The sequence below is a fragment of the Culex quinquefasciatus genome, chromosome 2, assembly GCF_015732765.1.
Source record: "Culex quinquefasciatus strain JHB chromosome 2, VPISU_Cqui_1.0_pri_paternal, whole genome shotgun sequence".
Lineage (NCBI taxonomy): Eukaryota > Metazoa > Arthropoda > Insecta > Diptera > Culicidae > Culex > Culex quinquefasciatus.
The window spans coordinates 17,750,657-17,890,464 of NC_051862.1; the positions used below are offsets into that span (position 1 = coordinate 17,750,657).

Sequence of the window (139,808 nt, forward strand, 5' to 3'; positions counted from 1 at the left end):
AACCCAAAATCCATAACCATGTTGCAATCATTCTCACATTTGCTCAGGAATGCTTCTTGCGGAAAGGTAAATGGCACAATGTTGGTCTCACGTCAGATTGGTTAAATTGCACTTGCACCGAATGAAATTACGAGGATACACCTAAGAAATTTGTAGCAATCAAAACCTAACCTAACCCATTCTTACTTGAATTCCCCCAAACCCTCCACAATCAACAGGTACAAATGGCTCGATAAGACTTTTCCCGGTACTGCCAAACGAATCGTGCTTCGGAAGCTGCTGCTGGACCAGTTCATCCTGACGCCACCGCTGCTGGTGATCTTCTTCACTGGTGAGTTTTTTTAAAGAAATAAGTTAATAAACTAAAAACTAAAAACTAAAAACTAAAACTAAAAACTAAAAACTAAAAACTAAAAACTAAAAACTAAAACTAAAAACTAAAAACTAAAAACTAAAAACTAAAAACTAAAAACTAAAAACTAAAAACTAAAAACTAAAAACTAAAAACTAAAAACTAAAAACTAAAAACTAAAAACTAAAAACTAAAAACTAAAAACTAAAAACTAAAAACTAAAAACTAAAAACTAAAAACTAAAAACTAAAAACTAAAAACTAAAAACTAAAAACTAAAAACTAAAAACTAAAAACTAAAAACTAAAAACTAAAAACTAAAAACTAAAAACTAAAAACTAAAACTAAAAACTAAAAACTAAAAACTAAAAACTAAAAACTAAAAACTAAAAACTAAAAACTAAAAACTAAAAACTAAAAACTAAAAACTAAAAACTAAAAACTAAAAACTAAAAACTAAAAACTAAAAACTAAAAACTAAAAACTAAAAACTAAAAACTAAAAACTAAAAACTAAAAACTAAAAACTAAAAACTAAAAACTAAAAACTAAAAACTAAAAACTAAAAACTAAAACTAAAAACTAAAAACTAAAAACTAAAAACTAAAAACTAAAAACTAAAAACTAAAAACTAAAAACTAAAAACTAAAACTAAAAACTAAAAACTAAAAACTAAAAACTAAAACTAAAAACTAAAAACTAAAAACTAAAAACTAAAAACTAAAACTAAAAACTAAAAACTAAAAACTAAAACTAAAAACTAAAAACTAAAAACTAAAAACTAAAAACTAAAAACTAAAACTAAAAACTAAAAACTAAAAACTAAAAACTAAAAACTAAAAACTAAAAACTAAAAACTAAAAACTAAAAACTAAAAACTAAAAACTAAAAACTAAAAACTAAAACTAAAAACTAAAAACTAAAAACTAAAAACTAAAAACTAAAAACTAAAAACTAAAAACTAAAAACTAAAAACTAAAAACTAAAAACTAAAAACTAAAAACTAAAAACTAAAAACTAAAAACTAAAAACTAAAAACTAAAAACTAAAAACTAAAAACTAAAAACTAAAAACTAAAAACTAAAAACTAAAAACTAAAAAAATGTTAAAATGTTAAAATGTTAAAATGTTAAAACGTTAAAATTTTAAAATGTTAAAATGTTAAAATGTTAAAATGTTAAAATGTTAAAATGTTAAAATGTTAAAATGTTAAAATGTTAAAATGTTAAAATGTTAAAATGTTAAAATGTTAAAATGTTAAAATGTTAAAATGTTAAAATGTTAAAATGTTAAAATGTTAAAATGTTAAAATGTTAAAATGTTAAAATGTTAAAATGTTAAAATGTTAAAATGTTAAAATGTTAAAATGTTACAATGTTACAATGTTAAAATGTTAAAATGTTAAAATGTTAAAATGTTAAAATGTTAAAATGTTAAAATGTAAAAATGTAAAAATGTTAAAATGTTAAAATGTTAAAATGTTAAAATGTTAAAATGTTAAAATGTTAAAATGTTACAATGTTAAAATGTTAAAATGTTAAAATGTTAAAATGTTAAAATGTTAAAATGTTAAAATGTTAAAATGTTAAAATGTTAAAATGTTAAAATGTTAAAATGTTAAAATGTTAAACAAAATTTGGAGTGAAAACTGTCAAGAAGTCGGATTATGAAAGATTTATTGAAAAGCAAAAACAAATGCTTTTATTATTAGAATGATAGCAAAATGTTTTCTAGGTTTTTTATTGTTTTTTTTTTAAATATAACCCAATATAGAGAAAAATCTTGTTTTAAATCCAAGATAATGATGCTATAGATTTATAGCACTTTCAGGAAAAATCATCTCTCACATCTACATTGTTTGACCTTTGAACAGGCACCATAATATTTAATATTAACATCCTCCCTCTCTTCCCAGGAATGGCCATGATGGAGCGCCAGCCCAGCATCGTCGAGGAGTGCAAGCAAAAATTCGTGCCTACCTTCGCCCGGTCCTGTCTGTTCTGGCTGCCGGCGCAGACCGTCAACTTCCTGCTGGTGCCTCCCAAGTTCCGCGTCGTGTACGTCGGCTCGTGTGCCTTCGCCTGGGTCAACATCCTGTGCTGGGTCAAGCGGCAGAAGCTCACCGGAAAGACCTCCTCCTCCCCTGTATCCTCCAGTGGCAGTGGTGGCAGTACTTCTGCCATCGCCGTGTCCAAGTCCGCCGGAACTCCGTAATCCACGCGGTTTTTTTTTCGAAGCGTATTGTGTACATCTTTAGATAGGTCGTTTTTTAACTAAGCTGTAGCTAAAACAAGAGAATTAAATGCGTTTTCACATATTTCGCCTCCGATTGAAATGTTACCGTCATTTATTATAGCTGTTCGCAGAAAAACAAGAGAGAATAATAAAAAAGCTGCATATTTTTCTTCCCGAATAAAAAATGAATCTCTATAAAATCAACACAACTTCCTCTCTCCGTCTTCGAAATCCCACCCCATCGTCGAAAGGGGGGTTTAGTATATCAGCTAGCAAATTGTAAATAGTAATTATTTCAGTCTACCATCCACGAAAAGCAACAACAACAACGCCAACAAAATCCCCCCTCGGAACACCACGGCGATCTCAAAATAACCTCCTCCAAACCGTAACGCATTTTCCGTACCCAAATGAATGCGGGAAAAAATCTTCACACCTTGCCATATGTTACACCGAGCGGTGAAACCTTAATACCCGGACTTGGGTGGACCCCTCGATTGTATACAAAATAAAAATTGATTGTAAACAAATCACTTCCAGCCAGCACCACGTTCCGGCCCGGCCCGGCCCGGCTTCGAAATCCGAAACTGTTGTATATAATAAAATTAATACAAAAATAAAAACAATGAGCCAAGAGGAAATGAAGAAATTTATACGGCCACCAGACAAATCAACTCCTCCCGGGACGGGCCCTGTGGCCCCAGAGGGGAAGTCCAAGATTATGAATTCCGCACGAGGATGATTTGGAGGGGAAGGGACCGGAGGTTTGAGGGGAACTCACACGCATAAATCGTCACTGGCCAGCGCGCCACTCGGCCACGGCCTGGCCACCCCCACTGCTACTGGTGTTACTGCAGGCAACCTTGTACTATGGGTCAGTAATTTAAAAAATTACTAGTGATAACCAAACATCTAATAGGTTTAAAGTTGAAAATTACGTAATGAAGAAGCATTCAAGAAATCATCTATAGGGACATTTTAATATATTAAATTCATTTTTAAAGCTAAATCTTTAAATTTACATAATTCATAATTTCATCCATTTAGCCAAATTTTGTAATAAACAAAATTCTTGACAATATTTTAATAAGAAACTCGCCTGCTATCCCCTTCTCAGGCTATTTTTACACGGAGAAAATTACCGATAATCAAAAAAACGCAGATGTCATGATGTTTTCCTCACTGATTTTTTCTAACTGTGAACTTTGATCATAAATTACATTAGAGGAATTTTTTAAATTATCACAAATTTCCCAAAATACCTTGGATTGACTTATTTCACCAATTCAAATTCAATACAACAATTTCATAGCAGAGCAAATCTCTACGAAATCGGTATTTTTTCTTTAATTTTAATTTTTGTATTTTTTAATCCGGTTTATTTTTTTTTTTTTAGTCTTCGGTATGCCCAAAGAAGCCATTTTGCATCATTAGTTTGTCCATATAATTTTCCATACAAGTTTGACAGCTGTCCATACAAAAATGATGTATTAAAATCCAAAAATCTGTATCTATTGAAGGATTTTTTTGATCGATTTGGTGTCTTCGGCAAAGTTGTAGGTATGGATAAGGACTACATATATTTTTACAAAATTGGGTAAAAATATGCACTAATTTCGAAAAATAAAAAACTGCGACAAATTTCAAAAAAGTTACCTAAAAGTAGCTTTAACTTGAAAACGGAACACTTTATCAAAATTTCACTAAAAAACTTTTTGATTGCAAATTTGATTTTAAATCGAAAAATGAAGTTGAAAATTTTTTGCGAGGAATATTTCGCTTTTTTGAAAAAAAATCAGTATTGATTAAAAAAATCATAACACGTTCAAAGATTTTTTGCACAACCTGGAAATTTCTGAGAAGTTGGCATTTGATGTCACCTTAACTATATCAAAAAAATAAAAAAAGTGTTTTTTTGCAAATCAAGTGACAAAAAGTTAAATAAAAAATCACCAAAAAAAATTCCGTGTATTATTTTTTTATATACCTGTATCATTTGAAGGAATTTTTGATCGATTTGGTGTCTTCGGCAAAGTTGTAAGTATGGATAAGGACTACCCAACCCATACTTACAACTTTGCCGAAGATACCAAAACGATTAAAAAATTTCTTCAAAAGATACATATTTTTTAATTTTCATACATCATTTTTGTATGGACAGCTGCCAAATTTGTATGGAAAATTATATAGACAAGCTAATGACGCAAAATGGCTTCTTTTGGCATACCGAAGGCACCAAAAAAGTTTCAGTCGGATTAAAAAATACAGAAAAAAAACGAAAGACCGAAATCTGAGAGAATTGCTCAAATTCTAGACAACTTTTTTCTTCGTGTACATTCGAAAACATCTTTTTAATGAACATATTTTTTCTTACTTGACATCAAATTCGAGTTCTGCGACCCCATTTTAGTGAACTTTAAAAGGATAATTAAATTATCAAATGCATTTTTTCAATATTTCATCACCGCCATTTTGGTTGCCATATTGAATCTGAAAATTACAAATCTAGTTAAGCTCGACAAAGAAAAAAACTCGTGATTTGATTATCCGAAGTGAAATTTTTACAAGGCCTTCAGATAATCTAGTCCGGACTGTACAATAAAATTCAAAAGCTTAGGAAATTCCAGGTTTTCAAAATTTAAAATCATATTTTCGTTATATTTAAGCTACATTACAAAACAATTTGAAAAAGACTGAAAATTAATCAAAAACTAAAAAAACAGTCCAATAAATTTTCACGCAACGCATTAGACGATATGAGTTTTCAATTTGAGCTAAATACAACAAAAATGAAATTTCATTATTAAATCGTAATTTTCAAAAATATGGTAAAAGGTTCCCCTCAATTCTTTAGAAATAATTACAGTTATACGAACGCAAAAAATTTCTAAAAGTATCTAATGCTGATGCGAATATTTTTAAAAAGTTTACGTCGTCACTCCACCCTTCAGAAGCGACCCGCAAAATCAAGGGGCAAAAAATATTGCTTCAAAAAACTTCTAAATTTTTATGAAATAAAAATTTTAATCACTGAAAACAATTTTAAATGCATTTTCGTGCACTGAAAATCATATTTCGTATTTTTAGGGCGGTTAAAAATATATTAATTTTTTGTTAAATTCAGATGTACAGTAACGTAAGAAAAAAAAATTGTCAAAGCTTTGATATTTTGAAAACAAATGATTGCAAAACAACTGGGCTTGTTAAAAATGCACTTTTTTCATTTAAATGTTTTTCACTTTTTTCATTTAAATGTTACTAGCATAATCTGTAATTCCTTTTTTTTATTTTTCCCTCCCCCTTTCGACTTTGGTCAAAGTCGAGTGACATAAAATTTAAAGAATAGAGCTTTTTTTCTTAATAATAATAACTAAAATGTTGAAGTGAATCGCCTAAATCACAATTCCTCGAAAATTTAAAATGAGTCACTTTAAACATTTGGCTAACATTTGGGATGAACTTGTTTTACTCTGTTAGCAACACATGTCCAAATGGACACTTGAGCATAGTTACTTGTTTCATAATTTAATACTTCACCGTTTACAAGAAAGTTTTTTTTATTTAAATGGAATGATAAATTGAAAAGTGTCACAAATTTGCCCCCCAACTGTACATTCTAATTGTGAAGATGGACATAAATCCAGCCCCACGTCGAGAACGAAGCGAAAAAAAAAACCTTTCTCACACAACATAAACATTATGGTATTTCACCAACCACCTCCCTTCCTCCCTCCCTGCCCATTGTGGGTGGCAGCACCTCAACCCGGTTGTGGTCAATTTCCATATGCGCCCCACACACAACAACAGCACGTGTTTCTTATTACAACGCCTCGCTCTTTACTCTTTACTCCCCCTGTCTTGATTCTGCAACAACCGGTAAACGCATCGCATTTTAATATACTACTCAAGTAGGGTAGTGTGACAATTGTTGGACTTGACGAAAATTTGGTAAATTTGTAATTTTTTGCGATTTCTTAAAAGCATTAAAACGAATCGACTTTAAAAAATTTAACAAGTCAACAACAACTTCCTTAACCCTTCCGTCATTCCAGCAAGACGTACAAACGGACATACATTTTCCGAGCACAAATCGATGGGCTGGTGAAAGAGCAACGCGGCTGGAAATGAACCAAATGTCCCAGTCCCCGAGTCCGGCCGCGCGCGTTAATGGCCCAAACAGCCAACAATGTGCGGGAAATAAATTCACTTCGTAAACGGTTCTTCCTGCGTGCAAGTTATTGTTATTAGGATGTTGTGCGTAGGAGAGACACCTGAAAATTGGCGTTTTTGCACAGTCGAAGAAGTCAGGTGTTGACGAATGATGGAAGACGGACAGCACACGATATCCAGGTTATGGAAACGCAATCTAAAAATATTTGTTACAGAATGGACATTGATTTTCCAAGAGGTGAGAATTGACGCAATAGCTGACCTGCGTAACGTTCGAGAAAGACTGTATCATAACATGGCAATCCTATTAGATCATATTTGTATCGTTGATTTGTATGAAAAATGTGACAAAAACGCTATTAAAACTATTTTATTAAAATGTATCTTTACATTATTCCCAATAAATCATTTTTGCAGAATGCCAATTTTTAAATTCAAGGACTTAAATTCGATAAAGAAACATAGTAAAAAATTGCATCAGTTAAAATTCAAAGCCTTCAGTAGCTTTTTGCATATTTTTGCGATAAGTATTCTAAGTCAACGACCTACTAATTAACGCACGACACAAAATGCTAACTTGTCTACAAATGGTAGGATTTCCTCTTTCAAGGTACCAATACCATCTTCTGCAGCCAACTCAGCGGAAGCACTTTGATGCAACCGAAGTTTACCTCCCTCAAATTATAATGCAGCAGAGGCTTATTCCATGCCAACATCAAAATTTTTAAATCTGTTTTTAGAAAATGTTAAGCTTTGTGCAACTTTTAAAAACATCAAATATTTTCTAAATCAATATGTACTTAGATGTATTCATCCAACGAGGAAATGAATTTTGACAAAAATAATATAAAATAAGAAATATTGAATAACAAGCCACAGTTTCAACATTTGAATGAAAAAAAAAAGTTTTAAAATTGCATCTTAAACTAATTCAGTTTTTTTTTTGCAATCATTAGTTTTCAAAAAAAATAAGATTTTACGAAACAAAATTTTTAGCGAAAAAAATGTTTTTTACGGAACTATACATCGAAAATTTTCAAAAATTGAAAAGATTTTTTAGTATCACCAAACATGCCCAAAATTATTCTAAACGCAGGGGAATGCATTTTAAATTGATTATTTAAAACAGGCCTGCCCAACGTCCGGCCCGCGGGCCGGATCCGGCCCGCGAATAATGGTGCACAACAACGCAAAAAATGTTTTTTCGTAGAGAAGATTTGAATCCAAATTTCGTTTAAATAAATTTTATCTTGTCTCGTTGATTTTTCAAACTTGATAAAAAACTTGCAACGACGAAATTTTGATATTTTTTTAAAAAAATGATGTCAGGGAATTCAATTTCAATCGACAAAAACAATTATAATACAATTTTGTCCAAAACAAAATAAAAGTAAATCAAATAAACACATCTTTGAAAGTAATCTTTGTATTTCTTCCTTTAAATCAAGTTATTTGAATCTTATTTGCAAAACTTGTTTTTTTTTCCTTGAATTAACCTATTAAAATAAATTTTATGAAAAAAAATGTTTACTGTTTTTTACTTTCACCAACATTAGTTTCGGCCCGCCTCTGCTTTAGAAAAATCAGATCTGGCCCGCAGGGCCAAAAGGTTGGGCACCCCTGATTTAAAACATGATTTTTTTTTCAAGCATTTAAGATTTCAGCATTTTTCAAGCCATTGTCTTTCATATGTGGGTAATTCTCTACCAACTCACACGAAATCGGGAAAAGTTGCCCCGACCCCTCTTCGATTTGCGTGAAACTTTGTCCTAAGGGGTAACTTTTGTCCCTGATCACGAATCCGAGGTCCGTTTTTTGATATCTCGTGACGGAGGGGCGGTACGACCCCTTCCATTTTTGAACATGCGAAAAAGAGGTGTTTTTCAATAATTTGCAGCCTGAAACGGTGATTAGATAGAAATTTGGTGTCAAAAGAACTTCTATGTAAAATTAGACGCCCGATTTGATGGCGTACTCAGAATTCCGAAAAAACGTATTTTTCATCGAAAAAAACACTAAAAAAGTTTTAAAATTTCCATTTTCCGTTCGAATGTAAAATTTGAACATGTGATTTTATGAAATTTAATACTTTTCGAAGGGTCATTTTTCATTCAGAACAAAGTTTCATTTTATTTCGTGTTTTTCTAACTTTAGTTTTTAGAGTGTAACAATTGTTGTAGAGCAGACAATTACAAAAATTTTGATATAAAGACATAAGGGGTTTGCTTATAAACATCACGAGTAATCGCGATTTTACGAAAAAATGTTTTGAAAAAGTAACTTTTTGCGTTTCTCTTTGTTTCGTCGTCCGTGTCTGTCGCGGGTGACCATGAACGGCCTTGATCAACGACGACCAACTTTTTCAAAACTTTTTGTCGTGAAATCGCAATAACTCGTGATGTTTATTTGCAAACCCCTTATGTCTATATATTAAAATTTTTGTAATTGTCTGCTCTACAACTTTGTAGAACATTGTTACACTCTAAAAAATAAACCTGCAAAGTTAGAAAAAACACGAAATTTTAAAATGAAAAACTTTGTTCTAAATGAAAAAATTACCCTTCTGGGTCAATGTAGATTCGAAAAATACATTAAATTTCCCATAAAATCACATGTTCCAAAAATTTTTACATTCGAGTAACGGAAAATGGGAGGATTTTTAAAAGGAAGGGGTCGTACCGCCCCTCCGTCACGAGATATCAAAAAACGGACCTCGGATTCGTGATCAGGGACAAATGTTACCCCTTAGGTCAAAGTTTCACGCAAATTGAAGAGGGGTCGGGGCAACTGCTGTGTGAGTTGGCGGAGAATTACCCATGTTTAATGACCTATTAAAAATACTCTAGATATTAAAAATAAGAATTTACAAGCGTTTTTGGGTTGTTTCTAACATAAGCTGTTTTCAATTTTGTTTTGTCATTTTTTATTTAGTTTTTTGTTGGTTTAGTTATTACCAATTGTTTTAAAATTAAATCTTATATGAATTGTTTAAACAAAATATATTTACATTTGCATTCGTTTTTATGAGAGAAAAAAATCTACACAAATTTTTAAGAGTTTTTGCATGATTTTATGCATTGATTGAACTTTAAAAAATAATAGAGTTTTCGAATAATTTTGTTTTGTTTTTTTTTTTTCTCTGTTATTAAACCAGAAAAAATACCTTCTCTAATTCATTTTTAAATTGATATTCACACCTTGATCAAATTTTATACATGCAGAAATAGTTTGAAAAGATTATTGAACAAAACTTTGAAAAATTATAAAAACTATAAAAAATGCGTTTTTTAAATTAAAAAAAACATATAGAAAAATTACAAAAAAAAGAGAAAAAAAAATCCTTTTTTTGTTTTATTTCTGCCTGATGCCATAATATCCAGGTTTTTAAGCGAAGATGGCGTTCGAATGTTGAACGTCCGATATGTCAAAATCGCGCAGTAGCACCAACATTAGACAAAAAATGTGGCTGTCATGCACACTTTTTTCGCAATGTTGGTACCACTGCGCGATTTTGACATTTCGGGCGTGCACCATTCGAACGCCATTTTAGCTTAAAAAGCTGGATAATCTTGACATATTATTTCATATTTTTTGTACCTCACCTCCAATTGAGCAAAAAAAATGAAATTCAATTTAAAAGCATAACTTTCAATTAGTTCGACAAATTTATTCTAAATATAATGGTTATCCATCATATAAATGAGTTTCAAGTGAGATAAGAGACATTTTTGAATCAAATTTCACGGCTACTGTTGGAAAATTCAATAATTTCATAAGAGTTTTTTCGTTTTTATGTCCCAATAAATGCTTTACACATTTTTGAATAAATTGCACTGTTTAGGCATTTTAAGGTGGAATTTTTCGAAAAAAAATCAGTATTTGCAGTATTAAAAAGTCATGAAAGAAAGCCACAAAGACTTTTTTTTTTGAAATGCTGTCTAAACTAAGTGTTTTTAGCACTTTCAAAAAATTACTCTTGATTCTAGCATTTCGAAATATTTTTTAAAGAAAATGAATTTTGGCAGAGATTTTATCAAACTGTAATTAGATTAAGAGGTTTTTAAACATTTGAGAACAAATCATAGATATCAATAAAATATGTAAAACAAAATCATCATATTATGGCATGGAATCGCCTGCCGCCAGACAACACACGCACTGATAAGGCTTCCAGAGGTACGTTTTCGTCTGGACCATCAGAAACGAAAATATGAATTATAAGTAGCCAATACAACAAAAGAAGGTTTGGCGGCACCTACTCCTGCAAATACAAAAGTAAGCAAAACACACAAGGAATGTCCACTTGTAGATATAGCAATAGACTCGGATAATAACTTGGTTCGATTAGAGGTGGTCAAATTTCCTTCTTTTTCAAGAATGTTTTTTTCTAGAAATTTATGTGAAAAGCTCCTGAAATTGTTACGATTTGATTTAACAAAAAAATAAAAATTTGTGACACCCCTACCAAACCTTAAGACCAAAACTGCTACATATGATGTTCATTTCTTGTGACTATAAAAGCCATTTCCCTACCTTGCCACGGTTCATTCTATTAGAGACAGTACCTTCAATAGTTCAAAAGTTCTCCAACATCTCGCAACCTAAAGTAAAACCCCCACCCCGCAATACGTTACCATGATATCCACGAACGACTCAGCACCCACCTGGTTCCAGTGGGCCTCGGATCAGCGCTCCCTTTGGGAAGTGATATCTCGCAGTAATTGCAGCCACGTGGGGCCCACAATCGGCCCGCTGGTGACCCTGAAGGATCGTCCTGGTGGCGCTGTCGCAGGAAGTGAATTAGTGTAATATTTTGGTGGTTTTTGATGATGTGGATTGTTTTGAGTGATGAGTTTTATTATTTTTTGGGGGGTTGCAGATCTGTTGGAACGATGCTTTCTTCGGCCCAGCTGGGACTGCTGACGGGAGTGCTGATGATTCTGTTTATACGCCACAAATTGACCCGATTGCGAGAGGAATCTGCCGAATCCAAGGCGTACAAATTCTTGAAGCAGCTCAACATGGCAGAAGTCCGACGATTCCTGTTCGTTTTGGTGACTTTTTTGCAGTTTGTCATTTTATCTCCGATTTTGCTGTTGGTTTTCTTTGCCTTCTGGTTATACCGAGGGGTGGTAGGGATCATCCTTAGCTGGCGTCATGGAGCGCACTTTATGGGTCTCCTCGACGGAGCGGACGTCGTGTGGGCCATCGAGCGGGATAACTCACGTGGTATGATCAACATTATGGCTTATATTGAAGAGGCTGCTGATGGTCAGGACAGCTCGACCAGTGCTGAAATGCTGCTGGTTCTGAGGAAGCGGATTTCCTCGAGGTTGATGGGAGCCATACGATCTCATCCGAAAATGTTTTGGCTTCGCAAGCTGGAGCTCGGGTACTACTACTGGAGCGACCTGTCTGACCTGACAATTGAGGATTACATTCGCTACCTGGAGTACATTCCACTCGAGTCGGACGAACGCTACATCGACGAGCGGAAACTGCGCAGTCTAATGAGTGAAATCAATAATCGATATTTGTTGCGAAGCCATACCGCTTCCTGGGAGATTCTGGTTGGCCGACAACCACTGCTGGACGAGAAACGCAACGTGTTACGTTTCCCCGTCATATTCCGTGTGCACCACTCTCTTGGAGATGGCGTTGCACTGCTCCGTCTACTGCTGGAGAGCATCGTCGACAAGGAGGTACCATCCCGTTGGAAGCGACTTTCCAACTTTAAGGCGATGAACCTCGAGTACCGAATCCAGCAGAACGCCAATCGCTTCCTCCAGCAGCGCAGTCTGATCGAGAAGCTCTACCAGCGGATCCCAACCGCTCGACAGATCTACACCTGGAAGCGACACCAGCTTCAGCTACTTTGGACCATCTTCACCGCTCCGGCCTTCTTCCACGACGTGTCCGCCCGTGCCGTCGACCACAACTGCATCCATGCCAGCGAGCTCTCAAACCAGAAGGTCGTCAGCTGGATCCACGAGGAAGAACACAGCGATACCCACTGGGTTGAAGTCATCAAGCGAACCAAACAGCAACTCCCCGGTGCACGATTCTCCGACGCATTCCTCACGGCCCTTTCAAGCAGTCTGCAGAAATACCTCAGCCGGAAGACGGATCAAGTTCCCGAAGACATCACCGTCGTCCTCCCAACCAGAGTCGAGCGGGAATGTACGATCGCTAATGTCAGGTATCAATCGCCAACTAACCCCACGAATCTTCCTTACAGCTCCCCAACTGAAACTCCACAACAAATTCTCGGTTGCACTCCAAACATTACCGATCACTTCCGGCATCGACCTCAGCGATCCAAACCGCATGCAGACCCTAATGGCCCGCCTGAACGACGTCAAGCGGCACTCGGATGCGCTGCGATCGTCCCCGGACTACATGGTACGTAACTCAACCCCCCCACCCAACCACCAAACTACAACAAATCCCCGCACAGATCAACTACTGGATCATGAACACGGTGGCGTGCCTCTTCCCGGACAACCTGCTGCGGAAGATCCTCAACAGTGCCCACAGCACGATGGCCATCTCGAACCTGCCCGGGCCCCAGCAGAAGCCCCAGATCAACGGACGCGAGCTGAAGAACCTGAGCTTCTGGATCCCGAACATTGGCCAGACGGCGGTCGGGCTGACGCTGCTCACGTACGGCGGAAGGCTGCAGCTGGGCATCCTGGCGGATCGGGCGGTCATCGCGACCGAGGACGACGCGCACTCGATTCTGGCGGAAACTATTGCTGAGATTGAGCGCATGGACGTGGTGCTGAAGGGGGAGTAGAGAAGGGGGTAGAGGGTAGAGGGAGCATGCAAGACTGAGAGGAGTGAGGTGCGATTTTTTTGAATTTGTTTGTCTTGTTTACAATTCATGTTTAGTGATTTTGTCGGAATCGCGGATTTACGGTTAAAAAGTGATGTCTATTTGTTAATTTGTCTATTTTGTTAAATATTTATTGTTTTTCTTTGGTAGATTGATTCAGGACATTGTTCTTGTTCATTGTTTGTGATTTGCATAAGTGCTGTGGTTTCAATAAATAAAGTTTATTGTAAAAAAAACTGTAACTTTTTTTACAGTCAAACAAATCATTTTGTTAGCTACTATCAGCTCTCTCATGTACGAATTCAAAATTTCAATCGCTGCAGCAGCTGCTTGCATCAGCGTCAGTCGTGTTTGCACTTCCGACCAGTACAAACCGTGCCAATATCGGTCCAACAAACCCTGTGTTATCACATAATCCTTCGCAAAAAACCCTCGAAAATGATTCGATTTCTGGCGTTCGTCGCTGCACTTCCACTAGTGCCAGTGATTAGCTTAGTCGTGGTAGGTTTAAGTCTGTACCGGGCGCTAGTTGCATGGATCATCGGGCACAAGTTCAAAGGACGATACTCCGGCATGCTCGCCGGATCGGACGTAATCTGGGGCCTGGACGAGGATCGAAACAGTGGCGTGGTCAATGTGCTGGGATTTGTCGAAGGCTCGTTATCTGAACAAGCGGGCAGGACGCCACAACAGATTGTGACGTTCCTAACAGAACGTTTCCAGGGGATGCTACAAAATCGTAGTAAAGAAGCTTTCAGGAAGCTGTTTCTTCAGCGTAATCGCTCGCTTGGGTTCTTCTTCTGGACTCGGGCTAAGGAAGTTAAACTAAGTGACTATATACGACTTGTGAGTATCAACGAGAATGCAACGGTGACTGAAAAGGAGATTTGTGATTATGTTACGAAAATCTGTAACAGAAAGTTATTTCGGACTAACAATAATGCATGGGAACTACTGGTTGGAACGCAATATATTGAAGATTCACAAACGAACGTGGCTAAGTATCCAGTAAGTTGAAACAGTAACCACTAAATAAGTGATATTAATTAGTACATTCTCACCAGATACTTTTTCGATTTCATCACTCACTTGGAGATGGTATATCGATCATGCGATTAATATTGGATGAAGTGGTTGATCAGAGACATGATTCCATTGAACTGACTAAAACATTATCAACAGTTGGAAAGCGACACAACACGTCATTCTGGAGTTACTTGAAAGCATGTTACAATGCTCCTTTATTTGTGCTTGGTGTTCTATTTTCGTCTGAAAACCCGAATAGTCTTCAGCTTATGGTTCCAACTCCCGAGAAGGTTATCTGCTGGCAAAACGAAAAATCAACCTTGACTGGAAATTGCTGGAACCATGTTTTAGAAAATGTAGGTCTAATTTCATCAAAACCTTCCTACTCTAACACCCTGCTAGCAGTACTATCTGGAACATTTTTTGGACACTTTGCATCCAAAGAGCATTATCCGAATTCTTTGACAATTGCTATGCCAACTAGAGTTCAACGGGAAGGTAGGTTAACTAAAATTAATTCAAACTTGTTTTTCTCATCAACTTGTTCTCCTCAGCTCATCAAGTCAATCTCAAAAATACCTTCGCAACGCCTATGCAACAGCTCAAAATCTCACCCCAAATCGACCTGGAAGACCCCAACCGCCTACAGAACCTACTAAAAAAACTCTCTCATCTACAACAAACCACAAACCGCCTCCGCTCCTCATCAGACACCATGCTAACCCACCAGATGATGTCCACCCTGCCCTCAATCTGCCCGCTGCCAATCCTACGACTCCTTTCGAACCTGTTCCGCATCACGGCATCGGTTTCGATCATGCCACCGCTGAAGCATCGCCTCCGCCTGGGCCCGTACGAACTCAGCGATGTGTACTTTTGGCCACCGGCCTTCGGAAGCGTGGGAGTTAACCTGACGGCGTTTTCCTACGGTGGACAGTTACGGCTGACGCTGCTAGCGGATCGTACCCTTTTCCGCACCTGTGGGGAGGGGCAAGCATTGTTGAATGAGTTTTTCAGCGAGATGGAACGAATGGAGCGAGTGTTGAGTGAATGTTAATTAATTTTACGATAAGTTAGGTTAAAAAACGGATCAAACAGATCAATAAATAAAAATATTTCAAAAACAAGCGGAAACGTTTTAAACCTTCGAACATTCAAACATATGGCAGTGACCCCATGCGGCGAGTAGTCACACTACACCGAGTGAAGCTTGAAACATTTCGCGGCAAAAGCAATCAACGTCGTTTTCTTTTCTTCAATGGTTGATGAATGATGGTTGAAATGTTTCAACAGCTAGCTTTGGTAGCAAAAATTGACCTAAGGTAAAGTGTGAACAATCAGTATATCCTGCTCATTCCCAATGTAAACATGAACTTCAGTGAGCAGGATAGACTGCTTGTTTACATATCGTCTTCAGCTCATTTACCGAGTTGTGCTTGGAATCATATCGGGTAGCATAAAAAAAAATATGGTAGAGATGGTAGAGATTTGAACAAATCGTTTTTCTCAACGTTCAATGTTTTTAATTAGGCTGGTTCAAATATTTTTAAAAGTTTTTGACAAGTTTTTGAACTAGTGAAAAATGCATTTTAAAACACTTTTTTCATTCAAATATTTGTTATTTCATTTTTTTTCCTCTCGACCCTGACCAGAGGGACATAAACTTTGACAAAATATTTGCAACGGCCTAAGCCCCTTTCAAAAATGGTCCGAAAAATCAAGGGGCAAAAAATATTTTTTCAAAAAAATATCAAAATTTTAATGGAAACTGAAGTCTAATTAACTGAGAACAATCTAAAATGCATTTTTCTGAAAAAAAAACTATTGAAACAACCTTAATGCAAAAAAAAAATAATCAAACTTTTGTGATTTTTTATGGTTTTTATTTTTTTTATTTTGAGAGGTGTTAAAAGATATTTTCAGCGATATCGAAAGAATATGTTTTTACTTAAAAAAAACAACGCTGTTTTTAAAGATTTTAACACTGTGCAAATGATGACATTTTGTATCATCCAAAAGATATAACCACAAACTGATTTTTGTTTTATTATAAATGGATTTAGAATGGAGTAATGATTTTTAAGGCTCATTAATTTCCAATTTTCACGGGGACTATTATTTTAACCCTTAACAACTCAACCCTGCCTCAAGACGGACTTCGATCTAAAAAATCGCCAAAAAATAATATTTAATCGATTTTTGATCTTTAAAAAGCATTGGAAAGAAGAACTTCAAAAATTTAAGAAAAATTAGGGTTGAAAGTGTGACTTGTTTTATGTAACTTTGTCAATGTTTAAAAAAAAAAATTTTTCTTGGGTCATCTTTGACTGTATTTTTACTACAATTTTTTTAAGTTATTTGTAAAAATAAGTATGCAGTAATTTTTGTATTGTTCCAGACTACGCCTCTAAGCATTTTTAAACAATTTAAATAATAGAGTAAAAAAAATTAAAACAAACAAAAAAGATTTAAAAGTTACTGTAAAACATGTAAAAACTAAATAGACAATAGACAAAAGAGGTGGTTGTATTTTCCACGTGCTATCAGAAATTTCGCTGTTGACATGTAAACTAAACAAGAAAAATGAAAATTGAAATACTAAAAATAAAACAAGAAAAACATTAAACAAGAGATATGAAGGGAAAAATAAAAATTTTCAAAAAAATAGGCAGTAGAGGGTCAAAACAAAAAAAAATCACGAAATATGAAAACTCATAGAATAACCTTAAAAATCAATTGTTAAAATTTAAGAAAAAACTTTATTTTATATTTATTTTTAAATTAACTTGGAATTTTGTTCACCAATTTTCAAAGTACCTAATACTAATAGAAAATCATTTTTAAATTTCTTTGTTTTTAAGCTTAACTAAAAAGGCATTAAAAGTTTTCAACCCCGCCTAGACTCGATTATCCGAAGGCCTAGGAAAAACTTCACTTCAGATAATCGAAACTTCGGATAATCTAATCACGAAAACAATTTTTTTTTATGTCTAATTTTTGTTTGTCGAGCTTAGGTATGACCCCTAAATTACGCTAAAATGATTTAGAATTTTTAAATCCAAGATGGCGGCCAAAATGGCAGTGATGCAATATTGAAAAAAATGCATTTTATTGTTTGATAGGCTACTTAAATTTGACTTAAATGGGGTCGTAGAACTCAAATTTTGTGTTAAAAACAAGAAAATAAAAAAAAATCGAAAAAAAAGATTTTGTTCGTGATTTGATTATCCGATGTCCCATCGAACTTCGGATAAACGAAACTTTGGATACACAGCAAAAAATCCGATGGTAAAATCGCATGCAAAAGCATGCACATCACCATCGTCAAAAAATACACTTAATATTACATACTGCTTGTACAAAAAAATAAACACAAAAAAAGTTGCAACCGACGGGATTCAAACCCAGCACCAACAATAAGGACTGGCGCCTTAGCCCACTCGGCCATCAGATCGATGAAGAATGTAAAGAATAAACGCATATAAGAGCTTGACATTTCGGTAAAGTAGGTTTCCCATACTGATGGGCTACATATTTCAGGGTGTAATATTATATAAAATTTCATAAAATAATGCAAAGTTTATTTTACACCCAGGCCTTTTACACGCAGCTCTGGATTACTACTTTATTTGCTGTGTAGTCAAGGCTTCGGATAATCGAGTCTGAACTGTAATCATAAATATTTTGCTAACGTTAGAGAAATACATACCAGAAATTATAAGATTTATTAAGATCCATGTGGCGGTGTGTGGCCGAATGGTTACGCTGTCCGCTTTGTAAGCGGATGATTCTGGGTTCGATTCCCATCTGCTGCAACCTTCCATCGGATGAGGAAGTAAAATGTCGGTCCCGGCCTTTGTTGTTAGGCCGTTAAGTCATTCCAGGTGTAGGAGTCGTCTCCATGCCATATTCCGGTGGAATCGCTGGCGGTGGTTGGACTCGCAATCCAAAGGTCGTCAGTTCAAACACTGGGGTAGAAGGTTCCTTGGAGTAGAAAGAGGTTTGGGTGCTCTCCCCATTCAAGCCTTTGGACTCCTAGGTTCGAGCAGAAACTTAAAATAGAGACCACAAAAGACCAGGGGGTGGATGGTTTGATTTTTTAAGATCCATTAAACCAAATCATCTAATTTTGGGAAACTTGAAAATATAGGTGAGACTTTTTAGATCAATGAATCTTTTAGTTTTTTTAGAACTGTACCACCAAAACTAAATCAAAGCATGGAATTCTAATATAATTTAATTTAGTAAGTCGATTTTTGATAACTTATTGATTCTTTTTTTTTATTTGAATGAATTTTTAACTTTTTTTTAGTATTTATAACATTTATTTAATAGTAAATAATGTCATAAGTTTATTTTATTTATTTCTTTCCTTTCAATTCTTCTTATGAATACTTCAAGTATTCAATTAGTTTATTATTCGCTTTTAAATTGAAACTAATTTAATTTACATGGATGGATGGACGAATTGATTGTTGAATCTATTTTTAACTAAGCATTGATTTTAGTGATAACCTTGACCTTTTCAGTGATAAAACGAAACCATTCCTGCATTAAATCTTATGCAACCTACCGACCTGCCCAAATTTCGCCGTTGACACAAGCAATTGCGATGCTCAAAAGTTCAAACATATTTGCACGATGCTGTACGCGTTGTTACATGTTACCATATCTTCAATGGACCACACCCGAATGAGCGCGCGCGTGTTTATGTGACATTTTTTCAGACGGTTAATGGTCAAACAAAATTATTTGCCCGGCGCGCAAGGCCTAAAATTACTGGCACGGTTCTCACCTCACCAGCCAAAAGTGTAAATTAGTTGGGTCAATCGACATCAAATGCATCCGTGACTCTGCACGACTGATTCAATTGACGAGCAATGTGATACTTTGCTGTACTAATTTAGCAAAACGTCCATCCTCTGAATTTCTTGAAATAGATCATTTAAAAGATTCTGTCCTTCCTCAGCACAACCAATAACACTTCGATCAGCTAGCAGTGCCAACCGTAACTCTCCATCGTAGCAAAGGGCTGAGATGTTAACGCTAGTGTTGCCAAACAGTGGTGACCAAAAGTACAGCTCCCCAAACTCGTGACGTCCAATCCGGAATCGGTAATTAAGCTCTGGCATTATCGAAACGTCCGCGGTAATCCGGAATTGCTCCGAAAGGATTCGTAGAATTGGAATTGGACAAAATGTTGGTAAAATAGTAAGGGCCCAATAGTTGATCTGAAATTTGAGATTAGAATGATAACTGGCTCGTTATTTTAAATTGTAACTCACAAGAAGATCCGATGAAGATCTGATAACTTTTGAAGCATGATTTAAAGTGCTGAGCTTTTCTAAAATTTGATCCACCTTTTTAGTATCATTTATGTAAGTTATCGGAAGCTTTTGAACGTGAGCCGTGTACTTATTTGCTAGCTTTGCTGTGCTTCCTGAAATTAAAAAATCTCGTAGCAACTTTCTACTAGAACTTACGAGAAACTCGCCTACCTTCACGTTTAATTCGAGTTGGCATTGAAATCGTTACCGACGTGGGACGCTCTCCTTTAGCTTTGAAGTACCGACCGAGAGTTCCGGACAGTGCTGCCAGCAGGACTGTTGAATACTGCATTTTGGGGCAGTTATCTTTTGCTTTTTTCACAAGTTGAGTCCAACAATTTTCTGACAGAACGTTTTTCTCGTTCTGCCAACAAATAACCTTTTCAGACCTTTCAAAACTGCTTTGAAGACAATTTGATTCCTCTCTTGAGAAAAAATCTTGAAATATGAAATAAGGTACACTGTAAATTGCTTTCAGAATTGCAACAAAACTTGATTTTTTGAGAGCTGCTGCTTTAGTTGCTACGTTTTTTACTATTTCCGGTTCCAGTTTTGAATCCTCGATCTCCTCCAAGAAAAATCTTAGTAATGAGATGCCATCTCCAATTGAATGATGAAACCTGAATATAATCTAAAATTATTAACCATAATTATTTCACTCATTTTTAAACTCATAACAGTAATCTACCGGATATCTTGCCACATTATTTCCAATACTGGTTACAGACTGCATTCCAACGAGTAATTCCCACGTCATATCATTAGATAGTTTGTTATTACATATTTCTGAAAACAAGTTGTGAAACTCCTTATCACTGATATTTCCAACATATTCAAAATTCAAAGCTTGAATAAACGATTCCAAATCAATTTCCTTCTCCATAGTCCAGCAGAAGTATCCCAACATTTGTTTTCTTTTGAAAAACACTTTCCGAATCTGATGTCGTTTCATCGCATACACTTTCTTTAATCGTTGCCTAAATATCTCAATGACATCCTCTGGACTTGACCCAGCATGATCCAGTTTAACTTCATGAACGAACGCCAGTACGTTGACCACTCCACTGCACCGTCCTTCTCCATCCAAACCCCACATAGCATCAGTACCGGTTACCATTCCGGCGAACCGGCTTCCAAATCGGTACTTTAATATGAACAAAACCACCGATCGATAAAGTCCCAAACTGGCCACAATCAGGAACAGAACCGGGGTCAACGGTATTGTGGCGATAAAGGTTAAAAAGCGGACTAGTTTGTCGGAAAACTTTGAACTTTTTGAAGACATCGTGATCAATTAAACGATGCTAACTTCAAGAACTGCAAACTAACAATGAACTTATGCTAGAGTTTACCGTTTACGGCAGGTTGGATGCGATCGTGTGAATTCATCTCATAACCTCACTTATTTTAACGTGTGTTGCGTTTATGATCATTAGTACTGGTAAACTGAGGTTGGGCACAACGTTAATTTGATGTTTTCATAAGCAGTGACCTATGTTGTTAACATACACGAGCGATGATTTAGCCTACATCTGCCAGCTCTGAACTGCTCATTATGTGTACTAAATGTTTGTTCAAAATTTATACATAATTATGGCAATTACTGCACTTGAATAAAAGTTTAAAAATTCTGATAAAATGACCAGATATAACCGCAATAATCTAGAATCAATTATATATGACTCAAAAAACTGACATTCAAAAACAACTTTTTATGTTCCGGGTCTCATTGAATGCACCCAAACCGGCTTTTCGTTATGGGACTCGAACTGCACCAGTCAATCATCTCGGTAATACAAGAACAGGAACTGCAAAAGCTGAAGAACCTTTCTCTTGATCTTGACCATGATGTAAGCCATGAAAGTCATTCGTACTTGAAATTGAAGTTGACCGTGTGATTTTCTCGGTCAAAAAGGCTTTTTAGCATGTTCGTAACAAGAACTATTTTAGGAAGTATACATGAAATACGTCACGTTCAAGAGAGGAAGAGAGTTTTTGTACAATCGGTAACAGATTTAAAGGTTTTTCTCAAAGGTATGGCGTTGTTGAAAATGCAGTTGCCAGTGATTTCCGCACTTGAGCGCAGTACATTTTTTTTTTCGTTTTTTCGTTATTTAAGGTCGTTACAAATATTTTCAACTCTATACCGCTCCCCCTAAAACACGATTTTGAAAATCAAAAGAGGGGAAAATGTTTTCAAAAAATCTCAAAACTTGCATGGAAATATGTTTAATTTCTGCGTTGATAAAGATTTTGAATCTTTGTAATAATCCTACGTACACCGCAAACAATATTTTTTTTAATATTTGAAATTCAGAAACTAATGATTGTTGAATAATTAAACTGGAATGTGATGCATTTTAATTATTATTTTTTAATCAGACAATTAAACCATGACTTTTTAGTTCAATTAAATACTTTTTTTAACGTTTCAAATTGAGACACAAAATTTAATATAAAAAATTGCAAACGACCTATTATATTTTTGAGATTAACTGTTTAGTTTACAAACAATTTTAAATGCAAGATTCTTGATAAAATTCTAACCAAAAGAAATATAAAATAATTTCATATATTTTTTATTATTTCGTGTTCTGGTTAAACATTTAGTGTTATGCAGTTTTTTGTCTCATACCTCAACCCCCCGTTTTTTGGATCTGAAATCAAAAGACTTTTTTTCAAATTTCAAGCAATTAAATATCAGGTAAAAAAACTCGTTAAATCGGTTATACTCACGAGTTATTGCGATTTCCATGAAAAAAAAGTTTTGAAAAAGCTACTTTATTTGTTTCTCTTTGTTTCGTCGTTCGTGTCTGTCGCGGGTTAGCTTGAACGGCCATGTTCAACGACGACCAACTCTTAAAAAAAATCATAAGATCTCGATAACTCGTGATGGTTACCTTACGTGATGCTTATGTTTATAAATCTTTTTTTTTTTGTTACTGTCTGCTCTACAGCTTTGTAAAACATTGTTACACTCTAAAAAAATAGCAAAGTTAGAAAAACACGATATCATAAAATGATATTTTTTTTCTGTATGTAAAAATTATCAATCTGAGAAATTTTAGATTCAAAAAGTACATAAAATGAAAATGTCCCAAAACTTTTTAAAGTTGAGTAACGAAAGGGCTGAAATTATTTTTGTAATTTTTTCTTTGATTATAATTACGTTTTTCTAAATTCTGAGTACGCCATCAAATCGGGCACCCATTTTTACATAAAAGTATCTTTGACACCAAATTTTCAAACCATCACTATTTCAGGCTGCAAATTATTGAAGAATTGCAGCTTTTTTCGAATGTTTAAAAATTAAGAGCGAGTCCACGAACAGGGCATACCCCTTTGTATGGGACGTCGTTCTAGGTCAACGGGAAGTGGGGCAAATCGGGACACAAAGTTTGAAGGTTCAAAAACGTCAAAAATCTTAAAAAGGCTATAACTTAGGCAAAATTCAATTTAATTTCAAAATTCAAAATGCATCTGAAAGGGCTTGAAAAATGCAACAAAATGCAGGGTAGAGCATCCCAATTGATTAGGGAGTTATTGGCATTTTAGTGAAAAAATAGCATAATTTTCAAACTCAAATAAAAAAGTGTTCCATCCAGATATCAACTCGGTTCGACCTGCAGCTTGTAGGGGACATCTGGGACTACTATCTGAGACTGAGAACGCTTTGGGTAAGGCAGTTTAACATATTAAATATACACTTTTACTTTCTGTGAATTTTTTGGTTGTACATTTTTGCTCGGGGGACCCCTTAAAACCCATTTTCTAGTGATAATTTTATCATATTCGTGTTTCTGAGACAATTTCACAATAGAAACATGTATAAAAATGTTTATTTTCATCCATTTTAACCCTTTAAAAAATAAAAGTTAAAAAAAATCTTCGATTCACATTTATTGAAAATCAAGTTCGTTTCCAAGGATACTAGATGACACCAGAAAAAAGCAGCTTCTCAATTTTTTTTAACTTTCATTTTTTAAAGGGTTAAAATGGTTGAAAATAAACATTTTTATACATGTTTCTGTTGTGAAATTCTCTCAGAAACACGAATATGATAAAATTATCACCAAGAAATAAGGGGTCCCCCGAGCAAAAATTTACAACCAAAAAATTCACAAAAAGTAAAAGTGTATATTTAATATGTTAAACTGCCTTACCCAAAGCGTTCTCAGTCTCAGATGGTAGTCCCAGATGTCCCCTACAAGCTGCAGGTCGAACCGAGTTGATATCTGGATGGAACACTTTTTTATTTGAGTTTGAAAATTATGCTATTTTTTCACTAAAATGCCAATAACTCCCTTTAGAAATAATCAATTGGGATGCTCTACCCTGCATTTTGTTGCATTTTTCAAGCCCTTTCAGAAGTATTTTGAATTTTGAAATTAAATTGAATTTTGCCAAAGTTATAGCCTTTTTAAGATTTTTGACGTTTTTGAACCTTCAAACTTTGTGTCCCGATTTGCCCCACTTCCCGTTGACCTAGAGTGCTTATATTTTGGCCAGATGCTAGTTATACATGTACAAACAACCCCTGAAAATTTCAGGCAGATTGGTGAGGTCGATGCGAGATGGGTATGCTTTGCTCGTGGACTCGCTCTTAAAGCGGTCGTACCATCCCTCCGTCACGAAATATCGAAAATGGAGCTGCTGTGTAAAAGTTCCGGTCTTAAATAAAAAATTAATCTACTTAAATTTTGGAAAATGAGCTAATTTTTTTTCCTGGCAGTGCATTCCCTATGGGTAATTCTCCGCCAACTCACACAGCAGTTGCCCCGACCCCTCTTCGATTTGCGTGAAACTTTGTCCTAAGGGGTAACTTTTGTCCCTGATCACGAATCCGAGGTCCATTTTTTGATATCTCGTGACGGAGGGGCGGTACGACCCCTTCAATTTTTGAACATGCTAAAAAAGAGGTGTTTTTCAATAATTTGCAACCTGAAACGGTGATGAGATAGAAATTTGGTGTCAAAGGGACTTTTATGTAAAATTAGACGCCCGATTTGATGGCGTACTCAGAATTCCGAAAAAACGTATTTTTCATCGGAAAAAACACTAAAAAAGTTTTAAAAATTCTCCCATTTTCCGTTACTCGACTGTAAAAAATTTTGGAACATGTCATTTTTTGGGAAATTTAATGCACTTTTCGAATCTACATAGACCCAAAAGGGTCATTTTTTCATTTAGAACAAAAAAATTCATTTTAAAATTTCGTGTTTTTTCTAACTCTGCAGGGTTATTTTTTAGAGTGTAACAATGTTCTACAAAGTTGTAGAGCAGACAATTACAAAAATTTTAATATATAGACATAAGTGGTTTGCTTATAAACATCACGAGTTATCGCGATTTTACGAAAAAAAAGTTTTGAAAATGTTGGTCGTCGTTGATCCTGGCCGTTCATCATCACCCGCGACAGACACGGACGACGAAACAAAGAGAAACGCAAAAAGTAACTTTTTCAAAACTTTTTTTCGTAAATTCGCGATAACTCGTGATGTTTATAAGCAAACCCCTTATGTCTACATATCAAAATTTTTGTAATTGTCTGCTATACAACTTTGTAGAACATTGTTACACTCTAAAAAATAACCCTGCAAAGTTAGAAAAAGCACGAAATTTTAAAATGAAAAATTTTGTTCTAAATGAAAAAATGACCCTTCTGGGACAATGTAGATTCGAAAAGTACATTAAATTTCCCATAAAATGACATGTTCCAAAATTTTTTACAGTCGAGTAACGGAAAATGGGAGAATTTTTAAAACTTTTTTAGTGTTTTTTTCGATGAAAAATACGATTTTTTGGAATTCTGAGTACGCCATCAAACCGGGCGTCTAATTTTACATAAAAGTCCCTTTGACACCAAATTTCTATCTCTTCACCGTTTCAGGCTGCAAATTATTGAAAAACACCTCTTTTTTCGCATGTTCAAAAATGGAAGGGGTCGTACCGCCCCTCCGTCACGAGATATCAAAAAACGAACCTCGGATTCGTGATCAGGGGCAAAAGTTACCCCTTAGGACAAAGTTTCACGCAAATCGAAGAGGGGTCGGGGCAACTTTTCCCGATTTCGTGTGAGTTGGTAGAGAATTACCCCTATAAAAATGCTGGAACAAATTGTATTTTAAGTTTTTGTTCCTCGGCTCTGGGCAGAAGAGGAAGGGGGTGTAGGGCAAAAAAACTTAATTCGAATTTTATACCTGGTTTTCGAAATTTAAAAAAACTCATCTAAAAAAAATCTCATAACAGATATGCTCCTATTTAATAAAATCAGAAATCAAAAAAATGGTTTTCGAAATTTAAAAAAAAAATCATCTGAAAAAATCTCATAACAGGTATGCTCCTATTTAGATAAATGAAAATAGTTTTTCCTGAGCTTTTACTTCTTTTAACGATCTATAGACTCAAAATTGAAAATTTGTTGAATATTTAAAAATCTATAATATTAGTCCAAAGTGTAATTTTGTCCAGTAATGTTTTGGGTAAACTTTAAAGGGAAGGCAAATACTTGATAAACAAAAAAATGCAAAGGCCAATAAAATAAAAACAGTGATGACAGTAATTTTTTTTATGTTTCTTTCGGCAAAAAAAAGATCATGGTTTTAAATTTGGATAAAAACAGTGTTTTAAAATTTATTTTACTTCAGTCCCGTTCTTTTTCGATCATTAGTTTCCAAGTTTCCAATATTTTAATTTCGACGAATGTTTTTCTTATTAATGACTGCCTTTTTGCAGCACGTACGTCAAAACTACTCAAAAAATCTTAATATTTGTAAACGATTCAAAACATTTTAAATATAATGATGATCAATGCATTTTAAATTGTTTTCTGTTGATAAATGTTCTATTTCCATTATAAAAATGAATAATTTCGATTTTTTTATGTGTTTTCGGATGATTTTTTACGAACTATAAAAAATATAATCAAATTTCAAAATATCAAAACACACAAATAACGAATATTTTTCGCTCCAAAAACTGCTTTGTCATCCGCAAAATACGAGATCATCCCACCTGTTGATTGTGAAAACAGACCCAGCACGCTGGCAGGGGCGCTATCACCTCAATTTCCATTGTAAACAACCAAAAAAACAATCCGGTACGTGTGAAAAATGGCAAACCGCATTGAACTTGTATTCACCCCAGACGGCACCACCTCGCACTGGGTGGTGGTGGTGGTGGATGCACCCATCACTTACCACCCCTTAGTTGCGGCGATATCATGCACCCCTCAAGAGAACTTTGAATATTTTTCCGCGCCAGTCAGTGTCGAACCATCGCGCGGATAAGATTGACTGGGCTTTGTTGTGTGAACTTTGTGAAATGTGGATTTAAAGAAATATCTTTAATCAAAAATCATAAAAAAGTGATTGCTAAATTTCAAAAATGCTGCTAAAATTGTTTAACATATGTGCCTTTATACTGTTGATCCCAATCTACCCCTTTGTGGGGCTGTTCTTCCTGACCCTGCTAAGTTACGGCGCCCTCGCGAAACGCCTCATCCGGCTGTACTATGGCGCGACCTTTAAAGGATTCCTCGAAGGACTGGACGCCATCTGGAACGTTGAGACGGGAAGCTCGCGTTCGATGCTGAACCTGCTATTCTTCGTCGAGTCCCCCCTCGAAGGTCACTCCGACATCCCGGAGCGGTTCCTCCGGGACATCCGGAAAACGATCCTCGAAAAGCTCAAAGACACCCCCCGCCAGCCATACCCACGAATCTTTTGGACCCGGAGGCAACGCTTCGGCTATTGCTTCTGGACGGACGACTCCAAGCTGACCATCGAGGACTACGTGAGGTTCATGGAACCCATCGGAAAGGACAGTAGTGGAGGCAGCTCGGAGCGAAAGTTCCTCGACGAGGCCCAGCTGCACGAGTTCGCTGGCAAGGTCAGCAATCGGCACCTTCCCAACGGTCATGCGGCGTGCTGGGAGTTGCTGATCGGTACCGAGCCGGTTCGGCAGGGAAAATCAGACACGGCTGCGACCGTCAAGTACCCGGTGAGTTCGAGGGGGGATGTTGAAATGTTGCGGTTCTTTGAGCATGGAGTTCAACACGCGTGTGGTTTTGTTCTGATTGATTTTTGCGGTGAGGAATGCAATGTTGCAACATTCTTTGTTCAACCGTTGATATGAGTGAAAATCTAGTTCAATTAGGCGAATGCCAGTTGTGTGAATTTAAATTCCAATCAATGAAAATAAATTCAAATCGAAGCAAAAGTCGGTTTAAATTGAACTTTCAAGATACACTTTTTTATTCTTTAATGAACAATCTTCTTTGATATCTGGGCAAAAAAAAACTGTGCCAACTGTTAATTTTGCTAAAATGTTGATTTACAATTAGGACTTTATGGGAACTAATGGATATAACCTTTAGGTAAATCAGCTTGCATAAAGATTTTTAACTTTTAATACGTAAACAATATCTACTGAGTTAAATATTTGATAATCCTATTAAATTATAAACTAACGATTAATCGATAAGAAGCAAGTTAAGGCCGTTGCAAATATTTTTGAAGTTTATGTCCCTCGACTCTGACCAAAGTCGGGGGCAAAAAATAAAAATAAAAATTGAATTTACGAGCCACGGTTTTAACATTTGAATGAAAAAGGTGTTTAAAAATGCATAATACACCTGTCCAGTTGTTTTGCAATCATTAGTTTCCAAAATACCTAAGTTTTGACGAAAATTTATTTTTTTGCCAAGAATAAAGTCTTGCGGTGCTGTGCATTGGAATTTTATAAAAATTCAAAATATTTTAAATCAATCCCAAACATGCTAAATATGATAATCAATGCAGAAAAATGCGTTTTAGATTGTTTTCAGTTGATTTGACTTTTATTTTCATTAAAATTTTGAAAAAAAAAGTTTTTGCCCCCTGATTTTTGGACCAATTATTAAGGGGGCGACATAAACTTTGAAAAATATTTGCAACGGCCTTATGTCTACTTCCTATGACTATAAACAAAAAACAAAAAAACAAATTATAAACTGATTTAAAACATTGTTTTCCTTCAATTGACCTACAAAAAATTACAAAAATGACTGCACAGGCTCAACTCGAGGGGAAGCATAAAGTTTGGGGTCCCCAGAATCACGTGCATTTTGATTTTTTCAAAAATAGTTTGTCTGGACCAAATGGTTTTTCTCCAAAGTTTTGTGCCATCTTTGTTTATGTAAAGCTGAATTTTGACGAAAACAATTTTTTTCGCAAAAAAAAACGAAACATTGAACATTAACATTTTACAAAACAAAACTGGTTCAAACATGCTAAAATATCTAAATTTCAGGGTAAGAAAATGAATTTGATTTTTTTCAGTAAATTGCAAGTTTATTTCCAACAAATTTCCCCCTGATTTTCAAGGCAATATATAAGGAGGGGGTGACAACAACTTTTAAAAATATATGCAACGACATTTTATGTAAACAATTAAAAATGATGATTTAATAACATTTATTTATTAATAAATTATTCTTAGCTAATAAAAGCTTGATGTTTTTTTTATTTCTAATATAAGGTAAGATTTTTGAAAATTCGAAACTAAAAGAATCCCAATACGTTTTTCACATCATTACAGTTATGCTACTAGATAAAAATATCAATTAATCTATGAAAATATTTGTTTTATTCAACTATTAAATGTTTGTTCCAGATTAGATTTTTTTTATTTGATAATGATAAAGTGTATGAATAAACGCTATACATATACTCTGAATAGTTCACAATCTGCTTAAAGTTTAAAGTTTAAAGATAATTTTGAAATTAAATTTGCAACGGCTTTACCCAATTTCTTTTAGCAAAAAAACAACATTGGTCAAACAGAGTTCAAGAAACTCATTTTTGAAATGGTTCAAAGGATCATTTTATACGACCATTTACAAATCAAAAACAGTTTTTAAAAGTGTTCTACCGTTAGCCTTAGATCTACGATCATCAATAATAACAAATTCGTTTGATTTTTATTTAAAACAAAATCTATGCTGTTTTTTCACATGGACATTATTTTATTTTTAGATAAAATAACCCTTTGAGCAATTCTCTACCAAAACCGGAAATGGATTTTATTTGTATTTTTTGATTTGGCTCAATTTTCGTGTTTCTTATTCTTAAAGCGGTTCTATCTCAGCAACCCGAGGTCCAATCTTCAATGTCTCTTATACAATTTTATAGCAAATTTTCTGAACTTTTCAAAAAAAATATTTTTAGAAATGGTCACTCATGGTCACTATTTTTAAAAATCGAAAAACTGCAAATATTTCGCTGAAATCAAACTTTTGGTGGCTATATCTTGAAAACGGAGCCCTTTATCAAAAAATCTGTAGAGTGGTTTTCGATTGCAAATTCAATTTTGCATAAAAAAAAAGTCAAATTTGTTTTTGCATAAAATTTTGATTTTGTTCCAAAAATCACATTTTTCAAAAATTTATAACTTGGCGGCAGATTTTTGACCATGTTTCTCTATGGCTCAAAGTTGCGGATTTTTGTCCTCCTAAAACATATCAAAAATCTCGAAAATAAAAAATACGTATTTTGGGAAATTGAGTTTCAGTGAAAAAAATTCATTAAAAAATCTGCAATTTTTTTTCCCGTGTTTCTATTTTTTCTCAATAGTCCTCAACAATACCTCAAAAGTTACAGCTATTTGAGTATTTACATACCATTTTTATATGGACAGCAGCCAAAATTGTATGGAGACTTGTATGGGTGAACCAATGACGCAAAATAGCTTATTTGGTCATAGGGAAGGCCCCCACAAAGTTTGAGCCAAATAAAAAAATACAAAAAATAAAAATGGTCGAAATCGGCCGATTTCGTAGAGAATTGCAGTCTGCCCCTGATCGCATAAATGTCCCATATGCATTTTCATCGATTTCGAGTTATTGATGCAGTTTGGTTCAAAATTGTGTGCTCTTTCAAAAGAGCCTATAACATCCAGTATTTTGTCCTAGAAATCAGGAGGAAATCCAGTTTTTCGCTAAAACTTAACACGTAGCCTTATGTATGGGACAAACTTCAAATGCGTTTTTCTCAGCTTGCTGTTTTTGCATATGGGACATTCATGCGAATATGGGCAGTGCTCCTTTTTCAAATTTTAGTCGTGATTTTTGTTCAAGAATGGTGGTTATACATGGTAGAATGAGACTTTTGCAATTTTTGTATCATTTATTATAAGTTGTATAAAACAAAATCTAAAAAAATATTTACACACTTCAATCCTGTTTGGAAAGAAAATGTAATTTTTACAACATTTAAAATGTTTTAATACAAATTTCAAACAAATAAAAAAAATCAAAGTAGTTTATCTGCTTGTTGCGCTAATCTATTTTTTTGTTACGCGATGGCATTAACGTCCTCCTAAATTTCACTCGAGCAGTACACTTGCACAAATGGCACAAGTTTAGATGGCACGTGTTTCTACAATAACCCGATGATTACCTAAAAATGCGATGTGGCGCGTAGAGCTTTATTTAACACCTAAATTTATCGACAGAGGAATCCCCGATGACATGGCTATGAGGCCAGGGCTGAGCTGTACGATTTTGAACTAGTTAGTCGCTGTTGGCGGGTTTAGGGCGCCAATGTTCCTGTCGAGGGCGCTTCTCCTCGTAGGGCGCCTATATTTGTATACTAGGGGCGCCAAGTGCTGAGCGGGGGGGGGGTTGAATATGTTATTCGTCTTTTGGCTAACTCCGTTGGGTAATTCCTGCCTTATTCAGCTTCCTGAAGCAAACTTTTGATTTGCAACATTCCATTTTGCTGCACCTCTATTTTCTTAAAATTACCTACACCCAAACGAAAAATATATCTCAAAATCTGCAACAGTGAATTTGCTGCAGAAAATGTTATATTTTATTACATTTTTTTGCAGCAAGCCCATAGATCATTTTTGCCCGCGTGTAAACACGTCAGCGATCTGCATTTCTCACCAACACATAGAATGCTGGCGCGTCCCCGAGCAACAATCTAGAGAGAACATTATGTTCGCGCTCTGTCCCTCACCATTCATCAAGCGTCCATGGCGCGGTGGTAGCGTGTCGGATCAGCAACCTAGAAGTTGATGGTTCAATCCTCGTTCTGTTAAGGTTTTTTTTCTGCAATACAATCAATCTGCCGTCGGTAATGTCGATAATTGTCGGTAACGGGCAAAAATGTCATACCCCTATATATCGCAAAAAATGCATGAGGACAGTTTTCATGCAGATTCTGATATACTTTAATGCTGCCATGCATCAAAATCATGCGACCGCCGGTTGGGTGTACAAAACACTACAGCTAACTTTTCTTAAACCACACGTCAACAATGAGAAACTGAACAAATCCAAATAACTGGATATTTTCTCAGCTTTCAAAAAGACAGAAATGTTTTATCCGTCTTGTCCTTAATCCTTTAACAACCCTCCGCGAAAGCCGACTACGTTCTAACCAGGTCCGTGCACTTATCATACAATGTGGTTTGATTATAGGCAAACTGCAACAGTTATACAGTACCAGTACAAGTATGAATCCCCTATTCGGAAAGATAATTAATTTTAATACAACAATATTTCCTTTAAAATGAACATTATTGTACCTGAAAAGAAAACGTAGCGTGACGGGACATCACTGGAAAATACTCGCTCAAATTAAGCAGTTTTCTCAAGTATTTTTTTGAAATTATTAAAAAAAAATGTGTGTGATAGCCAAAAAAATTAACGAAGGATTGTTCTCAGATAGTTTACCAACATTTTCCAAAAATATGCTAGAATTTGATTTATCGTTTGAAATTTGGAACTAAAATAATGCTCAAATACAAAGAAATGATCAAAACAAGTCACTCAGCAGTGTTACTTTTTCAAAGGAATCGTTTTGACATGCTATAATATTGGAAGCGGATATTTTTAAACTTAGAGGTACTTTTCGACCCATTTAAAAAGTATATTAAAAGGTTGAGTTTTTGAAAGATCATTTTTGGTGAAAATCGTACCCCAAATATATATAGCTGCCAAAACACAGGTTTTGTTCTAGGAATGTTACATTTTCAGCAAACGTTTTTTAAGATGTCTCCTTCACAACCCTTTAACAGAATTAAGTTTCATTGAAAAGACTGAGGAATTGCAAATTCCATAAAAAAATCATTTTGACCCATTTTCATCCCTAATTTTTTAAAGTTTTGGCAATAAATAGCCACTTCAGCCGCAATAAATGGAATCATCACAGCGAAAAAAATGTTTATTACAAAAACAGACCAGTCTCTGATATACCATAACACCGGTCATTGTATGCTAGCGATGCATAAAACCCAGCAACGTAGCAGCATCTACGAACCATCAAAACGGAGCACGTTGAAGAGCACTGCTAGTTTATTCAAACAAACGCGGCAGCGTTTCGCGGCGCAACTTGGCAACTTAGCAAATTTGCAAAATGCAAAGTTTCTCTTGGGCCCTGCTGAGGGCGCCAAATGGTTTAAGGAGGGCGACATTTTTGTTAAAGAACTTGTTAGTCGACGACTAACCTCGACTAACCTACAGCTCAGCCCTGATCTCCCTTAGGCTCTTTTTTTTTTAATTTGCAAAAATGGCATTTTGGGCGCCCTGGGGCTTCCTGAGGGGGCGCTTTATCTTTTTCAAGAAGGCGCAGCACAAATAGGCAACTTGGCAAATTTGCAAAATGCAAAGTTTCTCTTGGGCCCTGCTGAGGGCGCCAAATGGTTTAAGGAGGGCGACATTTTTGTTAAAGAACTTGTTAGTCGACGACTAACCTCGACTAACCTACAGCTCAGCCCTGTATGAGGCAATGTGCCAAACAATAGATTAAAATTGAATGATAAATTCTATAATGAGTAGTTCAAACAGGAGTATCAATCAAGATAATAAACTTTAATCAATTTTAATACAATATTCCATTTGAAGAAAACTGTTAATTTATATAACTCACTATGCTCGGTTTGATCATAGATTTTATTTGGTTACTGCAAAAAAATCATCTTTTTACAAGTTTCATCCTCAACAAAGCTACTCCAAGAATCTTTACCCAAGTCAAGATTTGAATAACATCTGGAAAAATAAGCTCCACAACTAATGGCTTCAATTTCTAAACGCCCAGCGTAAGACTGCATTTAATTACTTGCCCAGACAACCTTGAAAACCACTTGAACTACAATAGGTACTAAATACCCAGCCAAATTTTGCACTCTGCCAACTTTTCTCACTCGTGCTAATTTTTCAATTCAGCCACATTTAAAACGCTATCTATTTTTTTTTCTTTTCCCGCAGATGATGCTCCGCTTGCACCACACCGCCGGCGACGGAATGGCCATCGTAAAGTTGATTTTGGACACCATCACCGGTAACCACGCTGCGTTGGCCGCTCGTATATGCACCCCAGCGAAACCAGCAGAGGGCCTAAAAATGTGGCGGTCTTAAGCTAACCCAACTGCTTAAGTTGGGCCTCAACAGGCCAGCTATTGTTCTGCGGATGATCTTCCGAAAAACGGAAAAGAGTTACCTAAGTACGACCAAGGTCACCAACTACAAGGTTGCCAACTGGCACCATGAACCCCGGTGGATGTTCCGGAACAGGCCGTGATTTCGATCGTGAAACGCACCAAGCAGTTGGTCGAGGAGGTCGCTTTTCCGACGTGTTTCTGCTGGCGTTGGCCAGTAGCTTCCAGAAGTTCTTCGATGCGAAGGGGGAACCGGCGCCGGAGCAGGGTATCTCCGTTATCGTCCCGGGACGCGCAGGAAGTGAAGGTGAGTCGGGGGTAGATGGAATTCTTCAAAAGGAATTTGAACTTATCGATTCGTTTCAGCAAAATCCCTGAAAATCAAGAATCGCTTCACGACTCGCCATCAGCAACTGAAAATTGGCAGAGGAGTTCAGCTAGACAACCCGGATAAGCTGTCGAAGCTCCGTCAGCAGCTATCGATCATTGCGCAAGGTTCAACCTGCACCAGGTCGAACGCATCACACACTGTGAGTAACATTCAATATCTCAAAAAAAATCTCAAACCAAGCTTCCCTCCCTCTCTAGGTCACATCCTGGTTCATCTCAACCCTGACCGGAATGCTTCCGGTGCCCATGCTTCGACTAGTCGTGCACAGCTTCCGGGTGAACGTCGTCTTCTCCATCCTGCCGGAGATCGAGCAAGTCTCCTTCCAGGGTCTCCGGATGGTCGATCCAGTTCTTCTACTCCCCAACACCGGAAACATTTCGGTCTGCCTCGCGGTGTTAACGTTCGGCAACAAGGTGCACGTGGGAATCCTCGCCGACCGGACGATCGTTTCGTCCGAGGAGGAAGCTCACCTGATCGTCGAGGAAGTGGTGGCCGAAATTCAGCGCATGGGAAAGGTGCTGGACGAAGAGCAGAAGATGACCTCGATATCGTTCGAGAACGAGTAGGACTGGAGCTGTGAACCTGATTAGATTTCTAAGTAGGATAAGATATTGGTTTTGTTTTAATTTTACAATGTTGTTTTAATAAAATGTATAAATTCAAATGTTTTTATTTAACTACAAAAAGTATGTTTATTTCTGATTACTGTCCGATCTCGAGTATCCGAAAGCCTAAAAAAAATCCCTTGGGATAATCCAACTTTTTCTTCTTTGCATTATTTTTGGTTATAGAGCCCAACACTATTTAAAAGCGATTTAGAAATTTTAAAACCAAGATGGCGACCAAAGAAGCGGTGTTAAAAAAAATAGAAAATGCATTTGGTATTCTAACATGCAAATAATTACTCAAAATTGACAAAAATGGGGACGCAGAACTCGAACTATATGTTAATAATAATGAAATACAAAACTTGAAAAAAAAAAATCACGATTCGAATATTCGACATCTCATACAATCCTTCGGATAATGGAATTTGCGAAATCGAAACTTCGGATAATCGAGGCTTCGGATAATTGAATCTGGACTGAACAAAACTGAATAAAAAAAATATTTTGAGCTTTTGAAATTTAGGTACCTACAGATTTGATCGCAGTTTATATGAAAATGTTAATGTAGGATGCAAGTCATCAGCGATCTTATATATATAAGTGATTTTTTATAAACTTTAAATACCTCTCAGTTTAATATTTTAAACCAAATTCCAGTATTCAACTAAATAATTCAACAATAACAGACTTCGGCTATAGAGTGAAATTATTAAAATTGGATTATACATATATGTAGATTTGTGTTCAAGAGAATTTTGCAAAGTTCTTTGTCATATTGGTCATGTGTGACATAACCAGCTTCGATTACATTCGGAAAAAAATAGATTTTGACCCTCGAACAACTTTAAGGCTCTGAAAGGTATTATTCCCAGCCGGCCATTTGGCGGCCATGTTTGTTTTAGAAAATATTCAAATCTGGATTTTTGTTTAAAAGGTCAATAAACCAAATTTCCAGTTTTTGTTTTTGGGTGTTTTGAAACCGCCTTGAGTCAGGGGTATTAAAAAACACCCAAAAAGCAAAAACTGAAAATTTGTTTATTGAAAATTTTCAAAAAATAAAACTTTAAAAATCATTATTCAGAATGTTCCAATCAAAAAATGTATTTCTTTGTGTTGTTTGGAGAACCATTTTACATACCTATCGTGATTATTTTTTCGTTTTAATTTAATATTTCTGGACCCTGAATTCAGAACCATCATTGACAGTCATTGCTCCAAAAGTGAATGACACCATCTGCGACCTTCGAGTTCAGTTATCCTAAATTATTTAAAATTATGTGGTTTGTTGAGTTACGGTGTGTTTCGTTTAACAAAAACGTGTGAAATAAGAGCTTTTTCGATTTTATGGAAAAAATCAGAAAAATAGCTAAAAATTATCGATGGATCATTTACATATTCTTCAAATTTCAAATTACTTATGAAGGTTTAAACAATTTTAAGTTATATTTTCGAAAAATGTTTTATATTACATTTTAAAAATATTTGCAAAGGAAAAGCAAAAAAAAATCTCGAAGCATTGAAATTATGAGTTTATTGTAGGTAGAATAAACATAACAGATTTGAGGAAACTTTGAAACTCGAATTTTATCAACATTTACCATAAAATGATGGTGAAAACCCTTTAATGATTTTTTGAATGATTCGAATAAAATAATTCTCATAAATGTTTCCAAATTATATATAAGTTTCGTGTTTCAACAAACTATTATCATCGTAACAGTTGTCTGAGTAGGCGGTATTCATCATGTGAAAGCAATTTAAAACCAGAAATTTTAGAGAAAGTCACGTTTTATTTATTTTACACCCTGCTTATATTGAATCAAAACTGATACTTTCAAGGAAACTTTTTCTGTAAACTCCAAATCTGATTGCTTTGATTTTTTTTGCAAATAAAATGGTGAAATAAGACAAAGGATCAGCGATGGGAGAATCATCATCAAAAGAAAATTATTTGACGCTCATCAAGAGAAAAATCGAAAGGCTCTCCTCTCTCGTGCACGAAAGATCGATAAAAGGAATCTCAAAAAGTCATCATCTTGAGTATTCGTAAAAAATCTCATGAACATGAACATGATTCCATCGATTTGTTGTTCCAAGATTTGAACATTTGCTTTTTAAAGCTTATAGCTATAAACGTGAGATGATTCAAATATTTTGGTTCCCAATTTCACAAACGTTAAAGGTCATTGGTTACGTAGATTTATTCTCCTCAGTTTTGAGTCTTAAACATGTTTTGAGTTCATGGTGATTTCAGAGTCTCCAGAGTGTTCAAGTGCCAATGCTCATCCTTTTTTATCAAATTGCTATAAATCATAAGGAACATTAATTTCAATATGGGTAAAGGGCATTTCTTTCATTCAAGGAAATCGTGAAAAACAATTTTGTATGATTTTTCTCACTAGCATTTTTTAATGTTAGTTTGCTTATCTCAGTTCCATAACATATCTAATTGGTAAAACTATCTCAGTAATATTACGTTCGCACACAATCAGCTCTGACTCATCTCAATACGCACACGTACATACCTTGCACTCACGCGCACACAGTTAGAACGAGCTCATGTCTTTCAACTTCTCCGGCAAATCCTTAGCTTAGCAAAATCATCCCCGCGGAAGCAGCCTTCCTTAAAACACCGAGTTCGCACAGTCTAGGATTCATTCTCCGCATCAATTTAAGAAACAGTTGACGTTATCACAGGAAAAATGAATTTCGTGTTTTTGTGGGCACTACTGAAAACAAGGATAAACTGATAATATTCCCTTATTTTTCTTCTAGTTACATATGACCTTTCTGAACCGCGTACAATCCACATAAGTGCACAATTTGGATCAATGCTACGTGTTCAACACAGTTTTCAGTGGCAAGAACCGTCTGTCTTCATTTTAGGAACAAAACTTACTAGTATAACAAAAATGATAAATCCTAAGTCATCTACTACACAAGCTAACAAACAAAAATGATTCCTGCATTTTTCCCTCGAGCCAATCATTCCTAAATGCTCTAAATCGCATCACAGAACCTCAAACATCCTCGTTTGCGCGCCCTGGCCATACTGATATCGAACTGTGTGTGAGTGTGTGTGTGATAATTGCATATTTGTCGTTCCAACCAAACTTTCGAAATAGGTACTACTACTTTTTACAATTTTGCGCTTCGTCTTCGAATATTTCACAGATTTTTTGTTTGTTTGTTTTATTCGTCCTAGCTGCCCTAAGCCTGCACTGGGTAAGTATTTGCAGTTGTGTCTTGTGTTTTCTGTGTTTTTTTTTTGTGTGATTTGTTTGTTTTTTTTTACTCAGTTGATATTCTCAGACTTTCACAGGTTTTTGGTAATATTGTTGAATATTCTCCTCCCCCACCAGGACTCCAGGTCGAACGGCTTAAAGTCCACCAGCACCGGGCTGGGCGGGTCGTTGTAGTACAGCGTGCCGGTACTACTGTTGGAGCAGGTGGAGGACATCGAGCTGGTGCTGCAGGACGACGAGAGGGAGACGTCGTAACCTGGAAGAAATCGATGAAAATTACAGATTTTTAAAATCTCGAAATGATTCACAATGATTCAGATAAAACATTTGATTTAATAAAAGTACAAATGAGTTTTGAACGGATCTATAGAAAATGGTTAACTAATTTTATAAGATGAAACAGAACAAAAAGAAATCATTAAAAAAATATTCAAGAGAGGGGTCAGAAACAATTTTATTCAAAAAACATCAAAATTTTAATGACAAAAGAAGTCTAATTAAAAATGAATTTGAAATGCATTTTCCTGTGTTTAAAATCATATTCAGCGAGTTTGAAACCGATTTAAAGATATTTAGATTTTTTGTGAAATGTACACTGTACCGATGTACAGTAATGCAAAAAAAAATCTTGCGAAAAACATTTTTTCTTCGAAACTTTGATATTTTGAAAACTAATGTTTGCAAAACATTTGGTCAAGTGTAAAATGCATGTTGAAACAGTTATTTATTGAATAGTTTTCGCATTATTTTTAACAGAACCAGTTATTTGAAAATGAGTTTGAAAAATTTAAAAATGGTTTACAAACAAAAAAAATCCGTAATTTTTCAATTCTTTCAAACATTGCCATTTTTTGAGTAGTTTTGTTGCTTGTTGATGATTTTGTTGCTTTGAATATAAATTGGTTTTACAAAACTAATTTCTGTAATTTTTGCATTCTTTCAAACATAAAAACTTCTTTGGACTTTTTAAAAGTCGATTTTATTACTTTCTGCGAGTTCTTGATTTTTTTTCAACATGACCAGTTCTATGAAAATGAAAATGTCTGTGGTTTTTGCAATTATTAAAACATGATCAGTTCTTTGGACAATTTTAAAGATGTTTTTTTCTTTGAAAATAAGTCTTATTAATGAGTTCATTAAACATATATTGGCTTTGAAAAAAATACTTCTATAAGTTTTATACTTTTTCATACAAGTGCCAGGTTTTTTTATTACCAATTTTTGAAATAAGAAATCTATGTTTTCACATTGTTTTTAACGTGGCCAGTTTTTTGAAATAAATTTGTTTTTCAAAACGTATTTCTGTCGAATCGAGGTGCAGTTCAAAAATCACAAGATTTTGATGTTATACAAGCATTTCCCATGATTTTTTAGCAAAAAAAACTTTCTGCGATACGTCCATCGGTAAAATGTCCCATTCGGTGAAATATGTCCGAAAATATGTGATTTTTTGTGAATTTTCGATATAGGGTCATAAATAAACCAAGTGTACATGTCAGATATAGGGGAGGGGAAAAAAAATATCAATATTATTATATTAACAAACAGCAAAAAAAACATAAACTTTCATGACTTTTAAAATAGGCTAACAGGCTGTTCTTAAAGAAGAAAAAACTATTTCCATATTTAATATAACAGCACAATAAATATAAAAAAATTCAAATTATTTAAAAAAATAAAAAGTACTAGGTTTATTGTATTTCAAAAATAGCTGTAGAAAGTTGTAAGAAAGGTTGATCTATTTCAAAGATTACATTACGACAGCACTTTTTTTTAAAAATGAAATAAAAATTGAAAGTCCGTTTGTTTTTGGTAGTGTAATGGTAATGTGTTTTTATCATATTTTTTGAATTTTTAAGGTTAAATACACATTTTTTTCCTTTTTTCGTGTTTTGACTTCAATTTTAAAATCACTCAACAAGAAAAAAATAGCTAGACTTTAACCAATTTGCTTAAAGTTTTTGTCTCTCAGGTTTGGTCCATTAAATTTGTACTTAAGTTTTATGTATTTTTCCGATCCGTGATTCCAGAATTCAAATTTTGAAAGAAAAAAAATGGTCTTAAAGTGCCCTATTTTATATCAAATAAGGAAATAAACGTTATACAATGACATTTTAAATCTTTTACAATGACTTGTACAAGTTTTTCATGAAAACTTCAATTTTCAACAATAATTTTTATTTTTACCCGATGAATTTTAGGGAAAGTTTCAAAGGAAAAGTTGAAATAAAATGTCATAAAAAAAAGATCCGCCATTAAAAAAAAAGAACGCACCATTTTTCAAGGATTTGATTTGAATTTCATTTAAAAAGTTTCGGCGTTAATAAAAACTATAGAAATTAATAGTTCGAAAAAAATCTTAGATGTATAAATCTTGTATTTTTAATATTGATTTGATTGGACGCAATCCAGAAAGAAAGATTTTTTTTTCAAGGATTTGATTTGAGCTTGAAAACTTATTTTATTTATATTTACAACCCTTCAGCCATTTACATATTCGCAATTAAAAATGTAATCAAGTATAACATAAAAGCATAGACCTATACTAAAATTAATAATAAAATAATGAAGTTTTTTCCCAATGACTTGATCAAAAAATTTTAAATTTTATCAATTTTCCATATTTTTTTTAATAAATTAATATTAATTTTATCCTAATAAATCATAATGATGTTAATGAAATCATTTCCCGCAAATTTCCAAAACAAAATAAAAATCATTGTAATACATTGACTAGAAAAAAAATATCATAAGGAGAATGGGCGAATTTGGTCCAAGGATGTACACGAACGGGACCAACTTTTTTCGAAAGATCTCGCCGAGACATGAAAAAAAGTCTTCTGGACCAACTCTCTAAACCCCGGGGTTCAAAAGATACATTCTGTTGAAGTTTGAGCATTTTGGGTAAAAATGTACAAAAAATCGTATTTTTACTATTTCTTAAATCATTTATAAAATCTCCATTTTATTATGGATTTAGCTCATCTTGACTTCATTCGACGCGTATCAGCAAAAACTATGAGTTCTAATATGTCTTAGCATGATTAAAACATGATTTCTCTTGTTTTATCCGTTTGAACCGTTTGTGCAAGAGGCATCCCATATAAACAAGTCGAAACTTCAAGGTTTTGAAACCGGATCCGACCCAGACTGCTTCAGTGAGTATGGAAGGCTTCAGTGCAATGTTGTAACAACTTATTGGGATGGTCTGAGTCATCCGAGAACTCCTTGGAGTTAAGACCGGTGAGTCTACCGCCGTAACAAGCAAGATGTCGGCGGTTTTTTGACCACGGATCATACCCGCATGGCTTCAGTGAGTATGGTAGACTACTATGCTGATGTGTTGGAGTGTCCTGGGTTCCCCCTAGGACTCTCTGGAGTTAAGATCTGTGGGTCTACTACCTTAACAATCAAAATGTCGACCGGTTTTGACAACGGAACATACCCGCATAGCTTCAGTGAGTGTGGCTAATGTGTAAGGATGTCCTGGGTCATCCAAGGACTCCCTGGAGTTTTGATCTGTAGAGCTACAGTCGTAACAAGCAAGAGGTCGACGGTTTTTGACCCCGGAACATACCCGCATAGCTTCAGTCAGTATGGTAGACTGCTTTGTTAATGTGTTGGGATGTCTTTGGTCATCCTAGGACTCCCTGAAGTTAAGATATTTGGGTCACTGTAACAAGAAAAAGGTCGACGATTTTTAACCGCGCATCATAACCGCAAAGATTCAGTGAGTATGGCAGACTGTATTGCTGTTATGTTGGTATGTTCTGGACCATTCCTGGGAGTCCTTGTAACAGCCGTAGACCTACAGATCATAACTCCAGGGAGTCCTAGGATGACCAAAGACATCCCAACACATTAACAAAGCAGTCTACCATACTGACTGAAGCTATGCGGGTATGTTCCGGGGTCAAAAACCGTCGACCTCTTGCTTGTTACGGCTGTAGCTCCACAGAACATAACTCCAGGGAGTCCTTGGATGACCCAGGACATCCTAACACATTAGCAAAGTAGACTACCACACTAACTGAAGCTATGCGGGTATGTTCCTGGTCTGGTCGACATTTTGCTTGTTACGGTAGTAGACCCACAGATCTTAACTCCTGAGAGTCCTAGGGAAACCCAGGACACTCCAACACATCAGCATAGTAGTCTACCATACTCACTGAAGCCATGCGGGTATGATCAGTGGTCAAAAACCGCCGACATCTTGCTTGTTACGGCGGTAGACTCACCGGTCTTAACTCCAAGGAGTTCTCGGATGACTCAGACCATCCCAATAAGTTGTTACAACATTGCACTGAAGCCTTCCATACTCACTGAAGCAGTCTGGGTCGGATCCGGTTTCAAAACCTTGAAGTTTCGACTTGTTTATATGGGATGCCTCTTGCACAAACGGTTCAAACGGATAAAAACAAGAGAAATCATGTTTTAATCATGCTAAGACATATTAGAACTCATAGTTTTTGCTGATACGCGTCGAATGAAGTCAAGATGAGCAAAATCCATAATAAAATGGAGATTTTAAAAATGATTTTAGAAATAGCAAAAATACGATTTTTTGTACATTTTTACCCAAAATGCTCAAACTTCAACAGAATGTAACTTTTGAACCCCGGGGTTTAGAGAGTTGGTCCAGAAGACTTTTTTTCATGTCTCGGCGAGATCTTTCGAAAAAAGTTGGTCCCGTTCGTGTACATCCTTGGACCAGCTCCCATACAAATTTGCCCATTCTCCTTTAATAACTTTCACTTACTTGCACTACTATCCGGCGAGCCGGGTACGTCGTAGGGGTTTGACGCGACAACCATGTTCCACGCTGAAAAACAGAAACAAGAAGAATAGTAAATAAAAAATTGTCACCAAACAAACCATTTCACAACTCAACGCACTAGCTTGAGAATGAACACCATCGAGTGGAGAGCATAACAGTGAGCGAGAGAGAGTGGGCACGAGTGAATTTCGTGACGCACGCAAAGCGACGATCATTTTCACGTGATGGTACCAAGAAGAAGATCATTTGGCGTGCAATTGCGTCACGAATAAAATTGAAACTTGAATTTGTTTGTTTTGATATAGCGACGAAAGACAAAATGAGGTGTCACAACAGTTAAATGGAAATAAAAAGCGACGAAGGCTGCAGTTTTGATATGAGTTCTGAAAAAAATAAATGTTTCAATTTTGTACGACGCAAAAGAAGCAAAACAGAACCTCAGACATTCAATCAGAAGCAATAAACGTTGGTTGAGCGAAGATGAAATGGGGATATTTAGCAATTATTAACAGATTTTTTTTTATTTTTCAATACTATGGCGAATAATTAAGTGAAAATAACATTTTTCTTACAGAAATTTATAAAAATGATAAATTTAACCAATAATTGGAAAATGTCTCTTCTTCTTGTTTCAAATGACACAAGACTGCAAGTCCAAAGATAGCAACAAACTAACCGGCAAATAAAAATAATCACAAAAGAAAAAAGAGATCAACGCATCCATTACATGCAGCTAGCAGGGTATGTATTAGAGTGTAACAAAAATGACTTTTTGGCGGGCATTCAGGGGTTTGTTCCGGTGGGCATATTGAGCCCAAATCCCAAATATGAGCTCGATTGGACGTAACAGGAGCTGGCGCTCCGCCTTTCAATTTTAAATGGAATTTAACCCGTAAAAAAAGATTTTTTCAAAAATGTTAATTTTTGAGGCATTTTGGCCACTGAAGCGTTTACCAAAAACATCACTGGCGTGTAGGCCATTTGATTTTGCTGGGACCGAGTTTTCGAAAAAATGCCAAACTTTGAAGGTCTGTACCGAGCTCCAGGGTGCTCCAAACTTCAATGTTATATATATCAAAAGATGCGCAAGGATCTGGCCTACACGCCAGTGATGTTTTTGGTAAACGCTTCAGTGGCCAAAATGCCTCAAAAATTAACATTTTTGAAAAAATCTTTTTTTACGGGTTAAATCCCATTTAAAATTGAAGGGCGGAGCGCCAGCTCCTTTTACGTCCAATCGAGCTCATATTTGGGATTTGGGCTCAGTATGCCCACCGGAACAAACCCCTGAATGCCCGCTAAAAAGTCATTTTTGTTACATCCTAGTATGTATAGTACATCTGAAGGTGAAACACTTACAGTCGTTGATGTACTTTATCAGCTCCTCATGCTGGGGACTCAGATGTTCTGACTCCGATTGCTGTTGCTGTGCCCGCAGGTGATGTGATGCCGATTTCTTTGCTGTCTGAAACACCGGCCGGGGTACGCTGCAACAAAAAAGTTACACTCTGTTACTCGTAAAATTACAACCGGGTAAAACATTTTATTGATTTTAGCTAAAACAACATTAAACTCCCTTCAAACCGTGGTCTTTCTCCAAATTAATAAGTAAGTACTTTCTATGAATATGTAAAAAATGACTATTTTTTCCGTAACTGAGTGTAGTCTCAGTAAATCTCATCTCGTAATCAGTACTTGTAACAACTCAAAACAACGGTAGCTTGTTCTAAAATAAACCCATCAATCAAAATCTTCAGCTTCGCTGACCAACGCGAAGCAGTGTCAAGTTCGACAGGTCCCGCTCTCTCCCGAGGTGCGGCGTTTTGGCCTGGTAACCCACGGTCAAGCCTTTGCCACAACATGACAAACAAAAAGGAAAAAAATACCTACTTAAAAAAAAGGTCTAGATTATCTCTTATCTCATACTAACTTACAAACACAAACACTCACGATTAGACAAACCTCTCTGGTTTACACGTGATTGAAGGCAGCGTGTTTCGAGAGAGGGAAAAACAACACACATAATTTCCTGTTTGACAGAGCGAAACAGTCAAACAATTCTCAGCGCGGAAATGGAAGAAGCGATCAAAATAAAACAGCGAACAGCTAGTAACACGTGTTTGGATGAGTCCATGGAGAAATTATCTGGAAAAAGTGAGCTCAAGTTACCAAATAGTCCGTGGGACCTCTTGCAAAGAGAGACAGGTCAAAAAGAAGAAAAATCTTGAAGGACAAACATTAACTTTTTTGTTATCTTATCGCACATGTGATGAACCCTAAATTTGGAGAAATTTTGAGAAGGGATAATTAAATCTGGACAGTATGTAAATGTAATCCAGAGTTTTATTTGAAAAGGTCTCATAAACATAGGAAATCCTATAGCTTAGAGGACCTTTTAATAACAATTCTAGAAATGAAGCATTGCTTTCAATTAGAAACTCAATTATGATTTTTGACTAAAATTTCTACAGTAGATATATCAAAACATTGTCCGTACAGCCTTGTCCGATAATTTTTGTAACTTGTGAAAGTACCTGAAATCTTGGTGATGTTCCTAGTTTTATCAATCGACGCGGGAGACCTTCTTTAAAGTCCCGACATTGATTGGACCAAATGTTGAACTAAAAAATACTAAATTATTCTACAAAAAAAAGAGATAAATTTAGGCCCAAAAACTGTCTGTACACCTCAACTATCTTCATAACTATAAATATATATTTGATAAAATTTCCATATCATTTATGTTAGATGGTCAAATATAAGTTTTTTACTTATTTTATATGAAAAAATAGTAAAGTTTTACTTATTCATGTTACATTTTCTAAAACTTTCGTATTAAAAAATTATTTTCAAAACTTGTTATTTTTGGTCAAACAGCCCAATTTAGACACAATAGTTTTAAATGTTTGCATTTTGGCCTCATTTCATCATACGGAATTGTATCGATTTCATGGCAAAGTTATCGATAAATTGAGAGTTGATGATCAAAACTAAATAACTGACTCAAAAATTTCACAGCATCATTTGAAAAGAGCAATAATATTTTAATAGCTGGAACTTTACAGGCATTAAGTAACTATTTTTTAAAACACTTATTCGGACTTTATGAAAAGTAAGTTGATTCACAACGGGTTTGCCAAAAATTTATTTCATTAAAAATACGAGGACAAAAGTATTGAAAATATGTTTAAACTTTTTTTTATTTATTTAAATGCTTTAAAGCTGGTACAAAAAAATAGTTTTTGTCACATCCAAAAATTACTGCATACTTATTTTCACATAATATAGAGGAAATGTTAGTAAGAATCACAGCCAAAGTTGGCTCCAGAAAAAAATGTTTTTTTTAAGATTGGCAAAGTCACATAAAACAAGTTACACTTCCAACCTAACATTTTTTAAATTTTAGGAGTTCTTCTTTCCAATGCTTTTTATAGATCAAAAATTGGTTGAAAAATGGATTTTTGGCGAATTTTTAGATCGATGCCCGCCTAGAGACAGGGTTGGTTTGTAGAGGGTTAATAGATTTAGGTCACACAGAACAAAAGCTAGTTCATATTTACATGTCAACCTTGAGGATAATTTGGAATAATTTGGAATAATTTGAAAATATAAAGGAGAGACAAATTAACACTTATTCATACAAATTTTGCATGCAAGTTTTAATCATCAGGAAATCGAATAATTGTTTCTGATATTTTCGTCAAATCATCTTAAAAAAATGCATTTTTTAGAAATAAAAATTGAAAGTTTCTTTGAAATTGCATTCAAACATTTTTTGTAAAGTGATTTTTGCCAACTCTTCTTGAAAAAAATTGCATTTTTGGAAAAATGAAAAAAAAACATTTCCTTAAAGATTATAAAATTTGTGCTAATATTTAAACATTTACTAAATTACTTTCGCAGGCATCAAAATATTAAATCGTCGTTGCCTAAATTGTGTGCTAATATTTTGCAAAGTTTACGTCGCATCCTCCCCTTTTTTCATTAAACTTCCAAATTTTGATGGGAATAGAAGTCAATGAAAACAGAATGAAAACAATCTGAAATGCATGTTTCTGCGTTGATAATAATACTTAGCATATTAGGAAACTTTTAAAAATATTGGGGACTTTTATGAAATTTCAATGTACATCACTGTAAAAAGTATTTTATTTAAGCAAAACATTTTTTTTTTTCGTCAATGTTTAGATATTTAGAAACTCTCGATTCCAAATATACTGTTATATAATGCATTAAAAAAAACTTTTTTCATTCAAATGTAGTTTCAAATGCTTGTAGCTTCAATTTTAATACTTTTTAATATTTCTGGCATCCCCCCTCCCCTTCCCTCCCACCACCACATTTTCAGTCAGAGTCGAGGGACATAAACTTTAAAAAATATTTTCATGGCAATGAAAAAACAAACAAAAAAAAATTTAAAGCATCGCCAATAAAGAAAAAATATTATCTGGAATTTTCTAATGTTGATACATTTTTTTAAAATGTAACAGAAATTTCATTTTTTTTGTAAAAATATTGAAATTACCTTTTCTTCTATTGACTAATTTTATTTAAAAAAATTTAGTTAAAAATATGATCGTCTCAACTATTTTTTGAAGTTTATGTCCCTCGACTCTGACCAAAGTCAAGAGGGGGAGGGCAAAAAAACAAAATTCAAAGCCATAATTTCACCATTTAAATGAAAAGGTGTGTTAAAATACAGTTTACAGCAGTCCACCTGTTTTGCAAATATTTGTTTTCAAAATATCTAAGTATCGACGAAGAAAAAAATGTTTTGCGCGAAAATAAAACTGTATCGGTATTGTACATCACAACAACTCAAAACACAAACTATGAAAAATATTTGCAACGTTTTAGGACCGTTGTAAGTTATATTTCTAGTGAAATTATCAAACACCTTACAAAATCACCCAACGAATTTTAAAAATCTATAGTGTACCGAATTTTGTTACAACATTATGATACCAAATAATTAATTAAATTAAATTTAAATCCAAAAAAAATCTAATTAAAATAATGTAACATCTATATTAAATTTATATTAGGCCGATGCTAATATTTTTCAAAGTTGTTGTCCCTCAGCTCTGGCTGGGGTCGTGGGAGGGGGGGGTGGGGGGCAAAAAATAAATAAATATAAATATTGAAATAACAAGCCATAGTTTCAACATTTGCATGGACAAAGTGTTTCAAAATGTATTTCACACTAGTTCAGTTGTTTTGCAATCATTAGTTTTCAAAAAATGTAAAATGTGACGAAAACAAAAATAATAGCGAAAAAACTTTTGCGATAATAAACATCGAAAATTTTCAAAAATTTAAACGATTTTTAAACCAACCCAAACATGCTAAAAATGATTCTAAACGCAGAGGAATGCACTTCAAATTGATTTCAACTGATTGTACTTAAATTTTCATTGAGATATTTAAGTTTTTTTGAAAAATATGTTTTTGCCCTCCTGATTTTTCAGGCCAACTTTGAAGGGGGAGAGACAAAAACTTTAAATAAAATTTGTACAAGCCTTATTATTTCTTAACAAAATTTTATCTTCTCACATTATTTGGACCAGTAAGGTAGCTTTCTAAGCAAACATCCAAAGATGTAAAATCAAACACAGGAGCCAATCCCTTCCCGAGTCCAGAAAAGTAACCTGCATCCGTTAATTAAGTTAGCACCTTAACGTTAAAACCCATCCATCTGTTGAAGCTGATGTATGTTCTATTTCTTACACCAATTCCACTTCCCTCGCTTTCCTCCCAGTTTGTCAGTTCAATGTCGCCGACCGAGGAACCGGGAAGCATGCTCGAATGAACACCTTCTTCTCCTCCGCGCGCCGATTACGAAACATACCGGCGACTGTCAGACTGTTGAACCCAGCCGCGCCAGAACGAGTCTCGATTGGCAGCGGTTCATCTCCGACTCGTTCTCCCCTCAGACCAAAGCAAGTCATGTTACATAACACTAACACAAGCCGAACCCCAAACAAAGTGTCACCGCCTACTGGTTAGTGCGTATCTGACGGACAGGACCTTTGCCATTCAACCCCGTCACACACGAGACTCGACTTCCTTGGGAAATCCTTTAGAGTGCACTGAGTTTGACCTGCATTCCACCCCACTTGTCTCCCCCCGTTCCACCCTAAACACTGCACGTGTTGAGGTTAGGTTCACTTATGTTATGTAAACTGCTCTACCGCTACGCAGCTAGTACTACTCACCTAAACTCATTGCTAATATCACAGTCACCGCCACCGTTCTTCTTGCCCAAGTCCCGCATCAGTTCAAACTTTTCATAGTTTTGCGGAATACCTAAGGGACGAAACACAAAGTTCGAAGAATCAATCACTGAGTTGCCAAAAAGCAGCAGCAGCAGCAGCTTCACAATCAGGACCAAAAATCATCCAAAATAAAAATCGATTGCACAACATTTGGCCCGTGCTCGTCATATGATTTGACCGTAGAGCAATGAAGTTCAGTACAGTCCCTGGACGTACCTCTCCTTGTTTTCGCAACCAGCTTGCTGGGACCTTTCGATACGGTGTACATTGTGTCCCCGACGACACTCCAGAACCGGCCACCACAATCACTAACGCCGTCTGAGTAACCTTTGTGAATCTCAGTAGGCACTATCACTGAACTCAACCGAAAGGGACTGCGAGGAGGAGGAGCACCAACTTGCACCACCACAATCGCTGCTTAAACGCGACTGACTGGCCCGCAGAACGGTGCGAGGTTGGGTCGCGACGTTCAGAACGACTCGTGAGTGGAGTGGATGAACCTTCGGGGAGAAAGAGATACGCGATGTAGGGACACAATGTTTGGAATGGTTTTTTGAGGATGATAGTGTTTTTCGATTTATTGTTTAATTTGGTGTTAAGTTGGCTAAAATAATTAATTTTAAAAATACCAAACGTTTCCAAAACACAACATTCAAGAAATCGTTGCCGGTGTGCTCTTTTGTACTAAACTTGCTGAAATTCCTATCATAGATAGAACAAGGGAGCACACGGGCATCGAAATGTTGGTCTTTTAAACACAATAAGAAGTAACTTACCCAAAGAACATGAGAAAAACTGTGACTAATATAAATTTGGCATCGTTGAACTCACAACACTAAAATAACCACACGTCTCCATCAAAACTAAATTTCAACTTACTTTTTTGGTGGAGACGCATTGGTCATTTACTTAGTTTTGTTCGGTGGCAACTTGTTGCGTTTCATGTGAAAACAATTAACATTCCTGTTCACTTGTTTGTAGTCAGGGTGACCACTCAAGTCCCATTTTTGAATTCTCCACTTTTTCTCGACTTGTCTAGAACCTCTTACCCAAAGAATAATTCCAAATCAAAATTGTCATCAAACAAAACTTCTAAATAAATTTGAGAAAAGTAACTATTGACAACTACAGTAAAAATATAAATTCAACAGCAAAAAACAAGCTTCAAAAGGAAATCATTCATAATTATGATTCAGAGAGAAAACAGCAACAATCAGTCTTTAAAAAATATAAAAGCTTTACAATACATACAATTTCGAGGATCTATTAGAAATTTCCATAAACATCCATTTCCATCTAACCAGCGATGGAATAATCATCATCAAAAGAAAATCATTGGACGTTCATCAAGAGAAAAAATCCGAATGGAGCATGGCTCTCCTCTCTCGCGCACGAAAGATCGGTAAAATGAATCTACAAAACTCATCATCTAGATTATTCGGCGGAACATCTTTTCACTACTACACTTGCAAGTGTAACGTCACACGTCGAAAAATGACCTGTCACATTTTGTAGATGGGCAATGTGTGTAAACAAAGTGAAATTTTTTTTAAGTGGTGCTGACAAGGAAATTCACAAAAAATCATCCGCAGATTGATTTTCTTGGAGAACTTCGGGAGCGATTTTCTTTTGCGTGTTTTGCCTCCTCTCTCTTTCGCGGGTGAAGATAGTTCGCAAGCGAAATTGATTTTTTTGCGATTATTCCATCCCTGCATCTAACATAAAATTGCACCATTTATTCTTATTTTTTATCAAAAAACTTTAAACATACTTACAATAAGTATTTTTTCAAAATATCTTGGAATTCTTGAAATTTTGATATTTATTCTAAAATACTGTTTATTTATCAAGTCGTCCGTACAAAAATGTTTTCTATTTTTATGCAAAAGTTTAATCAATATGCATTATTTTATGAAAAAAAAATTAAATCGCCAATTCAAATTAATATTAGTTATGGCCAAATTCATTTTTTATCAGCTTATTTTGTCATTTTAAGGGTTGTTTCAAAAAGACTCATCCACTCGCGAGCCCAAATCGGAAGCGACGTAAAACTGCCCTGAACGTTTCCTATCGTTTGTCACTTCCACACCAATCGCTACGGAATAATCTCTTTTGCTCTCCCTTTTTCTCTCAAATTGGCTAGTGCAGCGAATGGTTCAGAAGGGGCTGATTGCGCTGTGTCGCTCACAGCTGAATCATAACAGTCAGCGATCAGCTTTGTTTTGATCATTTTATGAATTGCTTAACATCGATTTTATCACAAATATTGTACAATTTTGTTGATAACACAACATTAAAGACGCATTTGACAGCAATTTCCACTATGCCAAATACAAATTTACGGCAAACTATGGTAGTGAGCGCCGCGCTGGTATTTTGTTAGATTCTCTCTTCTCTGAAATTCACAAAGTATTTGTATCGCTGAGTGAAGCAATTGACCAAGTCACTGGCAACTAGCGAGTCGTGTTCGCTCACGAATGGTAGCGCACATCCGTCGGCAGATTCGTTCGGCGATGAGTCGGCGTCATTTCTTCAATTTTAGTATTTTTTTCCTTTTTTCAAACAGCTTTTTTATTAGAATAAAACTTGAAACAAGAATTGAACAGACCTTATCAAATTTAAAAAAAAAACCTGTTGCTAAATTCAAGTTGGAATCGATTTTCATATATTTAAGCAATGAGACAAAATGAAACAAAATTATAACTCAACACATCTGCGTAAAGTGATTTTCGAATGATCCCACTTTGTTTACATGTACAAAGTAAATGGCTGTTCAAGCACAAGCATGGCTTTTTTCTTACTGGTAAAAGTGCTGTTTTATAATCATGAAAATGAGAGAATTTATGAGAGATTAAGAGATTTACGACTGTTTGTCTGTGTAAAATACGCAGCTTTAGATCTGATTTTTTCATATATTTCTAGTGCCAGGAAATAATTAAATTATTGAGTAAGCTTTTAAAACTAATATCTGTGATTTATAGTTTTCCTTAACGAGATATCTAAAATGGACCTCGATTTCGAGATCAGGAACCCCTTTAGGTAATTGATAAAAAAAAAGGTGGCAGAGAATTACTCATAAATGAAATTATAATGTGTTATCAAAACATGTTTGATTGAAATTTCATAAGATAAAAATTAGACCATAGCATTTTTTAAATGTGTCTGTTTCTTAAAAAAATAAAATCGAAATTTCCTGAAACAAAATTGCGCTTTGGAACAAATCAAAAGGAAGTTTTGATTTCTTTTTTAAACAAATACTGACGTTGAGCCGAGTTCAACAGTACCAAATAAAAAAATCTTTCACCTAGTTCCTCAACATTACCTAGTATGGGAAAAATCCTTCCAAGATTTTTTTTAATTTATGATTTTTCAAACCAGTACATGGAATACGTTTATATATTTTGGTACCAACACACTTATTTAAACATGTTCAAAGCTTAACAGAAACAAGCATAAACAGCATTAAATTTTTTTAGTGAGTTTCTACTTTTTTTCAATTTATCGTTTGATTTAATAAAAACACAATAAGCTGTTAAGAAACCTTGATAAAAAATAATTCATGAAAATAAAAGTTTTCACAAAACATCCATCAACTGCAGCAGTATGAACCAAGCAAGACGAATAAAGTTGAATTTCACAACTTGTGCTCCTCATACGCGTGAGAGAGTGTTGTATTCCACTCTCGTGAAGAGAAAACGAACCAAATGAACAGATCGATGTTCACGTGAATTCACTACCCCTAGGTTTGTGGTGAGTTCGGAATCATAACAAAGACTACACTGTGAATTTTTACTAAAGATATTTGAATTTATTCGTAATTGCACTATTTAATCTATATCAAAATGGAAGATGTACGATTTTACACAAACACTCACATTGCCACTAACAACTCGCTTACAATCTAAGATGCTTCCGCTGGGGAAGTCTCGGCCGCGCCACAGGCGCCGCCAGGAACTTTCTGTACTTGATTTCCGTTTCCGGCGAGATTTTGCCCCGGGCAAACGTCGTCCGGATAATTTCGCCGTCCGCTTCGGTCGGCATTCGCATCATGCAGAACTGGTCCACCAGATTCCGCTCGTACCGGAGTCCCTCGGGGGTGGGCTCCTTGTGGGCAAAGTCCCGCGGACTTTCGATGATGTCGGAGAGGTTGGGTGACACCATTTGCTCCGCCAGGACACCCTTTCCGAGGGGCGTTGAAGTCACTACCGACTTTTCGACTTCGGTAGAGGATTTTGCCAGTTGTGGTGTTTTGCTGACACTTTCCATGTTTTGGGCGTCATTTTCTTGATGCGTGACGTCCAGATCATTCCGCGCCGAGTAGTACCGTGAATTGCTGGTGTTTTGTTCCTCAAGCGTTGCCATCGTTTGCCTCAAACTCCAGGATATCCGAATTACCAGTGTTACCAGAATTGCACTAAGCCACTCAACTACATCACCAACTTCCATTGCCAAGGACTTTATCAAAACTTTTTGGTATAGAAAATGGAAAGTTTTACTTGTAGTGAACCACTCCCGCTGCTATTCGCCGTTAGACTGACTGACTGATTGGTACCAGAATATCCTCGTACCCTTCTGGGGAAAAAAGAGCAAACACAGCTTTGTCCAGCAGGTAGGTTCGCATTCTTGAGAAGTCCCTTCTACCCCGGCGACCGCAAGAAGAAGGACGAGGAATAAGCATAATGATCGACATATGCTGGTGGTGCGGGGTAGGCCCAACATAGAACTTGATCGATTTAACTGCTTGGTGACAAGAATGTCCCATGATGAGTAATGGCTTGGCGACAAAAGTTAAAATTTCATATGAGATATGATTATTTAACTCAGCAACTTAAAAGTAATCATTATTTTTTGTTATATATTTTATAGACCCGAGCAGACGGAAAAAACGTTGGAATAACATTTTCTGATATTGGAAAATACTAGGCCAATAACATTTTATGTTATTTATAACAAGATTTGTTATTCGCCGTTATGATTTTTTTGTTATTGGGTTGTTATTATAATAACAGACTCATAACACTTTTAGTTATTCTTCGAACAAATCTTTGTTATTATTTTTTGTTATTTTAACAACTAATCCGATCATCCCAATAACATTTGGAGTTATGCTTCCATAACAAAAACTGTTATTTCCAAGTTGTTTTGGCTTTTAATCAATATCAGACCAATAACAAATTATGTTATGATAACATAAATTGTTATTAAACTCTTATGCAAAAATTGATTTTTCAGGAAAAATCCATAACACTTTCTGTTATTTTAACAATATTTGTTTTTGAAATGGCATGAATTTAGTTATTACCGTCTGTTCGGGGATAAAATCATCATAAAAATTGCAAAATCTAATAACAGCTATTTGAAAAACAGATAAATCGAAAGCATAAAAATAACATATTTGAACTTGACAATGATTAATCAATATTTTTGTTCAAAAATAAAATTATTTTATGTCACTTTTTTCAATGTTATCTGCACTACAATGAAAGCCGTCACATAAAATCATTTCCATCTATACTTAAGCCAAATATGTGAAAATCGTACTGAAAACGTCTAGGTAGAAAAACGCAATCTATTGAATTCTTGCCAAATAATAAAACGACCGTTGACAAAGCCAAGTGGTACCTGCTGTGATGCTACATTTGTTATGCTTCTTGCAGTAAAAGAAAGCAACAAAAAGTGGCAATATAAAGAAGTTAAAACCTTTTAATCTTGATTTTTTCCAAGCCACCTTATTTGAAAACTAATCTTATCTGATAACAGAACGATTATCTTCCCGGAAAAGATGTTCGTCAAACTAAACAGAAATGACTCAAAAGTTACAAATTTGCATCAACAGGGGATATTAAACAGATTAGGGCCCCCGAATATCAAAATTATAAAATATTAACTCATTCTTCAAACATTTTTTGCAAAGTGTAAACACATTATGTAGAACACTCAAAGTGATATTGCTGTCAAGTCAATCTAAAAAAAATAGTATGAAAACCTTGAAGATTGAATATTTTGTTGGAAATATAATACTTCCATGGATTATACGAAAACTATGAGGAATTGTGATTTTGAATCATGTTTAACCCTTCAGACTTGAAAGGGATATTTTAAAAAAAAAAAAAAAAAAGTCTGATGTATTTTTGTGTTGCTGCTAAACATTCTTTTGGTAAATATTTTTATCAAAGTACAGTCCATTCTCGGTTATCCGAAGGACTCGTCAAAAGCTCACTTCGTATCATACCACGATTGTCATATCGTATCATGATCGTATCATCATCAGGAGTGAAATTGGGTCGGGAGGTGAGATTGGGTCATACAAATTTCTTCATTTTTGTATGATCCAATCTCACCCCTAGACCCAATGTCATATCTGATGACGGTTTTATTTAATTTTGGGCCACCGACTCTAAAAACATTCCAAATGGGTGTTTTTTTTCTAAATACAAGATGGCTTCCGATTTTGGCAGCTGAAGAATATTAGTTTTTTATTTATTTATTTGTATATCAGGCTTTGAATTAAACGAAAGTGAAGCAACTAAACTTGAATGTAAAAAAAAGAAATCCATGATTCAATTATCCGAAACTTTTTAAAGAACATTGGATAATCGAGGATCTGGATAATCATGTACGGACTGAACAATTTAAACTGTTTTTTTTCAGATTTATTTTCTAATTATATTAACTCGCATGGGTAATTTTTTACAATATTGTTTTTTTTTTCTTAAAATTACGAAATTCAATGATTTTTTTTTTCATAAAATGTGCTGAAATTTTCTACACAGCAATAACATTTATTCACCACATCGAAAACAAACTCACCACAAAAATCGTCTTCAGCAAACGTCAAATTTTGTTTACCAACAAACCATACACGACCTCCCCATTACCTGCAATAACACAACACAGCCCACGCCGCTATGGAGTCCGAATCGGCGGAAACCCTGCCGGAGGCGCCCGAATCGGCCACCACCGACGCCGAAACCGAGGAGGCGCAATCGCAGGACTCCCAGGAAGCGACCAGCAACATCGACGCCACCTCGCAGGAAAGCTTCTCGGACGATCCGTCGTACCAGAGCCAGGAGTTTCTGCAGCGGAAGCTGTACTTTTTGCTGGAACATTTGAAGAAGATGCACTCGTCGGTGCCGGAGTGAGTTTTAAACATGGTTTGATTTTGAAATTTTGATTATTTTGATATCGTTTAAGACAATACCAGGTTCGGATTTCATACGAATTACTAGCTGGATTAGCAAACTCTTTGCTGAATGATACAATTTTCGAGATTGTAAAGGGTTTGATGGAGATCCAGCATGTCACCGAGAAGCATCTGATGCAGGTTCGCGAGAAGGTCGAGAACGATCATCAACGTGAGTTATTTAAATTAACATCAAATTCAGATTAATATCCAATCTAATTTTAGTTGAAGTTAAGCAGTGGGAGTCGAAAATCCAAGATCCGGAGGAACTCGAGCACATCATTGCGTTGATGAAAATCAAGCACTCGAAAAATCTGAAGGAAACCGACATGAAGCTTGTGCTGCACCTCGATCAGAAGGTCAAGGATCAGCAGTCCACGCTGGAAAAGGCGGGCGTGCCCGGGTTTTACGTCACGGACAATCCGAAAGAGATCAAGATCCAGATGTATCTGCTGGACTTTATTCTGCGGCTGAGCAGGACAAAGTTTGAGCACAATAAATAACATCCGGCCAACTGGTGGGAGGGGGAAATTGGATGAGACTGTTAACTTCTTTTTAAGTGTAACTTAACTACATACTGACCTAAAATAAATAAATTTCGTGAAATCTTGTTTAAAAGGTCATTTTAAATTTGAGTTAAACAGTTGACTTTCTGTTTATCAATATCTAAGGAACTATCGAGAAAGAGAGGAATCATTTTAAAACACTGTGTTGAATGAAGACCCGGGAAGACGGTAATAACAAAATTCATGCCATTTCAATAACAAATACTGTACCCCGAGCAGACGGAAATAACTTGGGAATAACATTTTTTGATATTTGAAATTACAAGGCCAATAACATGTTATGTTATTTATAACGAGATTTGTTATTCGTCGCTATGATTTTTTTGTTATTGTAATAACAGACTAATAACACTTTTAGTTATTCTTCGAACAAATCTTTGTTAATATTTTTTGTTATTTTAACAACTAATCCGATCATCCCAATAACAGTTGAAGGTATTCTTCCATAACAAAAAATGTAATTCCAAAGTTGTTTTGGCTTTCAATCAATATCAAAGCAATAACAATATTGTTATGATAACATAAACTGTTATTAAACCCTTATGCAAAAATGGATTTTCAAGAAGATTCCATAACACTTGCTGTTATTTTAACAGTATTTGTTATTGAAATGGCATGCATTTTGTTATTACTGTTTGCCCGGGCTCTGATCGACTCGATATAAAGTCACCATAATTCAATAAACAACAATATTGCAATCAGCAAACAAAAACAAACGGTTGTAAAACTCCCTTTAAAGATCCCTTTCTCGATCGGCTTGCGATCAATTTAGGAATAATCAATATCAAAAATGCTCTGAATTGTTCAGCTGCACGCTATTAAAATGATCTCCACTCAAAAACAAAGAAAATTCAGTTAGTGTTAGACAAACCCAAGAAATATCTACTAACCTTTAGCAAACTTTTGTTTTTCATTCTAAACTGTTGTAAACCATTTAAGATAAAGTTACATTTTTATAAGCAAAATAAATACCAAACGAAAAATAATCTTGCGTGTGGCTTGCGTGCAAGATTGAATGCAATTACCCCCTCCCAATTTCAAATGCCCATGCATCAGTATGAGTAGTACTTGATCAACATACTCATACATCTTCAAGCGCACATGGTTTCTTCTATTTTAGTATAAGTGATACAAATAATACATGCTTAAACTATTGACGAATAAGAAACGGTGCATGTGTGGAGCCCCAAAAAATCAAAATAAATATGGAAACGCACGCACAAACATAAACAATCAAATTCAACCACTATTTTGGACCTAGATCTGATCACTGCCAAAATAAACCACACTTAAAATAACTCCGGCTAGTCAAGCTACACAAACATTTTGGGAGATCCACCCCTCGGCGGCGGTTATTGACACCGATCTTAGAAATGTTTAGAAATGACCGCCTTCAACAACTGCGCAGTTTGTCCCAAACAGACGCAATTGTGCTCAATTGGACCCAATCAGTGAGTGTTTTGCTCTAGCTAGATTAGGTCCAAATTTTTGTTATGATTTCGATGTTATAAAAACCCGATTGAGAATCATTTCTGAACACTTTCATTTTAATGCAAAAAAAAAATATTACGAGACGACATTTTTTCGATGGATCAACTATGGTCCCCTTGGAACGAGATGTCAAGTAGGACCTTTTCTGTTTAGAAGGGCCGCGAAGTTGTTTTTTTCAAAATTGATTTTAAAATCCATTTTAAAACTTTTGCGGTCGTACAAAGGGTTATTGTACTCAGAAAAATAAGCTTTATCGTTGTGAACAATAATATCACTAATTTAAGCTTCATTTTTGGACCCAATTGAAGGACTGTAACTATGGTCAAGCTGGATATAAAAATTTGGATAAAATTTTATTTGACTTGGACTTCGGGGACATTTGTAACAAAAAAAAATATTTTTGACACAAATCGGATCACGATAGCTATCCTTTTTAGCCATTCTAAATCAACTTTGAATGAAATTCCCACGGAACACTTCCCATCTCGTTATCAGCTCAAGTACTCCTGAATGGCCCGAGATCGTCAGCATCAAGTGCTGTGCACTTGAACGATGCTTTACTCTACAACACGTCACCGTGATTGTAATTTGCATACACTGCATACTAATCACGCCGTCCGGCATAGTGGCGCGTGCCACCAAGGCAGGTTCACAGTATCAGGGAGCGAGACTCAACGATTCACGCATGATTGGGCGTGACGGCCAAAAAATGACGATGTTTGTTTATTATGAATCTCTCTCTTTTGCCTCAACAGGCAATACCCGCACCGTCGTTCTCGATTAGATAATTCCGGACGTACTGCTTTTGCGCGTCCGACAGGCCCAGCTGGTCGGCTTCGGCTTCGAACTGCTCCAGCCCTCCCGCCCCGACCAGATAACCGTTCAAACGGGCCGCGACGTGCGAGCTTTGCAGCAGCTCCGAGGTCAGCCCGAGACCCTTGGCCAGATCGACGTGACCCTGCAGCCGATACTTTTGGTTGTGGCTGAAACGAAGTTTTTTGATAGATGAGCCGCGCTGTTCTGGATTGATCCGGTTACTTACTCTGCCGCTGGGTAAAGCGGACTAGCTGGGACGATCTCGGTTGCGACCACTTCTTCATGCTCCTTGGCTTGTTGAGCGGCTTTACTGGCTTCAGCCAACTTCCGTTGATCCTCACTGTGATACTGGATCATAGTCATGTACTCGCGCTTAAGCCTGGCCGACGCCCGATACTCGTGGTTCTCCCAGAACATTTCCAGCAGCTGCGAGTACGTAATCTTGGTCGGATCGTAGTGAATTTCAATCACCTCAACGTTGTCACCACTAAAAAACAAGCAGATCACGATCATTCCTTCCAAAAACTGACACCTAACCTACATATCCTTCCCCTTCGGAGCACCGGTCGTTCCACCGGAGTAGCCAACCCTTGTCCTCAAAACCCCAAGCGTGGCCCCAAACAACGAATCCGTGCCCCAGTAGCATCCCATGCCGAAGGTGGCCTTCTCGAACGGAACATCAACGTGATGAAGGGGAGCAGCCTAAAAGGGTCGATATCACCTTAATGAAAAATGGCCGAAATCGGCGATCGTTCTTTTGTTTACCATGGTCGATGGAGTCTAATCCTTGGTGTCAATGAAACAAAAGAAATTCACGCACTTATCAGGCCCAATCAAAACAAAAGAAGTGTATCAGCTTGGTTTATGAATAGATCGGAAGCTGTCACTTTCGCCACGCGATCGCCGGCTAAGCGAGTGTGCGTGCATTCAATGGTATTGGTAAAAGTTAGTTTGATGTTGAGCTGGTGGTAGTTGAACGAAACGATTGATTAAAGCTTTATGAATGAATAATTGCTGAAAAATAATATTTACAGAACATTCGAGAAAAGTTAGAAAAGATCATTCGAAACGATCAAGTTTCAAAAAAACGAAAATTAGTTGATCTCAATACCAAAAGAAAGCGTCATCACTAACACCTAACCAAACTGTCTAACCACCAACACAGATCAACCGATCAAGACCACGTGCGAGTGGTTCGGAAGTGTGCGAGAGCGCGCTCGAGTTGCTCTTGTTGACGAAGCGGCTAAGTTAAGAGAGTAATCAAAACATTAGAAGCGAGTATCTTCAAGTCATTTAAAATGATTTTTGAAGGTGTTTTTGACAGGGAAAATTTCGAGATTTTTTGCTGAAACTTATGATTTAGGTTAAACTCGGAAAGCTCTACAAAATGGTGTAAAATTTGTTTTAAATTTCCAATTTTGACAATAAAAAATTTTCTTCTAAAAATGTCCAAAGGTAAAAAATGGGTTAAGAAATCATTTTAAATTAAGTTCATGAAAATGTCTCCACTTGTTACAAAATTTCCATGACAACAGGTGCCAAAACTTCCACCGAAAATCGCAAAGCTTGCGAATCTTAGGCCGAGCGTTCTTCGCGCGAGAAAGAGAGCGGGAAGTGACGAGAGCTAAATTTCTCGCGAGCAAACCAAAACAAATCGCGCCCAGCTGACGGACAAGTGCGCGTCATCTGGGCTGGTGATAGCCCGTGAACTGAAGTCATTTAATCTAAACTTTGAAGCGCTTTTTTGGGGGCTAAACAAGGAAATTTTTGATTGAAAATTTGCATTTTGTTTGTTTTCAGCTCATAATTTCAAACGATGTTTAAAATTTTTGATTCGGAGCAACTTTCAGTGATCCTTAGACAAGACCCCCAAAATACCTCCAAACCTTAAACTTCAAGATCCAAGCAATCCAAAAAGCCCACTTTCACCCAAATCCGCCCACCAGATGCCGTCCAAAAAGGGTTCAAAAATCCGTTTTGAATGAAATCCTTCCCCCGGCGACGATCGCGCAGCAAGCCATTCATCATCGTCTCGTGTGGCTTGTACAACCTGTAAGTTCCTCGTGCTTCGCTCTCAGTTGGCGTTGCTCACGCGAGTTCCTGAAAAAGCGGGAGAGTCGCGCGCGCAATTGCAAACTAATCCAAGTAGGTACAGGGCGATATTGTCCTGTTGTCAACGTGCACTTGTTGCTTAGTTGCGATATGCGCTTAAACCAAGTCACCAATTTTTTGCCGTGCAAAGGATCTAATATCACGCGGTCGTTGCATGATTTCTACGGCGGTTGCACAATTCATTCGGCGTATCAAATTGAAATTTATTTCAACAATACCACCGTAATGACGGGAACACGCGCGCGTGCTCGCCGATAAGGTGGTGCGGACGCAGGACCGTGCACAAATCCACCAACACAGGCAAAATGACCCACTTACGTAAAGGTTCGCGACGACGGGCGGCTGATAACCTGGAGGAAGTGATTTTTCGTAAAGTCATGGTGAAACTTTGCGAATTTATTGTTTTTGATTGATTTAAGTGATTCGCACTATTGTTTACTTTGCGCTCTAAAACTGTTTGTAAATTACTTTTTTGTTCACCAAAGGCATTGATTACATGACAAGATTGGCTACCACAGCTTTGAGCCTTCTAAAAAAGTTTTTGAAAAATATTTCAGGATTTTGTTTGCTTTAGTTTTAAAGCGCAATTTATAGACTCAAATAAAGTTCAACTACAGTCCAGACTCGATTATCCGAAGGCCTCGGCAAATTTTCACTTCAGATAATCAAAACTTCGGATAATCGAATCACGAAAAAAAAATTCGACGTCTTATTTTTGATTGTAGAGCTTAAATGTGACCCTTAAACTACGCTAAATTGATTTAAAGTTTTTAAATCCAACATGGCGGCCAGAATGGCGGTGATCAAACATTGAAAAAATCCATTTTGTTATTTAATAGGCAATCAACTATTCAAATCTGACTAAAATGAGGTCGCAGAACTCACATTTGAGGTTGAAAATGAGAAAATAAAATAAACAGAAAAAAAATTGTCGTGATTCGATTATTCAAACCTTCGGATAATCGAGGCTTCGGATAATCGAGTCTGGACTGTATTAGTTTTCGGCAAATTCACGAACTGCCTATAATGTTTTGAAATATTTTCTATACCTCCTTTAAACGCTGAAAACTCAAAAACAATGAAAATCCGTTTTTTGAGCAAAAAATCTAACTTGTGTTGCTTGCAGGTCGCGATGGCCATTTCTACTGTAATAAATCCAAAATTGAGTTATAAAATTAAAAATGTTCATGCAAACATTCAGATAAAATTGTGCAATAAACTTATTCAAATATTAAATATTATTTATGAATAATTTAAGGATTAAATACATAACTGTAAAAGTGCACCAAAATTATTGAAATATGAAACATTAAAATTTAAGTTCTTGGGACATTTCACTTTATTCACACTTTATCATGAGAACAATTTTGGTAAAAAAATTTTGGTAGGTTTTTCTTATAAATGGTTATGCCGCAATGAACAACAATAATTCCTTCAACATGAATTATGATTTTACTAACAGCTGACAAAAAAATCCGAAACTCAGGAATACAACCGAATTGAATTGAATTATCCTCAGAGATTATGAGATTTTTCGTTATTAGCTTTTGGCTTCAATTTGCTTCAAAATACATTGATTTTTGTGCATTTATTTGTTTTTTTAATGAAAATGCATTTCATTGCATTTGCTTCAAGATACATAATTTTTCATCTGCTTGAAGTTTTTTTTACGGTTTTAAACTTTTTTTTTGCTAAGCATAATTTTAAAGCCGTATTTTTATATAAATTAAACAGTGTTCAAAGTCAATGCTTCAAAGTTTGATAATAAATGTAAACATAAACGTAACAACATGTATTTTTATCATTAAAAAAACGTTACTTAATCCACCCTTAGGTGGTTGGTGCCTTCCTCACATTTAGAGAGTAATGCTATCCAAAATAGATACAAAAGGACGGATCTTTCAGTGTTCTATCAACTTGATTCATACCATCAGATTGGGTAGTAAGATCATCATAATTCAGGGCTCTTATGTGCTTATAACTTTTGATAGGGTTGTCAGATCTGCAATCTATTGAACTCATTGAAAAGGTCTTTTGATTACCTATCCAACGACAAGTCGCATGATAAATCCGGACAACGTTTTCATCAAAATATCTGAGATCCGGCCTCTTAAAAAATCATAAATAACACTTAAGTGCCTATAACTTTTGATAGGGTTGTCAGATCTGCAATCTATTGAACTCGTTGGAAAGGTCTTTCGATTACCTATCCAACGATCAGTCGCATGATAGATCCGGACAACGTTTTCATCAATATATATGAGATCCGGCCTGAAAAAAGTTCATAAATAACACTTAAGTGCGTATAACTCTTGATAGGGTTGTCAGATCTGCAATCTATTGAACTCGTTGGAATGGTCTTTCGATTACCTATCCAACGACAAGTCGCATGGTAGATCCGGACAACGTTTTCATCAAAATATATGAGATCCGGCCTCTAAAAGGTTCATAAATAACACTTAAATGCTTATAACTTTTGATAGGGTTGTCAGATCTTCAATGTCTTGAACGCGTTGGAAAGGTCTTTTGATTACCTATCCACCGATAGGTCGCATGAGAGATCCGGACAACGTTTTTATCAAAATATCTGAGATCCGGCGTCCAAAAAGTGCATAAATAGCACTTAAGTGCTTATAACTTTTGATAGGGTTGTCAGATCTTAGATGGTTTTGACGCGTTGGAAAGGTCTCTTTATTACCTTTCTAAAAATGTATAGCATGGCGGGTTTTCTTACAAAAACCACCCTTTTTACAATCTTCCGGACTTTTGTCAAAATCGTTTTTTTTAGCATAACTTTTGAAGTACTTAACTAAACTTTATAATTTTCAATAGCGACTTATGGGACCCCAAGACGGATCGAATGAGACCAAAACGGTCCAAATCGGTTCAGCCAGCGCCGAGATAATCGAGTGCATATTTTTTGGTGCACAGACCCACATCCCTACACACACACACACACACACAGACATTTGCTCAGAATTTGATTCTGAGTCGATATGTATACGTGAAGGTGGGTCTAGGAGGTCAAATTAAGAAGTTCGTTTTTCGAGTGATTTTATAGCCTTTCCTCAGTAAAGTGAGGAAGGCAAAAACATATTTATTTGTTTTTTATTCAATCAAAATAACAATATTAAAAAAACATATAATTTGCTCCCTGATTTTTTGGGAGGAAAGATTAACTTTAAAAGAAAGAGTCTGTCTTGCTCACCTCAATTGACGTTTACATTAGAAACGAACAGGATAGAATCTTTGTTTACGCATCGGTATTGGCCTATTTACAATGTTTAACTTTAAATATAAGCTTGAACGAATATTTGGAGCAAATAAAAGCACAATAGATTAATAAGTAAATAAATAAATGAAACAAAATAATTCGGCTTATAAAAAACATAAACTTGAAAAAACAAAGCCTAAGTGGTTGGAAAATAGCAAAAATCAGTACACAATTGATTGCTTAGATTTTTCTATTAAAAATTCAAATTCAATTTTTTTTTCAAGATAAATTAGAAAAAGAAGGATTGTTTTTTTTTATATTTCAGCTGGCCGAAAAAAAATCAATTCGGATAATCAAATCAAGGGATAAATTCTACAGAATAAAAATATGATTTCTTATTGCTGATTGTCGAGCTTGTTAAAATCCAAGATGGCGGCCAAAATGGCGGTGATGAAATATTAAAGTAAAATATAAAAGTTGAAATAACAATCCATAGTCTCAACATTTTTATTTAAAAAAAAGTGTTTTTAAATGCATTTTACACCAGTTCAGTTGTTTTGCAACCATTAGTTTTCAAAAATGTACAGCAAAAAAAATTACGGTACTGAAAAACTAAAAAAAAAACATAAAAATTGAAATTACAAGCCAAGATTTTAACATTTAGATGAAAAAGTGCTTTAAAATGCATTTTACACCAGTCCAGTTGTTTTGCAATCAATAGTTTTCAAAATATCTATAAATCTTCTGAATTTTTTTTTTCGCGAAAAAACAACATTTTGCGGGACAGTACTTTAGTATTTCACAAAAATTCTATATTTTTTGAGGGAGTTCAAACATGTTAAATAGGATTATAAACGCAAGAAAATGCATTGCAAATGGATTTCAGTTGATTATAAACTTCTATTTCCATTAAAATTTTGAAGTTTTTCGAAAAAAAATTGTTTTTGCTCTCTGATTTTTCGGCCCGACTTTGAAGGGGGGGGGGGGGACATAAACTTTGAAAAATATTTGCAACGGCCTAAAAATGCTGATAAAAAAAAATCAGTGATCTATATTTTCTTGTTTGTCCTTGCTTAATCCGTTGTTTAATTCAAAAATTCAAAATGCTCTTGAAAAATTGTTCGGAAAAGCAGCATTCAAGAAAGAAAACTCTCTTTATTGACATTGATTGGATAACGTTTTCAAATATGTTGACCAAGAATAGAAAATCCATGACAAAAAATAGTCACAAATTGTAAAGTACTGCTCAAACCAACCCTAGCAGAAAGAATCAACTGAAAAAGTGATTTTTATTGATTACATGATTGTCTATCCAAAGTTTTTAACCTTCGAAATTTTAAAACTGATTTCATCATGTGTAACTTTTAAAAGAAATTGAATGAAAATAATAAGATCCAAGATGTTTTCAAACTGTCATCATAAATAAGAAGGAAATAAAGTTATTCATTATAAAAAAGCAGGCATGTGTATTTCGTCCATTTTTGATCACATGAATTAACAATTAATACATTTTATTATCCCTAATTTAGCAAACCACTATACTAATTTGTGCGAACCTAAGCTACCTTAAATCTAGGTAATTGAATCTGATAACATTTTATAAAAACATTACCGCAATTCTAGCAGTCTAGCGCATATTAAAAGTTTGTAAAACAAAAGCTTCTCTCTCTCTCTCTCACTGTCTCTCCCTTTCCTTATCACGTCTTCGATCTTCAGCAGAAGATGCCACCGCCCTCGTTATCGCGCACGTAATCTCGCACGTACTGGCTCAGCTCGGCGCTCAGCCCCAACCGATCGGCGTCCTTGTCAAACTGCTCGACCCCCCCAACTCCGATGAGGTAACCATTGAGGCGGGCCGCTACGTGGGAACTCTGCAGCAGCTCCGGGGTCAACCCGATGGCTTTGGCCAGCTGGCGGTGGCTTTGCAGACGGTACTTTTGGTGGTAGCTGTAAAATAAGGGAAACAAGCAATTAAATTAGTTAAGGGACCATCCATAAACCACGTGGACACTTTTTTGGGAATCTCAACCCCCCCCCCCCCCTTCGTGGACAATTGTCCATACAAAAAAACTTTTTGTATGGAGCGTGGACAATCGCTTACCCCCTAAAGTGTCCACGTGGTTTATGGATGGTCCCTAAGTTACTTGCGAAATTTTAAACTGGTTGGTCATCATCCGTCAAACGCTCTCTGCGAATAAGCATTGAGAGAGAGTGAGAGCGCGCAAGAGCGCTTGGTTGCGTAGCAACGTCTAGCGCGCGTCCAGCCTTGATCGTGAACCGTTGGCTAAGCAGCGGCGCGCGCAAGGTCGACGCCGCCTGCGATCATCGCACTCTTGGATGGTATTTATATTGCGGAAGCAAAAATGTTTGATACTCACTCTTCAGCGGGATAGAACGTGCCGGCGGTGGCAATTTCGGTGATGATTAGCTCCGGTGCCCGCTTGATCTGCTCCTCGGCACGGCTCTGCTCGGAAATGCGTCGTTGTTCCTCGTTGTGGCACAGGATCAGCGACATGTACTGGCGCTTGATGCGCTTGGTCAGACCGTACTCGTGGTTGTTCCAGAACAGGTCCAGCAGGTCCGAGAAGCTAATCTGGTTCGGATCGTAATGGATCTCGATCACCTCGGTGTGATCGCCCATGTTTCTGTACACCGGCGAATCGGAAGTACCGCCGGCGTAACCAACGCGCGTACGAAGAACTCCCTTGGTAGCGCCAAACAGCGAGTCACAGCCCCAGAAGCATCCCATGCCGAAGGTTGCCTTTTCGTACGGAATGTTCAGCTGATGCAACGGTTGACACTCGACTTTCTCCAACTTCTCCGGAACGTGCAAATTTTGCTGCAATAAAAAGAGAGAAAGTCATTAAAGCGATCAAATTCCTCAAGTCCACGCTCGGATCTTACCGTTGCGACCATGATGACGATTCGGCAAACTTCTCCAAACTTTAACTTCCCAAACAAAAAAATAACAAACTTCAAGTTTGAAAGCTCGCGATTAGCTTGCTCAAGCTACCGATGCTGGATGTGAATTGAGTGATGGAGAGCACCGGCGGTCGTAATTTATACGCGAGCTCGGACTTCGGAATTCTCGCGGCGGCGACGCTGGCCCGAAGAATTTGTTTCGCCGCGTTATCATTTTTGTGACGATGTGGTGGTTGTGTGGAGGAAACTACAAGTGTAACAGACTAAGCAGAGAGCATTTTATTGGTTTACAGTGTCGCGATAGAGTGCCGGTTAAGAGGCGATTGTAAGTACACGAAGTAGCTCATACATGTGCAAAATTGGTGAAGAACGTGCAGGTGGATGTGCGATGATCGGAGGGGAAGCTCGTTTCCCCTGAAATTGGATGTGATCTTGCTTACAAGTGATGCTCTTTTTGCGAAAACTATTTTTTGAAATTATATTCATAGTTGCAACAATGCATTTAATTGCATCAGCTTTTTGCTGAAATAAACGTCTAACTCCTAAAATATTTGTTTCATTTTTCATAGCAGAACTTCTTGTAAAATTTCACGTAATTAGGTATTGAATGGCAGTGCGTGGCCGAATGGTTACGCTGTCCGCTTTGTAAGCGGATGATTCTGGGTTCGATTCCCATCTGCTCCAACCTTCCATCGGATGAGGAAGTAAAATATCGGTCCTGGCCTTGGTTGTTAGGCCGTTAAGTCATTCCAGGTGTAGGAGTCGTCTCCATGCCATAAGTACAAACAACACACCAAACCAAGCCTACTCCGGTGGAATCGCTGGCGGCGGTTGGAGTCGCAATCCAAAGGTCGTCAGTTCAAACACTGGGGTGGAAGGTTCCTTGGAGTAGAAAGTGGTTTGGGTGCTCTCCCCATTCAAGCCTTTGGACTCCTAGGTTCGAGCAGAAACTTTCAATAGAGACCACAAAAAACCCGGGGGTCGTTTAGGTGGATGGTTTGATTGAGGTATTGAATAAGTTGAAAAAATAACTGATTTACCCGGAATCAATTTCTAGCCTGTTTAGCCAAGTATTGCAATCTTCGTAAAATTTCCACGTGGGCGGGGGGGGGGGGAGACCACCCTAACAAATTTCCAAATCGGCCAACTATATGTTTTTCCATCTGAATTTTCGCCCATAATTGAGAAAAAGTGTCAAAATATCGATTTTTTGGTCACATTTTGGGCTTTGGTGGGATTAATAAAAACTAAAAATATGAAAAAAAAAAAATCGATATTTTGATACTTTGGCCCAATTCAAAATTATATAGTTGGGCAATTTTCGAAATTCGTTAGGGTGGTCTCATACACTTTTTCATGACATTCGATATTTTAAAATGAAGATATCTCGAGTTAAAATAAAAATAACCTACACTGGAAAACTCCAGGATTTTTTTATAACTCATTGAAATTTTGTAAATGTTTAACAATAGAACAACTGTAACAATGTATTAAACATTAAATGCATTAAATTTTTGTGATTTGTTTAAAGCATTTTGTGATAGTTTTTAATTGAAGATTTTATAATCTTGGTCTGAAATTTGAAATTATGTTTTGTTCTATTATTATTATTTTTTAAAGTGTCAAACCACCGGGGGCACTAATCAGCAAATTGAATGGAAATAGGACTGAATTCTTAACATGTCAAAGATACGATAATATCAAGTCAATTAAAGGCCATTGCAAATAATTTTAAAAGTTTATATCACCTCCGTATCAAATAAAGTTCTGGTATTCCTATCGGATGCGGGACATTTTGCCTAACATAATTTCACCGAATTGACATTCTGCCGAAGATCCTTAAACCGAATGGGACATTTTTTGATTAATTAAAAGATAATTTTAATTAAATTTAGATTCTGGATTTCTGAGAGTTTTTGCATTATTTTCAAAATAACCAGTACCTACCAGTAGTACCTTGAGTAGTACTGAAAATAAAATAGGCATACAAAATTAGTGAATTGAAATTGGTTTCTCAACAAAAATATAATTTCTGCCTTTCTTGCATTTTGTTTGAATATAACTTTTTTCTAATAGCTTAAAAGTTTTTAAAATATGAATTGGTTTCTCAAAAAAGAAATAGTTTTTAAATGCTTTTAAACATGGTATGTTTTTAGCACAGTTTAAAGATGATTTTACTCATTTCTGGGAGTTTTTGCACTCTTTTCAACATGCCCAGTTCTTTGAAAATGAACTGGTTTTCCAACAAAAAATATTTATGTGGTTTTTCCATTCATTCATACATGACCAAAAGGGCTGGATAATTTTATTCATTTTGGAGGGTTTTTTGCATTATTTTCAAAATAACCAGTTCCTTGAAAAATAAACGTTGAAAAAACTATCTTTTGGTTTTTGAATTAATTTCAGACAGTTCTTTTAAAATAAATTAGAAATTCAGTTCCATGAAAATATATTTGCTTTTTTATACTAATTTCTGTACTTTTTGCGTTGTTTCGAACAAATGCAACTCATTAAAAACGAATTGGGTTTTCAAAAAATAATTTCTATGAGATTTACATTCTTAAAATATGAAAAGTTCTGTGATTAATTTAAAGTAATGATCGTTAATACATTTTTTAATGTTTTTTTCATTTTTTGGCAAAAAATGTGATTTTTTTTCAGTTTTTGCATTCTATAAAACATGAGCAGAAAAAAATTTGGAAAGATTATTCATCTGGAAATTAGTTTATAATGAATTTGAAATACAAAATCATTAATATTATTAATAAATTTAGAGATATTTATTTATGTGAGTTTTTGTTTTGAAAACAAAAAAAAAGAGGTGTAGTTAAAATATTTGCCGAAACAGATTTTTATATCCCATTCGGCGAAGCGTCCATTTGGCGAAATGTACCAGATTCATTCTTTCAGTTATTTTTCATGTTGAAACTGATACAGCCAATAAATCTAGCTAAAAATTTGCGATAATTTCGTATTATTAATGTACAATTCTTAAGATTAATTTGCAGTAATTTGTAAAAATAAAAAAATCGAGGCATCGTATATATTCTTTTTCAACGATAAAGGTGTTGTCAAATTCATTATACACTAGTAGAGTTGTATTGAAATCACTAGTATTCAAATAATCTAAGTTTTGACGAAATTTTATTTTTGTCCGAAAAAAAAACATATTCTGATGGTACTGTTGATCGAAATTAAAAAAAATATCAAAATACGCTTAATCACCCACTAACAATAGACTAATAAAATAAAATAAAAGATTTTTTTATCATGATTCGTTTCTTTGAAGTATCCAAACCTTCGGATAAACGAAACTTCGCATAGTCGAGGCTTCGAAAAATCGAGTCTGGACTGTATTTTCAAACTAAACCAATCATGCTACACAAATCAAAATCAAATTCAAATTATTCGCTCTACACGGAGAAAAAAGAGTTCCCAAAATCGTGAACAAGCGTTCATGAAAATGGGAACCTCGAACAAAGTGTTCAAATCCCATGGTACGATTTTGAAAAACCATTGCCTTGGCGTTCTCGATTGCGAGATTCCTACTCGAAACTAGGTGTCCGAAGGCTTGATTGTTGAGGCAATTCTCTTTTTACACCTTAGTATCCATCCACCCCGGGATTCAAACTGACGACCTTTGGATTGTGATTCCAACTGCCTACAAGCGAATCCACCGAGGCAGGACCCAGGGAGACGACTCCTACACCTGAACTGAGCTATCTACCTAACCTCGAACCCAGGCCGACTGGGTGAGAGGCAATCACGCTTACTTCTACACCACGGTCCCGGTAAATCATGCTACACATAATTATTAATAAAGGAAAGTGCAATTTAAAATTGTTTTCAGCTGATTGCACGTATATTTCCATCGAAATTATTGAAAGTAAAAAAAATATCCCGATTATCGAGCCGGTGTTTTAAAAATAAAATATTTTGTGCAAAGGATGAGGAAATTTGTGCAAAAAAAATGGGACATGGGAACATTTTCTAGTAAAACATTCTATAACTGATATAACTTTTCACTGTCCTATCCCTCGTTCATTGAACCATTCAACTTCATCACTTCATTCACAACACAAAGCGGTTCATCCACTTACGTTAGTATAAGTGAACTTCACCGATTCCGGTCATTCAGCTTCGCATCGCATCGCCATTCATCGCCGTTCACCAGTTCAGTCGACGCCTTGGCATCACCCAGCATACATCCGCGTAGAGTCGGTCCCTTTCGTTCCCCGTTCATTACAAACCAGTTTTCCACCCTTCATCAACTGAAGCTCAAACTCACAAACAACTCCCTTTTTCGAAAACAAAGCTAGCGAAAACTATCGCCTTTAAGAAATTGTGAAGTTTTTCATTGAAAAAAGCAACAACAAAAAACCTCAAAATGTGCAAGTGTATCGCTGGAAGCGTCGTCTGCTGGTGAGTATCACCTTAATGTAGACTTAACAATTAAGAATAAAACAATGTGGATGATTGTTTAAAAAAAAAGGGTAACCAGAAACGCCCTTTTTGCAAAACGAAAAATTTTCGCTCATTTATTGATGCAGTAAAACCACCGAGAATCAGTGTTCGTGTACGGACACAGCGGAGCAGACGATGTGGAAGTGGCAATTTACGCTCTAATTTTATACGATATGGGGAAGCAGGTACAGACAGCCTGGAAATATTAGTCAAAACTTGAATAAAACAGCAAAATGTTAGTGAAAAAATAATCAAATGTTGACGTAGTCCTACGTCAATTTTGGTGGAGCTCTGAATTTATATTCAAAAAGTGGCATCAATTTGAAGGATCACTGTAGTTTAGTACGAGATGCTGGTTAAGCCTCGAGAGGTCCAATCTTCTCACATGAGTAGAATTTTGTTTACACTTGCAATCAGGCGCCACTTGATGGTGTGAAAAAGCTGACACTTAAGGCCGGCTTGTGATGAATGTAATGACTTCAGGGAAAAGATTTTTTTTTCGTAATTGTTGCTAGATTAATACAACTATTTATAATTCCTGAAAATGTGCAAAAAAAAATCATCAAAACGTGTTCCCAGAAAATGCGAACTCATTCTTAGCTTGAAAATCGTGCGGTTTTGTCCTTGAGCAAACTTGTTAGAGGATCCACCGCTTTGAAGATTTGCGAAAGAGAAGGGAAGATTATTGACCCCCTATGACTCTTTGATTTAAAAATGTTAATCTTATATTTACGATAAAAAAAGTAATATGCGAATAAAACATAAAATAATTGAAAAAATAATAGAATATATAAATAAATTTAAAAACTCATACTCACGAAAAAAAATAACCAAGAGTTATGAAGTACTGACCCAACTCAGGATAAAGGAAAAATGGCGAAAAATATGTGGAAACCCACTTCGCAATTCAGTCCCATCAGATGGGTCGCATCATAGAAGGAAGGTGGAGGAGAGTAGTCTGGCTGGCGTCACTGTACAATAATCTCCACTACTTTCTCTGCTAGTAGCCACCACACCCAGCACAACTCTATATTGAAAACTATAAATGGAATCAAATAAAACGTTGAAATAATGTGCCATTACGTGTTATCCATTGGGTACCTGATAGTGTTTTCTTGTCGAGGAAAATTGAACAGTGGAGGGAAAAAATTTATCTGTAATAGTTCATAAAAATTACAAAACTTAACTTAAGCAATCATTGAAATGTCAGAATTTAATATATTTACTCTTTTGATGTTTAATCCTACGTCATTAGTTCCAATCACCTTCCCCTTAACGGAAAACATCATGTGTGTGTTATTCAATACGCAGTAGGATGTCATGGCTAAACTGACCAAAAACATCCCAAACCACGTTCTAACCTTTTTTCGAGCCTACACAGAAAAAAATTGTGTAAATTTGGAAGCTTTAATTTTGGAAGGTTGAATATTACTCCTTTTATGATGTAATTTTACCTCAATTAAGACTGAAAAAGTGACATTACACCAGAAAAGTGGTAAAAATACACATTTTCAGAGGTAAAATTACACATTTTTTCTGACATAAAAGATGTACCCCTTCCCAGATGTAATATTACCATGATTTTTTTTTCTGTGTACTTTTTGTTTTGTTGGACTGTCAAAGTTGACGCGAAGGAAAAAAATAAACCACCCGGCGTCTCCGCCTTGGCGTCGTTGTGTGATAAAATCGATTGATTTATGGGAAAGCGCAAGAAATGCAAATGATGACGAAGGAGCGCTCGGAGAAACTTTGATATTATGATAATGTGGTACGGGATTGTGAGGAATTGCTGTCCGATTCATGGCAAAAATTAAAAAAAAATCACTAAATGTAGTTAATTATTAACTTTCTCTTAACCAATTTAATTATTTTCATTTATTTGGATCCTAAACTAGCTTATTTGAAAAAAGATTTTATTTTTGGAATATTCCTACAATATATATCACGTAATAATCCAAATATATATTGTTTCGAAAACCTACTGAGTATACAAAACGAAAATATCATTAGAGCATTTGTTATCCAAACAATATTTGTCACAGTTTCTACAACATACATTATCCAGAATTATAATATATAACAGAGTTTATGAGATTGTTTTGTGCCTCACACAATTTTTCCCGATCTTTAATCCGAGGTCCATATTTCGGTATCTAGTGTCAAAACGGGTAGTGCTAACACTTCCTTTTTCAACATTCGAAAAAAGACTTATTTTTCGTGTTAATAAAAAATATTGTTAATCAAAAATATTGTTGAAATATCTGCTATTTATCGTTACTCAAAATCGTTGAACATGGCACAAGACAGAAGATTTTTTTATTATTTTTTTTTTTCAAGGAGCGTTCTTTGATTACGTATCGCAAAAAAATGGATTTTAAACCCCCTCCCCACCCTCCTCATAACAAAATTTCCATACAAAGTTTAAAAAATTTGAATTTAGCGTAACACAGCCGAACGCTCCCTTTGATGTACTCCTCGAATTTTTACTAACCCTGGAGGGTATTTTTTTGACTTAAAAAGCATCTTTTGCATTAGTGTTCAGGATGGTGCAAAACCTGGTACCGTAAAACGGGGTGACTTCGACAGGATTGAGATTTTTTCATAAAATCATACTGAACTATGGTATGGTATGGTACTGACTTTAGTAGAGAAGAGTTCTCAAAGTATCTCAAGAAGAAGTTTTCATAAAATTTTGAAAAGTTTAAATTGTTAGTTAATTATAATTAAGAAAATGTTGATGAATCGCATTATTTAAATTTTCTCAAAGTGTCATCATTTCAATGAACATGATTTCGAATCGGAAAACAGAATGCATTTTCGGATTCTTTGGAAAATTTTGTATTAGGAGAAGATATTATGTGTTTTTGAATCATAATTCAAAAAAATCTTCAAAATTATAGACATTTTTAGAAGAAAAAAAAAATCATATAAAATGTGAAAATTTTTGATTCGTGCTTCGGATTCATTTTAAAATGCAAAATGAATCGACAATTGTATAAACAAAACTAGTTTCTATAAACTTAGTTAACATAATATAAACATTGATTTTTTTTCGTAAAACTATCTTACCAACCTTAGTGGAGGTAAATTTGACGAAAAAATAAAATTTGAACACCTTAAATATAATTTAAACAAGTAATATAATTATATGTTGAATATAATTCTATCAAGTCACCCCGGAATTCAAAATATGAATTTTCAACGAAACTTTTTTTAAGGCACAAAGTTTTTTCAAACTTTTTTTAAAAGATAGTGCATGAACCTTGTGTGGCCTACCCCAGCACATGTTTTAAAAATTATAATCTTGAGAAAAACCTTGACAGTTGGAAAATATTTCCGGTTTACGGTACTGGAGAGATGATTTTTTAGAAAAAAAAATACATTTTTGAAAAAGAAATAGTTTTTAGAATAATCGAAAAAACTGTTAAACTAAATTCCAAAAATCTTTATTAGATGTTGAATCAAAATTGCAGTCGAAAATTACTTTTTTTTTTCAAGGAAAAAACCACTTACGCAAAAAACATGTTTGAAGAGCTGGACCTTTTTTACATTTTTGATTGGTTATTGAGACACAGCCCTTTGAAAATTATATTTTGGTAATAAAAATTGTTCTCCTTAGTGTCATCAAATTAGACTTCATTTTTCAACTTTCAATACCTCGGATACTATTTGTTCTATTTTCAATGTTGAAAAAAAATCTGCCCTGGATATTTTTTTCCGGATTTTTAAAATCAAGCCCGACTTTTTAATTTTTTTTTTAAATAAGCCCATTTTGAATAAAAATTAGTTTGAATGTTAAAATCGAGTTTAAAGTTCAGAAATGTCCAAAATGAGACTATTTTTTTGCTTTTTTTGAAAATTTGTTCATGTTTATTTAAACAGTTTGATTTTGAGAAACGGAAAATTGTAGTTGTATAAAATAATAGTTCATGAAATATTTCTAAATTGCAATAAACAAAAGATTAATTTTGTAGTCTTCTTAATCATATGAAAAAATTGGAAGTTGAAATAATAAGTTTTGGAAAATTAAATTATAATAACTCGTTTAGTCTAAGTCCTCGGTTAAAAAATCACTTTGGATAATTGAATAACGTTTTTTTTCGTTGTCTTGTTTTGGATCCTTGATCCCAAAAATGCTCTAAAATGATTTTGCAAAATGGCGGCGATGACATCTTGAGAAAAGGCAGAATCTCAATTTGATGTTAGACGATAGAAAATTAAAAAATGATAACTATTTTGACCCTGGTTGGATTATCTGAAGTTCAAAAGAAACTGTTGAATAGTCAAATGTTAAAAAATCGATATCGATATCACTTACAGCAGTTTTGCATATTTTTATTTTATTTTTCAGAGTTTTGTTTTATTTTAATTTTAAAATTTTATATTTCATAAAATATCGATACAATGCCACAATTTTAAGGATGTTTCAAGAATATTCATTTTTTTTTTTTGTTAAAAATATCATAAAAGCATGAGTCACCATTTGAAAGCATCACTACATGGGAAAATCCACCTGTTGCTAGCAGGTATCATTAGACGTTTATGTTTATTTACTCGAGGCCGGCAAAGTCGTTCTAGTCACGCCACGTACCCAACGGGACATCCTTGGGGAAATCAAGGCAATCAGTTCTTCTTGGCGGAGTCAAGGTTCAAACTGGTTACCTTGACCGTGCCTCGAAGCAGAGTTGAGGGCTGTCGATTTGAATAATAACCTATGAAGCAAAGTTCTAATTACTTCTTAACGCTTACAATTTCAGCTGCTGCCAGTGCGCGATGAGCGTGTTCATCTCGCTGCTGTTTGTGGGAATTCTGCTGGCGGCGGCCCTCGCCGCCGGCATCTACTTCGGCGTGCTGAACGTGGACGACCAGGCGCCGGAACTGTCCAACTACATCCACAAGACGGGCGACTCGATCAAGGACGCCGTCAAGGATAAGCTCAACTAGAGGAGGGGCGGGGAGAACGAGTACAAACCAGACAGTGCCAGCCGAATCTCCGAAGAAGAAAAATTACAAAATATTTATACAACTTTAAGAATCTTTGTGGATCTGATGTAACATTAAAGCGCCAACTACAAAATGTCCAAAAGGATTTGCTTGAAACTTCTCAAAGGGAAGAAATAGATGTGCTACGCTAAATTAGAATAAGATTTACACACAAACACAACGCTTAAGTAAAAATTGCCTAATGCATCACAGAAATGTCACAACAAGCAACTATGTTAACCATCTGTAATCGGTAAGTTTTTTTTAGGATTTTAAGCCACCTTTGGTGAGCAATTCGTTTTATGAATAAACATCTTATTTAATTTCGTCTAAACGCTTGTTTTATTTGCTACTTTTTGAGAACCATCCCAAGTTTTGTTGAAATGATCTTCAGCTCAAGCTTAGGCAACATTTGCATGATTCATTCAATTATGCGTGTGTGTTTTTTTTTTTCAACTTAAGTTCTACCTTGTTCTAGTTCTGAATTACGCATGCATACACTAATAAATTGATACTACACACAAGTTCATGTAGATAGATTCACCTGAGCAAGCTATGATTCAACTGTTACTATAGTAACATCAGTAGCCTACTACGCTTTGAAACACTGAAAAGAGTTTCAACTGTTAAAATTCACGAAATTTAACAACCTTTTTCCCAAAACTCCCAACTTTGTCCTACTTTTGTCAAAACTCTTCGCGAAATCTCCCACTTTTTTGAGGTCAACTCAATAAAATCTTCCAAAAGAATGTGACACAAAAACGAGGAAAGTCTCCGCCGCCGAATGAGCATCTCTGATCGAAAGTGAGGGTGACTGAATGGGATCTATACCTCTGCAAGAAGAAAAACACAACAAAAACAAAATGCGCTAAAAGAAACCTCAAACGTACAAGCTTTATTTTTGCTGTAAATTCCAAAACTCAATACCTGTCGCTTATAAACACGCGCTTGCAGGGGTGTTGGTTGTTGTTGTATGACGAACGTCTGAGCAGGCGATTAAATACTTCCTGAGTTGGAGGGTGAAGGTGTGTTGGTGGTGATGGTTGTACTGTTTGAATAATGTGGTGGAAAACTTTTATAATTGTTCCATTTTTAAACTTTTTGTCATTGAGATTTGAACTTTTAGCTAAGCTAAGCTAGGCAGATAAATAATATAAAAATATAACTATTACAAGAAAATCGATCTGATAATTTTGCCTTTATCGTTTCGGCTCTGCTCTGCTAGGAGCAATTAAAAAAAAGCAAAGCAATCCACTTTAACTACCCCCGGGTCTTTTGTGGTCTCTGTTGCAAGTTTCTGCTCATTTCTTGGCGTTCGAAGGTTATGTGTGGTGAGTCACTCAAAACCTCTTTTACGCAAATGGACCGACGTTTTACTTCCCCATCCGATAGAAGGCGTGATCAGGCAAATCTCGTCTCGAAAAATGCCACCGGGTCCGTCTGGGATTGAACCCAGGCCATACTGGGGTAAGAGGCTTCCACGCTAACCACTGCGCCACCGAACCCGGTGCATCAAAATTTCCAATTTGCGATGAAAAAATGTCATAGAATGTTTATTTTGTGAAAAAGGGAATATAAATGACATCGCAGATTGACAATTGAAACATATTATTAATTATTTTTATTCTTTGCAATGCATTTTTCATTTGATTTCATTTATTGGATTGTTTTGGCAACTAACCTAAGCTGAGATATGGAGTACCTTTCAACAGCTGACTAATTTAAACGGTGTTAGTTTACTGGTACACGGGAGAACAAATTGAGCAGGGGAAGGAAAAAAGTTACAAAATAACTTTCGAAATTGCTAATAGATGGGGGATAGTTAGAGGAAAGGAAGGGAATTCTTTGCAATGCTTATAAGTAATTTTCTGAGATTTTGGGCTATCCGACTTTTCTTTTAATCTAAAAAAAATAGTCAGGTATTTTTATAATCAGAAATAGAAATTTTGAAAAAACTATAGCACAAAAAAAACAAAAAGAGATTTATTTTTATTGTTTTCCATCCATTTTCCATCTTTTAGGAAATTCCAGAAAGCGCAAAAAAACTATGATCAAGTCAGTTTTTTTTTTTGAAAAAAAATGCGATTCTTCAAAAAATCGAAAAAAACAGTCAGGTTATTTTTGTAATTAGGAATAAAATTGTGAAGGGCTAAGGCTACTTATTGTTGACATTTCAAACGTTGAACTAACTTTTATTGAAAAGAGATAAAAATAAAAAAAAATGTTAATATTGAAAATCGGACCGTCAGTTCTCGAGACTTCGATGATGAATAAACGAGGAATAATAATTTTGTAATTTAAAAAAAATATTGATTGCAAATTTGACTTTACGTAAAAAATACCTTTTTAAAGGTGTTTTTAAAAGATCTAATAAAACAATGCAAAAAGGGCCGTTGTGGGTTTTGTAAACAAAGAGTGTGTCCTGCTCACGCTAGAGGATGTTTACATCTGACATGAAAGAATACACTCTTGTTTTGACTAACCTACAACGGCCCTTTTTGATTGTTTTGCTAGAGATGGCATTTTATGCCCCTTTAAACATATCAAACACCAGAAAAAATAAAAATAGTGTTTTTTGGAAATAATTTCGACAGACAAAATGTGAATCAGCAAATTCGATAAAAAAAATCCTTCAACAGATGCTGATTTTCGTTCAATATTTTTGGTCAGCTGCCAAATTTGCAAGGAAAATTATATGGAAAAACTGATGACGCAAAATGGCTTTTTTAGCATACGGAAGACATCCAAAAAGTTTCAGCCAGATGAAAAAAAAAATACAAAAACTAAAATTTAGAAAAAAAAAATGCTTATTTCGTAAAGAATTGCAAAATTATATTCTAAATTTTACAAAAAAAATACAACGCTCTTTAATTAGAGTTGAAGTTGACTTTATTTTGAAAAATATAAGGGTGAAAACGGAAAAAGATCCGCATCACCAAAATTAATCCAAATAAAGTTTTGTGATACAAAATAAATATTTGATTTTTTTTTCAAGTATTAGAACACTTCTCAAAAACAGATTCTATCAAAATAACACGTTTTCTCGGATATGTCTCTAGACAAAAGTGATAATGTATTAAGTTTTTTGTGATACTTTCTGTATAAAATTCATGAAACATTATGCCTGAAATTTTAAATTTGGTTTTTATCTACTTCCCAGCCAGACAGAAATTACAAAAAAAAAAATACGAAAACAAACCATGTCAAATCATGAATAAATAAAATAAGGCTCATGCCATGTCAAATGAGTACACTTTCGGACTCAATCTTCATAGATTTCCAGCTAACTTAAAGGGAATACTCTTTCTTCAGGTTGCAATTTCAACTCTAAAATGCCCCCCAATTATTTTTACACTTTTGGTTTTAAAATTTGGTTTTGAGTCACAAAAAAAACAAAACATGTCATACAGTTCTATCCCATTTTTCAAACAATTCCGCTTGCTAAAAATCAACGTAATTTTTTTAAATTGATCATTGTTATGTAAAGTTTTAGATTCGTTTTCACAAATAAGAAGAAAAATAAAGTTAGTCTTTTTCGTCAGCCATTTTTGACAAGCGGAAATGTGTTTAAAAGACGTGTTGCCAAAAACGGGATGTTATTGCAATTCGACGGTTTCAATAACAAAAAAAATATCAAAATCATCTAAAAAAAAATAAACTTTCTCAAAAAAAAAAATAAAAAAAATCTAAAAATGTTTTAAAATGCATTTTTCACTAGTTCAGTTGATTTGCAATTATAAGTTTTCAAAAAATGTAAAATTTGACCAAAAGAAAAAAAATAGCGTAAAATACATTATGCGGTACTATACACTCAAAACCAGAAGTACCCTCAAAAGGGTTAAACATTCAATATTACGCCCTTTTAAAATGTTAGTCTTGGTTTAAAAATTTTGAAAATATTTTTTAGAAGGGATCGGAAAATTTCACGAATGGTTCATATTTTGACATTGTAAATCGGACAATTAGTTGCTGAGATATCGACATTAGATAACGGTGGGTTGTTAGGGTGAGACTTAGAAAACATCAATTTTCCAGTTTTTAAACACTTGAATGGCAATATCTCAGCAACTAAGGGTCGTATCAACAAAGTTCAAAAAAGATAAATATAGAGAATTTCTCAGCTTTTCAAAAATTTTTTTTTCAAAGGTGGGCAAACATGTGCACTTATTTAAAAAAATGAAAAACTGTGACTATTTTCAAAAAAGTTTCCTAAAAATGGCTTTAACTTGAAAACGGTGCACTTTATCAAAATTTCACTTAAGTACTTTTTGATTGCAAATTTGATTTTACATCGAAAAATGAAGTTGAAAATTTTTTGCGACCAATAAATATTTCGATTCTTTGAAAAAAAAATCAGTATTGATGACTTTTTTGCACAACCTGGAAATTTCTGAAAAGTTGGCATTTGATGTCCCCTAAAACATAGAAAAAAATAATAAAAATAGTGTTTTTTGCCTTATCAAGTTTTAGCAACAAAAAGTGAAATTTAAAAAAAACATTTTTTTTTACCGTGTATCAATTTTTTTCAGTGTTGTCCTTATCCATACCTACAACTTTGCCGAAGACACCAAATCAATCAAAAAATCCTTCAAAAGATACAGATATTTTAATTTTCATACATCATATTTGTATGAACATCAGCTGCCAAATTTGTATGGAAAATTATATGGACAAACTAATGATGCAAAAATAGCTTCTTTAGGCATACCGAAGGCACCAAAAAGTTTCAGTCGGATTGAAAAATACAAAAAAAATCGAATGACCGAAATCTGAGAGAACTGCTCAAAAGGGTAATGACGGGTAAACTTAAAAAAGTGAGGAAGTAAACCTCAAAAAGGGTTTGTTTTCCTTGTGATGGCAGATAAAGGGTAGATTGAACCCTTTTTGAGGGGAACTTCTGATTTTTAATGTATATCGATTTTTTTTGCTCTAAAATATGCTTTTTTTTTTTTTAAACATAGCTTTTTGCCCCATGATTTTTTTTTTTTGACAAAAACTTTCAAAAATATGTGTACCAGCCTAATCGAATCACGAAAAAAAAATGTTTGTCGATTCGCATCTTTTCTTGGTTGTTAAGCCAAATACACCCTAACTACGCTTAAGTTATTTGGAATTTTAAAACCTAAGATGGCGGCCAAAATGGCGGTGATGAAATATGGAAAAAGTGCGTTTTGTAATTTAATATGAAATCAACTATTCAAAATGGCTAAAATGGAATTGCAAAACTCGAATTTGATGTTTGAGGCAAGATAACAAAAAAATACAAAAAGAATTTTATGTATGATTTTACTAAGAAAAGATTTTACTAAGAAAAATAATTTGAAAAAGCCTAAAATTTCACTGTTACATGAATCGATCGCGCTCAAACATGTATTAGTTCTCGAGTTCCACTTCCCACACTGTAAACGCAACACCACGAAGCCTTCCCCAGCAGCACAAACAAAACAGTCTTCCCCAACAGTTCGACCAGATCAGTCCGCTCGTCGTAGGCGCTTTGTTACGTCGCTGTTCCACACTGTCCACATTCCAACCGCGAGTGTGTCGAACTGCAACATTTTTATTAAATTACCGATCATTGCATTGTGTTTGGTGCGCGAACTTTGGAGGGTTCTCTTCACCTGCAATCGCGCAGACCTTTGTTGTTCTGTTGAATAACCAGATCAAAAGTATCGAAACTTTTGACGTGATTCATCTACGAGAAATCGCTTCTAGTGAAATCGCGATCCTCATCCAGCTAACAAGATGTGCCTCAACTGCGGAACCGTCATTGTGTGGTAATTGTCCGACTTTCCAATTGCGTTTTCAACGCGCGTTTTCATTCGCTTCGATTAGTCACTTTCGCAGAACTGATAGTGTGAATAACAGACAACGAACGTATAGAAACTTGTTCTAACGAGATTTAGTTGCAACAGGGAAAGTAACAACTCTCTCGCGTCATTTCAGCTGCCTCATTTTCGCCATCGCCGTCGCGGTGGCCATCTACTACGGCGTGTTTAACGTGAACGAGTCGGCACCGGAAGTGGGAGACTTTATCAAGAAGACCGGCGACCAGATCAAGCACGGCATCAAGGATGGCATCAAGAAGATCAACGACGATTAGGGGCGGTAGCCGACTGCAAAGGACAAAATTCACCGTAATGTAAGTCTTTTCTTGAATCTTGTTATCAAATATTTTAATAAAATATGCTTGTTCAACAGGTGCCGAATTGGACCAAACTGAAAACTACAGTAAAATGATTCAATAACGCCGAATCTCAACACTCGAACCTACAACAAAACAAAAATGCATCACAAAATGCTCAGAAATTCCAGAACTCCACATGCGTAGTGCAAATTTACTCGAACAAATAAAAATAATGTGGAATTCGTAAAAGTGCAAGTTCTAAACCATATTCTACTTTTTTAACTTAGCTTGTAGTAATTTATGAGACGGATATTCTTTCTTTTTCGAAGATGTATAACAAATCGACAAGTTTAAATAAAAACTATTAAGTAAAAAGGAAGCTGAAGAAAAATAATTTTTATTTGGAGAAAATAATCATCCTTATAAATTTTAAGTTGTCTTTCGATTTTGTATAGCAATCTTAATACAATACTAGGTATGCATTATAATTTCACAAAAATTAATCATTCTTGAAATGGATCCAATCATGATCCTCCATATTTTAAAACAACAGAAAAAATAATTTTTAACTGTTTTTAGATGGTAATATTTGAAATTGGTTTCCTAAAAAATGAAAAAATATTAGCAAGACTCCAAACAATTTTGCGGACTGGTCATACAATATGGGCATGAGAAGTATGAGCGAATGAGAAGGGATTTTCTGATCGATTTTGTGTGTTCGGCAAAGTTTAAGGATATGACAAGGACTTTTCAGGAGAAAAGTTATGTTTTATTTCACTTTTTATCACCAAAAGTTGAATTGGCAAATTACGTGTTTTTTTATATTTGTTTTGTTACGATAAATTGTAGGGAACAAAAATAGGGATGCGCTAGAATTCAATTTGGTGCAGAATCTATCGATAAAAATTGTGATTTTTGGATAATATTGTCAAACAAAATTTCCACAATAATTTAAAGATGCAAAATGAAATTTGCAATCAACAATTACTTAACTTTTTTTTTTATCTGGTGCACCATTTCCAAGTTATAGGCAATTCGAGGTGATTTTTTTTTTCTTATTTAAATACTTAGGCAATTGCAAATTTTATTTCATGTTTTTGTCACGACTTCTTCTAAAAGGAGAATTTGCTACTCACTGAAGCCATGCGGGTATGATCCGTGGTCAAAAACCGCCGACATCTTGCTTGTTACGGCGGTAGACGCACCGGTCTTAACTCCAAGGAGTTCTCGGATGACTCAGACCATCCCAATAAGTTGTTACAACATTGCACTGAAGCCTTCCATACTCACTGAAGCAGTCTGGGTCGGATCCGGTTTCAAAACCTTGAAGTTTCGACTTGTTTCTATGGGATGCCTCTTGCACAAACGGTTCAAACGGATAAAAACAAGAGAAATCATGTTTCAATCATGCTAAGACATATCAGAACTCATAGTTTTTGCTGATACGCGTCGAATGAAGTCAAGAAAATCGAAATCCATAATGAAACAGAGATTTTATGAATGATTTTAGAAATAGCAAAAATATGATTTTTTGCACATTTTAACCCAAAATGCTCAAACTTCAACAACTTGTAACTTTTGAACCCCGGGGTTTAGAGAGTTGGTCCAGAACACTTTTTTTCATGTCTCGGCGAGATCTTTCGAAAAAAAATGGTCCCGTTCGTGTACATCCTTGGACCAAATTTGCCCATTCTCCTTTCCCCAATAAATAAAGAGATAAAAAAAAATTGACTAAAATTTAAATTTTTATTGAAAAACCTTGTTGAATCGATTGTAAATAATTCCGTACATTGTATAAAATGGCGCACTTTATCAAAAAATCTGTGAAATACTTTTCGATTGCAAATTTGAATTCATTTACATTCGAAACTGGAATCAAATAAAAAAAATCCAGTAAAATTTATATGTTTTTCAAAAAATCAAAAATTAGAAAATATGAGTTTAGGGATAGATTTTTTGTAAAAAAAATCATTTAAAAATCGGCAATTTTCCATGTGCCGTTTTTTTCTGAATAGTCCTCATGAATACCTACAACTTTGCCAAAGACACCAAACTGATCAGAAAATTTCTTCAAAATATGTATACGGATTTTCGAATATTTACGTACTATTTTTGTATAGACAGCAGCCAGAATTGTATGGCTTCTTTGTTCATAGGAAAAAGATCATTCATAAACCACGTGGACACTTTTTTGAAATCTCAGACAAAAAATCAGTAACTGCGTATCTGTCAAACTGAAATGTCACTAATAGGGACGTGGCGTTACATCGTGCTGCCACCTGGTTTTTTTTAAGTGCAAGAGTGGAAAAGTGCTGAGTCATCGTCTAAAAATAGACGGCGTCCTATCTCGCCGAGTAAAATGAAGTCGATAAAGTAGTCGGTTTCGATGAGAAAAAGTGGAAAACGTGGTCTAAAAATAGCGACGCTACCCCCCCTATGACATAATGTTTGGATGCTGCAGAGAGAAAAGCCTCTTTCAAATGTGTTGTTTTATAATTTTGTATTTTGGTTTTTTAGAAACAAAGGTAAGAAATTGTAAATAACAAATGTATAGCTAAATAACAATACTGAAAACATTTTTAAATGGCAAGCAGAACCAAATAATGATAATTGAAAAACCATCAACGATTGCTGAATGTGCAAATTATCTGTCAAAATGACACAAGTAAATAACTGAATTTTCAGCAAAACAATTTGACGTTGCTTTTGCTGAAATTTCAGTTGTTTTGACAAACATTTTACTGAAATTTCGGTAAACTATCTGTCAAAATGACAAATGTCAGTTGGGGAACGTTCTTTTATTACGTAACGCAAAAAATGGATCCAACTGCGTTACGTGATAAAAGAACGCTCCCTGAACTGAGAATTCAGTAGAATCTAAATTACTGAATCATATACTGAAATTTTTGTTGATGACTTGTTAAAACTTTACTGAATTTCAGCGAATAAAATTTGGTGTGATTTTCGATGATTTACTTAAATTTCAGTAAAATGATTGTCAAAACAATTAAAATTAGAAAAGTTTGCTTTACTAAAAATTCAATAGGGGAAATCTACCCTTTCCAATCAAACACCTATCTTCGTCATATGGAGAGTTTGATGCTCGATTAAAGCTCCAAAAATACTATTTGGGCTATAAACTTACCAGCAACAGCACCGCCTCGAGTAAGCACGCAAATGTATGCCACTTACTGGCCAAAAAGATCACATTTAATGCACTTTTGATCATAATTTGTATTTTGCGAGACCACTTCTCATCATTTTGTTGGCACACACAGTGACACACACGAGAATCCCTCAAACGCTTAATGAATATCGCCAAAATTACCTTTTCACTTTCGCTTACTTTTCACGGCGCTTAAGATATGAAATTGCTTCCAACTACCGGCAACATGTTCTTTTGATCATTAGTAAGGCACTCACTTGAAGAATAATCCCGAAAAATGTAATAAATTAGCAAGCGCCATCAAAAACAAACGCGTCAAGTCGTTTGACGTTTCAATTTTCACTTTGCATTCCAACCGAAGGCTGAAGAAAACCGAGCGAGAGACGAAGGCAAAAAAGAACAAAGGCTGGCCGTCAACACCACCAGCAGCACAGCCAGCGATGCCAGGAAACTTTCCCTATAAATGCCACTTTTCGTGAGTGTTCGTTTGAACTGTCAGCGCAAATGGCAACACTCGACAGAGTGTTGGAAGAAAAAGAACTAAGCCGATATTAGAAAAATGGCCGTGGCCCAATGCATTCGCCTCGATTAGAATACCCTTGGGAATTTTTTTAAATGCTTGGTAAAGAAATAGAATAACTTTTAGTGAAAGTGAAAATAAACAGAAATGTTCACAAAAACTTGCTCTACTCGTTGGTGTACTTGGTTTTAGTAAAATTCAAGGGAGACTCTAGATTATCCAGCATCATTCAAACACGACCGCTTATTAGGATTAAAATGGGTAGATTTCCCCTAATTTACTTCTGTCAGTTTGACAGATCATTTGCTGATTATTCAGCAATCGTTACTAGTTTTTTTTAGGGATTTGATTTGTGATTGTTTTTAGTTAAAAAAATAAATAAATGATATTGGCAATCTTCCAAACTTTAATTAATATTTGTTTTGTAAAAAAAAATCAAAGCAATTCACTTTAACGACCCCCGGGTCTTTTGCAGTCTCTGTTGCAAGTTTCTGCTCATTTCTAGGCGTCCGAAGGTTATGTGTGGTCGAACCCGCGCCCCGTAGCAACTTAGGGATCGGCAGCCGAAGCTGCTAACCACCGCGCCACGAGGCCCCATTTGTATGCTTAAAATGAGAATGCATCGTTCAAAAAATAACAGTGAATAAGTTAGTATCAGTAGTTTTGTAGTAGCGTACTAATTTTTTTATAATTTCTGGAACATGATTTTCTGACGTTCGTTTTCTGATAATATTTACTACACAAAAATCATTTCTTTAAATACTTACGTGTTTTGAAATGCTTTTTTTCCTATTTATGGAAAACCGTAATAACAAAAAAAAAAGATGATTTATAACCTACAATTATCAAATATATTTTCAGTAAAATCTATCATATTCATTTGCAAAGTCATGTTCCGCTCAGAAAGCTAAAAAGGGCCACATTTCTTTCAAACTCATTTATCTAGTTCGGCACGTATGGAAATAAAAGAACAAAAAAGAGCAAAGAATGCAAATTAGAAGAGGAAAATAAAAACATAATAACGAGATCAGACACAAATCACATAAAAAAGTTTATTCACAGTGCAAAGTAAGTGGCTAACGATTTAACCAAAGAATAAAAATAAACGGGAATCGCCAGCGAACTTGGTTCGCTCTTTCTCTTTTAGGGCATCTTTCTGGAGACCATTCCGGCCGAACCTGTTTGTAGGGTCAAAACGAGGGGAGGAAGCGGTCGGTTAAGACATTTGTTTGATTTGTTAATCACCACGCACCAGCCCAAAAAAATAGGAAATCACCGAATTAAAAGCCAAACAGAAACTAAACCTCAGGGACAGAAACCAAACCAAAGATAAATGAAAGCCCGCGTTTTGCAGTGGTTTTGCTCGTTTGGAAAGAACACAACTGTTTTTTTTTTTGCGTTAGAAGAATGTATTGAAAGGTTTTGCATTTTGCTTCGTTCCGACTCCGAGTGCTTTTTCTTAGGTCAGGAAGGAATTCACCACTGCGGGAGATCATTTTGCTCAGGAGAAATTTTTGAACCACGACTTACCGCTCGCTTTCAAGCTTTTGGACTTGGTCGGCTTCTTGCGGATCTCCGGATTGCCGCCGGCGGACATCTCGCGGCCCGAGTCGGTGGCCATCGCCTCGTCCGAGTCGTTGCCGGCCTGCACCTTGATCAGCTTCTTCAGGTTGGCGATCTGTTTGAGGAAAGGATCTTTAGACTAGCTCCGGAGAAATCTGCAAACCAACTCTCTCACCTCAGTCTCGATGCAATCCTTGTGCTTCAGCCGTTTCTGCTTCTCAGTGTTGGCCCGGTGAATCTGGTTCTCCAGACAGGCCAGAATCGTCTCGCACGAGTCGCACCACTCCTGCAGCGTTTCGACAATCTCGCTGACGTTGCCCTTCCGGATATCGCGCCCAATCGCGTAGTCCACCTCCAGCTGCTTGTTCTTCTGGTCCAGCTTGCCGTGGATAATGTCCGCGTAGATGGCCTCGATGATTAGATCCTCCAGGTCGCGCACGTTCTTAATGTCCATCTCGTGCAGCAATTCCTTGTACGGAATGCACTTGGTTTTGATGGCCAACGAAACAATGGTCAGGTGCTGCAGCTTCTTGCGCATCACCGGCGTCAGCGGAATCAGCTGGGCCTGGTTCTCCAGGTACTGCCGGTACGTTCCGTACGCAAACAGATTGAGCGTGTTGTAATATCCGGCATTTGGACCAGTCTGAAGCTGCAAAACAAAAAAATAAAACCTTCAACCCCAACAACCAACACGCCACCAAAGTTCCACCAACCTCGGCAATGTTCGGCATGGCCAGCAGCTCCCCAAACACGTGAACTCCCGGCGCCTCCAGAACCTGTTTGATCAGCTCCAGACAGGCCAGCCCCTTGGCACTCTTCGATAGTAGAACGTACTGCTCGATAGGATTGTGGGCGGAAAACTGCTGCTGCTGGCCGGCACCCTCCCCGTCGACGAGATTCAGATCGGGAGTCATTTTTGTTTCGCTTTTTTCACAAGAATCGATTACGGAACGGTCGGAATGGTTCTTTTGTGTTTTCCGGAAAAGAAAAAGTTGCAGCGACAATCGAAAATATTTTTCGCTTCCTCGAATTCACGCAAACAAAAAGTGACGTTTGTCGGAGTGCGAGGGGACGAAAGTTTGAGTCCGACAAAATTAATGATAGACGAGGGGGTAGCCGATAGGTAATTTATCGATTATTACAAATTCAGATTCAGACGAATTTTGTTTTTTTTTGCTCGAAATAAAAAATTCAAGCGGAAAAACCTAACAATCATCATTAAATTTTCTGGCAGAAAAAAATAAAACTTAACAAATATGCCTAAAAAATAAGTTGTGATTAGTCAAATATTTTAAAAATTAAGAAATTTAATGAAAAAATCAGGAATTTTTGAAATTATTCTCTGTAGAATTTAAAAATCTAAAAATCACAAATTCAAGGGCAAAATTAAAAAAAAATTAATAGTAATTTGCAAAAGCTATGAGAAAATCAAAATATGGCACATATTGAAGGCTTTTTAATGACCTTTCGACTGCAACCAAGAGAGTTGAAATCTAGGTTGAAATTGATAAAGTATTACGAAGAAATTAAATCAAATAATTAATAAAAAAAAACATACTAAATAAATAGAAAAAAAGGACAAAAAAATAGAAAAGTATAAATTAATAAAGAATATAGGAATTTAAGAATTTAAGAATTTAAGAATTTAAGAATTTAAGAATTTAAGAATTTAAGAATTTAAGAATTTAAGAATTTAAGAATTTAAGAATTTAAGAATTTAAGAATTTAAGAATTTAAGAATTTAAGAATTTAAGAATTTAAGAATTTAAGAATTTAAGAATTTAAGAATTTAAGAATTTAAGAATTTAAGAATTTAAGAATTTAAGAATTACTTTTAATCTACCTTTCTGTCACCCCTCACAGCTTGTCGGACTAACGGAGCGGCAAGGTGAATCCCATAAACAGCAAACAAAAAAGAAATGTCAAACCAATGTTTACCAAAATAAAACCGCGACAACCGTTGAATTTGTGCAAAGCGCGTCTTTTTTGAACAAAATTGCCAGAAAATCTTACAAAAATTAGAGTAAAGAAAGTGCAAAGCAAATTTTGAAGTGTTTTCTACAGCCCAAGTAAAAAATCATAGTAAAACAAAGTATTTTTACGAAATAAATCGCCTCAAAAATCGGCTAACCTCAACCTGCCCACGCTTGTAAACAAAACCACCGTCCAGAATGTCCGGAATCCTGTTCGAGGACATCTTCAACGTGAAGGACATGGACCCGGAGGGCAAAAAGTTCGACCGAAGCAGCCGGCTGCACTGCGAGTCCGAGTCGTTCAAAATGGACCTCATCCTGGACATCAACTCGTGGCTCTACCCGATGGAGCTCGGGGACAAGTTCCGGCTGGTGCTGGCCACGACTCTGCACGAGGACGGAACACCCGGTAAGTAACACCTAGTTTTATTGAGGAGAAGTTCTAACTTGAGTTTATTCTTGCAGCCAGTATGGAGTACAACGCGGCCGAAATCGAGGGCTCCCGGGCGGACAGTTTTGAGTACGTCATGTTCGGCAAGGTGTACCGGATCGAGGGCGATGACGCGCAAACGGAATCGGCGAACCGACTGTCGGCGTACGTGTCCTTTGGTGGGCTGTTGATGCGACTGCAGGGCGATGCGAACAATTTGCACGGGTTCGAAATCGATCAGCACATGTATCTGCTGATGAAAAAGCTGGCGTTTTAGGCGGCTGCTGCTGCTGCTTCCGGTTCTTTGGTTAAGGTAATTTTGACTGCGAATAAAACTGCTATTACGGTTGAAATCGGTCCTATCTTGATCTGTCCGACATCTCCATGACTTTGAAGAGAAGCCAAATGTTGAGGAAAAGGTTGGCGAAAATGAGAACCGTCACGATGATGATGGCGATTGCACTGTTTAGAGTAGCGGAAGTTGAGTTAAAAAATTTAAATCAAGGAAAAGAAAAAAAACTTTGTTTCTACCCACCAGGTGCACGTGACAGGTTCTAAACTTGGTCTGTTCAAATTATCGTCCATGTTGCAATGGATCTTGAAAAAAGAATCTGTTTTAAATAAGGTTTTTACTTAAAATTTGAGTCAATGTCGTATGCAATGGCTTGCTGAGAATGTTTTAGTGTTGCATTCAATTGCACATTTTAAAATATATTTTTTTCGATTTTTATTCGGAATTTAAAAAATATTGATTTTGACAAATTAGCATTGTTCGAACAGCTTGATTTGATCGAGTGATGTCTTCGGCAAAATTTCACAAAAGTTTCATTTTTTTACTTTGAAAATCGAACATAGTACAGTACCAGGGTGACCACTCAAATCTCATTTTCAAACTCCTGACTTTTCCAGAAACTCAATGAATTGCCATTTCTTATCTGAAGAATGATTTCTAACAAAAAACTCTTTATGAAAAAGAAAAATATCAGCCATAAAAAAAAAAATCTAAATGATTTGCAAAATAAATCAAGCTATTCACAATTTTCGTAAATGAAGAAACTTGATAACAAATTCCCAAAAAAAAAAAAAAACTTCAAAAACGCTCAAAACATGACCAATGTATTTTTTTTAAGAATTTAGAAAATTATCCAGGAAATCGGTAAAAAGTTTTTGAAAGTTCCTATTTCAATCAGTATTTTATTGCTCTCATTGTTTTCAATTTTTTACCACTTATTTGATAAAAAATGACCAATTCTTTAAACACATTTGCAATAAACATAAATAAAAATTTGCTTGATTTTTTTTTGCAATTTCAATATTTTTTTCATGCTTTCAAAACGAAAATCTGATTTTCCATTTTTTCATTCAGAACTAACAGCGATTGGATTTTATTCAAAATTTAAGTTTTCCGATAACTGATTGCTTAAATTATCCTAAATGCTCAGGTTTTACGGGTTGAGTTTTTAAACTTTAAACTTGTTCCTGCTCAAGGCAAGCCAATTTGCAGCCAAGTGAGCTGAAGTTTGGGCTGGAGGCCCCATTTTGAGTACTGCTTCGGGCAGTCTCATATAATTTTTAATTTGAGCATATTTTTTTCCCCGGGCTAATACACACTGCATAAAACACTATCCCACAGCAAATTTTAACAATAAATCGGAGCGTTTGGTACGGTATGTCCACGCATCCTTCCTCCCCTGTAGATTCTGTGAAATGTGATCCGTTCTCAGAATCCTCTCTGCGGTAAACGCAACGCAGTAGGGCTGGCCGCTTTAATTTTTGTATTACATTTTCGGACGTTCTCGGATGTACTGCAATTTTTAAAACGGACAAGAAAAGTGCTTGGGGCGTAATATTATCACAAGACTTTCCAGCATGCTTTCATCGGACTGGCTGCGTATGGGTTGGATTAGATTAGATTATTTAAGTTTTCCGATAACCGAAAATCGTACTCACCAAAAAGATCAAGGGAAATGTTTGGAAAAATATATTTGAAATGACTTAATGAATGTAGTTAAACAAATAAACATATTTGCCACAAAAAAAAAAAATATATATTTCCAAACTCAATTAGATCATCATAACATTACGCTGGCCATAAATATTTAAATCAGACTACTTTTGTATCAGTTTTATTAACTTTGTTGTTGTATTATGTTACATGTAATCTCTTATTTGATACACTCAAATTAATAAAAATCTTTTGATTAATAAAAAATATTAAGAAAGTTTGTGTCAAATGCATCCAATATTTATTAGAATCTGGGTGCTGAAAAGACAGAATGCGTAACGCAGGGTGGCCACCTCGGGAAAAAACCGGGAAAACCGGGAAAAACCCGGGAATTTATTCCACCGGGAGAAAACCGGGAAAAACTCGGGATTTCGACTGACAAACCGGGAAAATATTTTAAGTTTAGTTAAAATTCGACAAATTCCTCTTAAATGACTTCAACGTATACTTTTCTCTATTAGAATATTATTCTAGTTATTCTAAATGAAGAATTCGGGAAAATAATGATTGAATTTGTGTAATAGACTCAAGCTGCTAGGCTATGGATGTTTTTTTTCTGTTGAGTATTCCATGATATATTTCTTTGGCGAGGGGGAAAAGCAACTACTATTACCACTACACCTGACCCGATTTAAAAAAAACAAATGTTTGATAAGCTGCAATTTTTCCGATCAAGTTCGCGGTTCAATAGAAAATTTACTCAGCGCTATGATTTTTGAAGTCTTATTTCAATAAGTATTGAATTTCATAAGCACAATAAACAATTTATTTTTATTTTATTATGTATTTCAACATCAACTTGAGGGTTCACAACAGCCAAGGAAGTTGTTGTCTTTTTATTCCAAAATTGTCAAACTTACGGATTTAACCCTTCAATAATATGATTGTAAAAAGAGTTAAAATCTGCTTTACAGTTACAGTTCAGACTCGATTATCCGAACGCCTCGGAAAAAATAAAAAATATAAATATTAAAAAAAAGCCACAGTTTCAATATTTGCATGGAAAAGTGTTCAAAAATGCATTTTACACTAGTTCACTGCCCATAATTGAAAATTCGGCTATTATGCCAAATCAAGTATTCCGAGAAAAACGCGTTTTTGTGTTTGTCACAAAATCTCCGTCAAGGCAATTTCCCATAAGAGTGGCATATTAGCCGTTTGGTTTTTCTTATCGGCAGCCAAGTCTAAGCACTATTTCAGTAAAATTCAAGGTCCAGAGAATGCGTTGGAACGACCTCTACCAGCTGGTGCTAATATCTCGTTTTTGCCAAAAGTGGATATTAGCCGTTTTTTCAATGGTGGGCAGTTCAGTTGTTTTGCAATCATTAGTTTTCAAATAAAGTAAAATTTGACAAAAACAAAAATTTTAGTGAAAAAAAATAATAAACATCGAAAAATTTCAAAAATTCAATAATTTTCTAATCAACCCAAACATGCTAAAAATGATTCTAAACGCACGTGAATGGATCTAAAATTGATTTCAGTTGATTCCACTTAAATTTTCTTTATAATTTTGAAATTTTCTGAAAAAAAAATTGTGCCCTGATTTTTCGGGCCAATTTTGAAGGGGGGAGACAAAAACTTTAAATAAAATTTGTACCAGCCTAAGCTATTTTAAAATGATTTAGAATTATGAAATCCAAGATGGCGGCCAAAATGGCTGAAATAAAATATTGAAAAAATGCATTTTTAAATTGAATAGGCAATCAACCACTCAACAGTGACTAAAATTATGTCGCTGAACTTGAATTTGATGTTTAAAGTAAGAAAATAAAAAAATACGAATTGTTTTTATTGTTCCAACCTTCGGATAATCGAGACGGACTGTTTACAATTTTTACTGTGAAACATTTGGTGGAATTTCTAAAACCTCTTTTTTCAGTAGTATTTTATAAGATGATTTTTGGCTATCTCAGTCAAACAAATTATTAAGGGCAAATTGCTATGAAACTTTGTGCTTGTGTTTTTAAATCAGATTTGAGTACTTTTGTATAATTTTAAAGTGTCACAAATATTTGGTATTTAAGATATTTTTATACAGTTATTTGGGAATCTTTCAACAAACGCCTATCAAATTGTGTTCAAATTCAGAACATTTGAAAAAATATCTCTCTTTTAAAATTCATTTTAAAATTGTAATTTAAATTTTAGATAAAATTTTCAGATATTTTAAAATTACAATATTTTCAGAGTTCAACTGCATAATAGTCATTTTAATACAAACAGTCACTTTTTATTTTTATTCAAACACAAAAAATGAGTTTTTATTGGGTTTTATTTAATTCTCATCTGAAAATTCCGTAAAAAAAAGATTAACTGAATTTTGACTGTTTCGGTTGTGTTGTTCAGAAAATTGCAGTACGGTCAATTGATTTTTTTTACCATTCTGTGTTACTCAAAAATTTAAAAACATCCAAACATGTTTATTTTTTCTTTTTTTCAATAAATTTGGCACGGCTCATACAAAGGATGTACACTCAAACCCCGATGGTTTGACACCAACTGTTGTCAAACGATCGGGGTCACTTTTTAGTTTGACACCCCTTTTACACGGAGTTCACACACACTACCAAACGTTTGTTTTGATAGTGTGCGTAAGCGCCGTGTAAAAAGTGACAGTTCGTCACTTTTTAGTTTGACTTTGACCAACCAACGGGGTACAAACTAAAAAAGTGTCAAACGAAAAAGTGACCAACCACCGGGGGTTGAGTGTATCGATAATTATGTTTATGTTTGCGCGATCTGGGAGTCGCGATGAGGGGTTGAAGTACAGGCCAACTCAGAGGGTTTTTTTGGACAGTTACATTTTTTCTAGAAATCATCTCATCCATACCTAAATCCTTGCCGAAGATACTAAATCGATCAGCAAAAAATGTTTTAAGTTACCGATTGTTTAAATATATGGCACTTTTTCTCTTAAAAAATCGTTCTTCTTGAATTTTCAAAAGCTTTTTCAAAGAAAACTGAAGAGTATTTGCATAAATGTTGTTGTCTTTTGCAAATCTTGTCCCAACATTGTAAATGCTATTTCCTGCTTTCCAGTAATAATTTATGTAATGTAATTCATTTTTTTTTTTGATTTTAAGTTAAGAAACATTGTGGAGCATGGAGATGAAAAATCACAAACATTATGGAAATTAAGGATTTGGACTAAAAACTGTTAAAAACCAATTAAAAACGGCTTCTTACATTTTGTAATCAATTTGAGCTTTCTTGAGAAATAAAAATATTCAACCAAATGTATACGTTGTGTATGCGATCAAAATGTATTTTGATACTAACGTCAGTCTATGAAAAAACATAGTAATTTGATTTAAAACTATATGGAAAAAATCCTTCTGGCCTCGGGAGAAAACCGGGAAAAAACCGGGAAACTGAAAATCCAAACCTGGTGGCCACCCTGGCGTAACGTGATTTTCGAATGCTCCCAAGTGCTCCTCACTACTACAAGTGCACTACTGCTGTAAACATAAACAAAGTAGAAGGCTTTGTTCAAGCTTAAGCGTGACATATTTTTTGCTGCTGAAGTGACTTGTTTTGAAACATTTTGGATCTGTTGATTTTAAAGTATTCGCTGAAAAATTAAGTGCTTCGCGCATGTTTTGTTCGTGGACTAAACGATGGGTGGCCAAAAGATACTTTTTTATTTTTCCACGTGACGAAAAATTGCGTCAGAAGTGGGTGGTATTTTGTGAACCAGAAGAACAACCGAATGGAAGTTCCGAGATTATGTATCTTCGTATCTTAAGATTTGTTGACTTCGAATACCTCAAAAGTTCGAGTCATTTTTTTAATCCTGAAAAAATAAATTATAGATTGATTACAATACTTGCCACTTCTTGGTATCATTTTGCAAACAGTAAATTGGTTCCGCTTTGACAGTTCTAAATTGAGGCCGCTTTGCGAACCACTATTCTGCACCCAGATTAGAATGTTTAATGTCTTAAATAACCTTTTCGTTCTCAAATAGATTGACATATCGCAAATAATCTTAAATTTTAAATAAGTTACTAAAAAAGAACGAAATTAATTATTGAGTGAATTTAATTTGAAAATTGTGCAAAATGTTACAAAATTAATCATTTTTTTTATTTCAATATTGAAAATAATTTTCAAATAAGTATGCTTGGGATTCCCGACTTTTCCCGATTTTTAGATAAAAAATCACAAATTCACTTTCCGGATTTCCCAACTTGAGTGGCCACCCTGCAGTACAGACTCGATTATCTGAAGCTTCAATTGTCCGAAGTTTCGATTATTCGAAAGTGTGTATGGGACTTCTAATAATCGAATCATGAACACATTTTTATTTCAATTTTTTTTTACTTTCTGCATCTCAAACGAGTTCTGCGACCTCATTATATTCGTCTTTTAGTGGTCACCAATTGCATATTAAATTATTTTCAAATTTCTTTTTTTTCTTTTATTTCATCAGCGCCATCTTGGATTTGAGCATTATTAATCACTTTGAGTTAGATTTAGTTATTAGACAGGCTTTTAAGGAAAAATGGTTTAAGATTTCAAAAATCCAGCCTGACATTTGAAAAGGTCGTATGAAAACTTAAAATGCTCTTTTGATGGTCTTGGGACCAAAGAGCCTATGTCTGAATTTTTTTTTCGGATTCCTCGGACAATTTTACATAACATAGTAGGTTAAAAATATATCAACTTTCAAAACAAGTTTTTTAGGTAGCGTTTAGGGCCAATAACAATTTCCCAAAATTTAAGAGCGAGCAGTTCACACTTTGCCCAACTTTATATGGTAAGTATGGACATTAGGGTGTAATATGAAAATCGATTTTCCAGCACAGCAATTTTTCAGTTCCTTTTGGGATTCTAAACAACTCCCCAAAGTTTGGGAACGATTGGTTTAGTCCTCACTTTGCGCAAAGCGATTCAATTTTCCATATAAATTTGTATGGGAAAAACCATTTTTTTGGATTTTGATATTTATAAAATCCACGTTTCACGCTGTACTAAAACCGGATTCATATTCGGATGCTCTGGAATGTACTCTACAACTTTCCCGAAGAGAGTATGGTGCTAGCTTGTCGCTGAAAGAAGATACAGCGTCCTCAAAACTCGTCTAAAACGTGATTTTCGATCAAAAAACACGTTTTAGACGAGTTTTGTAAACGCTGTATCTGTTTATAGGAGCAAGTTACCACCATACGCTCTTCGGGAAAGTTGTAGAGCACATTCCAGAGCATCCGAATATGAATCCGATTTTAGTACAGCGTGAAACGTGGATTTTATAAATATCAAAATCCAAAAAAATGGTTTTTCCCATACAAATTTATATGGAAAATTGAATCGCTTTGCGCAAAGTGAGGACTAAACCAATCGTTCCCAAACTTTGGGGAGTTGTTTAGAATCCCAAAAGGAACTGAAAAATTGCTGTGCTCGCTAAATTTGAACAACTTTATTTTTTTCCATACAACCATATTACACCCTAATGGACATTCTTGTCGGTGATTGGGGAAAGGGGTTTAATTTTGTTAGTGTTACATTTTCTTCGTCAAAAATGCTATTTATTTCAAAAATATTCCGATACAACTTTCTAAAGGTTGTTTTCATTCGTCTTACGAAAGCCACCTCTCGCAGATTTCGCCCCTCATTTTGCGATCCTCCGCGCGTTTCGCTCGTAGAACGAAGGCTTCGTAAGCCTGCAGAGTAACCGCACTCGTTTGGACAGGGTATCTGGAAGTTTATGTCGTATTAGTTTGAACTTTTCAAAATAACCATGAACATCTTACCCGACTGTATGCGCTGAACCACCACTAACCACTCTGTAGTACAGCACTTTAGGAAAATCCTTCACAAGATTGTTTAAATTAAATGTTTGGACGGAACTTCCCAGGTTCACAACGGTGAGGTAGGCGTCCGAACTCTTCAAATCGCGTACAATCATAAAAACCTGTTCGTTAACCGCGATCGTGCTCCAATCGCCGTACAAAAATGTATCGCTGTCTCGCAACACCATCAGCGACTTAAACACGTTCAAATGACTCTTCGGGTCCGCTTCCTGCACCTTGACGTTCGTGGTTTTATAGTTCGGTCCAACCGGAAGCCACGTGGTCGTCCCGCTGGTAAATCCCGCCAAGTTGCTATCGTCCCACTGGAACGGAGTCCGCACCGGATCGCGCGATTTGGCCGCGTAATTTTCCCTGCCCTCGTTACATCCAAGCGGATCGACGGTTTGCTCAAACGAAATGTCCACGTCGATCATGGCGATCTCTTCACCCTGGTACGTTACGCTAACTCCCGGCAGGGTCAGCTCGATCATGGCTATGCCATCGGCCCGTTCGATGCCCAACCGGGTTGCAACCCGGCTACGGTCGTGATTGCCGAGGACCCAGTTGGCCGAATGCTGGTCGTCCACGATGGCCATCCAGGAATCGATCACGTTTTTAAAATCGTAAGCACTAGAGTCCTTAGTCAGCTCCGTGATCAACCGGAAGTTGAACGGCATTTGGGCGCCCTCAACTCCCCGAATATTCCGGAAGTAAGGCTTGATGATATCCAGTCCCGACCACGACTCGGTCATCAAAATCCGTGTATCACCCCCATGTTCCTTCTGATAGTCCTCCAGCAACTGTCTCCACTCGTAAACCATCTCCACGTTCTCCGGACGGTCAATCGTATGAATATGGTTCAAATAGGCAAAGTCCTCCTGGTCCTCGGTAGTCCCGCTCAACGGTTCGTCCGGAAAGTCGCCATTCGCGTCCGCCGGAACCTCGAACATGCACCCGACCGAGTCGATCCGGAAGCCGTCGACGCCGACGTCCAGCCAGAAGCTCAGCACGTCCTTCATCTCTTGCACCACCGTTGGGTTGCGGAAGTTCAGGTCCGGTTGCTGGGCCGTGAAAAGGTGGTAGTAATACTGTTGGCGTTGCTCGTTCCACTCCCAGGCGCTGCCACGCATTCCGGAAAGCTGGTGGGGGAGAAATTATTGGGGAAAATTATTTCCTTTAGTTTTTGAACATTCGAAAAATACGTGTTTTTTCAACAATTCGCAACCTAAAGTGACGATTATTTGACAATTTTGTGTCAAAGGCATTTTTATGTTATATTGAACGTTCAATTTGAAGGTGTACTCAAATAAAAAAGCGTATTTTTCATCGAAAAAAATAATTATTATAGAACAAAATAAATCATTTTAAAATTTCTCATTTTTTTCTAGCTTTGAAGGGTTATTTTTAAGAGCGTATAAAGCAGGGCTGCGGAGTCGGGTCATATTTCAAACGACTCCGACTCCGACTCCGACTCCGGCTTTCTCAGATTAGCCGACTCCGACTCCGGCTCCGGCTTTCAACAAATGGTTGGCTCCGACTCCGACTCCGACTCCGGCCTACCAACTCTAGCCGACTCCGACTCCGACTCCAGCTTTCAACAAATGGTTGGCTCCGACTCCGACTCCGACTCCACATATTTTTAAATGTTTCAAAAGTTAGTTAACTATTATTAGTTAATTATTTTTTAAACATTGATAAATAGGATTATTTGAATACTCTCTAAGCGTCATGTTTTTCCCAAGAAAAATAATTTAAGTAAAAGTAAAGTAAAGTAAATAAACGGAAAAAAAGTTTCTAGGTTACAAGTTTTATACGTTATGGAAACAGAAATAAAAAAATCACTTCAGTTTTAGAGGCATTTTGAGAAGAACAGTTTTGTAAGTAAATTTGGATTTATTAGCTTAACCTCAAATTTGAAAATATTTTTTTCAAAGCTAATAAATTTAAATATTAAATTGTTATTTTTGAAAGATCAACTAAAAGAAACCTGGCCTTTATTATCTATTGAACATTAAAATTCAATTTGCTCACTTTCAGGCTGACATTTGTAAGAAGCACAGTGACAGGCACCTTGTTTTTAAACGAAACATTTTTTTTAAGACGTACATGGACATCACGCCATGGCTGAAGGAGATTATTATTGCAAATCAATGTATCTAAACAATTTCTTCGTGGAAAGGACGCTTCCCGAGCATGGGTAAATAACAAGGGAAATGCGTAATAATACCTTTCTCTGGTATCAATACCAAATTTTGGTATTCCTGGACCCTTTAAAATTTGTCTTAAGGATTATGCAAGAGCAAAATGTGCTATCATACCAATTTAAGGTATTGTTTTGATATTGCAAAATTGCAGAATTTGTCAATGGTCGAACACCACATTTTGGTATTTTTTTGGTATTAAAGTGTTTTATCAAATTCCTCTGAAACTATGGGAAAATTTTGACCAATTTTGACAAAATAATTAATTTGTCGCTAAAATGATGTCTCAAAGGGAATGCTTTCATTAAAAACCGGAAATTTCAAACTTGATTTTAAACATTTTTGATATACCCCCTACAGAAATGACTTGAAATTGTGGAAAATTTTCTAAGTCAGGATGGCACATTTTGGTATTATTTTGTTATTAAAGTGTTTTATCAAATTCCTCTGAAACTATGGGAAAATTTTTACCAATTTTGACAAAATAATTAACTTTGCGCTAAAATGATGTCTCAAAGCGAATGCTTTCATTGAAAACCGGAAATTTCAAACTTGATTTTAAACATTTTTGATATACCCCCTAAAGAAATGACTTGAAATTGTGGAAAATTTTCTAAGTCATGATGATTTTGGTATTATTTTGGTATTGAAAGGTTTCATCAATTTTCTCTGAAACTATGAGAAATTTTTTAAAAATTTTGACGAGTTAATTAATTTTGCGCTAAAATTACTTGAAACCCAAAAATGTTATTTAAAGCTGATTTAATTTTTTTTTGTGATATACCCACTAATATTTTTTTCAAAAACGTTGAAATTTCTCTAAGTTGGGATAACCAAATACTTTGAAAAACGAGTCAATCAACAGATTATTGAATTTTGGTGAATTTCAATCCAGTTTCATTTCAATAATACTTATTTTTCAATCTTGTTATTTTTCAGTAGCTTCAAGAACTTCAAGCACAGGCCGTTCATCAATGACAAATGCATTCGGTGTGGTGAAGAATATCACTAAGAACAACATGGAATCATCAGGTGAGTAGATTTGGCTGTTGCATATGGATCATTTCCGTTTTTTCACTAACACTAACACTGTTGCACTAAAAATGGTATGAAAATACCAAATTTTGGTATTACTTGTGCAAATACCAGCGACCAAAATGTGCCCTTGGTTGCCCAGTAATAGATGGTAAAATACCATGAAATCATACCAAAATCATGTATGTGAAAGACCACAGGAATACCAAAATATGATTTTCCAAGGGCGCGGGAATACCTAAAATTAAAACCATGGCAATACCAAGTTTTGGTATTCAAGCAATGTTCACAAATCCAGAAGACCTCAACTTGGTATTGAAATGGTTTTATTTTGAGGTATTATTTTACCCTTGGAATAACATGGTTTGGTATTGTTGTGCCCTTCCACATACAAGATTTTGGTATGATTTCATGGTATTTTACCATCTATTACTAGGCAACCAAGGGCACATTTTGGTCGCTGTTATTTGCCCAAGTAATACCAAAATTTGGTATTCCCGTGTTATTTACCCCTGCTCGGGTTAAGATGTCCTTTTCGAATATCTGTGACATGGAAAATATTTTACCCTGGAAATTTTTAATTTATTTTAATTTTAAAATTTTATATACTTTAAAAAGGAGGCGCTCGATACTTCGTGAATCTTCACCTAAAACGAAGCTTTATGAATGATCTTGTGCCTCCATCAAAATATATGAAAAAACTTAAAATATAATAAAAAACAAATATCCACAATTAAAATATTTTCTAGGTCACAAATATTTAATTTTTTAAGGTACATTGTTATGCAATGATTATCACCTTGCTTCATATTGGCGTGGGACATACAGTATGAGAAAATTCGTGCTAGTTGATAATATTTTGATTTTGTTTTTTGTATAATTTTTGAAAAATAAATTAAAATCCTACATTTTGTTCTATACATTTTTTTATTAGTTCATTTTTGTACTGAATTCTTGAGATTTGTTCAACGATAATTTGCAACGATATCAAAATAGTTTAACTAAAATCAACATCAACATCAACAATCAATGATTAATTCAAAATTTGTTGCAACTTCTTTTGATATTTTTTGTTAGTTTCAATTATTTTAAATGCAACATATTGATTTTCTTGTACTTAGTGATAAACAAAATGCGCAAGTTAAACTGTCAGTGACTGTTTTTCGATTTGCAAAAAAAGTGATTACTATTTTTATTTTTTTATGTACCTCGTACCAAGACATATGCTATCGGGGTAAAAGATGACTGTGTGTGTACTTTTTTCAGAAATAACTTGATGAAATTTGGTCAAATTTGAATTGAAAGGGCACATAGATATAGGCAAAAGGAAGCATTCAAAAATCAATTAGATATGTCTGAGTGAAACATTGAGTTTAAAAAAAAAACTTTTATAAAATAAAAATGCATACAAAACTTTTCAATGTTTCAAATGAATATTGGAAATTATAGAAATTTTAGTATTTAAAAAAAATATGATATAGGGGAACTATGCCCATTCTCAGCCTATTTCTATTATCGGCCTATCAGCACTTTGATCATGAATTACAGCTTTCATAAAGTGTTTTTGACTGTTCCAAAGTATTTAATAAATAGCTCAAATAAAAGTGAGCAAGCAACTCTCCATTGTTGATATATCTGAAAATGTTGATTCAATAGCGGAAAACGGCAAAAGTGATGAGAATTGGTCGAATGGCTTATATTTCACCTACTTTGATTTTTTTTTGTTAAGTACCGTAAACTGGGTGACTTTGATAGCCCGTGGTGACTTTGATAGGTTTTTCAAATGTCCGTCAAATAAATAACTTAACATTTTTGAGAATTTTGAGTATGTAAGCATTAAGTGATAACTTATTATCGAACATATATGCAAAAATGTGACTGTTACATTGGATGTATCAAAATTAGCGACCAAATCAAATTTCAATCAATGTCACCCCGGTCTATCAAAGTCACCCCAGTTTACGGTATCGTTATCTTTTCGACGAAAAAAATAACCATTTTCGATATCGCCAGACAATAAGGCAGGGTGGCCACCTCGGGAAATATCGGTAAAAAGTCGAGAATTTAAATCCTCCGGGAGAATACCGAGAAAAACTCGGGAATTTGTCTGACAAATCACTAAAATATTACACTGAAACCCCGATGGTTTGACACCCTCTTTACACAGATCTCACACTCTACCAAACGATTGATTTGAAAGTAAATGTGAGCCCACATAAAAATGTGTAGAAATGTGTACCTGATAAAAATTCCAATTCCTGATGAATATTACCATAATTTTTTTCTGTGTAAATTTTGTTATTTTTTTCAAAATGTATCTCCGATCGTGCTAAACATTTTTCTGGGGGCTCCTTGGCCAAAATAAATAGACCCATATTATGTTTTTTTGTTTGGCCGTGCTATGGTCGTCCCAAAAATAGTCATTTTCGTGAATTTTCGCAAAAACCATTTTCAAAAAAAAAATCATGACTCCAAGCCATTTCAACCGATTCGAGCTGTCTTGGACGTCAAAAAAATACGGGTCTGATTATTTTGGCCAAGAAACCCCCTAAAAAAATGTTGACTGTGTTCAACATCGGTTTATGGATTTGCTGTATAGTTGTTTATGTTACACGGAACGTTCTGAAAAGTTGGTGGTCAACATTACATGCAAAAATATGCCAATGAAGATTCATAAAATAAATCGAATGTTCAAATTTCAATCAAAGTAGGCATCTTTGTGGGTTAAAACGAAAGTTCCGTGAAACTTTTTGAAAAACGGTTCACGCTAATGGTATATTTAACATAGAATGTTCAGTATTCATCAATCGGATTTCAAGGTAAAAAAAAACAAAAAAAGAGTTAAATTTTCATGTGTACTTATCTACTTCCGAGTGCTTTATTTCGCAAAAAAAAAACATTTTTTTCATTAAAAACGTTGTTTCTCTTCAATGCTTAATTGTAGTTTGAGATTTTCATTGATTTTTATGTAAAATAGTCCGGGAACACCATAGCGAAATAAAACATGGTTGCATGTAAAAAAAAGTAATTGAAATATTGTAGAATTCTTCTGATCAATTAAGTATTAGTAGGGGGACAGCATCTAATTCCAGCGTGCCTCTAATGTTACCAGCACTTTGACATTCAATTACAGCTCATTAAAAGCGTTTTCAACTGAAATCGAGTGATAAATATCTCAATAAAAAGTGAGCAAGCAAGTATCTATCAAAAGTTTTGCAAAATTAGTAGTTTAAATAGTGAAAATCAGCAAATTGGATGGAGTTTGGAGCGAGTGCTTAACCTGCCAAACATACGAAAATTTCCACTGTTTTGCCGAAGATACAAAATCGATCGAATAAAGTCGTTTTCAAGATACCGTTTTTTAAAGCAATTTTAGACTTTATGACCAAACTAATGATACAAAATGCATTTTTTATGAAAAAGGAGGTACTCACAATCGCTCTTCTTGAATTTGCATAAATTTTGTAAACTAAGTGCAGTACAGACTCGATTATCGGAAGGTTTGTATGGGACTTCGGATAAGGCTGGTACAAATTGTATATAAAGTTTTTGTCCCGATTTTTTTTTTAAATTTTGAGTGTTGAAAACTTGAAGGGTATGAAGACGAAAAAATCCCTAAATTTATGAAAATTAGGTGTTTGGATTAAAAATCGATCAAAAACTACTTCGATAACAACTAGTGCAACCCTTTGAATGCTATCATAAGAATTGAAAATATTAAGCAAAATATCTGTACTATTTTTTTGCAGATTTGCAGGTTAGATTTAAAAGCATTTTAACTTGATGTGAAAACTCTCCGGAAAAAATCATGATGGTCTTGGGAGAAAACCGAAAAAAAACGGGAATTCTAAAATCAAAATCTGGTGGCCACCCTGCGATTAGGTTATCAATCAACAACCTTATTGTCAAACTCACCCAATTATTCGGCACCAGCGGCCTGCCCGACCCATCCGGGTTCGGCTTTCCGTCCCGCCACACGTAGTAGTCCTCATAGCCCGGTTCTCGATTCACCGACTTGATGAACCACTCGTGCTTATCACTCGAGTGATTCGGAACGTAGTCCAAAATCACCTTCAGCCCCAACCGCTTCGCCTCGGCAATCTGGTTCCTAAAATCGTCCATCGTACCGTACTCGTCCTGGATGTCCCGAAAGTCCGAGATGTCGTAGCCAAAATCCGCCATCGGACTCTTGTACATGGGCGAGAGCCAAAAACCGCGCATTCCGATGCCCTTGAGGTAGGACAGCTTTTCGGTGATTCCGTTCAGGTCGCCGATTCCGTCGCCATTGCTGTCCTTGAAGGATCGCGGGTAGACCTGGTAGAATCCGGCCCGTTCCCACCAATCCTTGGTCGGTTGTTCGGATTTAAGGCGGATCGCCGTGACGAGTAGGAGTGATGATAGGGTGAGGTAGATCGTTAACATTTTGGAGACTTGCTTACTAGACGTTTGAAGCAACACTAAACTAGAGAATTGGAGGAAGTCATCAAGATGAGGTACGGTTGATTACAGTCAAGTGTTTATTATTCTTCTGGGTTTGCACTAACATTTACCTTCGACAATATTTACTTTAAGATTAATAGTTATTTGCCATCATTGGGTCGAGAGTTGAGCACTTCATAGTAGAAATAGTTACTTTTGGCACTGATAACAACCGACTCGAATGGATCCAGTACAATCCTACCAACAGCTACAGGTTCACCTTCCTGGTGGATAGAATTCACCGAAACCGCTCGATAAACCCCAAACTTCTCTAGCGGCAAGTAACCCATCTTGGAGATGTCCACCGTCTGCTGACCAACCCCATTATTCGCCAATGTGACCATCGAGTCGTAACCCTTCAACTCCCTAAAGATCACCAAAACGTCCCCACTAACCGCAGTCTTCAGCGTTCCCTTCATCCAAGCCAAATTCCTCCGCAAATAACCCAACCGCTTGTAAACCTTCAAGTGGCTATTCCCGTCGACCTCTTGCTGAACATTCACGTTGACCTCCCGATAGCTCGGCGACATTGGCAGCCAGGTGTGGTTAGCCGTTGAGAACCCAGCGTCCTTACTATCGTCCCACTGAAACGGAGTCCGCTCCGGATCACGCGTCGTGTACTGGTACTTGTCCGGGCCGGCGTTGCAAGCGGCCGGATCGACCGTGTCGTTGTACGAGATCCACACGTCCGTCATGCCGATTTCTTCGCCCTGGTAATTAGTAACGATTAGAATCTTTGTTTTGGCTGTATGAACTACACTTACATTGTAGGTGATGGCCACGCCTGGCAGGGACATCAGGACCATGTTGAGGAGGTCGATTTTGTTCTCGCCGAATCTGGAGGCCACGCGGTGCTGGTCGTGGTTGCCCATCTGGAAGATTTTTTTTTAGTATTTTAGAAATATGATATGAAAATTCCCCAATAAATATTCAACTTTCAAAGCATAACAAGGAATTTGAATAGATCTGTTTAACGTATTTCTAAACATAAAACTAAAAACTAAAAACTAAAAATGGTGATTTTTTTCGATAACTTACACAAAACTTAATTTTTTCACATTATTTTTGTAAACGCTTAAAATTTACCCTAAAACAAGTCAAAAACACGAATATGAGCATTTAAGGTCAAAATTAAGTTTCAAAAAGACCGGTGAATACTTTTGCCCCGTACTACTCTTTGGTGGATGCAAAACCGAAGCGGGCTTACATGAAGCACAGAGCTTATGGGAAAATTTTCAGAAAACTACATATTTTCGAAAAAAATACTCAAAATTTAAGTTTTTTTTTTCAATATAAATATAAAACATTCGGGATTTTTCATACATTTCGAAAGTAATAACACATTTTTTTGAAAATACTCAAAAATTTTACAGAACTACGTATTTTCGGAAAAATACAAAAAAAAATCGGTTTTATTACAATAAGGGTATCAATATTCGGAATTTTCATACATTACGAAAGTAATAACACAAATTTTTGAAATACTCAAAATTTTCACAAAACTACGTATCTTCGTTTTTTTTTTGTTTTTAGCAATGTGGGTATTTAATCGTCGTTAACGTGGATTGTTTGATTTTTGATTTTGATTTGATAGTAAAAAACAGACATTTTGAGTATTTTTTTCGAAAATACGTAGTTTTGTGAATTTTTTTTTTTAAATATTGTATTATTACCTTCGAACTTTATGAAAAAATCACGATCATTTTATACCCATATTGTAAAAAACTGAGTATTTTTTAAAAAATACGTAGTTTTGTGAAAATTTAGTGTATTTTCAAAAAATTGTGTTATTACTTTCAAAATTTATGAAAAATTCCGATAATTTGATACCCATATTGTAAAAAATAGAAATTTTCAGTATTTTTTTCAAAAATACCTAGCTTGTGAAAATGTTGAGTATTAAAAAAAAATGGGTTAATACTTTCGAAATGTATGAAAAAATTCCGATCATTTGATAACCATATTGTAAAATACTTAAAATTTTAAATGTTTTTTTTTCGAAATTACATAGTTTTGTGATTTTTTTTAGTATTTCTAAAAAAAGCGTTATTACTTTCGAAATGTATGAAGAAATCCCGATCATACCCATAATGTAAAAAACTGAAACTTTCAGTATTTTTTTTAATACGTAGTTTTGTAAAAAATTAGAGGATTAAAAAAAAAGTTATTACTTTCGGAATGCATGAAACAATCCCGATCGTTTGATACCCATGCTGTAAAAAACTGATTGTTTTAGTTTTTTTTTAGAATAAAACGTAGTTTTGTGATTTTTTTGTATTTTTTTTCAAACTTTTGAATCACTTTTGATCATTTGATACCCATATTGCAATAACAATAATTGTGAGCATTTTTTTCAAAAAACATTGCCTTTTAAAAACACAGGAAAAATACGTATTTTTGTGAAAATTTTCATGTTATTAAAACTAAAATCATCCCAATTCCAAAACACTAATGATGTTTGGATGAGCCAATGTCTCCCTTATAGCCGAGGCAGCTTAACGAATTAAGACCGGGGCATGACTTTATGCACTTTAATATTGATATTTAATTTTTACTCCAACTTTTTGTTTAGGAGTAAAAATTAAATATCTATATTAAAGTGCATAAAGTCATGCCCCGGTCTTAAATCTTTGTATATTCATCCCATGCCAACCTTCTGTGGCCGAATGGTTACGGGTTTCGCCTCATAAGCGGAATGTCATGGGTTCTTCTCAGGGTGGCAGCCTTAGGTTTAAGTTCAGAGGTAGCAGCAACCGCATGAGTATAAAACGGTTGCTCCACGTGCTCTTCAAGCATGTGATCGATCTTGGGATATTCCTTTGCGCCTCTTCCCAAAATACTTTCCTCGTGTCTTCGCATGTAAATAATGCCCAGCCGATCGGTATTGCACTGCAGTCCAGTCACATTGTCCAGATCAGAGCAAAGGGAACACCGCAAAAGTAGCACCGCAAAAAGACAATTGTCTTTACAAGACCCCGCGCGGCAAATAATAGCTGCTGGGAAGAGCTTGAAAAATGACACGAAAAAATTGTCACCGCGGTTCTAGCGATACATAGCGCACAAGGCACAAGGAATGGAGTTTACAGCATCTGGATGGAACAGCACTTTCCTTCTCAATGGGGACTGTGTTATAGATCTGGAAATGCTGAATAACAGGAAAAACGGGTAACACGCTACAATAGTTCTCGTAATCAGTGGCTTAATACTCAAACAGAAAAAAAAAATATTCATCCCATAACCTAATCCTAAATTGATCTACGTGATTTACCTACCACCCAATTCGCCACCTGCCCCGTGGGCATATTGGTCATCCAGTACTTGATCGTGTTATCAATGTCCATCGCCGACGAATCCTTCCCCAGGTCCGTTATGAACCGAAAGTTGAACGGAATGTGCGATCCCAGCACCGTCCCATTGCCGTAATACTTCATCACGATGTCGATCCTCGAGTACGACTCCGTCATCATAACCCTCGCGTCCCCGCCGTTGTCCTTCTGAAACTCATCCAACACGGCACGCCACTGGTACACCATGTCCAGCGTTTCATTGCGATCCTGCGTGTAGATATGGATTGTGTAACCTGGGTCGTCCGGATCATTCGTGTTCCCACTCAACGGTTCATCCAGGTAGTTCCCACTTGCGTCGGGCTCAATCTCAAACAGCGTTGGTACGGCATCGATCCTGTATCCGTCCACACCTCGCTTTAACCAGAACCGCATGACGTCCTTCATCTGGTCGACGACCCGCGGATTGCGATAGTTCAAGTCGGGTTGCTTCACCGAAAACTGATGCAGGTAGAACTCTTTGCGCTTGTCACTCCACTGCCAGGCAGATCCTCGGAAGAAGCTGACCCAGTTGTTCGGTGGCAGAGGTTTAGACGGGTCCGCCGGATTCGGCTTGCCCGGATGCCACACGTAAAAGTCCTCAAATCCTGCCTCGCGATTCTCCGACTTCTTGAACCACTCGTTCTCGTCGCTCGAATGATTCGGTACAAAGTCCAGGATCACCTTCAGTCCCAGCTGCTTGGCTTCCGCCACGAGCGCATCGAAGTCGGCCATCGTGCCGTACTCCGGCTGAATGTCGTAGTAATCCGAGATGTCGTACCCAAAGTCCGCCATCGGAGACTTGAAGATCGGCGACATCCAGAAGCCCTGAACTCCGAGTTCCCTGAGGTAGGGCAGCTTCTCGATGATCCCGCGCAGATCACCAATCCCATCGCCGTTGCTATCCTTGAAGGATCGCGGATAGATCTGGTAGAAAGTGGCCGTCTTCCACCACTCGTTGTTGGCCGGAGGGTTCCGTTTCAGCGCCAGCAGAGCCTCCCGGACGCCGAGTGGCATCCGAGCTTCACATACTGCTAAAAGGCACAAAACTAGTAACTTCCCGAGTAACATCGCGATGATCACGCCGCAACCGAACACGACCAACTGATCGGTCGGAGTTGAGCCTCGGCCGCGCGACCATGTCGGAGAGCGATTACAGGATTATCATATTACTCTTTGTGATTCTCTGTTTGTTTTTCCCTCGTCCCTATAACTGGTCGGGGATCATTTACGCCACGACAAAACAACAAGATTGTTTGAAAACAATTTACAGTGAGATGGTGGTATGCAACGTGATTAGGGTGTTATTTTTAGAGTTGGAGAAAGAGGGAAATTGATCCGACTGTGTTGTTAAGGCGCCTGGTTCTAGGAATAGCGATTTCTTTGAGCAGTGCCGCTCAATTGAGTCAGTCAGGAAGATTCTTTCAGGTAATTGAGCGGACTACGCTTCTGGGAAGATTGTTTTATTCTTAGTTGGAATATCAACGATACTGGAAGAGCGCAGTCAATGCCAGCACTATCAACGTAATCATACTCGTGGAAATTTTCGCTCCACTTTGTATTACCAGTGCTTCATACGGATCCAGTTGAATCGAACTCAGCGTAACCGATTCCTTTGCAGTTCTATTTGAAGAAACGCTTGCCACTCTAACGACTGCTGTTTCGTACGATTTGGTAGTGCTGAATTTGGTGAAGAGTTCTGCGACATTGACCGTGTCTTGGGCATTTGCCAAATTGACCAACGTATAGTATGTTGCGCCATCTCCAGCACGTAGAATCACAAACGTATTCGTTCCCAGAACGGCCGTTCCGTACCTGTTGCTATGAAAATCATCTTCATCTCGCAACTTCATCAACTCTTCGAACACCTTCAGGTGACTTTTGGCGGCCTTCTGCTCCGTATCTACGTTGATCGTTACATAGTTCAGGTTCATCGGAAGCCACGGCTTGCTAGCGGTTGTAAAGCCAGCGTTCATCGTAGCATCCCACTGGAAAGGACTACGCTCTGGATCGCGGGAATACTGTTGGTAGACATTCTCGTTGGATTGACAAGCGTTCGGATCTTTGGTTTCCTCCCAGCTGACCTCGGTATCGACCATACCGAGCTCATCGCCCTGGTACGTAACAGAAACACCCGGCATGGACAGTTCGACCATCGCCATGATGTCCGCCATATGATCACCACCCATTCTGGATGCAACACGTCTTCTATCGTGGTTTCCGATGACCCAGTTAGGAGCATGTCCAATGGGGACCGTGTCCAGCCACGAGTCGATCACCGTTTTAAAGTCTGCAGCTTTCGAAGTGTTGCCCAGGTGCAGAATCAGCTGAAAGTTGAACGGCATTTGGGATCCCAATCGTCCGTTGGAGTCGTTGAAATACGTTGCTACGATCGGTAGATCAGACCATGCTTCGGTCATCAATACCCGTGTGTCCCCACCGTGATTCTTCCGATATTCATCCATCACTTCGCGCCACTGGTACACCATATCAACCGCTTCCGGTAGATCCCTCGTGTAGATACGATTGAGGTATTCCGGTCGTAACGGATTGTCGGGTGATAGTCCCGATGGAGGTTCATCTCGTAGCTGCTCATCCTCAAACAGCCATGGCACGGCATCAACTCGAAATCCGTCCACGCCCTTGCCGAGCCAGAATCTCAACACGTTCTTCATTGCTTCCACCACAGCCGGATTGCGGTAGTTCAGATCCGGTTGCTTCCGGTGAAACTGGTGAAGGTAAAACTGCTGCCGTTTCTCACTCCATTGCCACGCACTACCCCGAAGTCTTCATTCTAGAGAAAAAAAAAACAGTATTTTAATACCTCCTCCGACATGATTCTTCCTCCTCATACCCAATTGTTCGGTGGCGATCGCGTCCCATCATTCTCCAACAGGCCATCGTTCCACACGTAAAAGTCCTCATACCCAACCTCGCGATTCTCACTCTTGCCAAACCATTCGTGCTCATCGCTCGAGTGATTCGGCACAAAGTCCAGAATGATCCGCAACCCCAGCCGTTTCGCCTCCTGCACAAGATTCTCAAAGTCCGTCATCGTTCCGTACTCCGGTTGAATGTCCACAAAATCGGAAATGTCGTAGCCAAAGTCCACCATGGGACTCTTGAAGATGGGCGATAGCCAGAACGCCTTCATTCCAATGTCCTTGAGGTAGGGTAGCTTTGCGGTGATGCCGTTCAGATCCCCGATACCGTCTCCATCGCTGTCCTTGAAGGAACGCGGGTAGACCTGGTAGAAGCCGGCCTTCTCCCACCAATCGCTGACGTGAAGCGCTCGGAGGTCTTCGGATGAGGTATCACCAGCAAGGGATATCAGAATGATTTTAAGGGTAAAAGCAGATTGTAATTTCTTGAATTCTAACATGTCTGCAATGGAATGTATGAAGGACTAAAGCAATATCGAAATGTACCAGATTTATAAGCAATGAATGCCGAGTTAAGATGATTGCTTAAAGCTTTAGTATTGTTTGTTAAATTGATAACAGAGATTGTGATATTTTAGATAGCAGTTAAAAGTTTGTCTTTTAAATCCGATATTCGCGATAAGATTTATTTATTTATACTTCAACACTTCAATCAATGCCATCCATAAATAACAGCAAGTGCCAGAATTACCAAAACGAAAACAGATCTACAGTGATTCGTCCCACTTTGCACTACAAGCCCTTCATACGGATCCAGTTGAATCGAACTCAACGTAACCGATTCCTTAGCTGTCCTCTTAGAAGAAACACTTGCCACCCTAACAACTGCAGTATCGAACGATTTGGTAGTATTCAACCTGGTGAACAGTTCGGCGACATTGACCGTGTCCTGAGCATTCGCCAGATTGACCAACGTGAAGTATGTCCGGCTGTTTGTGGTTCGGATGATAGCAAATGTGCTCTGGCCCAGCGCAGCTGTCCCGTATTGAAAACTGTGGAAATCGTCGTCGTCGCGAAGTTTTACCAACTCTTGAAACACTTTGAGGTGGCTTTTGTCCGCTTTCTGCTCCGAATCTACGTTGATCGTCGCGTAGTTGGAGTTGACCGGAAGCCACGGTTTGCTGGCGGTTGTGAAGCCAGTGTTGGCCGTAGCATCCCACTGGAATGGAGTTCGTGCAGGATCTCTTGTGTACTGTTCGTATACGTTTTCGTTGGTTTGACATGCGGACGGATCCTTGGTGTCGGCCCAGCTTATATAGGTATCGGTCATGCCCAGCTCTTCTCCCTGATAGGTGATGGAAACACCCGGCATGGACAGCTCGACCATCTCCATGATGTCAGCCATGTGTTCTCCTCCCATTCGAGAAGCAATGCGACGAACATCGTGATTCCCTAGCTAGAGATCTTGGTATTATCAAGAGATCGATGTGATTCTAATACTACTTACCACCCAGTTGGGAGCATGTCCTACGGGAACCGTATCCAGCCACGACTCAATCACCGTCTTAAAGTCAGCAGCATTCGAGTTCTGATTCAGGTGAAGAATAAATTGAAAGTTGAACGGCATTTGGGATCCCAACCGTCCATCGGAATCGTGAAAGTACGTTTTAATAACTGACAAAGCTGACCAGGCCTCAGTCATCAATACTCGAGTTTCACCACCGTGCTGCTTTTGATACGCATCCATCACCTCTCGCCATTGGTACACCATATTAACAGTTTCCGGTTGATCTTGCGTGTAGATGTGGTTCAGGTATTGGGGGCGTAACGGATCGTCCAACGATTCTCCGGACGGCGGCTCATCTCGCAGCTGTTGATCTTCGAACAGATTCGAGACGGCATCTACACGGAATCCATCAAGGGCCAAGCCAGAATCTCAACACGTTCTTCATCGCCTCCACGACTGCCGAATTGCGATAGTTCAGATCCGGCTGCTTCCGGTGGAACTGATGCAGGGAGAACTGCTGCCGTGTCGCACTCCACTGCCAGGCACTTCCTCGGAATGCTTCATTCTAGAAAAAATGGTTTTCTCATCTATCAATACCATCGAGGGTATTCCCTTACAACTCACCCAATTATTCGGTGGCGATCTTTGCCCATTGCTACCAACAATTCCGTCATGCCACACGTAAAAGTCCTCATACCCGACCTCGCGATTCTCACTCTTCACGAACCACCCATGCTCGTCGCTCGAGTGATTCGGCACAAAGTCCAGAATCACCTATTCTCAAAATCCGTCATCGTCCCGTACTCCGGCTGGATCTCCACAAAACTCGAGATGTCATACCCAAAGTCCGCCATCGGACTCTTGTAGATCGGCGACAGCCAAAACGCTTTCATCCCAAGCGACTTGATGTACTCCAGGTTTTCCGTAATTCCCTTCAGATCACCAACCCCATCACCGTCGCTGTCTTTGAACGAGCGCGGATAGATCTGGTAGAAGCCGGCCTTTTCCCACCAATCGCTCACACTAAGCCCGCGCAGGTTATCGCCGAACGATCCGCCGAGAATTAGTAGCAGCAGAGCAATTTGTCGTTTAGTACTTCCGGTCATCTTGGGGGCGTGACTGACAGTGATGGGAAATTTGGGCTCAGCGTTAGCTGCCGGTACTTGAGCGACTGGAGGTTTCGCGTGAAAAGCGGCTTGGTTTTATGAGCACCAATGTCGAGTGGCAGCCAGTAACTCCATGTAAATATTGGCTCTAGGGTTTTGAATTGGTAGCAAAATATATATTTACGTCATTCCGTCCGAGTTTTTGCCTTCCTTACTTAGGAAAAAGCTATAAAATCACTCGAAAATTGAGCTTATTAAATACACCTCCTAGATATACCTCCAAATTCTGAGCGAATGTCTGTAGGGATGTGTGTAGTTATGATTTTTTCCACACTTACACAGAAAAAAATCAATTCCCGTAATCGTGAATAAAGTTCACGAATGTGAGATCCACGAAGGAATTTATTCATGAGTATGGTGCATTTGCACTATAAACGTGAATATATTCCTTCGTGGTTCGTGAATTGATTTTTTTCTGTGTAGAACTATTCGGTCCGTTTTGGGGTCCCATAACGCCCCATTAAAAATTATGTAGTTTAGTGAATAATTGCAAAAGTTATACTATGCAAACTATACTATTTATGTAGTTGTAGATACAAAAAGGGTGAATATTGCAAAAGTTCCGCAGTGCTGTTTAGATGATTCTTCAAATTTCCAATAGGTGGCAGCAGCTCATTAGCCGAAGCTTTTATGGCAGCAACGTTAGTAAGCTTTTATAGCATTTTGTTTGCTTGTATTCATGCGCAAGAAGGAAGGCACCAATCATTGAGGTGGTTCAAGTATCGTTTTTTATTACAATTTTTCAATGTGGTTTATTCTCTGCCATTTTCTTTAAAATAGCTGTCGAGTTTTGCTCTTACATTTTTTGTTTCCGAGATATGGTCATTTGAAAAAAAGAGGGTTTTTGAAAAAAATTACGAAAATCGCAAAACTTTAAGGCTGTGCCAAAAAACAAGGGGTGGTCCAATTTGGTTCAAAATCGGGATTCTTACATGTTTTGATAGTATCAATAGCTCTACCAAATTTAAGCTTGCTCATAAAAAGTCGATTTCGAATTTGTACTTTTATGTGTACAAATGAGGCGAAATGACCCAGTTATTGTTTTTGACGATTGCTATTAAATACCTTGATATAATTTTTTATTTAAAAAAAAACATTCAAATTTCATTGTTCATTGTATTTTTATAAGTTTACTTTCCTCAACACTACGATATAAAAAAAAAATCAATGAGAAATGAAAATTTTTATTCAAACGAAATTTGGATTCGAATATTCTTCACAAAAAAAACTTTTTGCGTCGTTGCACACCTTTTTTCAAACATTAAAAAAAAAATATTTTAAAATGTTTCTAAACACACGCAAAATTTAAAAAGTGTAAAAAATATATATTTAATCATTTTCAATTCGTTATTCTTCAAAATTCAAAGTTTATGAAACAAATTAGTTTTTGCTCCCTAAATTAAGCATAGCAGTTGCTACTCCGTTATTGACCAGGACCTCCAGAAGTTACATCCACGAGCCGTGGAAGATAAGTGGGTGCTATCTTTCCTCGCTTCGCAACTTCTCAAAGGCCCCTATCATGCTGATCAATACCGGCGCCGGCCACGACCAGTCGTAGGGTCACGGGGAAGTGGATGAGAATGTTAGTCCGATACTTGAGTGATAGAGACCGCCCAATCGACTGCTTCTCCGACAAAGTATCACATGAGTTTTGTGGGGTTAGTAGATGGGTATGAGGTCAGGATTCACGAGTGGCAGTGATGTGACCATGAGCATTTTGTTTATCGGTTGAAATTTTTAAATCTTAGGCAGCCGGCTGCGGAAAGATAGATAATTGATTATTTAAAATGGTTTATTTTTATCGAACGCGTGCCAGCCGAGCATTAGTGCTATGGGCTGGACTTGTCAGTATAATTTTACTGTTTTTACAATTTAGATAACGCGAGCAAATTTCAAAAATAGTAAATAAATGACGCTTTACTCTTCATATAATCGATAGTTTGATGAGTAATTACTAAAACTGAAAATTGGAATAAATTTTAACGATCATTTACGACGAAAATTATCGCGAAAAATCCGGACTGTGCGTCCCAAGAAGCACTGCACTTGAAGACATTATTCAATTATTATGACCAATCACCCCATGCACACAAACAGCGACACAAAAGAGACGAAAATTATCGCGAAAAAACAAGACCATTAGTTTTTGCTCCCTAAATTCTTGTTTAATTTTGAGATATTTTTAAATATTTTTAAAATATTTGCAGCGATCAGTATGAATAATTTGCATTTTTAGGGTTTTTTTTTTTCAAAAAAACATTATGACTGAAAAATTGTTCTGGATAAAATACATCAGTTTTTACTTACTTATTTATAAAAAAAAAGAAAATTGAAAAAAACTTCAATGTGAAGTAAACACAGTTAAAACTGAAAGTAGTTTCAATTTAGTGTCTTTTTGTACATTTTTAGACAACAATCCAAGTTTTTTCATAAATTTCACAATTATACGAAATGGATAATTTTGTTTTCTTGCACCATTTTTCAGTTTAAAAATATCAATATAGAAATTATAAAAATTGATTTCAAACAAGAAGATTGTTGTTATAATATCTTAAAATTTGATCGTAAGCTAATTTTGTTTTAATTCAGACAATCAATTTATTTATTAACATCTCATAAAACAGCCATTCCACGTCAAACAGGAAGTCTCCAAATCAAAAGTGCTCCGATTTGGCTCAAATTTAGAGTGGGGGTTCTTTGGCCCAAATAATTAGACCCGTATTTTTTTGTTTGGCGATTAGGGTGGTCCTATCCGAAATAGGGTGGTCCATAAAATTGCGTTTTTCGTCGATTTTCGCAAAAACCACATTTTTCAAAATATCATATCTCCGGAACGGCTGAACCAATTTTGGAGCGCCACAATTCAAAAGAAAGGTTATTAGTTGGGCTTTTTAGGAAAAATATGTTAAGGTCCAAAAAAAATAGCTGAATATTTGAAAAGGTCCTATGAAAATTTCATTTGCCGATTTCAAGGTCTCAGGACCAAAGAGCCCATGCTTGAAAATATTTTTCCCTGATTCCTTGTAATATTTTACATAACATATCAAAAAATTGCGAATATCCATTAACACGTTTCGGAGATATGATTTTTTAAATATAAAAATTGGATTTTTCGACGCGCCGCGCGCAAAAACGGGAAAATGACGCAAACGGGTAAAAATTGACTTTTTTCACTAAAACTGCGACAACTTGAAAATTTCAACGATGACCTATACATGTCTGGGTACCAAAAGTTGCGTCTTTCAATTACGAAAATTTTGTTACCCTAACATGTATAGGTCATCGCTGAAATTTTCAAGTTATTGCAGTTTTAGTGAAAAAAGTTGGTTTTTACCCGTTTCCGTCATTTTCCCGTTTTTGCGCACGGCGCGTCGAAAACCCCAGTTTTTATGTTAAAAAAAATCATATCTCCGAAACATGTTAATGGATATTCGCAATTTTTTGATATGTCATGTAAAATTTTACAAGGAATCAGGGAAAAATATTTTCAGACTTGGGCTCTTTCATGCCGAGACCTTGAAATCGGCAAATGAAATTTTCATAGGACCTTTTCAATTATTCAGCTAGTTTTTTTGGACCTTAACATATTTTTCCTAAAAAGCCCAACTAATAACCTTTCTTTTGAATTGTGGCGCTCCAAAATTGGTTCAGCCGTTCCGGAGATATGATATTTTGAAAAATGTGGTTTTTGCGAAAATCGACGAAAAACGCAATTTTATGGACCACCCTATCTCGGATAGGACCACCCTAATCGCCAAACAAAAAAATACGGGTCTAATTATTTGGGCCAAAGAACCCCCACTCCAAATTTGAGCCAAATCGGAGCACTTTTGATTTGGAGACTTCCTGTTTGACGTGGAATGGCTGAATATATATTCAAAAAATCTAAACAAGATAAACAGATTTAAAATTAAAAAAAAAACTTGTCAAAATGACAACCTTTAAAAATGCTTTTTCTGTAAGTTTTTTGAAAACTTTTTCTTACTCTTGTCTATTCCATAGTTATAAGTAATAATTTTTCGATTGACAGCTGAAAGGAACACCAAAACTCTGTTGCGTACCTAAATGAACTCATTGTAACTTGATTATTCACAAATAAAACCGAATTGAATTGAATTGAATTAAAAATGCTCGGCGCAGTGGTAACGTATCAGATTACCAACCAAGAAGTTGCTGGTTCGATCCTCGTTTGAACATGTTTTTTCTCAATACCAGCAAACAGCAGTCGGTAAAGTCGATAACTGTCGGTAACGGGCAAAAATGCCATACCCCTATAGGGACGTGGCGTTACATCGTGCTGCCATCTGGTTTTTTTTAAGTGCAAGAGTGGAAAAGTGCTGAGTCATCGTCTAAAAATAGACGGTGTCCTATCTCGCCCAGCAAAATGATGTCGATAAAGTAGTCGGTTTCGATGAGAAAAAATGGAAAACGTGGTCTAAAAATAGCGACGCCATCCCCCTATATCGCAAAAAATGTAGATTTCATGCATAACCTGATATACTTTCATGCCGAGTGTAATCATCAGAGTGTAGTCCCGATTCGCCCCAGTTGACGTTACAGCAATACAATCAATTAAATCATAGCGTCAAATTTATGTTTTCTTAAATAGAAACAATCCTATTATGAAATCTGTAGTTTATTGTACCATTAGTTAAAATTTCATTCTATGAAAAGTGCCATCAGACACCGTTTGCCACGCTACCCTCCAACACAATTCCGGAATCTGCAGGAAGCTCGACTGAGCTGCGATCCACTACCGATCCATCCACATAGTTGGTCTGCATCGAGGATGTTATGATCTCAAACTCCAGCGGCAATCCTTCAAACACCGTTGACAAATCGACCACCCTTCGGTTCTTGTTAAAGTTCAGAACGACCACGATGGTGCTGACGTCGGCTAGCTCTCGCTTGTAAATCAGCATATTGTCGACCACTTTCATGTCGAAAGTTCCTTCGCGAAGTGTTCGCTGCTTGCGCAGTCTCAACAGTGCCTTGTAGATCTTCAGATGGCTTCTTGGGGCGGCTTTCTGGAGCTTGTAGTTGTTTTGCTTGTAGTACGGAGATACCGGCAGCCACGTTGTGGAGTTGGTGGAGAATCCGGCGCTGACGGTGTCATCCCACTGGAAGGGCGTTCGTGTCGGGTCGCGGGTGTACTTCATGAACTCTTTGGGGTTGGTGTTGCAACCGGCTGGATCTACGGTGTCTTCCCACGAGATGAACACGTCCTCCATGGCCAGTTCTTCACCGTTGTAGGTTACGGCGATTCCTGGCAGTGTGTTTAGCACAATGTTGTACAAATCTGCCCGGGATACGCCGAGGCGGGAAGCAAGCCGCTTGTTGTCGTGATTTCCAAGCTGAAAAGGAGGATACGAGATTTGTAGAATTGGGATAAAATGGTTCGATTGTAGTCACTTACCACCCAGTTGGCGAATTGATCAGCCGGTAAAGCTTCGTAAAAACGCATCGCATTATCGTAAAAGTCCTGAGCCGTGCTGTCCTTGAAGATGTTGCTGAGAACTTCGAAGTTGAACGGAATTTGAGCACCTGCACGACCATTCTCACCAAACAACCGGATAATGTTTGCCAGCGGAGTGTACGCTTCGGCCATCAGAATTAGATCATCGCCGCCGTTCTCCGCCTTGTAGTCGTCCAGAACTTTACGCCACTGGAACATCATGTCAAAGGTTTCTTCTCGGTTCTGCGTGTAGATGTGCTGCACATAGTCCGGATTGGTCGGATCGTTGGTCCAACCAGTCTTTGGTTCATCTGGGTACTGCCCGTCCGTCATTTCGATTTCAAAGAGGTACGGAACGGCATCAATTCGGAACCCACTTACTCCTTTCTGAAGCCAAAACGTGAGCACATCCTTCATATCTTGGACCACCTTTGCGCTACGGTAGTTCAAATCGGGCTGCTTCTTCACAAACTGATGGAGGTAATACTCTTTTCGAACGTCGTTCCACTCCCAGGCACTTCCTCGGAATACACTAATCCAGTTTGAAGGTTCCACACGCGTCCCATTCTCCAACAGCTTGCCCGGATGCCACAAGTAGTAGTCTTCATACCCAGCCTCACGGTTCACCGACCTTTCAAAGTTTACATGCTCGTCACTACTATGGTTCGGCACAAAGTCCAGCACCAGCTTCAACCCCTGGGCCTTACATTCCGCTGCCAAGCTCTCCAAGTCGCCAATCGTACCGAACTCGTAGTGAATGTCCTTAAAATCCGAAATGTCGTACCCAAAGTCCGCCATCGGACTCTTGAAGATCGGCGACAACCAGATCGCGTCCACGCCCAACTCCTGCCGCAAGTAGCTCACTTTCGATTGAATCCCACGCAGATCCCCAACTCCATCCCCATCACTGTCCATGAAGGATCGCGGGTAGATTTGGTAAAAGTTGGCATGTTGCCACCAGTGCTCATCGGCTCCGACCAGCCCGATTCCGGCGACGATCACCGCCAACACCGTCACTAGTTGTCTCATTGTGCCCGACTGACTGACGCTGGCCAGGGTCAGATGGGACACTTTTATAGTTCCCAGCTGAAGCCCTTGCGGCGATCGTTATCATCTTACAAGTCAACAATGGAAAAAAAGCGCGCGCGCGGTCGTTTGTGAATCAAATCTGGATGACTTGGTGATGTTTGCTGTTTGATAGCACCTGGATTGGCAAGTTTGTGCTCAACAAACTGTTTGGCAAATTGATTATTTCCTTCGTTTTACTTATAATTGACGAAACGCAAGGAGATTGTTTTGTAACTGGAAGAGTACCGCTCTCGTTTATTAGTCAGCTTTGCTTTATTCTGAAATTTTGAGATACGTTTCAGCATTTAAATTTCACTTAAACTACTTAAGAACAATCATTAAGGAAGAGACATTGAGCCAGGAATGACTCTGAGGTTATTTTGAATAGTTATAATCGGGACAATTTTAATGAAAAAATAACGCTGAAAAATCCCGTTCCTAGAAAAATAAATAGGGGTTTAATTTATTTTTTTGAAAATGAACCCCAAACTTATAAATGTATTGCAGCCGCTTGTAAAGTACCCAAATATCAATAGGCAGATTTCAAGGTTGTCAATGATAAAATTATCGAGGATCGATAAGGTTTCACTTTATTTATTTTTGAAAATACTCAAATTTTCATAATTTGTAATATGGGTATCAATCGATTCGAAATATGGCATGCATTTTCACAGTTTTATAGTTTTTTTTTTCAAAGAAATCGTTTGATACCCATATTGAAAATTTTGATAATTTTTGTATTTAATAAAATATTTTCAGATTTTTTTTGTATTTTATTCTTAAAACTCTACTACACTCTACGCTCATTACAAAAAAGATTTGTTTTGTATGAAAATCGAGGGGGGGGGGGGGGTGGATTGTCCACGTGGTTTATGGATGGTCCCAAAATCACAGCCACTTAAAGTATATATTAGGATGTAACAAAAATGACTTTTTGGCGGGCATTCAGGGGTTTGTTCCGGTGGGCATACTGAGCCCAAATCCAAAATATGAGCTCGATTGGACGTAACAGGAGCTGGCGCTCCGCCCTTCAATTTTAAATGGGATTTAACCCGTAAAAAAAGATTTTTTCAAAAATGTCAATTTTTGAGGCATTTTGGCCACTGAAGCGTTTACAAAAACATCACTGGCGTGTAGGCCAGATCCTTGCGCATCTTTTGGTATATATAACATTGAAGTTTGGAGCACCCTGGAGCTCGGTACAGATCTTCAGTTTGGCATTTTTCGAAAAACCGGCCCCGGCAAAAGATATGCGTCGCGTCTCGCGACGCCCAAGACGCCATTTGATTTTGCTGGGACCGATTTTTCGAAAAAATGCCAAACTTTGAAGGTCTGTACCGAGCTCCAGGGTGCTCCAAACTTCAATGTTATATATACCAAAAGATGCGCAAGGATCTGGCCTACACGCCAGTGATGTTTTTGGTAAACGCTTCAATGGCCAAAATGCCTCAAAAATTGTCATTTTTGAAAAAATCTTTTTTTACGGGTTAAATCCCATTTAAAATTGAAGGGCGGAGCGCCAGCTCCTGTTACGTCCAATCGAGCTCATATTTTGGATTTGGGCTCAGTATGCCCACCGGAACAAACCCCTGAATGCCCGCCAAAAAGTCATTTTTGTTACACTCTAATATATACAGTGGACTCTCTCGTTGTCGATATTGAAGGGACCGTCGAGAGCGGGAGTTAACAAATTATTGAACAAAAAAATCAATGCAATCTATTTGAAGGGACTGAAAAATTTATATGTGATAAAAAATCCTCTCTCGCGCACGAAAGATCGGTTAAAGAAATCTATAAAAAATCGTCACGATTTCGCGGACAGCTAAAATTCGTGAAATTTGAAGATTTCCGTGAAATTCCGTGAAATTTATCAATTTTCTCAAATCAATTCTTTGAAATAACAAAAATAATAAATAATTCATCAATAAGGATTTTTTAAGTAAATTTTATCAGTTTTCAATTGAAAAGGGTGATATTGATGATTTGTTAAATTTTTTTCTAGAAAACTAACTGAATTTAGTAATATTATCAATCGCTGTAATAACAATTTGACTACTATTTTATTTGAAAGGTATAATTTTAAAAGAAATTAAAAGATTCAAGATAATATGAATAGTATTTTTTACCTTTGAAATCACTTGTTTAAAACATTTCTTTCTGAGTCCTGTTTAATTTTCACGATATTACCTTATTTTATTTTCTGTTCTGAATTTGAAAAAAATAAAAATTTGGCGATTTCGTTACAGATTAAATTATTATTGCCTATTGATTTTTAATTTAGTTTTTTTTTAAATTGTGTAGAAAATCTTCAAAAATATTTTTACTTGGCAAAATGTTGCAGAAAATTTAAATTATTTTAATCATTTTGGCTGGACAAGATTGTTAAATCTAGCTTAGAAATGAAATTCAATAAAAAGTAAAATGAAAAAAAAATAGAAGCAAATCAGCGAAATCTTTTTAGCTATATTAGTCGAATATTAGAAAGGCAGTTCAATAAATGAGAATTCGTGTGCCCTACATTTCGTTTCCAAATATATATAGAGCCCCAAGTTTTTTTTTTGTGTCACGTTCAAATTTAGTAAACATTTTGTTTAGTTTATTGAAGAATAATATATTATGAAGCATAAAAAGAAGTTTCTGTGAATTAAACATAAGATTTTCAGAGTTATTTCAACATTTTTCACGTTCCGTGAAATTTCCGTGAAATTTGGTGTTTTGAAATTAAGGTCCCCGTGAAATTTGCAATTTTCGAGCGTGAAAAATCACTAAGCCTAATCATCTTGATTATTAGGCGGAACATTTTTTTCACTACTACACTTGCTAGTGTAACGTCACGCGTAGATGGGCAATGTGTGTAAACATAGTGAAATAAATTATTTTAAGTGGTGCTGGGAAGGAAATTCACAAAAAATCATAAGCAGTTTGATTTTCTTCGAGAATTTCGGGATCGATTTTCTTTTGAGTGATTCGCCTCCTCTCTCTTTTGTGGGTGAAGAATGTTCGCAAGCGAAATTGATTGTTTTGCGATTATTCCATCCCTGTTGCTAATTGTTTGCTGACACAATTGAAATAATTTTCAAATGTACTGTTTTTCAATAAACAGTAATGCCAAACATTTTGAAAGTAATAACTAAATTTTTTTAATCCTCAAAATTTTCACAAGGGTACGTATTTACGAAAAATACTCAAAATTTTAGTTTTCTATAATATTGGTATCAAATGATCGGGAGTTTTACAAACATTTCAACAGTTATATAAAACAATTTTTGGAAATACTAAAAAGTCTACAAAACTACGTATTTTCTAAAAAAAAATATTTTTTACAATTTTGGTATCAAATGATCTGGAATTTTTCATACATTTCGATACTAATATTTTTTAAATGCTCTAAATTTTCAGTGCGGCAGTGCGTGGCCGAATGGTTACGCTGTCCGCTTTGTAAGCGGATGATTCTGGGTTCGATTCCCATCTGCTCCAACCTTCCATCGGATGAGGAAGTAAAAACGTCGGTCCCGGCCTTGGTTGTTAGGCCGTTAAGTCATTCCAGGTGTAGGAGTCGTCTCCATACCATAAGTACAAACAACACACCAAACCAAGCCTTCTCCGGTGGAATCGCTGGCGGCGGTTGGACTCGCAATCCAAAGGTCGTCAGTTCAAACACTGGGGTGAAAGGTTCCTTGGAATAGAAAGAGGTTTGGGTGCTCTCTCCATTCAAGCCTTCGGACTCCTAGGTTCGAGCAGAAACTTGCAAAAGAGAACTCAAAAGACCCGGGGGTCGTTAATGTGGATGGTTTGATTTTTTTTGATTTGTTTGAAATTTTCACAAAACTACGTATTTGAGAAAAATAAAAAAAAATGGTTTTTTACAATATGGGTATCAAATGATCGGGAATTGCTTAACCGAGGCAGCTAAACAAATCATAAGCCGGGCAGTGCAAAACCCGGGCATGACTGTTTTTTTTTTTTTCAAGGGACTGTTTTTTTGTAACAGTTTCTAAAATGTGAAATGGTAAAAGCGAATTTGCAATAGAAAAGTAATTTACTTAAATTTTGATAAAGTGCACGTTTTCGAGATTTATGACCACTTAATTGTTGGATTGTAGCGTGTACACTCAAATCCCGATGGTTTGACACCAACTGTTGTCAAACGAACGGGGTCACGTTTTAGTTTGACAACCCTTTTACACGGAGTTCACACACACTACCAAATGTTTGTTTCGTCACTTTTTGGTTTGACTTTGACCAACCAACGGGGTACAAACTAAAAAAGTGTCAAACGAAAAAGTGACCAACCAGCGGGGGTTGAGTGTACAGGAAGCACAAATCTATCATACCTTGACAATATTGAAGCGTTTACTGCATCAATTTAAAAATATTTCTAGTTGTGTTATTAATAAAATGAGTATCGATGCCTCACGTTTGAGTTATAAGTTCAAGTAGTTGCAAAAAAACCCTCGATTAAATCGGAGAACGTTGACTCAATGATACCGCCCAAGTCTGTTTGACCAACAGAAACTTTGAAAAGCTTAAGTTTCCATCAAGCAAACAGAAGCATTTCAATTGAAATGATAAGCGTTAAGTTTAAGTTGACAAAACTTTTCCTTGATTTGCGGCGATAGCGCCGCGGAATTTCGAATAAAATCTCGCGACACCGTGGGAAGCCATTTCAGTCGCGGTCCGGTAGCTGAACTTGCAAGTTTTCCACAATGGCGCAGGCCGGAAGTAATCAACGGTTAATTTGCGCATCAATTGCACTGTTGGTGGTGTTGCTGCAAGTTGGTGCATCGTACGGTGATAACCTCCGTGAACTTAGTGTGAGCGATTGGTGGGAGAAGGCCGGCTTCTACCAGATTTATCCGCGCTCGTACAAAGACAGCAATGGTGACGGGATTGGCGATCTGAAGGGAATCGAGGGCAAGCTGGAGTATTTGAAAGGGATCGGAATGAAAGCGTTTTGGCTGTCGCCGATCTACAAGAGTCCGATGGCAGATTTTGGGTATGACATTGCTGACTTTGTGGACATTCAGCCGGAGTACGGGACGATGTCGGATTTTGAGAGCCTGGTGAAGAAGGCTAAGGAGTTGGGTTTGAAACTGATCCTGGACTTTGTGCCCAATCACTCGAGCGATGAGCATGAGTGGTTCGTGAAGAGTGAGAATCGAGTGGCAGGGTATGAGGACTTTTACGTGTGGAATGACGGTATTGTTGGTAGTGATGGGCAGAGATCGCCACCGAATAACTGGGTAAGTTGTAAGGGAATACCTCGATGGTATTGATAGATGAGAAACCCATTTTTTTTTAGAATGAAGCATTCCGAGGAAGTGCCTGGCAGTGGAGTGCGACTCGGCAGCAGTACTACCTGCATCAGTTCCACCGGAAGCAGCCGGACTTAAACTACCGTAATCCTGCAGTCGTGGAGGCGATGAAGAACGTGCTGAGATTTTGGCTCGGCAAGGGTGTTGATGGGTTCCGAATTGATGCCGTACCATGGCTGTTCGAAGATGAGCAACTTCGCGATGAGCCTCTCTCGGGATGGTCGCAAGATGATCCGCTGCGCCCCGAATACCTGAACCACATTTACACGCAGGATCTGCCGGAAACAGTTGACATGGTGTATCAGTGGCGTGAAGTTCTGGATGAGTATAAGAAGGAAAAAGGCGGTGAAACTCGGGTGTTGATGACCGAATCTTGGTCTGCCTTATCGGTTGTACAAACATACTTCAATGATTCCAACGGTCGCTTGGGATCACAAATGCCGTTCAACTTCCAACTGATCATGCGACTGGATCAGAATTCGAAGGCATCGGATTACAAAACGGTTATCGACTCATGGTTGGATGCGGTTCCAGTTGGACACGCTCCCAATTGGGTGGTAAGTACGAGGTAATGATATTTGTATAACTTCGCTAATTAAAAAAAATCATAGCTCGGAAACCACGACAAGCGTCGTGTGGCCTCACGTATGGGAGGAGAGCACATGGCGGACATCATGGAGATGGTCGAACTGTCCATGCCGGGTGTTTCCATCACCTATCAGGGAGAAGAGCTGGGCATGACCGATACCGAGCTAAGCTGGGCCGACACCAAGGATCCGTCCGCATGTCAAACCAACGAAAACGTCTATCAACAGTACACTCGTGATCCCGCACGAACTCCATTCCAGTGGGATGCTACGGCGAACGCTGGCTTCACGACCGCCAGCAAACCGTGGCTTCCGGTCAACTCCAACTATGCGACGATCAACGTAGATTCGGAGCAGAAAGCGGACAAAAGTCACCTGAAAGTGTTCGAAGAGTTGGTTAAACTTCGCGACGACGACGACTTCCACCGTAGTCAATTTGGAACAGCGGTTTTGGGCCAGAGCACATTTGCTATCATTCGGATCGCAAACGGCAGGACATACTTTACGTTGGTCAATTTGGCGAATGCTCAGGACACGGTCAATGTCGCTGAGCTCTTCACCAAATTCAGCACTACCAAATCGTTCGATACGGCGGTCGTTAGGGTGGCAAGTGTTTCCTCAAAGAGGCTCGCCAAGGAATCGGTTACGTTGAGTTCGATTCAGCTGGATCCGTATGAAGCACTTGTCGTACAGAGTGGAGCGAAGAATTGCGTGGCAGGTTTGCTGTTGATTGTCGTTGCTGTTCTCACGCATTTGAAGTTGCGTTGATGAGCTCATTTGAATAAATAAATGGTTTTTTTTTTCTTTAATTATAATATGTTTACCAAATTACAGCGAGCTGTTAGTTATTTACATGTTTGAAAAAATCCTCAAGAATTGTGTTCAGCGGACCTTAAACATCATTCTTCAACATAACACAATCAGCTGAAATAAATTTAAAAGTTATCCCCATGCGTTTAGAATCATTTTTAGCATATTTAGGTTTATTCAGAATTCTTTTAAATTTATGAAAATTTTCAGTGTGCAGTACCGCATAAGGTTTTTTTTCGCTGAAATTTTTGTTTTCGTAAAATCCTAATTTTTTTTAAAACTAATGATTACAAACGACTGACCAGTGTGTAATGCACTTTAAAGCACTTTTTTCATTCAAATGTTGCGACTCTGGCTTGTTATTTAAATTTTTTATTTACTGTTATTTTTTGCCCCCCAAACTTAAAAAAAAAAACTTTGAAAAATATTTGCTTCGGTCTTATTTGAAAAAAAAAACAACCTTATGATTTCAAACCATCCTGCATCATTAATTTATTATTTTTTCCGTGTTCGGAAGGTCATGTTCTATCAAAAAATGACTTTTCTTGTTTTATGATTTCTTTTTTTCATTTTTTGTATTTAAATTTCCATTTATCTTGTTTAGTTTTTGTTTGTCTCTGATAGTTTTTGGTTTACTCTACCACCTCCTATCATTACCTTTTTCCTCTATATATTTTTTACATGTTTTTATAGTCATTTATTTAATTTTTTGCTTGTTTTTCGCATTTTCTACTATAGAACGATACGATTACCATTTAAATTGTAAAAAAATGCTTATAGGCATAGTATGGTACAATACAAAAATTAGGGGAGCTATACCCTTTTTCAGCCTATTTCTATTATCGGCCTATCAGCACTTTGATAATTAATTATAGCTTTCATAAAGTGTTGTTGACTGTTCCAAAGTAATAAATAGCTCAAATAAAAGTGAGCAAGCAACTCTCCATTGTTGATAGAACTGAAAATGTTGATTTAATAGCGGAAAACGGCAAAAGTGATGAGAATTGGTCGAACGGCTTAGTGTGATTAGAATGGGTATATTTCCCCTACTGCATATTTATTTTTACATAACATAGGGGAAAAGTTAGTAAGAAACACAGTTGATCCCAGAAAAAAATACTTTTTTAAACATTGGTAAAGTCACTTAAAACAAGTCGAATTCCAAATTAAAAGATTGATTTCCCAAATTCATATTTTTTATTTTTTTTTTAATGTTTAAAGGGAAAACCTTAAATAAACCTTAAAAAAAAGATTTTTAAAAGCAAAATCAAACTTGCAAAACAATCTTGATAAGATGCTATTTTTCTAGTTTTTTTTCTAGGCACTTAACCCTCTTCTGCCCAATTTTCTTTCGATTTTTTTTTAATTTTTCCCGCATTCAGTAGGTCATTTTGAGCAACTTTTGTTCTATGAAAAACTTTACTTCTCTGGCTTTATGTTTTTCATTTATCTTGTTAAGTTTATGTTTGTTTTTGGTAGAATTTGGCCTATTCTACCACCATATTTTGCCTCTCTAATTTTGTCATGGTTTTAACAGTAACTTTTTAATTTTTTTGCTTGTTTTTCACAGGTATTTTTTTTAATGCATAGTCTGGGACACTAGAAAACTGCATACATCTTTTTACTCAAAATATTGGAAATGTTAGTAAATAACACAGCCAAAGTCAACCCCTGAAAAAAAGACATTTAAAAAAACATTGGCAAAGTTACATAAAACAAGTAAAACTTTCAACCTTAAATTTTCTAAAAGCTAAGAGTTCTTCTTTCCAATGCTTTTAAATATCAATAATTCGTTGAAAATGGATTTTTGGCGTTTTTTTTTCAATCGAAGCCCGTCTAAAAACAAAATGTTCCTTTTTGCAGTTGAAAATACTTCATAGTGGGAAATCTCCTCTTCAAAATATATTTTTAGAACATTTCCTGCAATTTTTTTTTTTTTGAATTAGTTGATTGAACTGCTGGTTACTAAGAAACAGTAATTGGGTGCTAAAATGAAGCTTAGATTGCTAATATTATTGTTTACAGCGATAAAGCTTATTTTTCTGAGTACAATGACACTTTATACGACCACAAAGAGTTTAAAATGGTTTTTTAAATCAATTTTGAAAAATTAACCTCGTGGTCCTTCTTGACCGAAAAGTTCCTACTTGACAGCTCGTTCCAAGGGGACCATAGTTGATCCATCGAAAAAATGTTGTCTTGTCATTTTTTTTGCATTAAAATGAAAAAAAAATCAGAAATGGTTTTTAATCGTGTTTTTTTACCGTTGTACATAAAAATTTACATAGGGCTTAAGTACCCAATGTGATGGATTGTGCAATAATTGAGAAACCTTATGATTTTGTGGGCATGGTTACAAATTTCATCCATCTTTACTTATTAATTTTAATTCTTTTAGTTCTAGTATTGGCCAACAGATGGAACTGACTTTAAGAACGCTCAACCGTACCATCGCTGAACCCCTTGGCATGAATATTGATTTTCACTATTTCACGGAACCCGTGATTTAAAATATGTTTAAATCGTAAAAAGTTACAATAACGAAACTTATTTGCATTTAGAGATTAAGGTTAAAAATCATTGCTGATTTTTTTTATTGTTTTGGCTAAATTTGATTTGAATTGATGGCAACTTTTGTTCAAATTAGGCAAATCCAGTAGCTGAAAAGCTGAATATATGATGTGTTACGTATTATTCGAAGTGTAGTGGTAACAATTTATCCCACAACATTACACGGAGAAAAAAGAGTTCTCAACAAGCGTTCATGAAAATGGGAACCACGAACAAAGTGTTCAAATTTCATGTACGTTTTTCAAAATCATTCCCATTTTCATGAACGCTTGTTTACGATTTTGGGAACTCTTTTTTCTCCGTGTAGAATTAGAGGGGTCTAAGCATCGTATTGAATGGACGTTCCCTTCTCTACCGATGCCGTGAAATTGCCTTACCTGTTGCCGTGACTAAAACACATACCTACCCTTGCTGCAGGGGCACGCGTGTTCGTTTCTCCGCTCATCGCACAAATACAACCGCACGTACAAGTCACCAGTTTTGCAGATACAGAGTCCGTCAGACAGTGGATTCAGTTTGTCAGTACAGTGCAGCAGTGAAGTAAGCGAATCGCGTTTCGTTGTCGTTGCGGGGACAGGCCCAGGCCAAAGCCAGAGCCAGTGGTTTTCCTTTGCCACTTTTTTTTTCTTCTGCTCGTCATCTCACGGGATTTTTCCTGAAACTCGGCGCGGAGAAAAGCAAAATCGCCACTTCCGGTTCGAAATCGAACTGCACTTTTTTTGGCGCGCCCAATTCGAACTGCCGTGAGCCGCGGGAAGCCAACCAAGTGAATTCCCGAAACGGGTTTTCGTGTTGGGAAGGGAGGAACGAGCCGAAAAAAAAGGCAGCCTTGGGGACGCCTGGTAGCGGACGGACCACGGACAGGCGGGAGAACCGGTGCCCGGAACTGGTGGTGGTATGTGGACAGGTAAGCACCGGGAAGGGTGTGTGTGCGTCGATTATTATGATGGAGACTTTTCCAGATTGATGGGAATCGATCCAAGTTTGGATCTTGGGAAATCTCTTTGCCCCCTCCTCTGTCTCTGCCTTGTCTTCGTGAATGACTAAGCTTTGTGTGTTTGTGGGACGGTGCGAAAAGCTGTGGATGTTTTTTGAATGATGGAATAATAACTTCTTTTTGGACTTTTTTTTTCTTAAATTCAATGCATTTATTTATTTTTTTAATGCAGTTTTTTAGTTAATCAAATTTAATGCTTGAAAATCATTTATGTTGAAAGAAACAATAATGCTTTGATTTTTTAATGGAACAATGTGTCTTTAACAATTTTTATTGTTTTTTTTGTGCAAGTTATACTTCAAATTTCTGATCACTTAACTCTAGCTTTAGTATCACTCGAAATTATGGATTTGTTTATTTTTGATTATCCAACTTGTCGCAGATCAAAGTCAGATTTAAACCGAATGCATTTCTACACTGTATTCCAGTAATACCTCTTTATTTCTTAACACTTGTAGCACCAACGGGGTCAAAACTTACGCGAAGCACCAAGGGGGTCAAAAAAGTTGGAAATGCAACTTCATCCGGCTGTATCTCGGCGAAAACTCAACCGATTTGGATGATTCTTGTTGCATTCGATCGGGAAGAATGTCAAGAATCACCTTCAACAAGGTAGATCCAAAACAGATGCATCTACCTTAAGTTATAATAAAAAATGCATTTCCAACTTTTTTTTCCAAGGGTTGTATGAGCCGGTATAGTTGCATTTCCAACTTTTTGACCCGCTGGGGCTACAAGTGTTAAATACTCAGGTTTTCAGCCATTTCAGTCTTCCGTTACTTCAGATATAGGTGGTAAATATTTATGATTCAATATTTAGAAATGAAAAGTTATACCAATTATGCGTACACTATAGTATACTGCCTGGACTCGATTGTATGAAGACCTCATAAAAATGTCGTTTAGAAATTTTCAATCCGAGATGGTGATGAAATATTGAAAAGTACATTTAATAATCTAACAGGCAATCTTCTAATCAAATTTGACTGAAATGAGGTCAAAAAAAAAAAGACCCGGCTGAAATGAGGTCGTAGAATCTGAATTTGATGTAAAAATTAGAAACTCAACTCCCCTTGTTTTATGTTTTTCTTTATGAGTCTTTCATGTTTTAATATGCATTAGTTTTTTTTTTTTTATTATATTAGTCCTTTTACATTACATGTTTGCATCTGCTACATTATCTATAGCCTTTTTCATATTTTTATAATAGGTATTTTTTACTCTTGACCTCAGGATCTAGAAACTTTTCGAATAAAACATATTTTTTCAAAAGGTTATTTTATAAGATTTTAAAGAATTTGTATGTACTTCAAAAAAATTGTAATATTCATCAATGAATGGTGACAGATTTTGCTTAAAACGGATTGTAATTTTTAATCAGGAACTGGTGAATTCTCATCAGTTTTTTTGTGATTAATTTTCATCAGGTTCACATTTTGACAAATTTTTAAAGGTAAAATTACTCAAGAAAGATGTAATATTCAACCAACCAAATTTTCAAAAATAAAAAAATTTGTTGAGTGTCATAAGTTTTGATGATTACAAGTTTCGTGTGTGCACTATTACTGTTTACAATATGACGTAGTTTTGCGCTACTCCATTTGGTCTTTTGCTTAATTTTTTTAAAAATTGATTCGACATAATGAAAACGATTTTTTTTTCAGGAAGATGACGCATTCTGCTTAAAACTGGGTTAATCATTTTTAAGAGCGAGTTTTTCACCGATGTGAAACAGGTCGTATCGAGGTGCTCCGATTTGGATGAAACTTTCAGGGTTTGTTTGTCTATACATGAGATGAAATCATGCCAAATATGAGCCCTCTATGACAAAGGGAAGTGGGGTAAAACGGGCATTGAAGTTTGAGGTCCAAAAAACATGAAAAATCTTAAAATCGCTGGCATGTCCGTAAAAATTCATCAATTCCAACTCTCTTAGATGCATTCGAAAGGTCTTTTGGAGCCCTTTAAAATGTGCTATAGACATCCAGGATTGGTTTGACTTTTTCTCATAGTTTTTGCAAATTACTGTTAAAAATGGATTTTTTTAAAACCTTAATAACTTTTGGCAACAGCCTCCAACACTCATACTCCCGTAGGTCAAAAGTTAGGGAATTTCATGGACTATAAGCCTACGGTATTAACTTTTTGGCCAATCGCAGTTTTTCTCATAGTTTTACGATTTTTCTAGAACAAACATTTTAAAACGTTAGTTTTTGCCCTGTAGGCCAAGAAGACGGCACTTTTTGGTCTCAATTTTGACATATTCGAAATCCTCAGAAAATTTTACATTAGATAGAGGTGTTGGAATTTTGAATTTGATTGGAAAAAATGCCATTCAGAATTAATTAAAATATTATTTAGAATTTAGTCGGATTAGGGGTAAAACAAGATTTCGCCTACTTGATACAGCATTTGACGTATTGATCATAGGGTATATAAGATCTATTTCTTTTTTCAAAAATGTTTTATTTAATTATTTTTAAAATCAAAATTACAACTCCAAAACTTCTAACTTACGTGAAATTGTCCGAGGATTCCGAATATGACAAAATTGAGACCAAAAAGTGCCGCTATGGCGGCCTACAGGGCAAAAACTAACGTTGTAAAATGTTTGTTCTAGAAAAATCGTAAAACTATGAGAAAAACTACGATTGGCCAAAAAGTTAATACCGTAGGCTTATAGTCCATGAAATTACCTAACTTTTGACCTATAGGAGTATGGGTGTTGGAGGCTGTTGCAAAAAGTTATTAAGGTTTTAAAAAAATCCATTTTTGACAGTAATTTGCAAAAGCTATGAGAAAAAGTTAAATAAATCCTGGATGTCTATAGCACATTTTGAAGGGCTTCGAAAGACCATTCGAATGCATTTAAGAGAGTTGGAATTGATGAAGTTTTACGGAAATGCGATCAATTTTAAGATTTTTCATGTGTTTTGGACCTCAAAATTCAATGCCCGTTTTACCCCACTTCCCTTTGTCGTAGAGGGCTCATATTTGACATGAGTTCATCTCATGTATAGACAAACAAACGCTGAAAGTTTCATCCAAATCGGAGCACCTCGATACGACCTCTAGAACAAACCGAGCAGAATCTACAAATACTGCCTCTTAAGTTTAATTGGTTGTAAATGTAGAAAGCTTCTGGTAGCGATGGGTCAAGTTTTAAAATGGTTCATCAGTGAAAAAAAGATCATCAGCTCGCTAAAAGCATTTAAACTCGAGGATAAATAAATTCCCTTTTGCCCATTATTCATTTTGGAATAGATAAAATATTTAGAATCAAGCATACCACGATTTTCAAGAAACATTGACCAAAGCGGACCACCATTCGATATTTTTGAAGTTGATATCTGTAAATTCCTCTTTTCTCGAGCTTGCAAACATTTTTATCGTTACTTGGCCATATTTTTTAATGATGATCTGGCAACACTGGATATTAGTTGAAAACACGGCCCCAAAATCTAAACACATATTTTTGTTTCAAAGCATTTGCAAATGCAAATAAAACAAGTTAAATCTCCGAACTCAATATTTTTCCAGATTTTAAAGTTTTATTTCAATGAAAAAAATTTTTTTTTGGCAAATGCTTGTATCGCAGTTCGTCTGTAGACGCGATCGGTCTTCGAGGGTTGAAATATTGATAAATACATGAAAAACAAATATATTAAAAAATCAATTTCCGTGTTTTATCTAAAATAGAAATCAGTTTTTTGTGAAAGTTTAGGCTGGTAAAAATTTTATTTCAAGTTTTTGTCTCCCCTTCAAAGTTGGCCCGAAAACCCAAGGGATAAAAAAATATTTTTTTCAAAAAAACTTCAAAATTCATATAAATTTAAATGCAGTCAGCTGAAATCAATTTAAAATGAATTCCCCTGCGTTTAAAATCATTATAAGCATATCGACGCTGTCGTGCTATCATGTCGCACCTGCCATTTCGACGTTCCGAGAAAAACGCGTTTTAAAGTTTGACCTTGAATAAACAAAAACGAGAGCACGCAATGTAAACAATAAAGAACACGTTTTGTTTGGTTGACCATTCTGTGCATTGCCCCGAAGTTTGGTTGTATTTGGTTGCCGGAGTCCCGAGTTATAATTACAAATGTATACGGTAGTCTTACTTGTACCTGCGTCAAACGCATGCTGACCTGAAATCCCTTTGGCCAATTGTCGTACTTACCAAAATTTTCAGGGAGTGACAAGATAGCACGACATGATTGAAACTTCTTTCATATGAAAAGTGACAAAAATCCGCGGAGCTTTTTTTTGGTTTTTATTGAATATCTCAGGATTGAAATCGAATTTTGGGGATCTGTGAAGGTCAAAAGGTGAGGCATTGTGAGATGCACAAAATGGCGTTCTTAGCTCAATTTGGCCCAAAATGCACGTACGACAAGTTAGCACGACGGCGACGATATTTAGGTTGATTTAAAAATCTTTTGAATTTTAGAAAATTTTCGATGTTTCGATGTCGCACAAAGGTTTTTTTCGCTAAAATTTTTGTTTTCGTCAAATCTTACATTTTTTGAAAAGTAGTGCAGAACTAGTGAAAAATGCATTTTTAACACTTTTTGCATTCAAATATTGAAACTATGGCTTGTTATTTCAATTTTAATTTTTTCCCCACTCCCCCCCTACCCCGCCCGGAGCCATGGGACAAAAACTTTGGGGAACTGGAAGAAAATGTTGAATTTGAGTTTAAAATTACAAATAAAGGTACCAGACGTTATATCAGAGACATAAGGTTTTTGTGATTTTTGGATCGAAATTTTGAACAGATCATAATCAAAGTCAAAATAAAATATATAAACATAATTGAGACAAACCATCCGACTTTGGACAACCCGTCCTGGATTATTTTGATACCGAAAAATTCACGCTTTCCTACACCGTCCCACGAAATCACCCGCAGCAGAGAAAACGTCACTGAGCCATCAGCCAGCCCGCAGCTCTAGCTGGTGTGCAAGTGTATTAACAACTTTTTGCTCGCTCGCTTCCATAACCAGATTTACACGCCACCACCGCGAATGACTAATGTGTGTATTTGTGTACAGTTTGCCTCATTCATTCGTTCTTGCAGTCTTCCTCCCCGCTATCTAGTAGTAACTCACTCACTTAATAAGGCGTCTCGTTCTAAATTCCAGGGCCTGTCGGTTAACCCCGGGGACCTCACACCAGACCCGTCACCGTCTGGCTAATCTAATCAACGGCACCAAGTGACTACGACGAGAGCGGGTATGCTGCTGCGGTATTTCGTACGTTATCACTAGTTTGCAGGTCGTGAAGCCGTGACGACGTGCCCGGAGGGTTTGAGTTTGAAGTTTGTTTGGTTGCGGGACCAGATGACCTACGCGTAGGCCAGCGCCTCTGGAAGGAGGAGGGGGTTTGTTGTAAGCATGGTAAAAGGAGTTGCTGGAAGTCGGCTACGATGATCACCGTAGTGCACTGTCTGGCGATCGGGATTCTGGTGTTTTGGTGCGGGAAATGGCTGGTGCACGCGATGGCGATTACGTACGGGAAGCTGAAGCTGCACAAGAAGACGAACGGGGTGACGAACCAGCCGCGCGAGACGCCGTACCCGACGGTGTCGATACTGAAGCCGCTGATGGGCGTGGACCCGAACTTGGCTTCGAATCTCGAGACGTTCTTCCTGATGGACTATCCGTCGCAGTACGAGCTGCTGTTTTGTATTGAGTGTCCGGACGATCCGGCGATCGATGTGGTGAACCGGTTGCGGGAAAAGTATCCCAACATTGAGACGTCACTGCTGCTGGGTGGCTCGGACGTCGGGGTGAACCCGAAGGTGAACAATCTGTACCCGGGCTATTTGGTGGCGCGGTACGAGCTGATAATGATTTCGGACGCGGGGATCCGCATGAAGACGGACACGCTGACCGATATGGTGAACCATATGACGGAACGGGTTGGCCTGGTGCATCAGATGCCGTTCGTGTGTGATCGGGAGGGCTTTGCGGCCGCCTTCGAGAAGATCTACTTTGGGACGGTCCAATCGCGGATATATTTGTGTGCCGACCTGCTCGGCATCAACTGCCACACCGGGATGTCCTGTATGATGCGAAAAGACGTGCTGGATGAGCTGGGAGGAATCCAGGCCTTCGGGTGCTACCTCGCCGAAGATTTCTTCCTGGCGAAAGGTTTCCACGACGCCGGCTGGAAGCTCTCGATCAGCAGCCAACCCGCGTGGCAAAACTCGGGCATTTGTGATATTAGCAGCTTCCAGGCGAGGCTGACCCGGTGGGCAAAGCTGCGCGTCGCGATGGTCCCCGGAACCATCCTGCTCGAGCCGCTCTCGGAGTGCGTCATCGTCGGAATGTTTGCCTGCTGGGCGGCCAAGATTCTGTTCCGGTGGAACCCGCTCGTGTTTTTCCTCATCCACACGCTGTTCTGGTTCCTGTCCGATTGGGTCCTGCTCTCGATCATCCAGAACGGCTCGCTCCCGTTCAACAAGTTCACCTTCTTCGTCGGGTGGGCCTTCCGCGAACTCAGCGGACCGTACCTCTTCTTCAACGCCCTGTGGAACCCCGCCATCAGATGGCGAACCCGGGTCTACAAGCTGGCGTGGGGCGGGGTCGCCTACGAACTGACCTCCCAAATCAAGTCGTAGCTCGACTCACTCAACACTCATAAACCACACACCTCCTATGTAATGTGTTATTTTCTTCTTTTGTATAAAGCTAATTTATAAAACAAAAAGTCGGTTAAACATAAGCGTATATATATAAATATTTTTGAAACTTTAACAAATTAAACACTTTGTTTTAGAAAGCAAAACCCCCAGCTGGTTCACCCCCCTTTCTGTTAGGTTCGCGTTCTTGTATCTTGTGTAAATATTTAACGCGCTCGAGGGCCACCCCGCTTTATTTGCTGGAACCAACACTCCCAAATCCCCCTCCCCCATCCCCTTGCTACATACTAGTAATTGAAGATACATGTTAAGGTGGAACCAACCAGTTGATAAAGCGGCTAATAAAGTAATAGTAATAATCAAATTTATGCAAAAAAAAACCCAGTCGTCTTTTCCTCCCCGAAATCCCAGACTAAAACAATCATCTTAACTCAGCTGTGACTCATCTCGAACGACGAGCAACCTTTTTTTTTCTCTTATCAGCTTTGTATATCCTTCAGGCGAGCACCCGCGCGGCGACAATCTTCTGATAAGACCAGCGAGAGCGCGAGTGCATCACGTTTCGTCATCGTTGCGGAGAACCCTTTTACGCGTGCACGTTGCAATCCACGTTGGCGTGGTTTTTTTTTATCCTAACGCTACACGCGTGCCCAAAATTCCACAGGCTCCTCTGATGCAACCAGTCACCATGGGACTGATACCGTCGCGATTCTTCGGTTCCAATTTTGGAATTTCCACAAAATCGCGACGTTATCTCTGTTTTGAATTAAAATAAAATC

At 36.5% G+C, this 139,808-nt stretch overlaps 18 protein-coding genes and 1 pseudogene across 20 annotated transcripts in view; 10 read left to right on the plus strand and 9 right to left on the minus strand.

Annotated features, from left to right (window-relative positions):
• LOC6037694 (mpv17-like protein) overlaps positions 1-2,780 on the plus strand; it is an 8,644-nt gene extending 5,864 nt beyond the window's left edge. For both annotated transcript variants that reach the window (XM_038257784.1, XM_038257785.1), the window contains exons 5-6: positions 219-331; positions 2,266-2,780. In XM_038257784.1, the coding sequence (XP_038113712.1) occupies positions 219-331; positions 2,266-2,564 (412 nt within the window). In that variant the 3' untranslated portion in view covers positions 2,565-2,780. The remainder of the gene's footprint in view (positions 1-218; positions 332-2,265) is intronic.
• Positions 2,781-11,295: 8,515 nt separating this feature from the next.
• On the plus strand, positions 11,296-13,826 carry LOC6052466. The gene is made up of 4 exons (XM_001868694.2): positions 11,296-11,560; positions 11,635-12,935; positions 12,994-13,157; positions 13,213-13,826. Exons 1-4 carry the CDS (start codon positions 11,391-11,393, stop codon positions 13,549-13,551), a joined length of 1,974 nt encoding a protein of 657 aa, XP_001868729.2. The 5' UTR covers positions 11,296-11,390; the 3' UTR covers positions 13,552-13,826.
• A 136-nt stretch (positions 13,827-13,962) lies between these two features.
• LOC6052467 lies at positions 13,963-15,673 on the plus strand. The gene is made up of 3 exons (XM_001868695.2): positions 13,963-14,598; positions 14,655-15,114; positions 15,171-15,673. Exons 1-3 carry the CDS (start codon positions 14,029-14,031, stop codon positions 15,671-15,673), a joined length of 1,533 nt encoding a protein of 510 aa, XP_001868730.2. The 5' UTR covers positions 13,963-14,028.
• Positions 15,674-27,249: 11,576 nt separating this feature from the next.
• On the plus strand, positions 27,250-34,353 carry LOC119768038. Its single transcript, XM_038258340.1, has 2 exons — positions 27,250-27,944; positions 34,198-34,353. The coding sequence occupies exons 1-2, from the start codon at positions 27,330-27,332 to the stop codon at positions 34,345-34,347; spliced, it is 765 nt and encodes a 254-aa protein (XP_038114268.1). The 5' UTR covers positions 27,250-27,329; the 3' UTR covers positions 34,348-34,353.
• An 89-nt stretch (positions 34,354-34,442) lies between these two features.
• On the plus strand, positions 34,443-35,347 carry LOC6037632. The gene is made up of 3 exons (XM_038258341.1): positions 34,443-34,674; positions 34,734-34,897; positions 34,956-35,347. Exons 1-3 carry the CDS (start codon positions 34,476-34,478, stop codon positions 35,322-35,324), a joined length of 732 nt encoding a protein of 243 aa, XP_038114269.1. The 5' UTR covers positions 34,443-34,475; the 3' UTR covers positions 35,325-35,347.
• A 2,404-nt stretch (positions 35,348-37,751) lies between these two features.
• LOC6052468 lies at positions 37,752-50,105 on the minus strand. The gene is made up of 5 exons (XM_038256134.1): positions 49,880-50,105; positions 49,604-49,694; positions 44,748-44,875; positions 43,371-43,433; positions 37,752-38,867 (listed from the first exon to the last, which is right to left on the minus strand). Exons 1-5 carry the CDS (start codon positions 49,929-49,931, stop codon positions 38,683-38,685), a joined length of 519 nt encoding a protein of 172 aa, XP_038112062.1. The 5' UTR covers positions 49,932-50,105; the 3' UTR covers positions 37,752-38,682.
• Positions 50,106-56,523: 6,418 nt separating this feature from the next.
• LOC6037634 (gonadal protein gdl) lies at positions 56,524-57,382 on the plus strand. The gene is made up of 3 exons (XM_001847469.2): positions 56,524-56,801; positions 56,858-57,018; positions 57,072-57,382. Exons 1-3 carry the CDS (start codon positions 56,572-56,574, stop codon positions 57,347-57,349), a joined length of 669 nt encoding a protein of 222 aa, XP_001847521.2. The 5' UTR covers positions 56,524-56,571; the 3' UTR covers positions 57,350-57,382.
• Positions 57,383-59,581: 2,199 nt separating this feature from the next.
• On the minus strand, positions 59,582-60,598 carry LOC6037635 (peptide methionine sulfoxide reductase). The gene is made up of 4 exons (XM_001847470.2): positions 60,485-60,598; positions 60,261-60,421; positions 59,946-60,206; positions 59,582-59,886 (listed from the first exon to the last, which is right to left on the minus strand). The coding sequence occupies exons 1-4, from the start codon at positions 60,485-60,487 to the stop codon at positions 59,652-59,654; spliced, it is 660 nt and encodes a 219-aa protein (XP_001847522.2). The 5' UTR covers positions 60,488-60,598; the 3' UTR covers positions 59,582-59,651.
• A 5,889-nt stretch (positions 60,599-66,487) lies between these two features.
• On the minus strand, positions 66,488-68,071 carry LOC6037636 (peptide methionine sulfoxide reductase). Its single transcript, XM_038257523.1, has 3 exons — positions 67,950-68,071; positions 67,424-67,884; positions 66,488-66,992 (listed from the first exon to the last, which is right to left on the minus strand). The coding sequence occupies exons 1-3, from the start codon at positions 67,959-67,961 to the stop codon at positions 66,758-66,760; spliced, it is 708 nt and encodes a 235-aa protein (XP_038113451.1). The 5' UTR covers positions 67,962-68,071; the 3' UTR covers positions 66,488-66,757.
• A 4,060-nt stretch (positions 68,072-72,131) lies between these two features.
• On the plus strand, positions 72,132-77,748 carry LOC6037637 (protein midgut expression 1). Its single transcript, XM_001847472.2, has 2 exons — positions 72,132-72,389; positions 77,189-77,748. Exons 1-2 carry the CDS (start codon positions 72,355-72,357, stop codon positions 77,373-77,375), a joined length of 222 nt encoding a protein of 73 aa, XP_001847524.1. The 5' UTR covers positions 72,132-72,354; the 3' UTR covers positions 77,376-77,748.
• A 10,338-nt stretch (positions 77,749-88,086) lies between these two features.
• LOC6037639 (COP9 signalosome complex subunit 7) lies at positions 88,087-89,835 on the minus strand. 2 transcript variants are annotated; one of them, XM_038257397.1, is made up of 4 exons: positions 89,501-89,835; positions 88,963-89,436; positions 88,755-88,902; positions 88,087-88,166 (listed from the first exon to the last, which is right to left on the minus strand). In XM_038257397.1, exons 1-4 carry the CDS (start codon positions 89,699-89,701, stop codon positions 88,159-88,161), a joined length of 831 nt encoding a protein of 276 aa, XP_038113325.1. In that variant the 5' UTR covers positions 89,702-89,835; the 3' UTR covers positions 88,087-88,158. The 2 variants fall into 2 exon arrangements, with proteins under 2 accessions (XP_038113325.1, XP_038113324.1); XM_038257396.1 differs by lacking the exon at positions 88,087-88,166 and adding an exon at positions 88,252-88,402.
• Positions 89,836-90,903: 1,068 nt separating this feature from the next.
• Positions 90,904-91,543, plus strand: LOC6052476 (DNA-directed RNA polymerases I, II, and III subunit RPABC3). Its single transcript, XM_001868706.2, has 2 exons — positions 90,904-91,169; positions 91,226-91,543. The coding sequence occupies exons 1-2, from the start codon at positions 90,959-90,961 to the stop codon at positions 91,465-91,467; spliced, it is 453 nt and encodes a 150-aa protein (XP_001868741.1). The 5' UTR covers positions 90,904-90,958; the 3' UTR covers positions 91,468-91,543.
• A 7,107-nt stretch (positions 91,544-98,650) lies between these two features.
• On the minus strand, positions 98,651-106,669 carry LOC6052477 (maltase A1). The gene is made up of 3 exons (XM_001868707.2): positions 106,142-106,669; positions 98,952-100,129; positions 98,651-98,895 (listed from the first exon to the last, which is right to left on the minus strand). Exons 1-3 carry the CDS (start codon positions 106,646-106,648, stop codon positions 98,778-98,780), a joined length of 1,803 nt encoding a protein of 600 aa, XP_001868742.2. The 5' UTR covers positions 106,649-106,669; the 3' UTR covers positions 98,651-98,777.
• A 56-nt stretch (positions 106,670-106,725) lies between these two features.
• LOC6037642 (maltase A1) lies at positions 106,726-111,149 on the minus strand. Its single transcript, XM_001847477.2, has 3 exons — positions 109,978-111,149; positions 107,470-107,577; positions 106,726-107,415 (listed from the first exon to the last, which is right to left on the minus strand). Exons 1-3 carry the CDS (start codon positions 111,097-111,099, stop codon positions 106,807-106,809), a joined length of 1,839 nt encoding a protein of 612 aa, XP_001847529.2. The 5' UTR covers positions 111,100-111,149; the 3' UTR covers positions 106,726-106,806.
• Positions 111,150-111,475: 326 nt separating this feature from the next.
• LOC6053874 lies at positions 111,476-113,429 on the minus strand (annotated as a pseudogene).
• A 161-nt stretch (positions 113,430-113,590) lies between these two features.
• LOC6053869 (maltase A3) lies at positions 113,591-115,597 on the minus strand. The gene is given in 5 exon segments (XM_001869852.2): positions 113,591-114,366; positions 114,418-114,835; positions 114,837-114,982; positions 115,042-115,193; positions 115,196-115,597. Coding segments are annotated over 5 exon segments (1,788 nt in total). The 5' UTR covers positions 115,524-115,597; the 3' UTR covers positions 113,591-113,622.
• Positions 115,598-120,173: 4,576 nt separating this feature from the next.
• LOC6053871 (probable maltase) lies at positions 120,174-122,096 on the minus strand. Its single transcript, XM_001869853.2, has 2 exons — positions 121,000-122,096; positions 120,174-120,937 (listed from the first exon to the last, which is right to left on the minus strand). Exons 1-2 carry the CDS (start codon positions 122,065-122,067, stop codon positions 120,263-120,265), a joined length of 1,743 nt encoding a protein of 580 aa, XP_001869888.2. The 5' UTR covers positions 122,068-122,096; the 3' UTR covers positions 120,174-120,262.
• A 4,664-nt stretch (positions 122,097-126,760) lies between these two features.
• Positions 126,761-128,841, plus strand: LOC6053872 (maltase A3). The gene is made up of 3 exons (XM_001869854.2): positions 126,761-127,349; positions 127,409-127,978; positions 128,033-128,841. The coding sequence occupies exons 1-3, from the start codon at positions 126,813-126,815 to the stop codon at positions 128,774-128,776; spliced, it is 1,851 nt and encodes a 616-aa protein (XP_001869889.2). The 5' UTR covers positions 126,761-126,812; the 3' UTR covers positions 128,777-128,841.
• A 3,045-nt stretch (positions 128,842-131,886) lies between these two features.
• LOC6053873 (ceramide glucosyltransferase) lies at positions 131,887-139,409 on the plus strand. The gene is made up of 2 exons (XM_038255902.1): positions 131,887-132,296; positions 137,528-139,409. Exon 2 carries the CDS (start codon positions 137,812-137,814, stop codon positions 139,006-139,008), a length of 1,197 nt encoding a protein of 398 aa, XP_038111830.1. The 5' UTR covers positions 131,887-132,296; positions 137,528-137,811; the 3' UTR covers positions 139,009-139,409.
• Positions 139,410-139,808: the final 399 nt, after the last annotated feature.

What these genes read in the sequence shown, in the direction of transcription:
- LOC6052466 (XM_001868694.2), top strand. Translation starts at nt 11,391, where the DNA reads ATGATATCCACGAACGACTCAGCACCCACCTGGTTCCAGTGGGCCTCG. An exon ending in AACCAGAGTCGAGCGGGAAT is followed by an intron (nt 12,936 to 12,993) that starts GTACGATCGCTA and finishes TCTTCCTTACAG; the next exon opens with CTCCCCAACTGAAACTCCAC. An exon ending in GATCGTCCCCGGACTACATG is followed by an intron (nt 13,158 to 13,212) that starts GTACGTAACTCA and finishes ATCCCCGCACAG; the next exon opens with ATCAACTACTGGATCATGAA.
- LOC6052467 (XM_001868695.2), top strand. Translation starts at nt 14,029, where the DNA reads ATGATTCGATTTCTGGCGTTCGTCGCTGCACTTCCACTAGTGCCAGTG. An exon ending in CGAACGTGGCTAAGTATCCA is followed by an intron (nt 14,599 to 14,654) that starts GTAAGTTGAAAC and finishes CATTCTCACCAG; the next exon opens with ATACTTTTTCGATTTCATCA. An exon ending in AACTAGAGTTCAACGGGAAG is followed by an intron (nt 15,115 to 15,170) that starts GTAGGTTAACTA and finishes TGTTCTCCTCAG; the next exon opens with CTCATCAAGTCAATCTCAAA.
- LOC119768038 (XM_038258340.1), top strand. Translation starts at nt 27,330, where the DNA reads ATGCTGCTAAAATTGTTTAACATATGTGCCTTTATACTGTTGATCCCA. An exon ending in CTGCGACCGTCAAGTACCCG is followed by an intron (nt 27,945 to 34,197) that starts GTGAGTTCGAGG and finishes CTTTTCCCGCAG; the next exon opens with ATGATGCTCCGCTTGCACCA.
- LOC6037632 (XM_038258341.1), top strand. Translation starts at nt 34,476, where the DNA reads ATGAACCCCGGTGGATGTTCCGGAACAGGCCGTGATTTCGATCGTGAA. An exon ending in GGGACGCGCAGGAAGTGAAG is followed by an intron (nt 34,675 to 34,733) that starts GTGAGTCGGGGG and finishes GATTCGTTTCAG; the next exon opens with CAAAATCCCTGAAAATCAAG. An exon ending in GGTCGAACGCATCACACACT is followed by an intron (nt 34,898 to 34,955) that starts GTGAGTAACATT and finishes CTCCCTCTCTAG; the next exon opens with GTCACATCCTGGTTCATCTC.
- LOC6052468 (XM_038256134.1), bottom strand. Translation starts at nt 49,931, where the DNA reads ATGTACACCGTATCGAAAGGTCCCAGCAAGCTGGTTGCGAAAACAAGG. An exon ending in GATATTAGCAATGAGTTTAG is followed by an intron (nt 44,876 to 49,603) that starts GTGAGTAGTACT and finishes TTTTTGTTGCAG; the next exon opens with CGTACCCCGGCCGGTGTTTC. An exon ending in GATAAAGTACATCAACGACT is followed by an intron (nt 43,434 to 44,747) that starts GTAAGTGTTTCA and finishes TCTGTTTTTCAG; the next exon opens with CGTGGAACATGGTTGTCGCG.
- LOC6037634 (XM_001847469.2), top strand. Translation starts at nt 56,572, where the DNA reads ATGGAGTCCGAATCGGCGGAAACCCTGCCGGAGGCGCCCGAATCGGCC. An exon ending in ATGCACTCGTCGGTGCCGGA is followed by an intron (nt 56,802 to 56,857) that starts GTGAGTTTTAAA and finishes ATATCGTTTAAG; the next exon opens with ACAATACCAGGTTCGGATTT. An exon ending in GGTCGAGAACGATCATCAAC is followed by an intron (nt 57,019 to 57,071) that starts GTGAGTTATTTA and finishes ATCTAATTTTAG; the next exon opens with TTGAAGTTAAGCAGTGGGAG.
- LOC6037635 (XM_001847470.2), bottom strand. An exon ending in GCTCCGAAGGGGAAGGATAT is followed by an intron (nt 60,207 to 60,260) that starts GTAGGTTAGGTG and finishes CTTGTTTTTTAG; the next exon opens with TGGTGACAACGTTGAGGTGA. An exon ending in CCGCTTTACCCAGCGGCAGA is followed by an intron (nt 59,887 to 59,945) that starts GTAAGTAACCGG and finishes ACTTCGTTTCAG; the next exon opens with CCACAACCAAAAGTATCGGC.
- LOC6037636 (XM_038257523.1), bottom strand. An exon ending in ACGTTCTATCCCGCTGAAGA is followed by an intron (nt 66,993 to 67,423) that starts GTGAGTATCAAA and finishes CTTATTTTACAG; the next exon opens with CTACCACCAAAAGTACCGTC.
- LOC6037637 (XM_001847472.2), top strand. Translation starts at nt 72,355, where the DNA reads ATGTGCAAGTGTATCGCTGGAAGCGTCGTCTGCTG. An exon ending in GCTGGAAGCGTCGTCTGCTG is followed by an intron (nt 72,390 to 77,188) that starts GTGAGTATCACC and finishes TTACAATTTCAG; the next exon opens with CTGCTGCCAGTGCGCGATGA.
- LOC6037639 (XM_038257396.1), bottom strand. Translation starts at nt 89,701, where the DNA reads ATGACTCCCGATCTGAATCTCGTCGACGGGGAGGGTGCCGGCCAGCAG. An exon ending in AGGATTGCATCGAGACTGAG is followed by an intron (nt 88,903 to 88,962) that starts GTGAGAGAGTTG and finishes TTCCTCAAACAG; the next exon opens with ATCGCCAACCTGAAGAAGCT. An exon ending in CAAAAGCTTGAAAGCGAGCG is followed by an intron (nt 88,403 to 88,754) that starts GTAAGTCGTGGT and finishes CCCTACAAACAG; the next exon opens with GTTCGGCCGGAATGGTCTCC.
- LOC6052476 (XM_001868706.2), top strand. Translation starts at nt 90,959, where the DNA reads ATGTCCGGAATCCTGTTCGAGGACATCTTCAACGTGAAGGACATGGAC. An exon ending in GCACGAGGACGGAACACCCG is followed by an intron (nt 91,170 to 91,225) that starts GTAAGTAACACC and finishes TTATTCTTGCAG; the next exon opens with CCAGTATGGAGTACAACGCG.
- LOC6052477 (XM_001868707.2), bottom strand. Translation starts at nt 106,648, where the DNA reads ATGTTAACGATCTACCTCACCCTATCATCACTCCTACTCGTCACGGCG. An exon ending in CGCTGGTGCCGAATAATTGG is followed by an intron (nt 100,130 to 106,141) that starts GTGAGTTTGACA and finishes CTCCCCCACCAG; the next exon opens with CTTTCCGGAATGCGTGGCAG. An exon ending in GGTTCAGCGCATACAGTCGG is followed by an intron (nt 98,896 to 98,951) that starts GTAAGATGTTCA and finishes ATAAACTTCCAG; the next exon opens with ATACCCTGTCCAAACGAGTG.
- LOC6037642 (XM_001847477.2), bottom strand. Translation starts at nt 111,099, where the DNA reads ATGTTACTCGGGAAGTTACTAGTTTTGTGCCTTTTAGCAGTATGTGAA. An exon ending in GGCAGGTGGCGAATTGGGTG is followed by an intron (nt 107,578 to 109,977) that starts GTAGGTAAATCA and finishes AAAATCTTCCAG; the next exon opens with ATGGGCAACCACGACCAGCA. An exon ending in GCGTGGCCATCACCTACAAT is followed by an intron (nt 107,416 to 107,469) that starts GTAAGTGTAGTT and finishes ACTAATTACCAG; the next exon opens with GGCGAAGAAATCGGCATGAC.
- LOC6053871 (XM_001869853.2), bottom strand. Translation starts at nt 122,067, where the DNA reads ATGAGACAACTAGTGACGGTGTTGGCGGTGATCGTCGCCGGAATCGGG. An exon ending in ATCAATTCGCCAACTGGGTG is followed by an intron (nt 120,938 to 120,999) that starts GTAAGTGACTAC and finishes CCTCCTTTTCAG; the next exon opens with CTTGGAAATCACGACAACAA.
- LOC6053872 (XM_001869854.2), top strand. Translation starts at nt 126,813, where the DNA reads ATGGCGCAGGCCGGAAGTAATCAACGGTTAATTTGCGCATCAATTGCA. An exon ending in GATCGCCACCGAATAACTGG is followed by an intron (nt 127,350 to 127,408) that starts GTAAGTTGTAAG and finishes ATTTTTTTTTAG; the next exon opens with AATGAAGCATTCCGAGGAAG. An exon ending in GACACGCTCCCAATTGGGTG is followed by an intron (nt 127,979 to 128,032) that starts GTAAGTACGAGG and finishes AAAAAATCATAG; the next exon opens with CTCGGAAACCACGACAAGCG.
- LOC6053873 (XM_038255902.1), top strand. Translation starts at nt 137,812, where the DNA reads ATGATCACCGTAGTGCACTGTCTGGCGATCGGGATTCTGGTGTTTTGG.